Here is a 144,179-nt window from a genome sequence, read left to right as displayed (position 1 = left end):
TGGTTTATGACTTAAGTTAGTACCTAACACCTTGACTAATATTAATTTGGCTCGTTTAATTTTCATAAAATTTGACAAAATAATTACTTTGACCCTACGACAAAAGTACAAAAATTTAATAAAACTTGAACCAATCACTTTCTCAGAAAAACTTGGTTGGATATATAGCAGTTTGAAAAACACTCATTTTGATCATCGAGAAGCTTTATATTCCTTCAACTATCACTATACAACGTAATTAAAACGTTTAGCTGATTTTATAGAGTATATCTCCCTGTAGTGTTAGGTACCATCTTATGACAGGTGAAAAACAAATGCAGCTAGTTTAAACGATTGAATAGGTACCAACATTCACCCTTATACGAATCAATAGTGTAACGTCACAACACAGAAAGACACACTATAAGATATCAGTTGAAATGATCTAGCTGTAAAACAAGATTTAATCCACAATTTTCTACATAAGAAAATGCCTGTACAAAGTCAGGAGTATGACAGTTGTTATCCATTCGTTGGTGTCTTTTGAAATTTTCATTTTGCCTTTTCACTAGGGACTTTCCGTTTTTAATTTTCCTCGGAGTTCAGTATTTTTGTGATTTTACTTTAGCTCAATCAAAAGAAATATTAACAATGGACAATAAGATGTTAAAAACTTACTAGAATTTTAGTAGTTTTTATAATTGAACAAAAGTGTATTAAATGTATGTATCTCAGGTGGTTAGACAAGAGATAACAATAGAAGAAGCGGTTGGTTGCTTTTCTATCATCGCTGTTTATACAAACTGTCCTTATTAGATGGTCAGTGGTCAAAAGTATCCCACTGACACTGTGTTTACCTGTGTGGTCATCATTAAATTTTAGTATGACCCGTTTTCTATAAATATTCAGTAAGGTGGCTTCAAGATGCAATATAGAATATGAGTGTTGATTCTGATAACTACTGATACACAACAAGTTGGGTATGTATAGGTTTTTTACAATAACACGGTCAAATTTAAATTTAATAGATTTATTTCAATGCATTTACGGAAAAACACATGATCCCAAACAGTGTACATAATATAAACGCTTTGTTTTTTTGTTTTTATAATCTTTTGTTATAATAAAATTAAGAATTACCATAGAGAAAAAATTCTTCTATTTAGTATGACAATTTGTTTACCAACATTGAAATTAGAAAATACTGAAGAATTGTTATGTAGTGCGTGCAAGCCAATACCGATACATATCGACGAAGCAGATGGAATTGCACCTCTTTAGGACAAGAATATCTTGTGATTTTCAAACAATTTCTTTTTCTTTCGGAATTAAAACTTTTCTTCTCTGTCAATATACAATCTTAAAAAAAATCTTTTTCTAGAATGTTATTTACTTACTATTTCTTGTGAAAATTGAAATTATATACAAATAACCCCAAGACTTAAATGTAAGATAAACGATGACAATATAGTTGTATCCAAAAAAAATAATATGTTCAGAATAAGCGGATTTCTTAAGGCCAACTAATCCTTTTGTTCAGATTTGCTAATAATTGGTGTTCCCACGATTACATTTAAATTGGTGTTAAAGAGGTATGGTATACATGTAGTTAATCAACTAGAATATTTAAACCTTTTAAAGGTTAACGTCAAATACGGGCGTTTTTATTTGTTAAAAATATCAAATAAACTCATCATAGATACCAGGATTAAAATTTTATATTTACGCCAGACGTACGTTTCGTCTACAAAAGACTCTTCAGTGACGCTCGAATCAAATAATATTTAAAAGGCCAAATAGAGTATGAAGTTGAAGAGCATTGACGACCAAAAATTCCTAAAAGTTTTGCCAAATACAGCTAAGGTAATCTATTCCTGAGGTAGAAAACATTAGTTTTTTCAAAAAAGTTTTGTTAACATTTAATTTATAATTATGAACATGTCAATGATAAAAATGGCTCTAAAAATGTCTGATAGGGAACTAAGTCTTATTATGATGAGAGCTCCTTGGGGACTTTTTGTTGTTGATATAAGTTACTTGAGGACCTTAGACTGTTAGAGAATTGTAATGCATAACATACAAACTAATAGTTTTTCACTGAAACAGCCATGTTCAGTGGCGCGTCCAGATAATGTCATAAGAGGGGGCCCACTGACTACCCTAGAGGGAGCCCGCTGAAGTCATGTTTCAGTGATAACCTACATGTATATAATCAACCATTTTTTCTCACAAAAGGGGGGCCTGGTCGCCCTGCCCCCTTAATCCGCCTCTGAAGAACACACAAAGAAGTATAATGTAAGCGTAGTAGATTATTCTGTGCTAAAACTTTGAATTTTTCGAAAAACTAAGGATTTTCTTACCCCAGGAGTAGATTACCTTAGCCATATTTGGCACAACTTTTAGGAATTTTTGATCCTCAATGCTCTTCAACTTTGTATTTATTTGGCTTTTTAACTATTTTGATCTGAGCGTCACTGATGAGTCTTATGTAGACGAAACGCGCGTCTGGCGTATACAATTATAATCCTGGTACTTTTGATAACTAATAAAGTAAAACTTTATAATTTAAACTACATTGTATTTATTTATTCATTTAAATATTTATAATTGGAATAATTTTTATCTTAGTACTGTTTAGAGCTTTTAACGTGATATATTCAAAAGAATAAGTTGTCAGTTTTCTCTGTTCCAAACCAACATAAAACACAAGCACCAGCGAAATTTTGAATGTTAACGTGATACAGCCAACAATGCAAAAACAGTTAAAAGCATAATATATATTCAATAGAATGGGTTTAATAAGTTTTGTATGTTTTAAATCGTTTGACCTCATACATCACCAATGAACATTTACTTGTCGAACGGCGCATAGTACTGCGCATCTAAGTGCAAAAAAAAAAATGGCAATGTTATTGATGTGTTATATCCAAAATACTTTAATTTGGTATACACAAAAGACTCTCTGTTTGTAGAGATCTTTTCTGATAATTTATGCTGCATTATGCCGCTACCTTTCAATTGTATTTTAGACTCTAGATTATTGACGAAGCTCGTTAATTGTACGTGAATAGTGTGATATTTTCCATATTATTTTACAAAATAATGCTAAAGACAAATTAATGTTAACGTAGGAAAATGATGCCAAAGGTATAATTAAAAACCAGACAAAAGTCAAAGAAACGCATTGAACAGAATGTTCCACACTAGAACATGAAGAAAGAAATTTAAAACTAAAAGCCTAACTCATATTTTAAAGATTTAGCAGTATCATAAATCAATGAAATGAACACAAGTGCCTTAGTACGTAATAAAACAGTACGGTTTCAACAAATTTTTTCTTTGAATTAGTCCAATTTTAATTCATTCGGGCCTTGTTTGAAACCATATGTTATTGTTGGGTCGGTGTAACATTGACGTACGAGAATGATTTTGAACATAATTTATAACTGACGTGTACATCAAACGTATGTGTTCACTTAAGTCTAACATTTGAATTGGTACCTTGTAAATATACAACATGGGCAACATTCTAGTTGCATTCGACGAAAGAAAATTTAATTGTACGTTATTGATAATTGAAAACATAGGTATCGAAGATACGCAAAAGTGTATCATCAAATTTAAATAAAATTAATAATTAAGTTTGAGTTATCTCCCTTTTATTAGAAAAAAAACCTATTGAACTACAAGGAACTACATGTAAGGAAGCGTATTAGCGCAACAAAACTTTTCTTTAATGTTTCGTCCTAGTATGTTTGCGTTATAACGCAAATGTTTTGAGAAATAACGCCTCTGGATTTCAATTATTCATTCAGTTTTGTATATATCTGTCCGTCGGTCATTACTTTCGGTTGTGATTTACTAGTAAATAAGAAAATAACATACATACTAGAACAGTGCATTGTATATTTTATGAATTTTTAATCACACTAGAACACACCCGCGAAATCGCGGGCATACAGCCTGTGAACAGTTGTAGGATGATTATTTGTAAAAGATATTATGTATGGAGAATTTCTTAAAAGGTATCAAAAGCCCTCTCCCTTTTTCCAAAGTCCGATATTGTTTCCTTTCTGTTAAATTCAATTATTTTCGTGTTTCTGGCCTCAGACTACAATTATTCTTCTCCTTTGCTACAATGATCTTTTGGTAAAAGTCAAATTAAATTAAAAATTTGCACCGCTTCAAACATGAAATAAATGTAACTGCTTATATATAGACCATTATAAAATATGCTTCTAGGACAATCCATCAGTGTCTTTTCTATTGAGAGCCTTATTAACATGCCAATGGTAGGATATGAATCTTGTATAAATGACTAAGACCCACTAAGGCTAATTTGAGGGGTGGTTGGAGGGGTCCTGATCCCGAAATCTCGGGCTTAAAATCATTAAATCCCGAGATGCAGAATTTAAAGAAATTCATATCCCTAAATCCTGAAATCGAAAAATATATTCCCGGATCACGTAAGGATCAATCCCCAAATCCCGAGCTTAAATTCACCCGATCCCGACGTCCAGAAAAAGGTCATGCCTCCCTCTAATATCTATCCTACTTTCATTTTTGCCAAATCATTACTTTCACTTTCAACAATAAATATTTATGCCCCATTTATGGGCATTATGTTTTCTAGTCAGTGCGTCCGTGCGTTCGTTCGTTCGTTCGTTCGCCCGTTCGCCTGTCCCGCTTAGGTTAAAGTTTTTGGTCGAGGTAGTTTTTGATGAAGTTGAAGTCCAATCAACTCGAAACTTAGTAAATATAGTGCCGATGTGACATCCGTGTACTATAGACACATTCTTGTGTCCACATGTTTTACTCAAGTTATTTTAATATATATGCAACTGGAATGACCCCTTAAATAGTAAACATGTCAAAGAAAATAGTAGACAAAATTCAGAGAGTCTCTATATATTAAAGTAGTATAATCGTAGTTTACATGTAGATAAACGCGAAAAATAATTGTCCTCTCTAAGGAGGTATAATACTTGTGGTTCTTCTAAACACCATAATATGGAGAACGTTCTGATTGGCTTATTTTTTTTTCTTCATTTTTGTTATGTATCATACGATTGGTTATATTTGTGCATGTCTCAAATCGAAAGTCTTATCTATGTCTAAAAGTCAGTCTGATGACGGAATCAATATCCAGACGTTTGGTGTCAGACTACCAATTAAAAATCCCTATCTGTTCAACCAAATTCGGCAATTTTCACAGCTTTCTAAATATTTTACCTTAAGTTTAACTTCATAGAAACCAGGTATATCCTGAATTGTACATGTATCAGCTTTCTACATGCCATTTTTCACCATACCTTTGAAGCCTTCTAACAAAATAACTGATCTTCGAAGAGAGGTACTCCAAAAATAACCCCTGATTTTCTTGAAATCTTAAATTAGTTTACTATGGAGCGCATTAATCCTCAATTTTTAATGCAAACTCATAGACAAGTAAATTTTGGCTCAAAAAGGTCAAGATATATTTCTCTTTCACTAAAAGTTTCATTTCTGAAAATTTGTTGGTTAGTTTAAGTAAACAAGGACATCAAAAGCACTATTTTGTGTCAGAGTAGGGCTACTTTTACATACGTTTTTAACTGGAGGGAGTAATTGGTGGTCTGACACCTTATTTGCCGTTTTTCTCCAAAATAACTCAATCTGAATAATCATAAGAATGGGTGACAAATGCGACTATGCATGTTACCTATAGAACACAGAGGCATGATGATAAATTTATCGTGGAAGGAAGAGAAGCGACACACAAAATGATGTCTTCTCGTTTAGTAGTATAGATTTCGCTTCGAAGCTGGTGTAGCCACAGTGTTAATTTCTAGTTCAACTAAATAATATCTACTCCTTAATGGTCCTATATGTCCTACTTTTTCTATGTGTGTAAACACGTATATATTTCTGTATGTAAATTGTAAATTTTGTCGGCGTGTTGTATTTTCTAATCAATATTAAAAGAAGATGTGGTTTGATTGCCAATGAGTCAACTCTCGACAAGAGACAAACTGACACAAAAATTAACAATATAGATCACCGTACGGCCTTCAACATTGATCAAAGGCATTCGCTGCTTTGAAACAACATCATTCATTTCAAAACCATCGGAAAAGTTCTTCCAAAATGGTTGGACAACAGTATACAAGTTGGGTTTATATTTGTTCTTCAACTATGCGATGTTTATGTACCTAAACTGGTGTATTTTTGTTTGTTATTGCAGAGTTGGTTTCGGTATGCGATTGCAGCAGTGTATATAGAATCACACGTGTGACGGTCAATTTCCGAGTAGAGTCATGAACAGAAAAGACTTTGTTTTCGCATTGTTCATAACATTTATGATATCATTTTGTGTAATTGAATATAAATCTGTTGAATACGACTCGTTACATATACAGGCAGTACAAACAATTGTAACAAGGAACTGTTCATACCAACGTCCGAGGGAAAATCTCAGAAATAATTCATACCAACGTCAGAGGGAAAATCTCAGAAAGAAAAATAAAACAGCAACGAACTCCTTGGCATTTCTACCTGGAAACGATAAAAACTTAACACAAGAACAGAAAGACTTGGAATCTATTCTAACAATAGCTAAATCTATGTCCAAGGAGGCAGTGCTTGTTACAGTGATAAATGATGGATATTTACCTCTAGCATATAATTGGTTATGTAATACGAAACATATGGGAGTCCACAATCAGGTCAAAACATTTAAATTTTTAAATGTGGTTGATTTTTGTTATTTTCGTTATAATATTGCTTTCCTTTTACACACTTGTATAATTTAGTTTCGGATAATATGAATGTTTTTTTTTGTCTATCAGCTCATATACATAGTTTTGTCAATGACCACGACGTCATCAATGTTTTTTCATGATTGACTTAAACTAAACATAATTTATAGCTAAATCATATGATCGAATGACTAGTCAAATATTTCTTTTTCTTCGAAATAACTTCACAAAAGTGGTAACGCGTATGTTGCTTCTTCAAAATTAAAACAAATACTACAGTCATTCAATAAATACTATGTATAAAAAAAGGTCGCGAGGTACATAGCGATAAAATTGCAGCAATAAGTATTGAGATTCTTAACTTGAAACGTATACACGAGGTGGGTTAAAAGTATGCAAATTATTATGATATTCCAGTTGTTGAAATAACCTAAAGACATACGCGCTTGATTTAGTGGCAATGCCAATGGTATTGCAATAGGTAACATACACAAAATAGTGATGCAAATACATAGAACATTCACAAAAATATAATTACAAAAAAAAAAAAAAAAAAAAGAATACCCATGATAGATAACCGTGCTAAATTTAGAATAAGATGTCTCGAATAACAGATATTTTGCTCATGATGATGAAACTCCTTTATATGACTCAAAGGAACAACTATTTATTTACATACATGCATGTATTGAAGAGTAGAACCGACAAATTTTTTTTTAGATACTTAGTGTGTTGGAACAGAACACCTGATGCAGACACACATGTATGTGTTAGTGTGTGTCTTGATAGGGTTGCCTGATTGTGGAGTAAACTATGTAGTTTGTACACGACTCACATTATTATTGTAGGTATTAGTGATTGCAACGAATCAGGAAGCAAAGGAGAAACTTTTATCAGTATCACCCGACATCAAGGTAGTTGTGTTAACTGTCGACAAATATCTCCAAAAAGATCAAAAGTATAGTCACGTGGGTTATATCAGACTTTTAGTCCGCAGAACTGAAATACTTTTAGCATTATTGGAAAATCGTATAGAAACATTCCTGTTTGAATTCGACTTTCTCTGGCTACAGAATCCTCTGTCGTTATTCAAATCATATTCCGGTAAATATGACATGTTGTTTGTACATAATAGCAATAGGAATAGCATGGTAACAAATTCAGTAAATGGTGGATTTTTCTACATGTTTCCTACTAACACTACGGTTAAACTATTTCAAGAGTTATATAGCAGAATGCTGAAGTTAGCAGACAGAATAAAATCATGGCCGCCAGAGAAAAAAGTCTCCGAAGGGGAAAATGACCAAGTGTATTTAAATGATTTATTCTCAAAACGCTATGGCGGGTTAAAAGCATTACTTTTACCGCATACAGTTTTCCCCGACGGGAAATGGTACTCCTTACCGGAATCGAAACGGAAATCATGGAAGCCATATGTCATTCATAACAATTGGATAGTAGGCAATGGCAATAAAATAGCACGTGCTAAAGAGTGGGGACATTGGTTTCTAGACAACGGCAGTGAAATTAAATGTAACTTTGAAGCTATTAGAAATATCAACAGTGTTAAAACATAAGAATTTTTTCGTTAATATGTTATATTAGTATACTGTTGTTAATCTTCATTTTTTTTTATTCCATGGCAAAGTCAGTTTATTTTCGATTTATTTTAAAGAATGGAATAAGGACAAAGAGACAACCTGACCAGAGAGCAAAAGATACGGCGGGCTAAACATATTTTGTGCGATCTCAATCCTCCCGAAATACCTCTAATATGAAAGTTTATTTGTGCGATCTCAACCCTCCCGAAATACTTCTAATATGAAAGTTTATTTGTGCGATCTCAACCCTCCCGAAATACCTCTAATATGAAAGTTTATTTGTGCGATCTCAACCCTCCCGAAATACCTCTAATATGAAAGTTTATTTGTGCGATCTCAACCCTCCCGAAATACTTCTAATATGAAAGTTTATTTGGTATATTTCATCTCTGTTAAAATAAATTCAAGATGATGTCCATTACTAATAATTTTGTTTACTCTTAAAATTATTCTGTCCATTAGAAAGTTCTCGGACTGACAATAAAAAAAACATTTATTCTGCCAAAAAACATTAAAAACATTCATAAGTACATGTAATTGATATTAAAAAAAAAAAAAAAAATGACTAACCTTTTTTCCCCCGTACACTCGACCGGTTGGTCGATAACTGTTTTTGATAATCGTCCAGTTAGAAATAATGAAGACGAAATAAATTCCGTTTTAGATGCATTGTTTTCAAATAGTTGTTAATGAACTAGCCGTTAATTACTGCCAGTACTATCAGATCTGTTCTGTCAGCCTGTTGTTGTTTTAGGGATGTATAAATATCCTGCCACTGCCGATGGCTTACATTTAACTTCATTTGAAAATGATGGAAATTGTCATATGTAGAAAATGACGGATTGAACCTGGTTTTATAACGCTAAGCCTCTCACTTGTATGACAGTCGCATCAAATTACATTATATTGACAACGATTCGTGAACAGAACAGACATAATATGTAAAATTGTCAAAATAGAGGTAGATAAGATAAGATTTATTTTATTAAAGTGTCACCATCCATTACAGTACCTATATATACACATAAAGTCATAAGAACCTAGCATTTAGTTAAAGGATGCCAGCCGAAAACGACTTATGGGACACTATCATTAAAAACAGACAGACAGACAGACAGAATATTTTATGATAGTGTCACATACCAATACAGAACAATATCATACATCATAATATAAGTATTAGATTTAAAAGAAAAATTTAAATCGAAGTTAAAATATCGGTATCCAGCCATTGACTGACTTATGAGACACTTTTGCTTAAAAAACTTATTCTAACATTCATTTACAAATGAATAAACAAAACTTTTACATTAATTTAAAAAAAAACCAAACATACTGTTATACATGTTATACACAATATTTTCTGCGATTAAACATTAAATATAAAGATTTTGTTAAAAAGGGCTGTATACAGTCATGTGTCATCAGAAAAATAAATTAAAATTGTAAAACATTGGGTTAATTGCACTTGCTTTCAAAAATAGTTCATATCGCAGATCTGAATAAAATTTACAATGCATTAAAAAATGTTTTTCGTCTTCTACACAATCAACTGTATAATATTTACATTTTCTATCATCAAGAAGAGTTTATGGCTTGGTGTAACGACCTGTCTGCATAGCTAAAGGTAGAAACCCACTTCTAAAATTAGATAAAATACGTCTATGTTGTCTATCATTTACATTTTTGAGATATGAACTTGTTTCTAATTCAGTTTTATAAAGTCTATAAGTATTTAACTTGTTACCATTTGGTTCATTTCTACCTTGATACAATTTTTCAACCCATTTTTGTTTACCAACACGTGTCTTAGTGTATTGTACGTTTTGCATGCTGGAAAAGACTAGACTGAGTTCAGGGAATAGCCTCCATTAGCCTTCCCCTTTGCGTAAATATTAATTTCTTGCTTTGATAACCATGCTAACCCCATCAGATAAGTTTGTGCGATCTTACAGGAAACACCAGTGATTTAGGCGTATCAATTATCATTCTTCATGTTAAAGTCACATCTTAAAATTTCCATCAATGTCTCCCACGCAGTCTTTTTTCCCACTTTTCTAGCAAACAGAGAACCGTATCACAACCGGTAAATACATGGATCACAATATGAGTGTGTGATCACTCATTGCTAGTGCATTTAAAAGGTCATTGGTAGATATTTATATTCCCCCTCCTAAACACAATCGTGGGAGACGTCATTACATTTGTAGCATTAATCTAGTACACGTTTCTCGCTACATGAAAACCCTACTTGGAGGGTAATAAAAAATCATCCTGGTCTCTTGTGAAGATTTGTCACATTGGCATTCGTACCACATCTTCCTTTTTATATTGTATTGTTCCTTTCGGTTGCACCTCTTGTATATTTGTTAAAATTTTCAACAAGTAAAGTGAGAAAAAAATTCAAAGCATGGATTCACCTAAAGGGTCTTTAATTTGCATCGGAACTAAACACATTTATTTAAAAAACAGTTGTTTGCATGACACGGGTTATGTTCTTATTTATGTTATATATTTTATGATAGTATGATACTAAACCCCTAACGGGAGGGATTGTGCCTGATATTCATATGATGAAGACATAATCTTTCTATCAGTTTAATTGAGGTCTGGAGTTGGCATGTCAATTAACTGCTAGTATAAAAATAGATATAGGAAGATGTGGTGTTAGTGCCAATGAGACAACTCTCCATACAAATAACAATTTAAAAAGTAAACCATTATAGGTTAAAGTACGGCCTTCAACACGGAGCTTTGGCTCACACCGAACAACAAGCTATAAAGGGCCCCAAAATTACTAGTGTAAAACCATTCAAACGGGAAAACCAACGGTCTAATGTTATTTATGAATTATTGTCATGTTATTTATTTTCTTTGACATCGGACTCGGACTTCTCTTAAACTGAATTTTAATGTGTGTATTGTTATGCGTTTACTTTTCTACATTGGCTAGAGGTATAGGGGGAGGATTGAGATCTCATAAACATGTTTAACCCCGCCGCAATGTTGCCTGTCCCAAGTCTGGAGCCTTTGGCCTTTGTTAGTCTTGTATGATTTTTAATTTTAGTTTCTTGTGTATAATTCGGAGTTTAGTATGACGTCCATTACCACTGTACTAGTATACATATTTTTTAAGGGGCCAGCTGAAGGATACGGGGTGCGGGAGTTTCTCGCTACATTGAAGACCCATTGGTGGCCTTCGGCTGTTGTCTGCTCTATGGCCGGGTTGTTGTCGCTTTGACACATTCCCCATTTCCTTTCTCAATTTTATGCATAACGCACACTCTTAAAGTAGACCAAAATAATTTCCCATAAAACTTGATACATTGTATATATATAGCATTTTTACACCAATCAATAGATAAAATCCACAGTTTGTTAGAAAGGTCAAAATTTTATTTTTCTTTATTTTCAAAATGCATATCATTGATGCGTTTTGTTTTAATCGGTGTCAAAAAGGCGTTTACAGAACGTAATAGGTGTTTGCGCATAACGTAATAGGTGTTTGCACATAACGTAATAGATGTTTGGACATAATGTGATAGGCATTTGCACATAACTTACATTTTGTTTGCACATAATGTAAGCGGTATTTGCACATAACGTAATAGTGTTTGCACATAATGATGTAGTTTTTATACATAACTTAGTAGGTATTTGCACATAACGCAATAGGTGTTTGCACATAAGGTAAACTATGTTTGCACATAGGGTGAACGATGTTTGCACATAGTGTGGACGGTATTTGCACATAAGGTAAACAAGGTTTGCACAAAACGTATAAGTTGTTTACACATAATGTAAAAGGCATTTGTACATGACGTAATGAATGCTCACAGAGAGTATCAACTGTACCGCAAAATGCATATATATGAGTTATACCATGATTTATCGGTCGTCCAACTGTCTATATCAATCTGCTCAGCTCTTAATAAAACTCCATATCACGGCTTTGTGACGTCAAATACGTTGACCTGGCCTTAATAACTTTGACCCGGACATATCAGCGACGTCATAATGTTTGAACCGACGTCGATAAGGTTGACCCGAACTTATCAAGTCAACTTCCGGTTGCTGGTGAAACTAAGACAATACTTCCAAAAGACGCAAATACAGCCCGATAAATCGATTATCAGGTTATCGGCATAAAAATATGGTAAAATATCAGCTGCTCGACATAATACGAAGGCTTTTTGATCTCGTTCGCTGCGCTAACTCGACAAAAAGCTTCATATTATGTCTCGCAGCTGATATTTTACGATATCAACATGCAGACAACCTGATAATCGGTACGTTTTATGTTTTTCACAGGGGATACATATGTATAAACACAACATAACGTCAAAAGACTATTATATCGTGAGGTTAACATAGAACAAAGGTGTATCAAAACAAAACCTTTAGAACATTCGTCGGCATAACAATCACATTTGAGACAGGACGCAATTTTTAACTGACTTACGTAAAAGAAGAATAGACACAACATAGATAAAATATGAGAGAATGTAAAGGTGGTTGATCATAAAGTTTCGAAGTATTTACAGAATATATAGTAGTTAAAGCATGATGTAATGCCTATTGTACACAACAAAGTTTAGCAATGACATATCATACAACTGTTTGACAAAACAAATAACTAATTTGACATAACACAGAGATGCCGTGTCATGAAATACAGACATTTGCACATAACATAAAGAAGAAACGACAGGACGTAAAGGCACAACGATAAAACACATTAAGTATTTACACTATAAGACAGTTCCGGCGTTACATATTACGATCATCATCGAGATTTTTTGTATCTCGATTTTCATTCTTCTTGTTGCTTTTCCATTCTGTTCGAACAAATATTTCAATGGCAATGCTAATAAAGATGTTTCTTGACATAATACAAATCTAAAAATAAGCTGTTAAAGTAGAGAAATCAGCCTTATAAAATTTCCCTATATTTGTGTGCGACATCTTTGGATGATCGTAACTGAAGTTACGATCATCACGTTGACACCGGTGATTGATGTTTGGACATAATGTAATAGGCATTTGTACATAGCGTAATCGGTGTTTGCACATAATGTAAGCGGTATTTGCACATAACGTAATAGTGTTTGCACATAATGATGTAGTTTTTAGACATAACTTAATAGGTATTTGCACATAACGCAATAGGTGTTTACACATAAGGTAAAAAACTATGTTTGCACATAGGGGGACGATGTTTGCACATAGGGTAAACGAAGTTTACACATAAGGTAAACGAAGTTTGCACAAAACGTATAAGTTGTTTGCACATAATGTAAAAGGCATTTGCACATGACGTAATAAATGCTCACAGAGAGTATCAATTGTTCGGCAAAACGCATATGAATTATACTACGATGTGTTGTGTTTTTCACTGAAGATACATATGTGTAAAAACAACATAACGCCAAAAGACTATAATATCATGAGGTTAACATAGAACAAAGGTGTATCAAAACAAAACCTTTAGAAAATTCGTCGGCATAACAATCACATTTGAGACAAGACACAATTTTTAACTGACTTACGTAAAAGAAGAATAGACACAACATAGATAAAATATGAGAGAATGTAAAGGTGGTTGATCATAAAGTTTCGAAGTATTTACAGAATATATAGTAGTTAAAGTATGATGTAATGCCTATTGTACACAACAAAGTTTAGCAATGACATATCATACAACTGTTTGATCAAACAAATGATTAATTTGACATAACACAGAGATGCCGTGTCATGAAATACAGACATTTGCAATAACATAAAGAAGAAACGATAGGACGTAAAGACAAAGCGACAAAACACATTACATATTTACACTATATGACAATTCCGGCGTTCCATACTCAGGTGTATTGCCATCGCCTAATTTTCCGCCTAATATCTTCCATTTCTGCCCGTCGGAGCCATTAAAATATGCCTTTTTCATTAAGCGAAAAAAATATAGACGATCTTTTTCAACTGGATTTTAAGTCAATTTGAGCCACATGACCCTAAATATTTTTTTGGTTGTAAGCCCTTGTAATGCAACACTAGCATTTCCAGTAACAGGAACTTCCACCCGTTTTCCCTTTGTTTGTGTAGTCTTCGAGAAAAAAATACGAAAGATCAGTGGTACCTCATGGAAAATGCATTACGAATAATTGTGCTCTTGTAACCTTCAACAGGGACGGATCCAGCCATTTAAAAAGGGGGTTCCCAACCCAGGACAAAGGGGGGTTCCAACTATATTTCCCCATTCAAATGCATTGATCGACCTAAAAAGGGAGTGCCAACCCGGAAACCCCCGCATATAAGACCAACACAGGTGGAACTATTTTTTTTAAGATACTGTTTCGGATTTTCGTTCCTTCTCCGGCTAAGTTTGTTGCATTAGTATATGTAAATTATGTCCCTGGTAAACACTGGAATGAAAAATGCGAATTTATAATGACTTTGAATATGTAAGTTATATGTAATTATTGGTTTATTTTATTGTTTTATATTATGTCATATTCGGAGAATCTTCGTCTTACTTTACACTGAAATGACAAAGTCTGGGTTAATAACATTTTACAATACTGAATTACCATACATGTTACAACTTTACCAAGTGAAAATGAGAGAATACAGTGTATTGAGTTGTCTGGAAATCAGAAACTATTATTTATTTCTATTTATCTTCTTTGTAAATCGTCAGATAACCATCTAAATGAACTTTACGAATTATTTTTGACCAATTACATGAGATCATGGAAGTTTATAAAGCCACTCATCAGATAATTATTGGTGAAAATTTTAATGAAAATATTTTTCAGGAAAATAACTCCAATAGAAAAAATTATATACTTGACTTCATGTCAGACCATAATTTGTCTACTACAGAAGTTGGAATTACCTATACACATACCAGTGGCATATCATCTTCTGCAATTGATTATATACTTTACCCACAGACTACATAAAAAATATTGAAAAACCTGACATTATTTCAAACGTCTCGGATCATCTTCCAATTCTACTACAACTAAAATACGAACTTCCCTGCAGTAATTCTGAAAGTCAAACGCAGGTGACTACCAATCATAAGGTCAAATGGAACAGTATAGATAGAGATACATATAAAATTCTAGTTGAAGAGGGCATCGCTCTATTCAAAGACGATCCAATGAACCCTAATGAACTGGATGAACTTTTCAGAATCTCAACCATACCATAACTAAAGCTTCTTTAGTGGTTGCTCCCAAAAAGAAAAAAAAAAAAAGATACGGAAGAAGAAATTGCAAATCATGACTGAAAATATTTCTCATGCAGTATCAGAGAAAAAAAATGCATTCTTTCAATGGAAACAAAATGGTCGTCCACCTGACCCCAACAATCCTTTCCCTATTAAAAGAAAATCACAACCTCGTCACTTCGAAAACAATGCAGAAGAGAAGCTGCACTCCAGAGAATACAAGAACGTCAGAAAATCATTGACGTAGGGCATAAGGATCCGGCACTTTTCTATAGCCTTATAAAAAAACAAAGAGGTAAACTTTCACGATTTATTGAGTAACTAACCGTTGATGAAGGAATTTTCCAATCTCCGGTAAATGTAATGAAGGGCTGGAATAAACATTTTGGTGATCTTGCAAAAAAATCCAACAATAACTCTTTTGGCATTATTTATCTAAATTCAATTGAAAAAGAAGCTACCCATATTATTAACAAGTGTAAAGATATATATATAGGAATTAAAATTGATCAGGAGTTGTTTCCCATAGACCTAGAACTATCCTAAAGATTTATGTAATTTCTCCAGGTCACAATGGCACCCATAACAACTATGTTTTGTCAATAACTTGGTTTATATCAGGTTAATTAGTGTAAATGTGTATTCATGTGGTTTTTTTGTTTAAATGTACTTGAATCATTCTAATCATTTTCTGTGCTTTATTTTGTAATTCATTTGATTGTATAGCTCAAATTTTGGGCACCATGATTGGTTAATAAAATTATCTTATCTTATCTTATATTCATCAGGAAATTACTACTGAAGAGATAAAAAGAGCTGTCTCAAAACTCAACACAAACAAAGCTGAGGATTTTTATGGTTTAACTGCTGAACATTTTATTGGTGGAAGCGAATCTTTATTACAACATTTACAACAACTTTTGAATATTTGTTTTAAATTCTATTACATACCTGATACCTGAAAATTGGAACTTTATTTCCGGTGTTCAAAAATTAAGGGGATATAAAAAATGCCAAAAATTATAGAGGAATTACTATAACTCGAACATACTAAAAAATTATAGAAAAAATATTGAAAGAACGAGAAAATCCAAAAATTATAATTTCACAAAACCCACTTCAAAAAGGATTCACTGAGGGCACTTCTCCACTGATTTGTGAACTTTTTATAGAAGAATTTGAAAGGGAAAGCAAAGACTTTAAACTTCCAGTCTACATAGCCTTATTAGATGGCAAGTCAGCTTTCGATGTTGTGGTACATGCTAATTTGATCCGTCGTATGTTCCAGGTAGACTTTACAGAACAGTCCATACGTTTACTAAATAATTTATATGAAAATGCATCTTCTCTTATCAAATGGAATAATATAATGTCAAAAGAGATGTTCACTATTGATCAAGGGGTCCGTCAAGGAGGTGCATTCAGCGCTGACTTATATAAAATCTACATTAATCCTTTGCTTAACATTTTATGTACATCAGGTCTTGGTGGAAGAGTAGGGAACATAAATTGTTGTGCTCCTACATGTGCTGACGATGTAGCACTTGTCTCCAACAACCCTTTAGAATTACAAACCATGATTAACATTGCTTTGGATTTTAGCAAAAGAGAAGGATATTTATTACAGCCTACAAAAAGTGTTGTTATTCCAGAAAAAAACATGCCTCAAATTTTATGAAATTAAAGATGGATTTTGGAAATTAAATGGAAAAAAAACATGCCAATTGTTTCGAACGCCTCACATATAGAAATTCAAAAATCTGACAAAGATTCTGCTGTCTCAACAGTAAATGAAATATAAAGAAAGCACGTAGAGCAATGTACAGTTTAATGGGTACAGGCCTCCATGGAGAGAATGGTCTAGATAGTAAAACTTCAATATCATTAATAAGAACATATATTCTGCCAATATTAACTTATGGTTTGGAAATCTTATTACCAAAAGGAAAAATACTAAATCAAACAAATTTTGTCTTTAAACTCCAATGTAGCTGATTCTGCAGTTTATGCCTTATCTGGTTTACTCCCTATAGAAGCTGAAATCCTTGTCAAAGCTATAAATCTTTTTGGAAACACATCTAGAGCGAACTGTGATTCAATTGAATTGCGGCTAGCCGAAAGACAGCTACATATAAAACCCCATAATAGTTGCAGCTGGTTTATTGAAGTCAAGGAACTATGTTTAAAATATGAAATTAAGGACTTGTATGCTTATTTAAACAACCCGTTATTAAAATTTCAACGGAAAAAAACTAGTAAAATCCAAAATTCATGACTATTGGACATCTAAAATTATTTGATGAATCAAAAGGTTATTCATCTCTTAAATTCATGGACCATAAATATAATATTGGATCCGTACATCCTTCAGCAATGTCAGTTAGTGCAAATCTAAAGGACATCAGAAAAATTCCTGTACGACTTAAAATTTCAAGTGGGAACTATATTCTATTGTGTGAAAAGTTAGAAGAGGCAAGAATACCAATTTTATCAAAAATCCTAGATAATGGAAGCCTGATCCTAGCTAAAATTGCAACTTCTCTTCAAATTGATCTTATCCAACTAATTATCAATCCGTTCTGTTATGTAGACATTAATGCAACCAGAACTGTTTTTGTGGAAACCAGTAACATTTTTGGAACCCCTGTGTAGACAGTTGCTTTTTAATCTGCATAATAAACGGTATGCTTTATTAGCTAATATAGATAAGCAAGGTAGTAAAAAATCTAACTTCTAAATGCTTAATAGTGTAGTATAGGAAGCTTGGCCTTGCAATTACATAACGGGCACACTTGGTCCCAGAATGAGTTGTAAAGAACATTTAATTTATTTCAATCAAATATTCCTTTTTTTGATTTATTTGTGTATGTAACATAAATTCTTGAGGTGGTGGAAATTTTTATATTTTAATATGTAAAGTGATGCGCGTTGTAATATGACATATTGTGTATTGACATTTTCCTCTATGTGAATGGAGGTGTGCCTTTATAGGCAGAACTACGTGAAAACAGATACATGTAAGTGGCGGTACACAGGCAATTGTTTCTATCAATGTGGGGTTAACTATCCACACCCGTACAAAAAAATCCTTACAGTCTTGGAGATATAAACATGATAAATATAGAGTAACTGTCCTGTTTTTTTTTTATATTAAAAGTCTTCCTAAAAGTATTGTATAATTTTGACAATACATGACATCTACGTGTATCGTAGAAATTTTATGACAATTTTATGACATGTGCTAATCATACACTACAGCAGTATTTAATTGTATAACCTTATCCATATAAAATTTTAGTTATTAGACATTTGTTTACACATATACATGAGTACTTTAAACTGTATGCTATAAACTACTAATGCATGTTAGTAATGCTGTTCTCAGTCCCAATGCATCTTTGCTAGTCATTACAATTTTAATGCCCCTTTCGCTAAGCCATTGGTGGCATTCAATGTAACAGTTACCCCTGTCTGTCTTTATGTAAGTTTCTGATTTCAGTTTATATTATTAATAAACATTAATATGGCTCGACTGAATGTAATTATATATACATATGATATATATATTATGTATATACATGTACAGTGCTTACTATCACAAAAAAACCAACCAGATAATTTTAAAATTTTGATTGTGTCACTTTTATCATCATAGTGAAAAATGTATGTCCATTTAAATGTTTTATCTTTTTAATAATGTTTCTCTTTTTAATAATATTTCTAACCCTTATTTGCCACAGGCAAATGTAAAACTTAAAACTATTCACCAGTGCTCATTCCCACAAAAAAAAAAAAACAAGTCAAAATTAGGTGGTTAGACAAGATTTTTCCCACAGCGATGGATGTGCATATTGTATATACATTGGTGACGGGTTACGTTAGAGAGAAAAGAAATTGGATGTTCTGCTGCAGTGCATATGACTGCAAGATATATTTTAAGTTTTCCGGAACTCCAGATTAAAAGTTGAATTGCAACATGGCAAAGGGTTAGTGTATTATTTTATTTTATTAAAATGTTAAATGTTCGAAATGTTTAAATATTTAAAAAAGAAGATGTGGTATGATTGCCAATGAGACAACTATCCACAAAAGACCAAAATGACACAGACATTAACAACTATAGGTCACCGTACGACCTTCAACAATGAGCAAAGCCCATACCGCATAGTGAGCTATAAAAGGCCCCGATAAGACAATGTAAAACAATTCAAATGAGAAAACTAACGGCCTTATTTATGTAAAAAAAATGAACGAAAAATAAATATGTAACACATAAACAAACGACCACCACTGAATTACAGGCTCCTGACTTGGGACAGGCACATACATAAATAATGTGACGGGGTTAAACATGTTATAGGGATCCCAACCCTCCCCTAACCTGGGACAGTGGTATAACAGTACAACATAAGAACAAACTATAGAAATCAGTTGAAAAAGGCTTAATTCATCAGATGGACAAACAAAAATTGTTAATTTATTATTCTGTGGAAATTTAAATCTCAGGAATCTTTCTGTGAGTTTGGATGAATAATTCCATGTTTTAATATGTACCAGAAGCCCAAGTCACGCATTAGTTAAAAGGGATTTAAAATGTCCACGATTAAAATCACATGTACATGTATATTCTAGATAATTTAAACAAAATGTTCAGCTAACCTTGTTAACAGTTTAGATTTATATCAAATCGGATGAGAATCCAGGATTTTTAAAAGGGGAAGGGGTCTAGCAAGTCAACATTTTGGGTAAAATTACCTAAAAAAGGACTACACATTTACAATACATGAAGCTCCCTGAAAAGGGCGTGCCTTCAGCTCCCTCCTCCCCCAAAAAATTTGCCTCTGCAATTTCAAACCCTTTTACCCTGTATATTCATGTAGCTGTACAGTGGAGCCTATATATGGGACTACAATCTTAGTAGACATCTGAATCACCGAAAATCAACCTATATTTTCATGTATAATTTGATAATTAAATTTTAACACATTTATACATTGTTTTAAATTTGTTCTTGACAATTTTTTGTTCATTTAGAAATATAGGGACAACAGAATTGGTGTATGTTGGTTCGATTCCCACCCTAGGCATTCATTTATTTTTGCTGGTGCAAAGCGGGCAGTTTAGCTTAGTGGCCCCACACTGACTCTGTTGTTCATATGTCACATAAAAAAATCAGGTGGCCTCGTTCAGGTTTTGCCATCTTTATTTTTCTTTTCGAAAATCATACACAACAAAACCATTGAATAATTGTGAAAATTATACCACAGATAACTATGGTAATACTCTAATTGTTTTTTGCATAATTGACCTTGGCTGCCGTCCAAGATTCAAAAAGTTTTTAAATTGATGAATTGTATATATCAGATTTGGATTCTTTTGGTTACAAAACATTTTGGATGGTAGGTGGCAGCCAAATCTTTATTCCTAAAGGCTTAAAGCTTTCAGGTCTGAAAATTGTCCAAATTCATCACATTTTGACAAATTTGAAGCATAAAATATATTATTATGAAAAGAACTGATTTATTGAATGTTAAGACTTTTGAAATAGACCCATTTACGACGCAAATTGTGAACTTTTTTTAGTTTTATGGTAATGTAACTGTTTATATTTTAGGCCACTTTGGGCAATAAGTGAACCTTGTCCTTAGAATCAGTGGTTTCACAATAGCCATAATACTAAGTATCTGTAAGAAGATAGCTCTTTCACAGTACATTGTTATAGTCCGGCCGATCGGTGAAAAAATTGCTCAAATAATGAGGAAAGCACCAAATTTTGCATGATGGTACATTTTTGTGTACTAAGCAGTATTAGCTATGGACCCACCCTCAACATTCAATATGGCGGCTTATTTCAAGATGGCTGCCATACATTCTAAAATATTTTCCAGTATTGCACAAATCACAGTGGATTTGATGCTGGAAGCACAACAATCAACAAATTTGAATGTTTTGGTGTATCTAGCAAGATTTTGTTTTGATCTATCTTTGAAATTCAAAATGGCGGCTATTTTCAAAATGGCCGCCTTGAAATATAAGCAAATATTCATTATTGACCTGAATTTAAGCATTTTATTGATGTATAATATCATTAAGTCTTTGTCCCAGTTCTGCCCTTTTTGATTTTGCCTGGCTTGTCATTTCATACACAAAGTAGTAGCTTTCATAAAAAGCTGCTGTAGAAGCTTTCATTAAAAGCTGCACTATTTGTTGTCTTGATTCACACATACAAGCTGTGATTTAGGATTAATCTGCCCCAAAAAATATTCAGTGCCTATTTTATTTCTTAGGTCGCAATAATTTGCAATTTGAGATATTAAACTGTGAATTGAGAATCATTTAAAGTTTAACACATATCAGTGAAATGGCAGGAGTTGAGGACAACAAGGACAAGAACATTGAAATGCCAGAAACTGATTCACTTTAGGATATTTACACACCCACTACTGAAGACGCTTTAACAGAGGACAACTAAGAAGTGACTATTAGGAAATATAATGTTTAAAGAACAGCTGAGACTAACCGCAATATAAAACAGAGCGAAGCGCTAATTAATAAAATCTTATTAAATCTAAAGATAAATATATACCAACAATGACCAATATTAATGATGGAATGAGATTATACATGTATATATACTGTTTTATGTTGTTAAATGTACATACATAAATGAAAATTAAAACTAAACTGTTGTCATTATTCATAAAAAAAGAAACGAAAAGGGAGATATGATTGGTTATCAGACACCAGCTCTAGACAAAATGATGAAAAAGAAATAAAGCTTACCATACAACATTTTTACAACCAGAAAAAAACTATACATAAACCAGTTAGAAAAAGCCATGAAATGACAAATGTTAAACAATATATACAAGAAAACTAATGGCCACATCAACGAACAAACTGAAAATCAAGATATACACGAAAAAATTACGAGCCTTGTTTTACAGGCTTGTTTGGCTTTATAAATATTTTGATAAGAGCGTCACTGATGAGCCTTATGTAGACGAAACGCGCGTCTGGCGTACTAAATTATAATCCTGGTACCTTTGATAACTATTCTTACTAATGACCGACACATTCATATGGTTGTTGTGTTCTATATGTATGGTGCAAAATATTCTCATTGCTAAAACCAATGGTATCCAAAGTATTAAATCCAGAACAAAGTACAAAAAGACTAACAGTTGAAAAACTATCCAGATATTGTGAAATTCAATTAACAAAAATACCATCATTAGCGAAAGGCTATCTGCATATAATACATTGTAATATTTACAATGAACCAATTAATAATTAGAAAACAGAACCTACAATGTACATGTATAGCTGCTGATTTAAAAAAAAAATTAATGAATAAACGATTGACTATGATTACAATAAGACCAAGATAACTCAATGAAGCTATTTATGAACATTTAAAAAGTTTGTGTTGACTGCAACAAAAAAATCTAGAATAAGGGAAAGTAATCTTGCTGTGTTTACCTCCATTTAATTATCAATTGATTCAAAAGCTAAATGTTTCAGAAAATAAAAGACCTGGATACTACATGCTCAAACACTGTTAATAAATGCCATTTGTAGAGCAGGATTTGCTTACCCATCTGGAGCATCTAGGTTCATCCCCAAGTTTTGGTGGGGTTCGTGTTGCTCAGTCTTTAGTTTTCTATTTTGTTTCTATTGTACTTTCATTTGTCTGCATGTCTTTTTCAGTTTTAGTCATGTAATTGTAAGTTTATTTTCAATTTATGAGTTTGCTGTTCATCTGGTATCTTTAGTCCCAATATTACACTTTTATCTGTTTTAATATGATTGTCTTGAACCTCTTTTTCATATTTCAGTGAGTGACTATATAGCTACTCAAAGAATTGTTTGCTATTTTGAGTCTCTATTATAAATTATACGCTAATGATTTTTGTATTTGTGCAACTATATGATCATAATGCCAATCTAATAGTTCTTATGTGACCATGTAATCGTTGATAATTCACAAAGTTAAGTTTCCTAGTTCAAGTCAGTGTCTCAGATATGATAGCAAATTATATTATTTGTACTATATAGTAAGATGAACATTTCTGTCTGGCAGGTATTATATAAACACCTGTCATTTATCATTAATTCAACATAACTTGAGGTCCTCTGATGTTCATTACTTCAGTTTTTTGCTTTTTATATTGGCTTTTTGAACCTGCAAAATTCAATATGTCATTCATATTGTATCGAAAAGCAGTGAATCGGTTAATAAATCTAAGCTTGAAAACACATTAAATTTGACATGTACTAATATATGTTTCAAATTATTAGTATATTTTAAAATATGTGACTATATAAAAGGTCAGAAAATCATAACTTACTTCAAATGTATGATCACAGTTAACAGATTAGCTCAGATTATGAGTGCATTTCCTTCTAACCAAAATTTTGTAAACGTTGTGTAGGGTTTGTTGCTGTTTTCCAAACGCTACAAAAGTAATTTCCAATAATGCATGCACAAGTTACTGGTAAACATTATGTTTACAAACGTTGAAATAAATACATTTTTGAACAAGCCAGGTGAATTTAGAAACAAACGATTAACGACAAACTGTAAACGCATTTCTAGCGAGTGCATAGTATGTCAAAGTTTATGGCCGCATTTCAATTTTAACAAAAGTTTGTAAACGTTGTGTCGCGTTTGTTGTTTTTATACGCTACAAAAGTAGAAACAAATACATCGTGTAATAAGTCGTTAATGACCCTGTTTGAACTTTCAATAATGCATGCACATGTTGTTGGTAAACAGACTTTTTTTTACAAACGTAGAAACAAATACATCGTTTAACCATGTTGAAATTAGAAAAAAATGTAGCGTATATTCTAACAAACGATTAACGACAAACTGTAGACGCATTTCTAGCGAGTGCATAGTTTGTCAAAGTTTATGTAAATTTTGAAAACGTATGTTAGAAACAAATTATCAAAACATGTGCGCGCTTAGCCGTTTGCATCGTTTGTGTTAGAAAGAAATGCACTCATATTTTATTGTTAATTATTACAAGTGTGGGCAGAGATGAGTGTGGATAGTATGTTTGGATGTTTGACAGTGTCTTATGACAAAAGGAGTTCTATGTTTTTCCTATATAGTGTTATCATCTGTGTTGCACGATGACAACCAAACTGAGTATTGTTTACTTTATATTTAGTTTTTAGCTCACCTGACCCAAAGGACCAAGTGAGCTTTTCTTATCACTTGGCGTCCAGTGTCGTCCGTCGACGTAAACTTTTACAAAAATCTTCTCCTCTGAAACTATCGGGCAAAATTTAACAAACTTGGCCACAATCATCAACTAACCAAGATAGCCGCCATGGCTAAAAATTGAACATGTGGGGAAATGTAGATTTTGGCTTATAACTCAGAAACCAAAGCATTAAGAGCCAATCTGTCGAGGGAAAAATTGTTTATCAAGTCAATATCTATCTGCCGCGAAATTTGCAGATGAATTGGACAACTGGTTGTTGGGTTGCTGCCCCAATTGGTAATTTTTAAAGAAATTTTGCCGTTTTTTTGTTATTATTTTGAATGCTATTATAGATAGATATAAACTGTAAACAGCAATTATGTTCCCAGTAAGACCCACAAATAAGTCAACATGACCAAAATGGTCAATTGACCCTTTGAGGAGTTATTGCCATTTAAAGCCAATTTGTAACAATTTTCATTTATTTGGTATTTTTTTGTAAATTATTACAAAATATTTTCCTCTGTAACTAATGGGCCAAGTTTATTAGAGATATGAAAAATTGTAAGTAGCAAGAATGTTCTGTAAAGTAAGATCTTCAAACATTTCACCATCACCAAAACACAATTTTGTCATGAATCCATCTGTATCCTTTGTTAAATATGCACATAGACCGAGGTGAGCGACACAGGCTTTTAAGACTGTCCAAGACGGGCATGGAAGAGACAGTACTTGCATTAGTTACCAAATGATTATGATAGCATATGTTCCACATCTTTGATTTTGGATACATTCTGCGACTAGGAGAGCAACACATAATTGGTTCATATTTTCATTTGTTTTTTTTTTCTAAATTGGAGATGATATTTAGATTTATGAACATGATATAAGGAGCCTGTTATTCAGTGGTTGTCGTGTGTTTATGTGTTACATATTCGTTTTTTCGTTTATTTTTTGTACATAAATAAGGCCGTTAGTTTTCTTGTTTGAATTGTTTTACATTGTCATTTCAGGGCCTTTTATAGGTTATTATGCGGTATTGGCTTTGCCCATTGTTGATTGGCGTACGATGACCTGTAGTTGCTAATTTCTGTGTCGTTTTGGTCTCTTGTGGAGAATTGTCTCATTGGCAATCATACCACATCTTTTGGATATGTATTTGCTTACTATTTGTATGGTTCTATTTATATTACTTTGTGGTGGATCGTCAGTATCATTTGTAAAAAATGTTTTTAAAATGTCGAATTGTTCCTCAGATTAAAATACATTTATTGGTTTTTAGATCACCTGGCCTAAAAGGCCAAGTGAGCTTTTCTCATCTCTTGGCGTCCGTCGTCTGTCGTCGTCGTCTGTCGTCGTCGTCGTCGTCTGTCGTCGTCGTCGTCTGTCGTCGTCGTCGTCGTCGTCGTCGTCGTCTGTCGTCGTCGTCCGTCGTCGTTAACTTTTACAATCAAAGTAATGGAGTACTGAACATCAGAGGACCTCATGTTATGTTGAATTATCGATAAATGACAGGTGTTTATACAATACCTGCCAGACAGATGTTCAACTTACAATATGGTACACATAATATAATTTGCTATCCTATCTGAGATACCGTCTTATAGTAAGAAACATATTTTTGTGAATCATCTTTGAAATGTTTACGTGGTCAAATGAAAACTGTTAGATTGTCATCAGGACCGTAGAGTCGCACACATGCAAAAATCGTAAGCTTATTACTTATAAAGAGAATCAACATAGCAAATAATTTTTTGAGTAGTCACTGAATTATGTGAAAGAGGCCAAGACAATCATATTAAAACAGATAATGTAAAATTTTGGTGAAAGATACAACATGAAAGTAGACTCATATATCGATAATAAGCTGACAATGCCATGTCTAAAATTGAAATATACACATGAAAGTACACTAGAAACAACATAAAAAAGCTTCACTGAGTTATTTTTGTTTTATTGTAACACTTCATATCATTTATTTATTGTGTAAAAAAAAAATCAGCAGCTATAGGTTCTGTTTTTTTTATTATTAGTTGGTTCATTGTAAATATTACCCTGTATTATATGAGGTAGATAGCCTTTCATTATGATGGTATTATTGTTAATTGAATCCAACAACATCTGAATAGTTTTCCAAATGATCGTGTTTTTTTTTACTTTGATCCGATTTAGTACTTTGACACCACTGGTTTTTCGCAATGAGATGATTTTGCACCATGCATACATAACTACAATATGAATGCGTTAGTCCTAAGTAAGAGGCCTGTAAAACAGGACTTATAATTCTTTGGTATATATCTTTTGATTTTCTGTTTGAACATTGATGTGGCCATTCGTTTTCTGATTTATATTGTTTAATATTTGTCATTTCACGGCTATTTCTAACTGATTTTAGTATAGTTTTTTTCTGATTGTAAAGATGTTGTATGGTAAGCTATATTTCTTTTTCATCATTTTGTTTCTGTGTGATTTTAGTATAGTTTTTTTCTGATTGTAAAGATGTTGTATGGTAAGCTATATTTCTTTTTCATCATTTTGTTTCTGTGTCTGATTACCAATCGTACCTCCCTTTTCGTGTCTCTTTTTTAAATAATGACAACAGTTTGGTTTCAGTTTTCATTCATATATGTAACAATATAAAACAATATATAACAGTATATATCTAATCTCATTACACCATTAATATTGGTCATTCTTGGAATATATTCGTCTTTAACAATGTACTGTGAAAGTGCTATTTTCTAACAGGTACTTAGTATTATGGTTATTGTGAAATCACTTATTCAAAGGACACAGTTCATTTATAGCTCAGAGCGGTCTAAATATAAATCTTACAATAAAACTCCAAATAGTTCACAATTTGGTTCGTAAATTGGTCGATTTCAAATTTATTAATGCTCAATAAATCAGTTCTTTCGTAATAGTACATTATATTCTCCAAATAAGTTAGGCCCATTTTATCCAAATATAATGATTTGGTGCAATTTTCAAACATGAACGCTTTAGGAAAATTTGAGCACCACCTACAATCCAAAATGTTTTGTAACCAAGATTCAAAATTTGATAAAGAATTCATCAAAATAAAAACTTTTTGGAATTGTATGGCAGCCATGGTTAATTATGCAAATAGCATATAAACTTCAGAGAGAGTTGACCAAAAATACAAATAATGTATAATCATGGGGTCATAGCTTCTAAGATATTTAATAGTAGGTGCCAAAATAGTTTATTTTAGTCTTAATAGAATTATCACTAACATTTTTATTTATTTGAAATTTGTAATTCCTTGACGATTTAGGGGCATTCTAACCCTTTGTGAACCACTTTTTTCCTATAATACATGGTAAATTTCTATTTGATATTCCTTAAAATATCCACATATACCAAAATACGTTTTTTTAATTTTACAATTAACTAAAAACATTTTAAATGATCCCATATATTTGATTTAATCCAGTTATATATATGCTCAGCATACAGTTATAATGACTTTCAAATGTATAGTTTACCTATCAATCGCGTTCACTCGAGATATAGTTTTTCACATTCCATTCATAAATTGCAAAAAGAAAAACCACTACAGACCTACCTTTTAAGTGATCGCACTGTAATAATCCTGACCTTCACATTTTCCAGAATGTTTTCCATTGTAATTCTGCCATCATCGTTTCTATGAGGATCATTTGTTTACATATGACATTCGTCACTTGCGCAGTTTCCTGAAATGTTCTTTTCATTGATGTGATAAGGTTTCCTGCGCTTTATGCAAATTTTATGAAATTGAACTCCACGGAAACACTTCCGGTAAAAACAATGGCGGATTCCACCATTCAAAATCGGCTTGGTGTAAACGCGATTGATAGTTTAGATTATTTTTACCGATAACCGGTACGAATTTCAGCTGACGGCGACTATAGGGCTATATTATAAGAACAGAATTTAGCATTTTATTATTTATTTAGCATATCTGTTATTTTTTCAAATCATTTATCTGTATGCTGAGCAAGCATTTGTATAATCTCTTAATATTCAAAAATGGATTAAAAGGATCACATGTGTTACAATCAAACTTTGGATTGACCATGAGATAACTTTAGAAAATGTCATAACTGGTATATATAAACATTTTGATTTATCATTGCATTATCCATTGAATTCATGCTATTTCCATTTAATACAGTTCAAAAGACTATCTATACCTATTTTTAATAGTAAAAGATGTCAAAACTATAAATATATACATTGGACTAACATATATACATTATTCATAAAAATTAATCATTTATCAAAGTTCAAAAAGTTCATCACATTGCATAGCATACACATGTATAAATGTAGTTGTACATATCTCTAAACTATATATAACAGTAAATAATTTTGGAATGTATCAGTGGTATTTTCTTGCATATTATGTTACTATGGGACACGTCTCAAAAATAGTGAAAGAATCACCACCCAATTTTGCGTTTGATTATTTTTTTGGTGGGAATGAGCACTTTAAAATAAATAGTGTTTTGTATTACATTTTTCTGCGGCAAATAAGAGTTTGAAATATTATTAAAATAGTAAAAATATTTCCACATATAAATGGAAATATAACTATTATGATAAGAGGGACACAATCCAAATTTTAAAATTTATCTTGTTTTTTTTGGTGATAATAAACATTGTTTATATATTTAATAACATTCAGTTGAGCCATATTAATACTATAGAACGGAAATCAATTTCGTGATGTAAGAGACTTACATACAGACAGACAACGGTAACATTGACTGCCCCCATTGGCTTAGCAAAAAGGGCATTAACATTGTAATGACCAGTATAGATGCAACCACTAAGTCGATGCCACTGCTGGTGGAGATTTATTTCCCCGAGGGTATCACTAGCCCAGTAGTCAGCACTTTTTTGTGCTGACATGAATTATCATTGATATGGTTATATTTATGAATTACCTGTCTATAAAATTTTTAAATTTTTGAAACACTAAGGCTTTTCTACCTCAGGCATAGACTACCTTAGCTGTATTTGGCAAAACTTTTAGTAATTTTGGTCTTCAATGCTCTTCAACTTCATACTTTATTTGGCCTTTTAAACTTTTTTGGATTGACTCACTGATGAGTCTTTTATAGACGAAACGCGCGTCTGGCGTATATATAAAATTTTGTCCTGGTATCTATGATGAGTTTATTCATTACTATAAACAAAGTGTATTTGTTTTTTTTTACTTTCAATTCTCACTTTACTAATCGGACCAGCGGTTATTTATATATTATACAGACTCTATCAATTAATCAACTCTGTGACCGCCGTGGATAGTTAACTTGAAAATGATATCAGATAGAAAATACTCTTTATTAGAGCATTTGCATTATTCAAGTATCAGAATACGTGCACGGATCGACGTATACGGATTGAATAGATTTGTTTACAATAATAACTTCATCCCGATCTCAACAAAAATTAAATGCATTATATAATAGTTTCATGGGGACCAACTTGACTTAATTTATCCTTGCCACATATACGTGTTATACGATACGTCGATTCGGATACGCCAGCAAATACTTGATTAATGCAAACGCTCTATTCGTAGTAAATGTATGTTCAAAGTGTAAAGAAAACGCAAACCGGAAGTCTAATCTGACTTACAATTTCGTCCAATGTCGGAATAATATCCGGACGCTTTTTTCACGTTTTTCTCCTAAAATAACTCAATCTGAATAATCATATGAATGGATGACAAATGCGAATATGCCATGAACCTATAGGAAATAGAGGCATGATGATTAATTTATTGTGGAAAGAAGAGAAGCGACACACAAAATGAGGTCTTCTCGTTTAATAGTATAGCCAACTAAAAAATCAAATGGTCCAGGCTTTAAGTCCGACTGCTTAAGCAAAATTGAGCTAGGAAAGCAGAAAGAAAAAATGTCACGAACATAGCGATTTTTTCCTACCAATTGACTTTGTTTTTACACTCATTGTATAATTACACCAAATGCAAAAAACCAGAGCACAGTTCCAGTGGTCATAAAGGCACAGGTGGTGCAACTCATATTTTGTCCTCACCATATGTCCAAACTTATGTATACAGGGTCTAACATGCCTACCTCTAATTTTTGAATAAAAACTGACAAACACTCCCCTAGGTAAATCATGTTTACCCACTAGGTACAAATGATAGGTAATGGTCTAAGGTTCAATGGGCCTAAAGGCCAAGGTGGGATATTTCATGGTTTGTTAATATCACCATAGCTCCAAAGATAGATATTTTATTGTTTGTCTTCAAAAGGTCCGAACTTGGGTCTAAATGGTCTAACATGCCTAACCCACATTTTTTAAGAGTGTCAAAACTTCCCTTCGTCAATACTTTTTTACCTACTAGGTGCATTTTATTGGCAATGGTCAAATGTCTTAATGGGCCAAAAGGCCCAGGTTGGACAACTGATGGTCTGTTTTCACCAAAGGTCAGAGTTTAGGTCTAAAGAGTCTAACATTCCTGCCCCTATTTTTTAAAAGTCTGTTAAATACGTTTGATTCTTATGCAACCTTTGGGTTCATAGACACATCTGAAAATAGGCTCCTTTAACAGTTGGAACTGACGTGTCTTAATTTTCAAATAATCATCGTAAACTTCATTAATGTTATCCAATATATAAAAAAATCTACAATATTCGACGGCAGATTTAATTTTCATTTTAATGATTCTTCTACAAAATATCTTTAGAAGAGTCCAGGAGTCGCATGGATATAGCCGGGAACCAATCATTATATTGTTATCCGAGAAACGCAAACACTTAACATATTTTTTCTGAAACATCCCAAAACATTCTGGTGACATGTTTTTATTGTTAACGAATAAAATATGCTTTAGTAGTATACAGTAGAGATCCCTTCTAACCTCTCTTTAAATCAGTAAGTCAAGAGAACTGTTCTGGAACATTAAGTAGTTCTCATGACACCTTTGTGGCACCGTTAAAGGTCACAATAATAAGTTCTGCTTAAGTCGACAAAAAACGCCGTTCAAGTCCACACATTTTTTTTTTTATTAAAACAAATCCACGTTTTTTGTACCTATACTGGTCACATTTCAATTTATCATGATATTTAAGAAGCGCTTCATTCTGAAAATGTGCGTACGTTCAACGCTTTTACAACCCTATGAAGTTACAAAAAGAAGCTTCCCATACTACATTGTAATAATTACATTTTTAGCTAGGATCATGTAAACACAAATTTTATCATTTTTTTATTCAATTCACTCTTGCACTTTATTGTGGGACCATGTGTTATCATGAATGATAAGTTTTATTGTGTAATGCAATTGCTTAAGGAATAACACGTGATGTACAGTTAGTCAATCAGAATACCGCTTTTTGAAGACCATTTTTCGAACATCGTGAAAGATCTGATGATAGCACTTTATTGTGGCACCATGTGTTATCATGAATGATAAGTTTTATTGTGTAATGCAATTGCCTAAGGAATAACACGTGATGTACAGTTAGTCAATCAGAATACCGCTTTTTGAAGACCATTTTTCGAACATCGTGAAAGATCTGATGATACGAAGACTTAAAATCATTCTTCAATTATATGTCGATTATTTATATTTGTTATGGGTAAAGAAAAAATAGATTTTCATGTCTAACCCGAGTCTCTTTTGTTGGTGAATAGGGATAAAATCGTGCAACGCCATTGAATCTAAATAACTTATAATACCACACAGACTAGGTGAATTATAGCAATATCAGTGTATTTATCTAACCTTTATAACTTTTATCTCTATAAATACAAATGTAAGATTGTTTTATTTTGTATCAATAATTTTCATTTTTCATTTTTATGCCGAGTATATTTTTAAAACGAACGATACGGTACTTTTTGTCCAACACTTTTGCTTTTTGTCTATAATTTTTTTTTCGACACTTTTGGTTTTTGTCCGTTTTGTTTTTTGAACGATAATTTAGCTTTTTGTCCGTTGCTTTTTGTCCGTTTTGCTTTTTGTCCGCTGATTTTCTCAACTTTCTCATCCAAGTCAAAGTTTGTTAAAGTAAACCATTATGGGCAGCCTATATATTCCGACACCCAATTATTCCGACACCCAAGTAGTCCGACACCCAAATAGTCCGACGTCCAATAGTTCGACATCTTATAAGTCTGAAATCGAAATGTAGCAAAAAAATGTACTTTTTTATATAAGAAATCTAAATAAACTTTTTAAGGCTCTCCCTTGACACCATCTGCGAGTATGGTCTTGAGGAAACAATGATAGTCCGTCGGAATGGGGACGATAGATGGCTGACCCGTGTTAAGAGAGAGCCATATCTCTTGCACGTTAAAGACACCCTTGTGATTTCGAAAAAGAGTAGGCTAATGCCGCTACAAGGCAGCACTTGCACCCGCAAAGTGGAAAGGGGTTAATATAAGTTGCAAAACTTGTTTCCCAATCCACTATAAATAAATATGTTTAAACTAAGGATCGTTCAATATTAAGAATAGGACAATTGGGTTTCGTGGGAACAGGAGAATACTGAACCAGACTCAAATTGGCAGCCACTTTTATCGGCCAATCAAGATAGCAGCCACTTTTGTCCAGCAGCCAATTTTGATGATATGTCTAAAAACCCAAAAACTGCATGAGACCCAAACGTTCCGAAAATCGTTCATTCTTAGTTAAATGCAATTTATCAGCGGAAATCGACAATTTCACGGCTTGTACTGTTTTTAAAAGCATTTCATTCCGTTTTAAATATGTATGTGTAGATAGAGGTCTGTTCGTTATTATATATTCTAAAATTGATATTCAATATACAACAGGCTGTTAGCAGTCGATTCAATATTCAAATTTAGTTGAAAATCATTAAAAAGCATACGTCGTTTTATAACCCTTTCAAGCTGTTGTAAATTCGTTTATTAACCAGTTAGTATAATTATAAGCTTAACTGTCCTATCATTATAATAGGTGTCAATACATTATTTTACCCAAAATAGTCACCCCGGTCCATTATGACTTTTACCCGGTCCATTATGACTCATATCCGGTCCATTATTGATTTGTTGCCAGTCCTTTATGAGCACGTGCAATAATGTTGAAAAACCAAAAAAAAAAAATGGCTGACATCAGTGTCCGCTTCGATTTCAATTTTATGTTTTGAAAAGATCTGTGCAACTTTTCTGTGGAATTACCTACAAGTCCAGGACTGCGTAACTTCTTTTAGCAACATTTTGCGTGCTATATTTAGAACCGGAACTCTATAGACGCAGACGACAGTACAGTATGGCAGGCCTTGTTCCTGCAAAAATATCAGACAGATACGCCAAGAATGGCGAAGACATGCTTGATGTTTTGTCTCATGACATAATGAGGTACGAAATGCTTGCAGAGAAGGAGACGTTCGACGCTCTTACCTCCGTCCTGCAAGGGGAACAATCCCATGACAATGTCGAGCTACATGAAATCGAAGTAAACCGCTTGAACAATGACAACAACAACAATGACGAAGGTGATCCGACGGAAACACACGAGCAGCGTGACACAGGAAGCAGTAGATTTAGATCAGTTTCCAATGAGGACACAGACGAATTTCTCAGGAAAAATGTAAATAAAAACACGGACTACAAAACAAGATCAGATGTTAAAACTTTCTACACCTGGGCACAGCAAGTAGGAGAGTTTAGAGAGCTGCAGATGATTCCGTTTAAGGAACTAGATGCTATTTTAGCCCGGTTTTACTTAGGTTAGTTTAAAAGTTTTTTACTTCAACTTAAAGACTCCTAAAAATATGTTATTATGGTAATGATTTTTGATAAAATAGATTTGTACATGCTTTAGCCAGCTTCGTGACGGCTTACGGATAGGAACATGTATACTGAATTTTTTAGTCTGTCCAATATCATTCAGGACATCTTGTTTATATTTTGTAATATCAGTCTGTCCGTCCTATACTAACTTTTGAATTTCAGCTGAAGTTACGCTTGTATGTAGGCTGAATCCTTGCAAACAGCTAGTCAGATCTTCATTGAATTTTGTACACTCATTCAAAATAAGAAAATTAAAATGAAAATTCAATACAAGTTAACAATTTCATAGCACAATTTACCGTGTGAGACATCTGTGTTTTCTTGTTGATATCAATTGATTTTTGTATGATACATGTATATTTTTTGTATTTCATGTAAATTTTGTACATACAGAGTGAGGATACAGGCTGAATGGGGTTAATGTTCACTTTTTTATGTTTCTATTTAAAGGTGTAAGGAACAAAGAGGGACAGGAGTATGAACCAGACACGCTTACAGGATTCCAGAATAGTATTGAGAGACACCTGAAAAACAATAAAGTTGTAGTGGATTTGAAAAGAAATGACGATTTCAGCCATTCAAGAAAGGTGCTCGAGGCCAAAAGAAAGCAATTGAAACAAGAGGGAAAAGGGAATAAAAGAAATAGAGCTGAACCTATAGACACACAGGAAATCCAAAATCTTTATGACAAACAGCTGCTTGGTTCAGGTACCATTAATTTATTTTTACAAATGTACATTTTTGTACATCACAATAGATACTGAATATTGGATTTCAATATTTAAAAAAACATGGTGCTATATCAATTTTGATGAAAGTTTTGGGATATAACAAATTTAGTGTCATACAGGAGACATTGTACTGCATTTGTACAAATAGCATGAATATAGTTTTTGATTTTCCTACAAACATGACAAATGAATGTCAAGATAAATTAGGTTAAAAAATTAAATGGAATGAAGCTAATTAAAAAAATTGTTTTGTTTTTATATCCTGTCACACAAAGTGGCAAGGTATAATGTGATTTCATTTGAGTGTCCGTCTGTCCATCCGTCTGTCCCCCGACGGTTTCCTGATGATAACTTGAGAACAGATTGACCGATTCCAATGAAACTTTGTACTGTTGTTAAGCATGATTAAAAAAACAGGCTAAGCTAAGTTTGATTTTCAGAAAAATCTGTTTACTGGTTTCGGAGTAAGACCATTTAATCTCTGGATAGTGCCCTATTTTTAAATTTATCGTTGTTTATTTTCAGCTAATCCCACGTCACTACTAAACACAGTCTGGCTCAACAATGGTGTTTTCTTCGGATTCAGAGGTCGTCAGGAGCATGCATCCCTCCTTCTTGGAGACCTTACTATGAAGCAAGACTCCAATGGGAAAGAATATGTGGAATTTAATGGTTAGTTCATAGCACATGTTGTGCACATATGGTACACAAAATTTTCATTTACATTGCAGTTTATCAGAGGTAATTTTAATAACTTGTTGGGGCATATAATTTTATTCATGTCTGTTTCTCCTTACGCCTGATACAAATTTTCATCTGACATAAGCTTTTACCCACATATTTACGCTTATTTCGTGCAACTGTCTGTTTGTTTGTGTGTCGTTAACACACAAACCATTAAAGTTTTGTTCAACAACAATAATAAACTGCTATCTATTTAGCATAAAGTGTCATTCCAGTGTCCTAATGATGTTTGATATTGAAAGCATGTGTTTGTTTTTATAATTTTTCAGAGAGAACAACTAAGACGAGAACTGGCGCCAAGTCGTCTGACTATAGAGCAGTAGCACCTAAAATGTTCGAACAAAAAGAAAACCCAAACTGTCCGATAAAAATGTTAAAATTGTACATCAGCAAAAGACCAGCAGATCTTCAAAATGACCCATCATCCAAGTTTTATTTAAGACCTTTGGACAAACCTAAGGAAGATGTATGGTATTCACATCAATGTATTGGGAAGAACAAATTGGGGACTATGATGAAAACTATGGCCGAGGCCGCACAGTTATATGGCCGTAAAGTCAATCATTCAACCCGTAAAACTTTTGCAACCAGTTTGTTACATTCAGAGCGCCCACCTACTGAAGTTGCCCAGCTAGGCGGATGGAAAGGAATCTCGACACTCACACACTATAATTTTCCGTCTATGAAACAACAAGACCAGGCATCAAATATCATATCAAATGTTGTCATTCCTCCATGTTCCAGCAATCAGAATGAAACGGCACCTGAGAATTCAGATAAGGATACCAGTGACTGTCCTGAATATGATATTCACATTGTTTCCTCTCAAGAAAAAACTCTTGATATTCATTATGACAAAGAAAATGATTCAGAGCTATCTATGTTTGAAAAACCATCTCAGGCTTCTAGCATTGTTAACAATAGTGTAAGGATTGTTGCCAATCTTTAATTTAAAACAATATCTTTGGTTTCTGGATATTAAATAATGACTAAACAACTTTTAAAAGTATCAGAGATTATTATTATCAATAATAATAAATACAGGTAAATGAAATACAATATGTTAAAACGTTTGAATGTGTTTTTCGTGTATGCGTTATTACCTCTTGGATTCTTTTAAGCTTGGTTCAAATTCGTTTCGTTATAAGAAAAATCCGGTTTTTATAAGACTTAGCACGCCTTATCCTTGCGTGTAAGAATATAGTCCGTTGCCGGTCAAGGTTAAATCATGTAAATAACTGTCAGTACGTACATACATATGAATTATAAAGAAAGCAAGCATAATTTCGTACGTCTCGACACCGATTCAACGATATAAAGCATGTAAATACAAGTAACTAAAGAAATGTAGGATTCATAACAAGCTAGAAAACAAAGATGTTATTCGAACGCCACATGTTGGCGGAATTTCGTAACGTTAAATCGGCAACTGTCAAATTTGCCGGGAACGACGTTACGTTTACAAAAAGGTACTGCCGCGATATTTAATGTTCACAACACTGCCCTCCGTCAAAAATAGAATTTCGTCTCGAAATTTAAATAACTACGAAAGATTAAATCATTATATACAATCGAACAAAATTTAAACAAGCACCTGCTGTCTCAATAGAATATTAAAATTAAGAAAATTTGTTTTTGTCTAAATCACGAATAACCTACCACGATCTATGACACGTATACATAATGATAAAATTGTACGAACGGCATACAAAACAATATGCATATAAATAATATCAACAAATGTCTAGTTTTGTGTCTTTTCAATATAAATAAATGTTTTTTTTTTAAATTTTCAACGTCTTCTTTTCCAACAACTTCACTGTATTATCGGTTCGTCTCTTTTTGTCCTCTTCTTCTTTGTTGCTCCTTCTGTGTTCTCTTCTGCTATCTCGCTTCTGTGTCAATTTTTCGTCTTTTCTTCCGTTTCCTCCAATCTTTTTGTGTATCTCGAGTTACATGTTCCTCATTCTCAAATTCATTCGTAGTTTGGTCTAAATCTGTTTTATGTAAACCTTCTTTCAGTTGACTTATCTTTTCCTCCTGACAGAACATGTTTCCATCCTCTTCTGTAACAGTAACTGGAACATTTTCATCTGTAACACTTAAATTATCTTCTGTAACATGTTGCAAAAGTTCAGGCAACATTTGGACATCGACCTTGTCCGTCTGATTACCCTTATAATTTGCACTTGTAATATTTCCTATATATTCACACATGTCTGCATGCGTACTTGCTACCATAATTTTTCTACTATCTTCAACAACTGGTTCAAGTATAGAATACCGGCTGGACAATCCTTCTGTGTCATAACCCTCTCCAGCAATAATTATCTCAGAATTGGCTGGTATGGTAATTGCTTCTTTTATCCTAACTCTAGCTATACCATCTATTTGTCTTGTGGTTTGGCATTCTATCCATTCACCATTTAATTGGAGTCCCCTCTTGCAGTTGATAGTTATGTCCTTTTCATCTATCAGGTCACATCCTAACAATACCTTATCTCCAATTGGGGCTACATACATGGGCCATGTGAAAATCTCATTTCCTAGTTTCATCTCTATCTGTGCTATTCCCCTTGTTGTCATATGCTTCCCAGCCTCTGCAACCACTAAATTCCTTGTTGCCTTCTTCAGTTCTGGTCGCATGTCTTTTGGAATTTTAGAATACAGTTCCTCACTCAAAACTGTCACCTCCGCTCCAGTGTCAATAACTGCCTTGGTTTCAACCTTGTTAATGACCAAAGGAACAGTAATGGTAGCTGCCCTCACCCGATCAATGACGATATTTTTCTCTATTGCCTGACTCGGTTCAGCACTGCCAATTACATCACTAGGTGTACTCTTCTGTAATTCATCAAATCCCTCAAACAACAAATTCAAGCTCAGATCATGAGTCAATGCATCAAATTCATCTCCACATGGTCCATTCCTGGTAGTTATATCCTTAACTTCAATAATTTTATCAATGGCTGATACTTGGTCGACAGTCTCAGCCCTTATTAGTTTAAAGAATCATCTTGTGTCTCATTGCTGTTGGAAAAATCTCTGTTTTCTGTACTGCTTTTATTTTTCTTTGGTTTTTTACAGTCTTTGATGTAATGCCCTTCTTCGTTGCAATTAAAACATCTTGTGGTTCTTGTTTTTGTTCTTTTGTCTTTGTTATACGGCTGGTTTTGCCTATAACCTTGGTTAACATTTGGTTTGTTAAATTTTGTCATTTCCTTCTGAATTATCTCCCCTAATGACTGAGTGATCCCTCTTTCAAATTGTGTAAGCCTCTCCTCAGTTACATATCTTTTCCCGCCAACTTTCCTTATTTCGATATCATCTTCACCTTCATCAAAATCAACAGTTTCCTGCATACTCAGCTGACGGATGTTTCTATCTTTATTTCCTCTGTTATATGTTTCATACAGAGTCACCTGGTGGATAGCTTCAGTCATACTGGTAATTCTCTTTGTCAGTAATTCTATAGCAATGCTCTGGTCGGGTAATCCCCTTAGCATGTACTCTACACTCAATGTACTGTGAGTGGCTACGTCAATAGTTGGAAATGACCGTCTGACTAGCATTTCTACTCTGGAAGCATATTCATGGATGTTTTCTTTGCCCTGTTTCCTTAATGTATGCAATTCTTGTCTATACGTCTCTGGATAACCATGGTCACCAAATCTATTAGACATAGCTGCACATAGCCCAAAGAAAGATCTTTTAGTCTCTGGTGAGAGGTAGGAAGCATAAACCATTGCCTCATCTTTAAGTGCTGTTACTAATTCAATGGCTTTAGTATCAGTATCCCATCTGTTTATCTCTGCAATGAGCTCGAATTGCATAAAGTAGGCACTCCATGGATCTCTGCCGTTGTAAAATGGCACTCTGTTTCTTCTCCCATTGTCTATCTTGGAGTTTTCAATATTATGGTACTGTTGCTGTGGTCTGCCATATTGTTGCTGTGGTCTGCCATACTGTTGCCTAGGTAACCAGTTTGATACTGAGGAATTGTTTGGATACTGCTGGTAGTCTGGATGTTGCTGGATTTCAGGCATGATTGTACTCGTACAAGAATAGTTTGGACGATGCTGGATCTCAGGTATTGTCGTATTAGCATAGGCATATGATTGTTGTTGCTGGGTGTCTGGCAATGTTGTGGTATTATATGAGTAGGTTGGACGTTGCTGGGTCTCTGGCAATGTTATATTGTTGCAGGAGTTTGTTGAACGTTGCTGGGTCTCTGGCAATGTTGTATTGTTGCAGGAGTTTGCTGAACGTTGCTGGGTCTCTGCATAACTATTTGGACTTCTGATAACAGGTTCAGATTTACTCTCAGTGAAATGTTGAGCATTATTCTTCATCTGAAGGTTCTTAAAATTTCTTAATGCCTCTAACTCTTGTCTCATCTTTACCATTTCTTCACTCTCATATGATTTCTGAAGGTTTTCATTTCTTAATGCCTCTAATTCTTGTCTCATCTTTATTATTTCATCACTCTCACATGATTTTTCTCTTGTTATAGTCGCTATAGCACTATCACTCTTACTTTGAGTTGGGAAAAGAAATGGGTTTGTGCTTACTTCCCTTTGAATATTACTCACAGTACTACTAAATGGCCTGGAGCTTGTATTTATTTCCCCCTTGTTTAAACTAATAGCCTGGTTTGAGGCTAAATAATTATGAGACGTGACATCCCCAAATGAGCAGGTATCAATATTTGTAGATGCAACAGACCAAGTGGGAATAATTGGACTAGCTAATGTGGTAATTCCCCTACTAAGTGAATTGGACCCCTGTGGTATACGAGATCTGTCTCTTAAATTATACATTTTACTTTAATTGCTAAATGAAATCAAGAGTTTCAATTTACTAATCAACTTGGATTAAACTTTATCCTTGTTAATCTTGTAGTTTTTCAGAATTATTCAACTTAGATTACTTTTTTTCCTTGTTGAAATAGAAAAACAATTTCCTATGTCTTACTTTTAAAACACCTTTTAAATTATGAATATATCCTTAGTTTGTGAAATAGACTATATAAATAACAAATTTGAAATAGACTATAATTTTTTCAACTTTGACCTTATCCAAATATTATTATCTACAACTTAGATTTATATTTATCCTTGTAAAAAAGAAGCTTTTGAAATAGACTTTAATTTACAACTTTGAAATAGACTATAGTTTTTACAACTGGACCCTATTGGAAAATTATAGTCTAATACTTAACTTGGATTCAGATTTATCCTTGTTAAAAATAGACTCCTAAATTTAAACTCAACTTGGATTAAAATTTATCCTGGTTGAATATGGCATTTACTTTTACTATATTTAAACTTTCAACTTAGATTAAAATTTATCTTTGTTGAATTGTACCCTGAACTAATTTCAACTTGGATTAATATTTATCCTTGTTGATATATATTAAATTTTAAATTATGACCTTTTCAACTTGGATTAGAATTTATCCTTGTTGATATAGATTCTGACTATCTATTATATTATATCCTTTTCAACTTGGATTAGTATTTATCCTTGTTGATATAGATTCTGAGAACTATTATATTTTATCTTTTTTCAACTTGGATTAGAATTTATCCTTGTTGATATAGATTCTGACTATCTATTATATTATATCTTTTTCAACTTGGATTAGAATTTATCCTTGTTGATATAGATTTTAACTAACTATATTATTTTATTTCAACTTGGATAAGAATTTATCCTTGTTGAATTTAAAATTACTTAATTATATACTATAATTTAATTATATTCACCAACTGTACTATCTATTTCTCAGCCTTCGTTGAAGTGTCTTTTTTTTATGTTTAGGTTTTTTTTTATGTGTAACCAAATATCATAAAATATGGACAAAAACAATGTATGTACTTAACAAATGCGTGCCTAATAAAATATTCACGTAGATTCTTAAAATTTTCTTAAGAAAGAAAACTAAATTCGCTGCCACCAGTGTAAAGATTGTTGCCAATCTTTAATTTAAAACAATATCTTTGGTTTCTGGATATTAAATAATGACTAAACAACTTTTAAAAGTATCAGAGATTATTATTATCAATAATAATAAATACAGGTAAATGAAATACAATATGTTAAAACGTTTGAATGTGTTTTTCGTGTATGCGTTATTACCTCTTGGATTCTTTTAAGCTTGGTTCAAATTCGTTTCGTTATAAGAAAAATCCGGTTTTTATAAGACTTAGCACGCCTTATCCTTGCGTGTAAGAATATAGTCCGTTGCCGGTCAAGGTTAAATCATGTAAATAACTGTCAGTACGTACATACATATGAATTATAAAGAAAGCAAGCATAATTTCGTACGTCTCGACACCGATTCAACGATATAAAGCATGTAAATACAAGTAACTAAAGAAATGTAGGATTCATAACAAGCTAGAAAACAAAGATGTTATTCGAACGCCACATGTTGGCGGAATTTCGTAACGTTAAATCGGCAACTGTCAAATTTGCCGGGAACGACGTTACGTTTACAAAAAGGTACTGCCGCGATATTTAATGTTCACAACACTGCCCTCCGTCAAAAATAGAATTTCGTCTCGAAATTTAAATAACTACGAAAGATTAAATCATTATATACAATCGAACAAAATTTAAACAAGCACCTGCTGTCTCAATAGAATATTAAAATTAAGAAAATTTGTTTTTGTCTAAATCACGAATAACCTACCACGATCTATGACACGTATACATAATGATAAAATTGTACGAACGGCATACAAAACAATATGCATATAAATAATATCAACAAATGTCTAGTTTTGTGTCTTTTCAATATAAATAAATGTTTTTTTTTTAAATTTTCAACGTCTTCTTTTCCAACAACTTCACTGTATTATCGGTTCGTCTCTTTTTGTCCTCTTCTTCTTTGTTGCTCCTTCTGTGTTCTCTTCTGCTATCTCGCTTCTGTGTCAATTTTTCGTCTTTTCTTCCGTTTCCTCCAATCTTTTTGTGTATCTCGAGTTACATGTTCCTCATTCTCAAATTCATTCGTAGTTTGGTCTAAATCTGTTTTATGTAAACCTTCTTTCAGTTGACTTATCTTTTCCTCCTGACAGAACATGTTTCCATCCTCTTCTGTAACAGTAACTGGAACATTTTCATCTGTAACACTTAAATTATCTTCTGTAACATGTTGCAAAAGTTCAGGCAACATTTGGACATCGACCTTGTCCGTCTGATTACCCTTATAATTTGCACTTGTAATATTTCCTATATATTCACACATGTCTGCATGCGTACTTGCTACCATAATTTTTCTACTATCTTCAACAACTGGTTCAAGTATAGAATACCGGCTGGACAATCCTTCTGTGTCATAACCCTCTCCAGCAATAATTATCTCAGAATTGGCTGGTATGGTAATTGCTTCTTTTATCCTAACTCTAGCTATACCATCTATTTGTCTTGTGGTTTGGCATTCTATCCATTCACCATTTAATTGGAGTCCCCTCTTGCAGTTGATAGTTATGTCCTTTTCATCTATCAGGTCACATCCTAACAATACCTTATCTCCAATTGGGGCTACATACATGGGCCATGTGAAAATCTCATTTCCTAGTTTCATCTCTATCTGTGCTATTCCCCTTGTTGTCATATGCTTCCCAGCCTCTGCAACCACTAAATTCCTTGTTGCCTTCTTCAGTTCTGGTCGCATGTCTTTTGGAATTTTAGAATACAGTTCCTCACTCAAAACTGTCACCTCCGCTCCAGTGTCAATAACTGCCTTGGTTTCAACCTTGTTAATGACCAAAGGAACAGTAATGGTAGCTGCCCTCACCCGATCAATGACGATATTTTTCTCTATTGCCTGACTCGGTTCAGCACTGCCAATTACATCACTAGGTGTACTCTTCTGTAATTCATCAAATCCCTCAAACAACAAATTCAAGCTCAGATCATGAGTCAATGCATCAAATTCATCTCCACATGGTCCATTCCTGGTAGTTATATCCTTAACTTCAATAATTTTATCAATGGCTGATACTTGGTCGACAGTCTCAGCCCTTATTAGTTTAAAGAATCATCTTGTGTCTCATTGCTGTTGGAAAAATCTCTGTTTTCTGTACTGCTTTTATTTTTCTTTGGTTTTTTACAGTCTTTGATGTAATGCCCTTCTTCGTTGCAATTAAAACATCTTGTGGTTCTTGTTTTTGTTCTTTTGTCTTTGTTATACGGCTGGTTTTGCCTATAACCTTGGTTAACATTTGGTTTGTTAAATTTTGTCATTTCCTTCTGAATTATCTCCCCTAATGACTGAGTGATCCCTCTTTCAAATTGTGTAAGCCTCTCCTCAGTTACATATCTTTTCCCGCCAACTTTCCTTATTTCGATATCATCTTCACCTTCATCAAAATCAACAGTTTCCTGCATACTCAGCTGACGGATGTTTCTATCTTTATTTCCTCTGTTATATGTTTCATACAGAGTCACCTGGTGGATAGCTTCAGTCATACTGGTAATTCTCTTTGTCAGTAATTCTATAGCAATGCTCTGGTCGGGTAATCCCCTTAGCATGTACTCTACACTCAATGTACTGTGAGTGGCTACGTCAATAGTTGGAAATGACCGTCTGACTAGCATTTCTACTCTGGAAGCATATTCATGGATGTTTTCTTTGCCCTGTTTCCTTAATGTATGCAATTCTTGTCTATACGTCTCTGGATAACCATGGTCACCAAATCTATTAGACATAGCTGCACATAGCCCAAAGAAAGATCTTTTAGTCTCTGGTGAGAGGTAGGAAGCATAAACCATTGCCTCATCTTTAAGTGCTGTTACTAATTCAATGGCTTTAGTATCAGTATCCCATCTGTTTATCTCTGCAATGAGCTCGAATTGCATAAAGTAGGCACTCCATGGATCTCTGCCGTTGTAAAATGGCACTCTGTTTCTTCTCCCATTGTCTATCTTGGAGTTTTCAATATTATGGTACTGTTGCTGTGGTCTGCCATATTGTTGCTGTGGTCTGCCATACTGTTGCCTAGGTAACCAGTTTGATACTGAGGAATTGTTTGGATACTGCTGGTAGTCTGGATGTTGCTGGATTTCAGGCATGATTGTACTCGTACAAGAATAGTTTGGACGATGCTGGATCTCAGGTATTGTCGTATTAGCATAGGCATATGATTGTTGTTGCTGGGTGTCTGGCAATGTTGTGGTATTATATGAGTAGGTTGGACGTTGCTGGGTCTCTGGCAATGTTATATTGTTGCAGGAGTTTGTTGAACGTTGCTGGGTCTCTGGCAATGTTGTATTGTTGCAGGAGTTTGCTGAACGTTGCTGGGTCTCTGCATAACTATTTGGACTTCTGATAACAGGTTCAGATTTACTCTCAGTGAAATGTTGAGCATTATTCTTCATCTGAAGGTTCTTAAAATTTCTTAATGCCTCTAACTCTTGTCTCATCTTTACCATTTCTTCACTCTCATATGATTTCTGAAGGTTTTCATTTCTTAATGCCTCTAATTCTTGTCTCATCTTTATTATTTCATCACTCTCACATGATTTTTCTCTTGTTATAGTCGCTATAGCACTATCACTCTTACTTTGAGTTGGGAAAAGAAATGGGTTTGTGCTTACTTCCCTTTGAATATTACTCACAGTACTACTAAATGGCCTGGAGCTTGTATTTATTTCCCCCTGGTTTAAACTAATAGCCTGGTTTGAGGCTAAATAATTATGAGACGTGACATCCCCAAATGAGCAGGTATCAATATTTGTAGATGCAACAGACCAAGTGGGAATAATTGGACTAGCTAATGTGGTAATTCCCCTACTAAGTGAATTGGACCCCTGTGGTATACGAGATCTGTCTCTTAAATTATACATTTTACTTTAATTGCTAAATGAAATCAAGAGTTTCAATTTACTAATCAACTTGGATTAAACTTTATCCTTGTTAATCTTGTAGTTTTTCAGAATTATTCAACTTAGATTACTTTTTTTCCTTGTTGAAATAGAAAAACAATTTCCTATGTCTTACTTTTAAAACACCTTTTAAATTATGAATATATCCTTAGTTTGTGAAATAGACTATATAAATAACAAATTTGAAATAGACTATAATTTTTTCAACTTTGACCTTATCCAAATATTATTATCTACAACTTAGATTTATATTTATCCTTGTAAAAAAGAAGCTTTTGAAATAGACTTTAATTTACAACTTTGAAATAGACTATAGTTTTTACAACTGGACCCTATTGGAAAATTATAGTCTAATACTTAACTTGGATTCAGATTTATCCTTGTTAAAAATAGACTCCTAAATTTAAACTCAACTTGGATTAAAATTTATCCTGGTTGAATATGGCATTTACTTTTACTATATTTAAACTTTCAACTTAGATTAAAATTTATCTTTGTTGAATTGTACCCTGAACTAATTTCAACTTGGATTAATATTTATCCTTGTTGATATATATTAAATTTTAAATTATGACCTTTTCAACTTGGATTAGAATTTATCCTTGTTGATATAGATTCTGACTATCTATTATATTATATCCTTTTCAACTTGGATTAGTATTTATCCTTGTTGATATAGATTCTGAGAACTATTATATTTTATCTTTTTTCAACTTGGATTAGAATTTATCCTTGTTGATATAGATTCTGACTATCTATTATATTATATCTTTTTCAACTTGGATTAGAATTTATCCTTGTTGATATAGATTTTAACTAACTATATTATTTTATTTCAACTTGGATTAGAATTTATCCTTGTTGAATTTAAAATTACTTAATTATATACTATAATTTAATTATATTCACCAACTGTACTATCTATTTCTCAGCCTTCGTTGAAGTGTCTTTTTTTTATGTTTAGGTTTTTTTTTATGTGTAACCAAATATCATAAAATATGGACAAAAACAATGTATGTACTTAACAAATGCGTGCCTAATAAAATATTCACGTAGATTCTTAAAATTTTCTTAAGAAAGAAAACTAAATTCGCTGCCACCAGTGTAAAGATTGTTGCCAATCTTTAATTTAAAACAATATCTTTGGTTTCTGGATATTAAATAATGACTAAACAACTTTTAAAAGTATCAGAGATTATTATTATCAATAATAATAAATACAGGTAAATGAAATACAATATGTTAAAACGTTTGAATGTGTTTTTCGTGTATGCGTTATTACCTCTTGGATTCTTTTAAGCTTGGTTCAAATTCGTTTCGTTATAAGAAAAATCCGGTTTTTATAAGACTTAGCACGCCTTATCCTTGCGTGTAAGAATATAGTCCGTTGCCGGTCAAGGTTAAATCATGTAAATAACTGTCAGTACGTACATACATATGAATTATAAAGAAAGCAAGCATAATTTCGTACGTCTCGACACCGATTCAACGATATAAAGCATGTAAATACAAGTAACTAAAGAAATGTAGGATTCATAACAAGCTAGAAAACAAAGATGTTATTCGAACGCCACATGTTGGCGGAATTTCGTAACGTTAAATCGGCAACTGTCAAATTTGCCGGGAACGACGTTACGTTTACAAAAAGGTACTGCCGCGATATTTAATGTTCACAACAAATAGTAAAAGTAACATGATTGCCAATAGAAAAGACTGCAGTAATCCATTCAGTATTCTAACTGGCGCTGTTATTAATGGTGGAGTCATAAATCTAAACATATTTTCTGGGAAGAGGAAACGGGATGACTTTTCCAGCTCTCAAGAGTCTTAATAATTATCAGACAAGTTCCTAATTCAATCTGTATTTGTTGTCCTTGTTGAAAAATTTTGTTATCAGTAAATAATTAAGAAAATAAACAATTCCATTTTTATTGCCTCAGAACTGGTTAATAAAAGTATTAAGAAATGGGTAATTTAATAATGGACTGGTTATATATCCTCGGTCCGTAATAACGGCCCGCGGATTACTGTAATGGCCCTCGGCGTTGCCTCGGGCCATTACAGCAATCCTTGGGCCGTTATTACAGACCTTGGATATATAACCAGTCCATTATAAAATTACCCATTCATTAATACTATAATATAACGTGCATATTTGTCTTTATGTATGTAATAACGATTTTTATCAATAAAACGGCACGAAAGATTCAAAAAGATGTAAGACAATATACAATATATCAAACAAAAAAAACAAAAAAAACATCACTCCAGAAACATTTAAAAATATAGATAAAAAGTATTTATGGAAAGCCAGAAAAAAAAAGAATTGTATACTGAAGACCTACCGGAGACTGCTTAAATCACGTTGTGATGGGTCACCCACTGGCGAATTTAACCCTCTGTTGTGGCCAGACGGGCCCGGATCCCAGAGAAATATTTGAGTTTGGGCAATAGCCTGGGTCAATACCTTTGAAATTAGCTAGGTCCGGTTTTGAACTTTGCCGTGTGGATTTGCCGAAAAGTACCGAATGTGTGCACGTAGTTGGCATGGAAAACACGTAAATGGGCGACTTTAAACCTCTGTGGTGGCCAGACGGGCCCGGGTCCCAGAAAAATATGAAGTGCCGAATAGCCTAGGTCAATACCTTTGAAATGAGATTTGTCATGTTCGGAACTTTGCCGTAGAAATATGCCGAGGAGTACCGAATGTGTGGTAAATATAAAAAAATCACTATAAGGGCAACTCTGAACCTCTGTAGTGGCTAGACGGGCCCGGATCTCAGAAAAATATTTGAGTCGGGAATAGCCTGGGCCAATACCTTTGAAATGAGCTTGGTCCGGTTAGGAACTTTGCCGTAGAGATATGCCGAAGAGTACCAAATATGTGGTAAATATAAAAAAAAATCGCTATAAGGGCAACTTTGAGCCTCTGTAGTGGCCAGACGGGACGGGATCCCAGAAAAATATTTGAGTAGGGAATAGCCTGGGCCAATACCTTTGAAATGAGCTTGGTCCAGTTCGGAACTTTGCCGTAGAGATATGCCGAGGAGTACCGAATGTGTGGTAAATATGTAAAATTCGATATAAGGGCAATTTTGAATCTCTGTGGTTGCCAGACGGGCCCGGATCCCAGAAAAGTATTTGAGTGGGAAATAGCCTGGGTGAATACCTTTGAAATGAGCTCGATCCGGTTCGGAACTTTGCCGTGTGGATTTTGTTATTCTCTCATGTAATGCTAGTTTGGATGCATTTATTTTTCTCGAGTGAGTTTGCAACGAAGTCAGCAACTATTTGATTTTCTTGGCGGGGGACTATGGATTTTGTTTCCGAACTACAAGTCGAAAGCAATTTTTTTCTTTCAATTTTAGCATTACATATAGTGGCAGCTGAGGGTGAAAACATCCATAGCTCCCCCTCAGAAAATCTAATTTCAATTTTGCATAATTTTTTTAATGTTCTTTTTTTGGAGATTTTCTTTAGTCACTTTGTTTTACTTGATTTTGGTACATTTTTGTTTTGAAATCTGAAATTAATATTTAGATGGTCGAAACCCGGTGGGTATGGGTCGAGGTACCTGGAGGTTTGGTACGGACCCGTTCTGTTACAGGTAAAAAGGATTGGCAAAAGTTAAGAACTATCAAAAACAGAACTACTCAAAAAGCTACAAATGGAATTGTGCTGCAAATAGAAATTGACCTGTATTTCTGATAGTGCTAAATCATTGAACAAGATTGAAAAACATCATTTGTTCTAATCTCAACTTTTCATCGATTTTAATATTGTATTCGACCTTTTAACACCACACCGTAGTGAAGCTTTCATTCATGCAATCGGCAACAAATGTACACATTGCATATCTATAGCACCGTTAAGGGTTAAAAGGTCGAATACAATGTATACATACACAATTACACAACTTAGTAAATATAGTGCCGATGTGGCATCTGTGTTCTATGGACACATTCTTGTGTCTACATGTTTTTATTGTGTTGATGTTTTTGTATGTCGAATACTTTTTCAATTGGATGTCATTCTAACATCCTGATATTGAATATTCTATTTGTCATAAGATAATTTAAAGTGACCGCTGATATTTACTTTTCCCTTTATACATAAAAGTTGATAAATAACTGTAACAAATGACCATACATAAATTAATCAATAATCTATATGAAACAAATAAATTGCAAAATTCTAATACAATAATCGCTCTCCCTTTGAAAAAGAGATTGTCCCATCAATCTGAACAACAAATAAAATAAACAGATACATAAATAGATATATACTTTTTTTTTCTTTCTTATTTTTCTCTTTTTCTTCAAGAATGAGAATACGATAGATAAAACAATGGCATATTTAACACACAATACAAACATAATAATGAATAATAAAATTTGATGATTTAAAGACCTTTTACACATGTACATGTAATAAATTATTTTGATCAAATAACATTAAAACAACCGCAGTTTCGGGTTGTTAATGGTCTCTTGTCAAGAATATTAATAACGTTATTTTTTCCCTCTTGTTATAAAGCAAGGAACATAGTACTTTATATAAAATAGTGCCAATGGTGCAAACCATCTTAATTTATTTCAAAATCGATGCATTTATCACAATGGCACCTAGCTAATACTTTAATCACATAAGCAACACGACGGGTGCCACATGTGGAGCAGGATCTGCTTACCCTTCCTGAGTACCTGAGATCACCCCTAGTTTTTGGTGGGGTTCGTGTTGTTTATTCTTTAGTTTTCTATGTTGTGTCGTGTGTACTATTGTTTTTCTGTTTGTCTTTTTCATTTTTATCCATGGCGTTGTCAGTTTGTTTTAGATTTATGAGTTTGACTGTCCCTTTGGTATCTTTCGTCCCTCTTTAATTTATACTTTAGCAAGCAATTCGCGTTCCTATACGCGCACTTGAATTTATTTTAAGCGATTTGGGGATTATCTAACATTATAAGGGGTAGCTGTCTTGTATTTTTCATACTTTTCTAATATTTTTACGATTAAATTTTTTTTAAAAGTCTATATATTACAAGTAAATATAATTCAACATTATAAATGGAAAGTGAAGGATTCGGTATAAACGATTGGAAATTGTTTATAGATATATATAAAAACGAAACAATATCATAACTTTTATTAGATATTCTTTTTCTGTATTTTTTTAAACAACATTGTACCAAATTTAAAGGAATTGTATTTCAACAAATAACTGATGGCTGGTATGAGCAATATCAAAATTGATTATTACACAACTTATACCAAACCTCATTAGGTGAAAATAGGTTTAGGTTTTTTTTTTTTTAAATCCTGATACTCGAAGAAACTTTATTTTTCTTTTTAAATTAAAGCAGGTGGTAACGAAGGATAAGCATTTGTCGTAGGACTATTTGTTTGATTTAAAAAATTAACATTTGAATTACTCTTATCTAAATTATTAAGGTGGCTACTGGGTACAAAAATGTCAGCAAAAAATTAAACCTTTATTTTTTCATTATAAGTTTTATTTATTACACTATTAGTTCTTACTTTATGATATGGTAAAAAAATCAACCCATAAAATTGATTCAGTTTGGCCCCAGATGACTTTTAAAATATTTAAATCATTGAAAAAGCTATAAATTATCTCCCTTTGGTGCAAAAATGCCATTTTTTGGCATTAAATTTGAAATATCCTTTTTAATTCATCGGTGACCTATATTTTTTTATTATTGTTTTCAAATAAGCTGTACATAAACTAAATAATTGTAAAATTTAAGCGATTTCTGTAATTAGGTTATTTTTTTATTTCGATATTACATCTATTTCTCCTATTAGTTCAACAGAAAAAAAGGACATGAGAAAAAATGTATGCTTCTTCCAGAGGCAGATTGTGAGCTTAAATGAACGGTGACCCCATCTTCATTTTTCTTTTAAGTATATGATAAAGTTAATTTATAAAAAAAATATAGCGAAATCCTATATTAGAAAAAAAAATTGATTTATACCCAGGAGCCCCCTTAACTGGGAATTTGATATCATGATGTAACAATATAATGTAAACAGAGAACGGGTGTTTAAGTTTTGACCGTAATGCGCATGCTTGAAAAATGTTTAATTTAACAATTTCAAGTACCCGAATAGATTGAAGGGTGTTTTTATTTTTAATCGTAAAATTTGGATACGAAACATGTAATTTTGGATTTATGTAATTTTCAACGGATAAATTGTCAATAATAGCTAGTTATTGAATATCCCAATAATTTGGACATAAAGGCATCGAGAGAAGTGGAATGCAAACACAATCAAAACCGGTTGTTATTTCTAAACATAATGTAGTATGCATATTCGTACGTTTAAAAGATTTAATCACCAAAATTATCATCAATGTGAGGGAAATAAAGGAAAACGTAAAAATGGCATGATCCCAAGTTATGTTTGAATTTAATATATTTATCCAAGTAGTGGGTGTCTGAGTTGGAGTTGGAGATTTAAATTTAAAATTTGGAAGTGTTGTAGCAGATATTTGAACTAGTTGATACATGGCAACTGCAGCTGCAATAACTTTGAATGTATAGAACATCCAAATAAGAACAATTGTGTTTAAGGAAGAAAGGATGATTGAAACTAACGACAAAATATCATTTTTAGTCGGTCATTCATCAAAGTTTAGATCAATCTGTCCATCAACCATTGAATAAGCTAAAGTGGATTAATGTATATAGTTTTTTGTTTTTTAACTCTTGTGACTAATTGTTTTTAGATTGAAATGATAATTTTCATCTTTAGCAAAAATATGCTTCATCTTATTTTCATACATATCAAACTTTGGTAATGAAATAGATACTGGATTGTTAAAAGTTGTGTTCGCAAGAATTTTTGAAAGTTTTGCATCATCGAAAAAATGTTGTAAAATTGCTAAATTTACAGGATGTAATTTAGTAAAGTTATACGTTTCATTTTTACAAAGTGCTATTTTTGTTGTAAAGTGTGAATTATTTGATTTTAAGATACAGTAACAAGGAATTTTGAAAATACAGAATCAACCTGTAACTGTTAAATTTTTGTTATTGCATTTCAAATGTAGTTTATCAAATTTATACACCAAAACCGAATCATCTGAAATTTGTTCAATATGTGAAGAAATAGAATTTGGAATAAATTTAAAGTTACAGAATTGTTTATTTTTCTGTTTATTATTATTGAAGATATGAAAAGCTCATTCTGTGGTATTGTATGATTGAAATAAAGGATTAAAATTACAATGTTTTGGATTAAAACCTTTACATGCATTTATTTGTTCAAAGTTAAGAGTAGTAAAATGTTTTCGATTATTTGTCATTAAAATATATTCTGGTAGATCATAAAATTGAGTTGCATGAAGTGAATTATTGGTAACTCGAACAGGAAATGATTTGATTTTATATGTTTGAAATGTTTTTTCTCTGTTCGTCTGCTTTTGACGTTGACAAAAGTAAGGCAAAAAGCAAAATTGGCAAAGTCACAAATCTAAATCTTGACATGCCTACAATATAAGAAAAAGAAATTAATTTGTTACTGATGATCAAAAGATTGGGAATAAATGTGTTTTCAGTGATCTAAATAAGGGACAATTTTTGATATAGGATTAATCAAGTGGAATGTGTTTGTCAATTGCTTGCCACGCTAATGGTATAGTCAAATGCTTATTTATATTTCTTCTTTACCTTTTTGCGCGCTTTTTCTGAATGAAATGCTATCTTTAATGCTTGATTAACATTTTCTTGTGGTTCCCAAAAAGGGTCTGAATTATCTTTCCATTGAACTAAATAGTGGTTTTTTTTCCCTGACATCCATTTTAGTGTTAATAATTTAATAGCGTCATACCATTCATCAATTTTGTCTTGATTTTGATTTGATTTTGATTCGTTTAAATCACTTTGAGAATTGTCTTTATGACTCTCATTTTCACTCAAATCATCATCTTTAAAATTATCAGGATCTTGTTGATTTTCATTACCAGGATCATTATCCAAATCATCATTATTGATTAATAAATTTGGAGGTGGTCTATGATCTATTGGATCTTTATAGAGTTTAAGTCTGTTTGCGTGGATGAATGATTTTAGTGGCCTTAGTGTTTTTAAATCTAGTAACTTGTAAATTAAATCATGCCTATTATCAAGTATAGAAAAGGGACCTGTCCACTTAGGTTCTAATTTCTTTTTCTTTCCTATCTGAACTTTTTCTAGTTTGAGTAAAACATGATCACCGACTTTGAAATTTGGTGCTCTAGTTGATTTATCATAGTATGTTTTACTTTTAAGTTGAGCATCTTCTAAATTAGTTTCAGCAAGATCTTGAATAATTTTAATTCTATTTGTTAATTGATCAATGTATTTTTCTGGAGATTGGGTAATTAATTAAAGCTGTGTCTATTGGTAAAGGCATTTCTCTTCCAAATATGATATAATAAGGAGAAAACCCGGTAGATTGAGTACTAGGACTCATCCTAAATGCCATCATGATACTAGGTAAAACTTCGGGCCATTTTGTTTGTTGTTCAGAACAATACGCTCGCAATGATTGAGCCAATGTAGAATTAGTTCGTTCACATGTAACATTGCTTTGCGGGAGATACGAACTTGTAAAATGCTGTGTTACGTTGAACATTTTGCATACAATATTGACAAGTTTGCTTAGATTGCTTGCATGTCTATCAGAAACCAAATAACGACAAGCTCCATATCTAGTAAAAATTTCAGAATATAAGATGTTTGCAATTTCTTCGGCTTCTTGAGACCTCATTGGAAAAGCTTCACACCAATGTGAGAAAGAATCTGTTATTAACAAGATGTATTTATATTTTTCTTTTGAAGTTGGCAACCCCCCTAATACGTCCATGTGAAGTCGTACAAAAGGTCCTTGAACTGGCAATGATTTTAAAGGTGCCTTTTTAACAGAACTGTCTTTTTTCACAGTTTGACAAATTTGACAACTAGTGACATAATCATAAACATTTTGATACATTTTTGGCCAAAAATATCTTTGTTTAAAGTGTTCATAAGTTCTTTGAACACCTAAATGTGAACCACCTGCTTTTTGATCGTGGAATGATAATAAAATATCATTGCGTAATGGATGTGGAATTGCTACTTGCTTTATCAATTGATGTTTTGATGTCCTAGTTTTTGTACGGGGCTGAAAGAAATGATACAAAGTATCATTTAGAAGCTCATATTGACTAATTTCATACGGTATAGCTTGTGCTCTTTTCTTATCATCTGGTAAAGTACCGTTTTGTAAGAAGGTGATTATTGGTCCAAAATAGGGGCATTGCTTTTGTAAAGATGAAATATCTTGTAAGGAAAAGATTGGAATTTCTTTTACAGAATTAGTAATTTGTTCTAAAGTTTCTCCTGGATGAATGAAAGTAATTTCGGTTAAAACTTTGGTTGTTTTTGATTGTTTTCCATAATCGCGTCTGGAAAGGGCATCACAGTGTTGGTTTCGCGATCCCAAACGATGTATAACGTCAAATTTGTATTCCTGTAGTTTTAACGCCCATCTTATTAATCTTGAATTGGTGTGTTTAATAGTTTGTAACCAAGTCAAAGCTTTATGGTATGTGTAAAGGGTAAAGGACAAGGTATGATAAGGGTCGTTTCTGGCCCCCCTTTTTTCAAAATTTTTAAACTTTGAAGTTGAAACCCATCACGCCTGTGTTATGAATTGCAGTATCTGATCGTCCATGTAGAACCTTACTTTTAGGTGTTATGTACTCAAATATGTTCAAACTGAGACCTTGAAAAGCCCTAAACGACAAAAAGTGTAAAAAATCTACAATTTCGTCATGTTCGGAGACAAAAGTTGACATCAGCGCCAACGTAGACCATCTTGAAATTTTCAACCATCAACTGTACTCTTATGTATCTTTCACATAATAAAATATCATGGTGGTCTACGTTGGCGCTCATGTCTAAAAATTTGAAAAATAATCCGATTGTTTACATATTTTGACAAGTCATTATAATACTTCAAAGTGAACGGCACGGGTACGAAATAATTCCGGGATCAATAATTGATCAGAATATCACGTACGGATTGTTTTATGTCGTATTCAGTCATCAAGACATGTCACTCTCTTAAAGAAATATGTTGTACGTGAAATTAGACCCATAATGATCAAAATAGTCTAACACTGTGCAGCCAAATACAGAGTTGTGTCCCCTGGAATATGGTGAATTAATTTTTATTCATTATAATTTTTAAATATTCAACGAAATCTTACAAATGAATTTTATAATAAATTCTCTATATATTTAAACTCTTTTTGTAGTTCTGAAGAAAATCATTTCATCAAAACCTATATATTTTGCACTTTGAAGTTTTCTATTTAACCATCTACATTTTTTTGTACAGAAAAATAGATTTATGTATCATATCCATGTCATGCACATTTTTGTTACCAGAAAGTTTAGGACTTCACATGCGCATTGTTCATAAATTAGTAGTTATTTGAACAAAAATTAAGAATATCAAATCATTTGCTGATAGCTATTCTAAAAATGTCAGATTTTTGGACTTAGTCAATATTTCTTGCTACTTAAAAAAACAATTAGGGCAGTTGTTGAATATTCACCAAAAACGGTAGTTGAACTTGTTTTCCCTCTCACTTGCTATTGAGGGCACAACTTGCACTACTTGTACTAGTACAGTTTAATGTCCCTAATGCAATAAATAAGATTTTTTTAGTAACTTCAAATATTTATTCAATTCCGGAAAGGTTGAACTTGGTGAATACTACAGCCGATTCCATTGAGTAATATTTTTAGTTAGCTTGCTTGTTACATGAACCCTAAAGTCATTGTTAGGTCAGGTTAACTACCCTCCTTTAAGAATATACAAGTCCAGCAGATTACCAATCTATCTGTCTGATGGACTATGTTACTTTTCGGCTGTTGCGAAGCAACTTTTAGGTTGCTATGGTCAATTACATTTTCTTGAAAAAAAATATTGATGACTCAGACATTATACATATGAAAGAAAAATCATTTACAGTAGCTAAATCTTTAAATATTGCTATATTTATACTTCATATGGCCGAAATTACAAATTTTTGAACCGTTGCTAGGCAAATTTTTTTTTGCTAGGTTGTTGCTAAGCATTTTTTTAAACTGAAATTGAAGTGACTTTTCATTTGCAAACTCAAGTTAGTGTTAAACAAACAATATTATTTTGAATTATGCTAATGTGTAATGAGAAAGCAATATTGCATATGTGATAATTTGGCTATTTATTTAAACCGTTGCTAGGCAACCTTCCTTTCACCGGAACACGAAAAAGTAATAGTTTTGAATAGTTTCTATACTAAGGCTATCAATGATGTATATATAAACTTATTTGGGAAGGGGGCCAAAAACGCCTCTTATCATACCTTGTCCTTTGTTAGTAGCAAGATACACGTGAAAATATGCGATTGCTGATATATACTTTTCCCTTTATACATAAAAGTCGATAAATAACTGTAACAAATGACCATACATAAATTAATCAATAATCTATATGAAACAAATAAATTGCAAAACTCTAATACAATATTTTACTTATTTTGATATATATGCAACTGGTATGACCCCTTAAATAGTAAACATTTCAAAGAAAACAGTACACAGAATTCAGAGAGTCTCTATATATTAAAGTAGTATAATCGTAGTTTACATGTAGAAAAATAATTGTCCTCTCTAAGGAGGTATAATAGTTGTAGTTCTTCTAAACACCATGATATGGAGAATGTTCTGATTGCCTTATTTATTTTTCATTTTTGTTATCTATCATACGATTGGTTGTTCTTGTGCAGATTTCAAATCGGAAGTCTTATCTATGTCTAAAAGTCAGTCTGATGACGGAATCAATATCTGGACTCCTTTTGATGTCAGACCATCAATTAAAAATCCCTATCTATTCAACCAAATTTGGCAATTTTCACAGCTTTCTAAATATTTTACCTTAAGGTGGTACCCAACACTTTAGCTAAAATTAATTTGGGTCGTTTAATTTTCTTAAAATTTTGACAAAGTATTACTTTGATCCTTTTACAAAAATATAAAAATTTCAAAAAATTTGAACCAACCGTTTTATCAGAAAAATTACACTGCTTATATAGCAGTTTGACAAACACTTATTTTGATCACTGAGAAGCTTAATATTCCCTTTACAACACAACGTAATTAAAACGTTTAGCTGATTTTACAGAGTTATCTCCCTGTAGTGTTAGGTACCACCTTAAGTTTAACTTCATAGAAACCAGGTTTATCCTGAATTGGACAGTACATGTATCAGCTTTCTACATGCCAATTTTCACCATACCTTTAAAGCCTTATAACAAAATAACTGACCTTCGAACAGAGGTACTAAAAAATAACGCCTGGTTTTCTGGAAATCTTAAATTAGTATACTATGGAGCGCATTAATCCTCAATTTTTAATGCAAACTCATAGACAAGTAAATTTTGGCTCAAAAAGGTCAAGATATATTTTTTTTTCACCAAATGGTTCATTTCTGCAAATTTGTTGGTTAGTTTAAGTAAAAAAGGACATCAAAAGCACTATTTTGTTTCAGAGTAGCCTAGGGGTACTTTTACATAGTTCTAAATTAGAGGGAGTAATTGGTGGTCTCACACCTTTTTTGTCGTTTTTCTCAAAAAATAACAACTATAGATCACCGTACGGCCTTCATCATTGAGCATACAAATCATCAAAGGAATTTGCTGCTTTGAAAAAACATCATTCAGTTCAAACCCATTGGAAGGGTTCTTCCAAAATGGTTGGACAACAGAATACAAATTGGCTTTATATTTGTTCTTAACTATGCGATGTTTATGTACTTAAACTGATGTATTTTTTTTGTTATTGCAGTTAGTTTCGGTTTGCGATTGCAGCAGTGTATATAGAATCACACGTGTGACGGTCAATTTCCCAGTAGAGTCATGAAAAGAAAAGTCTTTGTTTTCGCATTGTTCATAACATTTATGATATCATTTTGTGTAATTGAATATAAATCTGCTGAATACGACTCGTTACATATACAGCCAGTACAAACAATTGTATCAAGGAACTGTTCATGCCAACGTCCGAGGGAAAATCTCGGAAACAATTCATACCAACGTCAGAGGGAAAATCTCAGAAAGAATTCATACCAAAGTCAGTGGGAAAACTTAACACAAGAACAGACAGACTTGGAATTTATTCTAACAATAGCTAAATCTATGTCCAAGGAGGCAGTGCTTGTTACAGTGATAAATGATGGATATTTACCTCTAGCATATAATTGGTTATGTAATACAAAACATATGGGAATTCAACATCAGGTTAGTACATTTAAAATTTTAAATGTGGTTGATTTTTGTTATTTTCGTTATAATATTGGTTTCCTTTGACACACTTGTATAATTTCGTTTCGGATAATATGAATGTTTTTTTTTGTCTATCAGGTCATATACATAGTGTTGTAGTGTGACCACGACGTCATCAATGTTGTTTCATGATTGACTTAAACTCAACATAATTTATAGGTACATGTAAATTATATTATCGAATGACAAGTCAAATATTTCTTTTTCTTTTTCTTCGAAATAACTTCACAAAAGTGGTAACACGTATGTTGGTTCTTCAAAATTAGAACAAATACTAGTCATTCAATAAATACTATGTATAAAAAAGGTCGCGAGGAACATAGCGATAAAATTGCAGCAATAAGTATTGAGATTCTTAACTTGAAACGTATACACGAGATGCATTAAAAGTATGCAAATTATTTTATTATACTTCATGTCAAAATGCCAGATTTTGATTGGCTAATACGAGGGTGTTAATTTACTCTATTACCCTTCATGGAGACGCTTGATCAAGTGTGCGCTTTATTAAATACGACTCTATCCTATGGCAAATACTCTATTACCCTTCACGGAGACGCTTGATCAATTTTGCGCTTTATTAAATACGACTCTATCCTACGGCAAATACTCTATTACCCTTCACGGAGACGCTTGATCAATTTTGCGCTTTATTAAATACGGATGGTTGTACAAGACGTCATAATTTATTACTTTGAATTTGAAATTTAATCGACAGTAATAACAGAACATTCAGTATAATAAATTAAATAACACATATCTGAGCGGTTGACAATGTTTTCTCGGGGTAACAATCTGCTCTATCACCCTCTCAGCTATGTGTTATTTATATAATGATATTCAAGAAATAACCTAAAAGCATACGCACTTGATTTAGTGGCAATGCCAATGATATTGCAATAGGTAATACCACAACTAAATTATATTATGATTATAGAAATAATAGAAAAATAAAGAACATACACAAAAAAGAGATGCAAATACATAGAACATTCACAAAAATATAATTACAAAAAAAACAAAAAAAAAAACATAGATAACCGTGCCAAATTTATAAGATGTCTCGAAAAACAGATCTTTTTCTCATGATGATGAAACTCCTTTAAATGACTAAAAGGAACAACTATTTATTTGCATACATGCATATATTGACGAGTAGAACCGACAAATTTTTTTTAGATACTTAGTGTGTTGGAACAGAACACCTGATGCAGACACACATGTATGTGTTAGTGTGTGTCTTGATAGGGTTGCCTGATTGTGGAGTAAACTATGTAGTTTGTACACGACTCACATTATTATTGTAGGTATTAGTGATTGCAACGAATCAGGAAGCAAAGGAGAAACTTTTATCAGTATCATCCGACATCAAGGTAGTTGTATTAACTGTCGACAAAAATCTCCAAAAAGATCAAGATTTTGGTCACGTGGGTTATATCAGACTTTTAGTCCACAGAACAGAACTACTTTTAGCATTGTTGGAAAATCGTATAGAAACATTCCTGTTTGAATTCGACTTTCTCTGGCTTCAGAATCCTCTGTCGTTATTCAAATCATATTCCGGTAAATATGACATGTTGTTTGTACAAAGTAGCGATAAGCATAGCATGGTAACACATTCAGTAAATGGTGGATTTTTCTACATGTTTCCTACTAACACTACGGTTAAACTACTTCAAGAGTTGTATAGCAGAATGCTGAAGTTAGCAGACAGAATAAAAACATGGCCGCCAGAGAAAAAAATCTCCACAGGGGAAAATGACCAAGTGTATTTAAATGATTTAGTCTCGAAACGCTATAGCGGATTAAAAGCTTTAATTTTACCGCATACAGTTTTCCCCGACGGGAAATGGTACTCCTTACCGGAATCTGAACGGAAATCATGGAAGCCATATGTCATTCATAACAATTGGATAATAGGCAATGGCAATAAAATAGCACGTGCTAAAGAGTGGGGACAATGGTTTCTAAACAACGGCAGCGAAATTCAATGCAACTTTGAAGCTATTAGAAATATCAACAGTGTATAAACAAAAGAAATTTCCGTTAATATGTTGTGTTTAGTAATTTGTTGTTAATCTTCTTTTTTTTCTTCCATGGCAAAGTCAGTTTATTTTTGAGAATGAAATTTGGCAAAAGGTCAAAGAGACAACTAGAACAAAAAGGGCAGACAACAGCCGAAGGCCACCAGTGGGGTTTCAAGGCAGCGAAAAAATCCCACTACCGGAGGTGGGCCTCCGCTGGTCCTTAAATACTACTGTGGATTATATCAGTAAAAATGGACGTCATACTTACCTTACCAAACATATAAATTAACTAAAATTAAATACTATACAAGACTAACTAAGGCCAGAGGCTCCTGACTTGGGACAGGCGAAAACATACAAGAAAAAGGGGAGGGGAATATTTTTTTCATTTTGCATCTTTCACCTCTCTTTTAAGAAAATCAAGATTATGCCCATTTCTGATAGTTTCTCTGTGTAACCGAAGCTGTTTTTACTCTTTAAATTACTTTGTCCATTAGAAAGCCCAACAACTTTTATCCTGGCGAATAACATTAAAACCATGCATAAATATTTGATATTTAAAAAAAAACTAACTTATTCCCTTATTACACTAATTGATCGATTAACTGTTGTTTGCTAAAGACCCAGTAAGAAATTTTCAAGACAAAATAAATTTGGTTTTAGAAGCTTGTCGTTTTAATTAGTTGTTATTGACTGAATAAGCCGTCAATAACTGCAAGTGGTCTCATATCTGTACTTGCAGCCTTTTGTTGTTTTAGGGATGTATAAATACCCTGCCACTTTCAGTCTGTGATTTTGTAAGATGTCAGTCTGCTTGGTATTGATATGATGAGTTTCGTTAATTAATTTATCATAAATGATGGCCGTTAGTTTCAATTGTTCATGTACAAGTGTAGGCTATACGTTATGTGTTTTCTCATTGTTGAGGACGTATAGTTACATTCAAATCATTTGAAAATGGTGGAAAGTTGTCTCATTGGCAATCATACAGCACCTACTTATTCTTACATGTGTAAGTTTTTCAGTGTGGGATAAACAAATGCGAGAACTCGAACTGTACTATAACAATTTTGTTGTTGAGTGTGGATTGGAACTAAAACATTTCTTATTTTAACACAATCACAATATTGGGGTCATATTACATCTTACATTTGTGATGATTTTGTATCTTATGTTAGATGGTTTACCTTAGTTACAATTCGGCAGAAGCCTTTTCTTTATGTATCTGTATAAACTTTAATGAACATAGAAAGGAATACGATATTTGGCGGATGAACCTTGTTTCGGGTCAAATGCGAAACGGTTTTTCACAGGAAACAGTACGAATAATGAGACAATTTGGAAGAACACCCTCCTTAATTAATTAGTACGTCTGTCATTGTACAATATAAGCAGCTTCCTTGCTCTTTGTCATTCGTCTGAAGTCTCCGAATACGATGACCATGATACGTACGGTACGTTATATAATTATAAGAGAAAGGATATTAGAGGTCGTTGTCTCTTATATAAGATACTTTATCTTCAAGTGTAATAAAGAATAGATTTTGAGTCGTTAATTGTAACGGTAATCTACAAATTGAAAGAGTTTACAACAAAACAGGCAGTTTTTGCATTGTTAAAAAGCTAAACGTATAATATCAATTCTTTTAACGAAGAACAGCAATTAAAGTGTCTTAAAAAAAAAAAAAATCCCCAAAAAATTAAAAGAAGCCGACTAGTACATATATACGAATACCTTACGAAATCTGTTCGTCCGTCCGTGCGTCCTTCAGTTCGTCTGTTCACCAGTCCGTGCGTCCTGCCGTGCGTCCGTCTGTCCCGCTTCAGGTTAAAGTTTTTGGTCAAGGTAGTTTTTGATGAAGCTGGAGTACAATCAACTTGAAACTTAGTACACTTGTTGCTTATGATATGAACTTTCTAATTTAAATGCCAAATTAGAGTTTTGACCATCAATTTCACAATCCATTCAAAATGGAAAATGATAGTGCAAGTGGGGCATCCGTGTACTTTGGCCACATTCTTGTTTCTTTATCTTTTAAAGTTAAACCTATTCATGAAAGTTTTCCAGTAAATGGTATACTAATGATTTATGGTAATAAGACACTTTTTTTAATCTGTACAGATTACCTTTCTATTACCAGTATCTTATTCCTTATTTTCCCCTACTTTTGCACCCCATTATTCTCTATTCATTATATTTATTTTGCGTTGAAGACCCATTAGTGGTCATAGGCTGTTATTTAATCTTTGGTGTGGTTGTTTTCTCTTTGACATATTCTCTATTTTCATTCTCAAATTTATTATTCTCTATTCTGTAAACCTCATTCAAAACCTCGTAATTCAACCGATATTTTCTACATTTTTTAATATGTGTGTTATCATTTAAAATTGTGAACCTTTTTAACATAGATGATTTTACTAGTACATTTTGTATATCTTATCAATACGAACAAAACAATTTGCGTAGTTAAAGTAAGTCAAGGACTAGATTTACTGTAATGCGCAGTAAAAAAAAGGTCTTATTTCCGCATTGCGCAATCCCATTTTTTCATTGTACTAGTTTCGGTCAATTATTATTTTAATATAGGTATAACTTCCAATTGATGTAATACAAGATCACGAGTGTGAATACATGCAGGTAGTAATTGAAATATTGTATAGTTATGTAATTTTGATGGTATGTTGCGACAAAAGTTCTATACACATTTTGGAAACACTAAAACATAACGATATTATAAAGCGGTCGTATTATCCTTTGGCAAATTAATAGAATTACGCCATGATTACTCTTTTGTTTATCCTGAATATAAGAGAGTCACTCGAATTAAAATAAAAACATGACATATCATCTTTTTTTGTTTTGAAAGAAACTACACGTGGTGACTATGTATATTTGATATAGGGTGTCCTAAAAATAAAGGTTTAGTTACCATATGGTTAGTCACATGTACATGTACCTTATGGGGCTAGTAAGGAGTTACTTCCTTTTCAAAACAAAAAAAAAGATGGCATAACCCTTTATAAAAACAACACGGTGTTGAGGAAAAATCTGAAAGGATTCAACAGACGAAGAAAGTGATGATCAAAGGTTGAAATTAGTTCATAAAACATATATAAAGCTAACAAGTTGTTATTGTTGGCATTATGGAGTTACTTCTCTTTCAAAGTAAAAAAAAAGAAATGTAAAAGGGTTCAACAGACAAAGAAATTGATACATGTAATGACAGATTGAAATAAAATAATAAAATCAATTTAAAGCGAAAACAAATTTATTGTTTGCATTTGTTTGCACCCTATATGGAATGTACTGACCCCATATACATATCGTATTAGGTCACTTATACATCATGTAACTAATAATATATATAAAACCCAAAACGAATACTAGGCGATAGCAATACACCGAAATTCCCCCACGGTCATCCGCTGTAAAAAAAAAAAACACCAGGTAGTCGGCTATAAAAGGTTGGACATAAACAATTTGATTAATTGAGAAAACTAAGTAAGTATCATATGAATAAACCATGAGGGCAGTTAAGAAAACAAACAAAAAATGAGGGAATTGCATCAATCCAAAAAAAAATCAGAACCAGGTTAGTCATAAAAATTCTCTTGTTTTGTATTAATAATAATCATGCAAATCCACATACAGTCAAAATGTCACAATCGAGAATAGGATACAAATCAGTAAAATAAAGAATTAGACGACTATTCCGGTATCTACAGAGTAAGAAGAAAAAGTCGGTATCTATGTTAGAAGAAAATGTCGGTAGTTTTTTGAGAAACAGTTATATCGTTACCGCCAATCAGTTCGTGGTGATTATTAGATGTTGATTTTGGTCGATTTTCTACGTTACTCTGTTTACAAATGATCTCTTTTTAGCTCACCTGGCCTAAAAGGCCATGTGAGCTTTTCTCATCACTTGGCGTCCGTCGTCGTCGTCGTCGTCGTTAACAATTTTTCAAACATCTTCTCCTCTGAAACTACTGAATGGATTTGAATGAAACTTAAAATGATTGTTCCTTAGATTATCCTGCACAAAGTGTGTGCTTCGATTTTTGATCCGTCAAAAAACATGGCCGCCGTTACTTAAAATAGAACATAGGGGTCAAATGCAGTTTTTGGCTTATATCTCAAAAACGGAAGCATTTAGAGCAAATCTGACATGGGGTAAACATGTTCATTAGGTCAAGATCTATCAGCCCAGAAATTTTCAGATGAATCAAACAAACCATTGTTGGGTTGCTGCCACTTAATTGGTAATTTTAAGGAAATTTTGCAGTTTTTGGTCATTATCTTGAATATTATTATAGATGAAGATAAACTGTAAACAGCAAAATGATCAGCAAAGTAAGATCTACAAATAGGTTAATATGACCAAAATTGTCAATTGACCCCTTAAGGGGTAAATGTCCTTTAATGACAATTTTTCACAATTTGTTCATCATATTTGTTAACTTTAAAAAATCTTCTCCTCTGAAACTACTGAATGGATTTGGATGAAACTAAGCATGATAGTTCCTTAGATTATCCTGCACAAAGTGTGTGCTTCGATTTTTGATCCGTCAAAAAACATGGCCGCCCATACTTTAAATAGAACATAGGGGTCAAATGCAGTTTTTGGCTTATATCTCAAAAACGAAAGCATTTAGAGCAAATCTGACAGGGGTAAAAATGTTCATTAGGTCTAGATCTATCAGCCCTGAAATTTTCAGACGAATCAAACAAACCATTGTTGGGTTGCTGCCACTTAATTGGTAATTTTAAGGAAATTTTGCAGTTTTTGGTCATTATCTTGAATATCATTATAGATAAAGATAAACTGTAAACAGCAAAAATGATCAGCAAAGTAAGATCTACAAATAGGTTAATATGACCAAAATTGTCAATTGACCCCTTAAGGGGTAAATGTCCTTTAATGACAATTTTTCACAATTTGTTCATCATATTTGCTAACTTTAAAAAATCTTCTCCTCTAAAACCACTCAACCAAATTCAACCAAACTTCATTTGAATGATCAGTAGGGTGTATAAAATAAAGTTTGTGTTTTATTTTCTATTTCCTTAAAAAACATGACCGAAGGCATTGTTTACCAGGTGAGCGATTCAGGCTCTTGAGAGCCTCTTGTTTTAATTAACGATATTTTATTTATTGTATAAACTGTTTTAAAGTATTAGTGCTTACCATTGACTTTTTATATTTTATATACGTATTACAGTGCATGTTATAAGAAGACTTTTCCGTTGAAATTAAATTGTTAAATATAGTTCTATCTGGTGAATAAGTTCGATTTTCGCTCGATACTGCATATCTATAATAACAGGTTAAAACTTTTATACTTGTTACATAATAATCACGTTATTTAAACAATACAAGTTTACCTCGAGATACAAATATTTGAAATGGTAGAGAAACGTGAGCACACCATTGAATGAATGTCCCTTAAATCACAAATGATGAGAATTTTCTCACATTTGGTTTTTGATTACGGGAAATATTTTATGCATTTTCTTTCTAAAATTGTTGCATGTCATGTTACATATAACTTCTTGGTAGACGTGTAATTGTGTATGACTTCTTTAAACATTATTGAAAGATGATAAGATAAAGGAAATAATGAAATTAATATTAGTTCCTGGTGTCAAAATTCAAAATCTGAAGAGCAGTCTAACTGTAAGTACGCCATAATTTTTCAGTGGATAAAATAAGTTTATTTTTTATCATTGTAGCAGCACATTGTTTTTGTTGTTTCAGTAAGCAAAATATTAATTGAGGGAGAAGTTAATGATATTTTCGGTAAGACGCAACGATGATCAATATGCTTTACAGCTGTTTGACTCGTTTGACAATGATTCGGTATTTATACATCACGCATAATTTTTGTGCTATGACCATTATTTGTTTGTTTTCCTTCATGTTTGCTCATGTGATTTGCCTGACTTTTTATGCCAGGCTGTTTACATAGTTGTTTTTTTTTTCATTAAAGGATTAAGATTATTAATAACAAAATGTTTACTGATATATTCAAATTTAAACATTTGTACCTATCAAGTCTTCCCGTTTTGAATTTTCTAGAAATTAAGTATTTTTGCTATTCAAACAAAACAAAGTTATAACTCTTATTTATGTATAAAATGATGTGCAACGTAAAGTTTTGTACTTTGATTTAAAAGTTGTAAACCGTATACTGAATTTTATCAATATTTTGTTCGTTTAATGGTTTTGATATTCTGTATATGATATCTTTGAAAACAAGGGGATTCATAATTTAGTGTGCTATTGAAAATGCTCATTGCATGAATAGATATGTCCTTATTATTGTTTTAAAACTGTATGATCATAATAATCTGTTTATGTAGAGAAATAATATGTCTTAAATAGCTTGGTAAAACATCAAACGATTTTTTTTTATATGGTGGTTTATTTGGAACGACCTTAGAATAATGTTGAATGGATATATTTAGCAAAGCTAACATGACTATTGGTATCATCGTTTTGGTTACCAATATTATTTAGAAAAATAAATGTAAGATATGCGTGAACATTTATGAGACTGTTTATTCAACAATTTGAAATTGATGTATACAATTTGCTAATCTCTTTTGTATTCGGAATGAACATTGTAAAGTATGCAAATTATATTTTTTTGTTTACTTACATATATATGTATACTGGTTTCGCAATGTTCACTACTACATCATACAAATGTACCAGAGACATTTATAAATATTCTAGTATATCGTATGCATGCCTCTATTCATACAATAAGAAAAGTGTTTATCTTTAGAGGAAAAAAAATTACTATGTATTTTGGTATTGCAATTTGGTATATAAGATTAAAGCGACTGTACATATGTATCATCATGGTATAAGAACATCAGTTGTTCGAACTGCTAGTCGAATGAATTTTGTTAAAATATACCTTTTCATCTGTTTGGTATTTTTGGAAATGTTGTTTGTGCTGTATTAAGACCCCTCTACCAAGAACTTTGTTTTTCATGCACAGTAAAAAAACGGGTTTCCCCCCAAAGCCATAATAGGTTTGAAGTTCTTTTCAATTTCGTCTTGTTTTTTTTTTTTTCGTTTGAGCTTGTATTATTTTTGCCTTCGAGTTTATATGATTCGTTCACCCTATTTCGATTATTGACAATTCAAGAACTTATCCTACATTGAGGTAAATTATTTGGTCTTATAAATACCGTTTCGATTCCCAACATAACTGAAGAGACATTAATGGTCGAAATCGGCATATGGTGTACTAATTTTTTAATATTTTTTTTATGGTATATCATCTTTTCTGCAATTTTATTGGTTTCTGGTTGGTATTAAATCAATAATTAAGATACATTTGGTTACATCTGGTGATCCGTTCATTTGCCAATCGCCAATGGTAGTCATCAACGGCTTTTGCACATTTCGTCTGTCTACATGTAACATGTGTAATGTGATAATTTAGTAAAATAGCATTATCTCAGAAATACATATGATAGTAAGTGCTTCCATTGTCAAAGAATATATATTTGAATTAGAATTATTCAATATCATGTTTTTTTTTAATTTTCATCATCATGTGGTTCCTAATATCACTTGTGGCGTTTGGATTGTACGTTGTACAGATACCTCCTCATCCTTTATAAGTTTGATTTTATTTGTAATGATTTCTTTTGGGATTTGTTTTTGTTGACATACATATATATTAATATTATTTTATTCACTTGTATTTCATTTCTGACCTTAAAGCTGTTTTTATGCTCATCATAATGTCCCGGTTTTAAGTATTTTATTTTAATGAATATGAATATCTATTTATATAGTAGATTGAATACTTTGAAATAACAGATTTTAAAGCAAAAAGTTTATATTTGCATTTTCATTGTGTATAACACATAAGAGTTATGGAAATTCAAGATTGCTACAGAACTTTTTCTTTGTAATATATCATACGAAATCTTTGTTGAAAAGAAACAAATGATTTAAAAACATACACATGAAACCTTTAAATGAACAAAATGCAATTTTTTTTTACAATCGTTACGTTAACGATATATATTATTGTAGGGCTGAGGTCGACTGCACTTCAACAGGTAAAGTAATACACTTATAGAGTATTTTGTGCATATAATTTTTTAATTATATTTATATACATATATTCAGTACCTGTACTAACGTTATAAAGACAGGAATGTGCTTTGAATAGTAGAAAACACTTATGCTTACTTTAAGTGAATGAGAAACTCGTGTCATTCATCAACCTACAACTTTTTACAGATTTTATGAATATACAAATCAGGATATGTGATAGGACCAATGAGTCAACAAACCGTAAGATTAAAAATGAAGAAGATATAAGCAAAAGATAAGATAACAAACGGAATTCAACAATGAGTATTACTTATGTTTCTTTTAAACCAAAAGTTTTTCCTCATCTTTATTTTTCTTTATGGCGTTCCTTCAAATTAAAACGTCAACATTTCATCAATTTAGTAACTGCCTTTGTTATATTTTAACGTTGTGTTTCCGTTGTGTCGTTTGTTTTTTTCTTATTTTTTAGTGTGAATTCACATTACTATAAGACGTGTCACGGTACTTATCTATCCCAAATGCATGTATTTGGTTTTGATGTTATATTTGTTATTCTCATAGGATTTTGTCTAATGTTTAGTCCGTTTCTGTGTGTGTCACATTTTAATGTTGTGTCGCTTTTTTCCTCTTATATTTGATGCGTTTCTCTCGGTTTTAGTTTATAACCCCGATTTTGTTTTTTGTCCATGGAATTATGAGTTTTGAACAGCGGTATACTACTGTTGCCTGTATTTATATTTTGTCTGTACCTTCAGTACCAATGTTTCTATTATTGATCATTTCATTCAGTGTTCGTTCTTTTGTGTGTGCTCCAATGTTTTCCATCGTTTTAGTCATCTTTCACAAGTTACTTATACATGTTATATGAAATCTTAGTTTATCACATGAAAAACTCATATTGCAATAAATCTGACCATGATTTATTATCTACATTACCCTGAGAAAGAGGGGCTTGGTAGCCCCAAAATGTGTTGTTTCCATCCATTTACACCAATCGTACATCGAAAGGACAGGAGTCAATGCAACATATGCCAGAGTCTTGTTAACATTCACTGATGCTTATATTGAATATAGCCTTATTTGGGTACATGCACCTGAACAAAATGGTATCGACCCATTGGTTTAAATCGTTATTAAAGGTACCAGGATTATAATTTAATACGTCAGACTCCAGTTTCGTCTACTATAATGTAACAATGGCCATTTTCCTGACTTGGTACAGGGCATTTTATGAAAAATGGTTGGTTGAACCTGGTTTTTGTGGCATGCCAAACCTCCCGCTTTAATGGCTGTGTTAATTATAACATTAAAATGACTATATTACACGATAGGGTTACAATAAATAAACAGATAAATGGGAGAAAATATAGGACAGAGAAACAAACAAATAATAGCTATCAGAAGGTAACAGGTTAAAAAAAAAATATACGCAAGACGCGCGCTACGTCCACATAAAACTATGCTCAGATGTAAAAAGTTTGAAATCCATAACAACTACAAAGTTGAAGATCGCCGAGGACCAAAAGTTCCAAAAAGTTGTAAGGCCAGGGTTATCCACCTGGGACAAAAGAATCATTATTATCAAGAACAATACATAGTTTTGCAAACAGCAAATTTAATAAAATGAACATATAATAGATATGCATGATTAAACTGAAGTGGTGGCTAGCTATAGAATAAAAACAATACTATCGTTGTGCTATTGTTAGTTATCTGTTAGCGCTTGCTTGTAGAATGATAGTTGCTCAATGCATAACTTCTAGCATATTGCCGTTTTTTTTTTTATAAAATTAAAGATTATTACAGTTGAAAACCGCCTATCAATAAATAGCTCTTCAACTTAGAACTTGTTTGAGCGTCACTGATGAGTCTTATGTAGACGAAACTGGAGTCTGGCGTATTAAATTATAATCCTGGTACCTTTAATAACGATTTAAACCAATGGGTCGATACCACTGATAGTGGACGTTTCGTCCCCGAGGGTATCAACAGCCCAATAGTCAGCAATTCGGTTTCGTCATGAATACTTATTACATATTAATTTTTATAAATTTCCTGTTTACAAAACTTTGATTTTTTTTCGAAAAAAAGAGATGTTTTTTTTAAGGTATAGATTAACTTAGCCGTATTTGGCACAACTTTTTGGCATTTTAGGTCCGCAATGATCATCAACGTTGCGCTTGTTTGGCTTTATAACTACTTTGATCTGAACGTCACGGATGAGTCTTATGTAGACGCAACGCGCGTCTGGCGTATTAAACCATAATACTGGTACCTTTGATAACTATTAGTAATTAACTTTATATTTTCATTTTTCAATCCAATTTTTTTCTATTAATCTTTTTCCGGACCTTTGAATATTAGATAGACCTCATTTGTGTTAAAAGATTAGTGAATGCGTATCGTAATTAGGCACGTATACCATACATATACATGGCAAGAAGAAATGAAACAAATAAATGTAGGATAATAGTGCGAAATTTTGAATACCGATTAAAACAGGATATGTCAGATAGTATAGAAACGTTAACATGCAACTGGTCTAGACCGCATAGATCATCAAAACAGTGGTTGCATGTAGATTTATACATCTTCGCACAACAACGCGTATTCAAATAAAACAAAACTGAACACCCTTAAGGAGTCTTACCTTTAAGACGAAGAACCTTGGTATCGTCTTGGGAAATAATCAATTATTAACATCTTAAACCCTTTCGTTTTTCTTTATGTATTACAAGTTTTTGTTGCAGAATTTTAGTTTTTACTTATTAAAAAAAATGATTATATTTATGACCCGGTGTTTTACAGATAGTAAACGTTTAGTTAATGGGTCTTATCCAGATGAAGGGAGATTAGAAATTTATCACAATGGCGTTTGGGGAACTGTCTGTGATGATGATTTCGATTGTGCTGCTGCTATGGTAGTTTGTCGTCAACTTGGTTACAGGTAAGATTAATGCAGTTACAACAATGTATTTAGTACAAGAAGTATACAATCACTTCACACCATAAAAGTATTCTTTTACAAAAAAAAACCCATCAAGACCAATATTAATCTCAATCGATTTATGACTTTCGAACTCCGGTTTACTACTGTTGTCTTTATTTGTGCAATGCAAAGACATGTTTAATAACAATAATAACGTTCTAGAAGGAAACTGAGACGTATAGTCCCTGACCAAATGACAAAATCAAAAGCTCAAACTCATCAAACGAAAGGAAATCAACTATCATAGCATCACAAATGAGTCTTTTGTAAACGAAACGCGCGTCTGGCTTAAATACAAAAATTCAATCCTGATATCTATGATGAGTTCATATATTTCGGACGTGTCACAGGCTTATGGATTTAACCTAGTTTTTTTTAGGGAACTTTACCTCTCACTTGAATTGCAGTTATATAGAATTCAATAATATTGACAACCTTGTGTGAGCAAAACAATTGAAATCATTTATACAAAATTAGCCCCTTGAAGCAATGCTATTTTCTGTTTCACTCGTTTATTTTGTTAACAATTTATGAACGTCTGACATCTTTTTGTTTATTCTAAGGGTCCTTTCTTGACAAAAATATTATTCAAATTTTGTACAGATCTATTTTAAAAATTAATTGTATGTGTATCATACAGGTCCATTATACGAATAGATATTAGCAGATTTCGATCCTTTTCCGCATATGTTATTATTATCGGTTTTCTAAAAGAGGATACTTTAATGTATTGAGTTCATCTTAAAAAAAGTGTTGCCTTCCAACATTCTTATTTCAGAAATCTCGCTTATCCGAAACACCCATTGACTTGAGCATATGGAAATGCTCAAAAGCAATTGAAAGCTGTTATAGACAGGAAAAATATTAATTTATTTATGAACTTGTACATAACGATGATGTGGTGTAACTCAAAGCAAAAAGTCCCATTTTTATATTCAGAAAAAAACTTCGTCAATTGTGCCAGTTCTTAAAGTAATATAGCTTTCAAGTACTGTTATCCTACTCAGTGATAAAACTTTTAGGAATTTTGGTCCTCAATGCTCTTCAACTTCGTACTTTTGTTTTACCTTTTTAACTTTTTTGGATTCGAGCGTCACTGGTGTGTCTTTTGTAGAAGAAACGCGCGTTTTGCGTAAATACAAGATTAATCCTGGTATCTATGATGAGTTTATTTTATGATAACCCAATCGATCAACATTAGTAAATTAATTTGGAGTATTGAGCAAAGTTTTGTGACTGATTTTAGGAGTGAAATTATTTTTTTTAAATATATTTAAGTAAAATGTTTGTTGTTGTTGTTGTTGTTGTTTTTTTAATCAGTATGCTCTAAAAGTTACAAAAGATACAATACTTTATTTCTTATGCATCAAAAATACTACAATCTGATTGGTTGCCTACCCCGATGAAATAACACCCCACCCTTGTTCACCCGGGGAGAAAAAAAAAATTGCCAAAATTTAAAAACAATTGAAATTTTGCCAAAAAAAAATTGAAAAATAAAATTTTCCCAAAATAAAGAAAATGCTAAAAAAAAATTTTTGTTTGTAAGCTCAAAAGAACACAAAAAATTTCTGAATTTTTCCAAGAATAAAGTAAAAAAGTATTTGACAATGTGCAGCAACATGGACATTGAAATAATATTACGCTGGATATTTTTCATTACCATTTTTACAATTTTACGTCCTGGTTTCAAAATGAGTAAAGGAATTGTTCATAAGAAATAAATTCGTTATCTTGGTGTAATCAGGGGTGTACGGAATTTTACACCGTTGTTGAAAATTCATACACCCATTCGGCTGCGCCTCAGGGTGTATGAATTTTCAACAACGGTGTAAAATTCTGTACACCCCTGATTACACCAGCGCCGAATGGGTGTATGAATTTTCAACAACGGTGTAAAATTCCGTACACACCGGATTACACCAAGATAACTAATAGTATTAAGACCTATTTTTAAAAAAAAAACAATTATTAATTGTTAAAATAGCAGTAGTTATTTTATTATCGTAGTTTGGACAAGAATAATAAATATTTGAATTATCATCGTTTAGACATAAGGAGAGAAACTAATGTTATCCTAATTTAGATAGAATACATAATACACATAAATAAAGGCAACAGTAGTATACCGCTGTTCAAACTCATAAATCCATGGACAAAAAACAAAATCGGGGTAACAAACTAAAACTGAGGGAAACGCATTAAATATAAGAGGAGAACAACGAAACAACACCACAATGTAACACACACAGAAACGGACCAAGCAACAGACATAATCAAGGAATAATAACTGTTCTTATCCAAATTCGGATAAGAAGAGTACATGACGCACAGAGTTAAGTATGCAGTGTGGAGATCCTTATCCAAATTCGGATAAGTACTAATATATCTATATTCAATATAAAGTCGTCTTGATCGTTATCCGAATTCGGATAAGAAGAAAAACAAATTGTACATAGGAGAAATTTTTATGATTTCTTTTCCGAAATAAAGTTACCAAACAAATGTGTATATCAAGCAGCCTTATTATGAAAAACTAGAGTATACATTAATTTTCTTATCCGAATTATTAAATAATGTGATTGATGATTTATTGTTGTTTATTTTACGTCCTATGGGAAATGTTTCATTTACATGCAAATTTGAAAGCAAATTATTTACGCCGGGCACATTGGGTTCTACAAGTATTTTATTTGTCATTGGTAAAGGCGAGTATGTTAGACTGCAGTAGAAAAAATACTCTTCAACATGCCATTAAAAGGCAACGAGGACCTCTACACTGATTCTTGCGGTTTTTTTTCTTAATGTTTTGGCAGGGCTATATTCTCATTATATATCAGACTTTATCGTTACACCAAATCGATGCGACTAGTTCGTATATGGTTATCCACATATGAAAGAAGTGAAGGAATGTTTATTTTTCTCTCACAGATCGTTTGTCGTTCTATTTTTTCAAGGTTTATCGTGTCATCGTATGTAATGCTTTAAATTCATAGAAAAATATAACAAAAAGAGAAACAAACAAGATATTCCGAAATACTGCATTTTCACACAAAATAAAATAATATATGAATACATGGAATATGCAAGTTTTTGTTGTATTTACTGATTCAAAGTAATCAGTTGGAAGAATGTATCTTGAATATTTAGATACGATTGTTCGTCTCCATTCACTTTATCATTTGGAGGACACTTTAACCATGAATCTGCATCGTTTGGCAGTTAGTGTTTTGCCAGTAAACAAATTATATATTTTTGAAAGTTTTAATATGTTAAGAAATAGATAATTAAAGCCGTAACGTATAATAAGAGATGCAGTTCCAGGATTTGAAAAAAGGGGGGGGGGGAGGGGGCGTTTCACCTACCTAGAAAAAGTTTTGAGTTGATTAGGTAAAAAGTGTGGATGATGCAACAGTATACGAAGCATCTCAATAAGGTGGATGTGATGCCCCCCTCTCTCAAATCCGCCTCGTAGTGAAAAAAGTTCCTAAAGTAGATATGAGCACACTTTTTTAATTGAGTTTTGAATTTGCTTGTCTTTCTGCGTGTTTTCAAACATGACGATTCGACCGAATTTAGTATTTTAGTTAAGATAATCAGTACACACTTTATTTCAATGATTATATGTAAAAACTGTCAAAATTTCAGTAAAAAATTAGTTTATGATAGATAATTCTGTAACCTGACTGTTTTAGCTTTAATATGATAAATAATATCGTAAAATAATTGATGCAGCTGGTTGTGATATACATTTAGCATCTGATTACTATATGTCGTTGTATGTTGCTACTTAAATATTGTTTACATCTATATAATTCACACTTCACTTGTATATAAAAATTATACATGTTATATATATATAAACAAATTCTTTACCTTTTGTAAACGAAAAAAATAATTATATATTTAATTAATTTCCAAGTTAGACAAGAACAAGACTCGATTACAAACTTTTCCTGATTCATATACGCATGTACAGATAAAGTACTCTGACGTAGCTTTCCTTGTATTTCGGTGACCTAAGGTTGAATGACTTTTTGTTTTTTTGTTATCGTACCAGCTTCATCTGTTTAGTATTAATGCCAATCATTACGCTTTCGATTACGCTGCACCTTTACTAGAGTGAAAAGCGGGAAAGGGTATACATACAATTTATGCATATGGACCAATCCCTTAATTTAATTTAGAATTAGAACAAAAATCGAGATTAATTTTAAAAAAAGATTTCAACAAAAGAAATCTGACTATTTCCGTAGCGAAGAGGTATTAAGTTCATCCTTGTCCGTCTGTACGTACATACGCGTCGCCCCAGAATTGATTACCATTATCTAACTTAAATTTGCCTCATCCAAATGTTATGAAACTTAAACGCAATGTTTATTTCCACCAATCAATAATCAAGTGTGAATTTGGGTGGCGTCACTTTTACCATTCTATAGAGTTATGCATAAAGAGCATAAATCAAACAGCGATTTCTGGTTAAATAAGTTTAAGAAAAAGCGCTCGGAGAAAAGAAACAGCGCCCGGGGAAGAAAATAAGAATATTTTTTAACAAAAATTGTTTTCCTGAATACAAAAAAAAAATCATTGCTTGCTTTGTCTAAAGTGTTGTTGCACTTTTACATTTTAGATTTCAAAACTGTATATAAGTAAGTAAGCCGTAAATATAAACCAGAGGAAATAAAAAAAATCATGATTGATATTGTCCTCGATCAAAACGTATTTTTCGTTATTAAAAAAAATCAGTGCCCGAAGTCTTATATTCGCAACTCCATGGTGGCAACTCTTCAAAGTTTTGTATTTTATTAAACACTCTTGCATGAATTGACATTGGAAGATCGTGGAAAGGTTTCAACATGCTTGTCACTAAGAAAAGTTAACCCACTGCTACTTGTCTAAAATCGACATGAAGTTGTCTCAGGCCAATACAATTTCTATATATATTCCCCGGATGCCTTTTCTCTTTCCCGTGCTTTTTTTTCTTCCCCCGGACGCTTTTTCTCTTTCCCGGGCGCTTTTTCTTAACCGGGCGCTCCCGGGAGTATTTTAGTAGGACCCGTTTTGTTGCATCATTTCAAAGCCTCAAATGTCTTAACATGCAGCTGTGTTTTTTTTTTTGGTTATAACTAAAGAGATGTTTTGTTAGGTTTGAGCTGACAAAAGTGCTCTAGCAGTTCGTAGTACTATATCCGAATGTTGACTTCGAGCTACATAATAATATACTCGAGAAGGGGGGAGTCACTTCCGATGTAATTAGTGGTAGGGATGAGCGTTTTGAATAGGTCACTATTTCATACTCCATGATGTCTGAAAAGGGTGAGAAATTCAGATTAAATATATCACTAGGTTGGTGTTATCACTTGACAATGCTTGATTAAATCATAAGTATCTGAAACTAGCAGGTGTCAGTATTTAGTTTTGATGCGGTTAAAACACAATGATCGTAAATGTATCAGCTATTTGTCAAACCAATTAATCTCTATTATTCCAATGTAGTATTTCCACTGATGCTAGTTAAAGATGCTATAAATATTGTCTGTTGAAATTTCCTCACAATGTAAGATTTATAAAAGGGGCAAATAGAGGAAAGTGTTTAAGATTTTTTAACAAAAGCAATGCATTGCAAGCCCCCCTACACCCCCCCCCCTTTTCCAAAGAAAAATCTTTATACTTATGTACCAGAGGTCTGTTTTTGTTACTTGATATATGACAAGGTATATTTTTGAAAATATATGAAAAGGGGGGTACTTGATGTTTCAGCTGCTTACCCCTACAGATAAGGTTGAGTCTGCCTTATATCTAGTCTTACATCTAGAGATTAAAATTGAGGGTGGGTTGGCAACAATACTTTACAACAAAAGAGATGGTTTCAGGCTCCCAATTGTGGACATTCTAGGTACCAAATTCCATCAGCTGATATATTTCTAGTCGTCGTAACCACATGTCCGTTCTATTGTTCCCCGAATGTGACCTACCGATCTAGACTTATCACCGGTTGTGTACTTACATGAGCAATAATGCTGAAGCAACATTGTAGCATGATCTACTAACCCTTCTGGGGCACCTGATATCCCCCCCCCCCAAATTTTTTGTTGGTAGGGTTTGTGTTGCTCAGTGTTAAGTTTTCTATGTCGTGCTTTTTTATATTATAACAGTATAAAGAAATAACATAAAAAATTTGGTGCACACTGAATAACGCGCGTAGCGGGTTATTTAACAGTGTGCACCACATTTTTATGTTATTCCAAATAGACAAAAAAAATATTACGGTCATTTCTTATAATGTAATTATAAATTCCATTTTAAACCGTAGAAAACTATGCAAAAACGTTGATGACGTCACGGTCACATGAATTATGTCTATGGGCTGATAACCAAATAACGTCAGCTAATCAGAAGACGCGTTACATCCAAAATTAAATTATATTCATGTATTTGCATTTTTTTTATATTAGCAATGAGAAAAAAAGAATATTTGGTGGGGTTCATCTCTATTATTAATTTGTGTTTTATGTGTTTTGTTTGCATGTTGTTGTTTGTCTTGTCATGATTTGATTGTCATGTTTTTTTTTGTGACTGATGAATTTGGATGTCCCTTTTGTAACTTTGGCATCCTTTTGTAACGAGCAATAAAAAAGGAACGAAAGATACCAGAGGAACAGTCAAACTCATAAATCGACAATAAACTGACAACGCCATGGCTAAAAATTAAAAGGACAAACAGACAAACAATAGTACACATAACACAACATAGAATTAGTACATAACTTGTATGGTTTACTGTTCTTATGTTTTCATCATACATGTTGCCCTTTGCTTATTTACCTTTTCTTTTCCTGCAGCAAAGTTCTATCTGAGGAGATGTGCACGTTGTGTGTGCAAGATGTAAAATTTCTGCCTTATTCGGATGCGTCTACATTTTGTGATGCAAATGTCTGGTTATGTAATGTATTTCAGTTGTTTCCTGTAATTAGTTAATACTTCAGTTTTATCATGTACATCTTTTGTATAGTAATTTTATAAATTTACTGTTTGCAAAAGTATAAATTATTCTAAATAAAAGGGATGTTCTGGTAACTAACAGAAAACCCTGGCCGTTTTTGGCACAACTTTTTTTATCTTTTGGTCCTCGATGCTGTTCGACTTTGTGCTTGTTTCGGCTTTCAAAGTTTTGTATCTAGGCGTCACTAGTAGATCGTGTGTGAACAAAATGCACTTCTGGCGTATTAAAATTTTGAACTTGTTGCCTTTTGTTGGCTGTTGTTCGTGTGTTTCTTTGTTAATTGTGTTCTCCAATTTATTTATATTGTAGTCCTGTGGAGTTTTCATTTTAATATTATATTTCACATGGCTATAAAAGAGGGAGGTTTGGCCTGCCACAAAAACCAGGTTCAACCCACCATTTTTTCCTTTAAAAATGTCCAAGTCAGGAATATGGCCATTGTTATATTATAATTCGCTTCTGTGTGTGTTACATTTTAACGTTGCGTCGTTTGTTTTCTCTTATTTTTGAGTGTAATTTCACATTGCGATAAGACGTGTCACGGTACTTGTCTATCCCAAATTCATGTATTTGGTTTTGATGTTATATTTGTTATTCTCGTGGGATTATGTCTGATGCTTGGTCCGTTTCTGTTTGTAGTGTTGTGTCGTTGTTCTCCTCTTATATTTAATGCGTTTCCCTTAGTTTTAGTTTGTTACCCCGATTTTGTTTTTGTCCATGGATTTATGAGTTTGAACAGTGGTATACTACTGTTGCCTTTATTTACGTCTAATCGGAATGGCTTTCTCTCGTAATAAAATAAGAACATCTCTCAAAGGATCAGTAGATTTCATGTTGGAAATGTCTATCCTTATTTAATATACCCTTTTTAAGTAGCATTTCAATTATGGTATCGCTGGTAGTCTTGTTGTTTTATATCGCCATCTGGTGTGTAAATGAGTATGAAAGACATAAAATCACTGGGTATAAAACCATGAACAATAAATTGTTCAATCGGGGTTTTAAAGGCTAAACATTCAACCCAAAATAATAGATAATTTAAGTCCTCAATAAAGACAACAGTATTATACCGCTGTTCGAAATTCATAAATCGATCGAGAAAAATCAAAACCGGCCTACAAACTAAAACTAAGGGAAACACATCAAATATAAGAGGAGAACAACGCCACAACAGAAACACTGAAATTCAACACACACAGAAACGAAATATAAGATAACAATGGCCATTTTCCAGACATGAAACAGGAAATCTAAAGAACAAATGGTGGGTTGAACCTGAGTTTGTGGCTAGCCAAACCTCCCGCTTAAGTGGCAATGTTAGCTATAACACTAAAATGACAACATTACATGACTACAATACAAATAAATGGAACACACAAATTAAGAATACAATAGTTAGTAGTGGCAGATATAAATAATTTTAAAAACAGTAGATACACTGTTTGAATAAACAACAAATTTCTTATTATAATCCTGGTACCTTTGATAACTATTAAGTAAGAAATCCGTGCTATGTAGAATAATAACATCTATGGTTTTTTAAAATATGAGAATGATTTGTTCTTTTAATTATTATAAATTTGTCTTAATGCTTGTTTATTTCAATGTACTTGACATATTGGAAGCAGACTTTAAAATGGCAAATACATTTTAACACATGTCACACAAATCATTTAATAAGCGGTTACATAATGCAAAAACCTAATGGAACACGGGAATTTTGTTTCAATTTGGTACACAAGTTATCGTTTTTTTTGTATCGGACAGGACAGGGTTTTCTTTAGGAAATTCTGTAACAGATGGACAAGGCAAAATTTGGCTTGACAGCATACATTGTAATGGATCCGAGAGCAAAATCACAAGCTGCCAACATCAATCGTGGGGAAGTCATGACTGCGTTCATAGTGAAGATGTAGGGGTACATTGCTTTAGTTCATATCGACTAAATTATCAGTATGGTAAGTGAAAACGATTCTTCCTTCTCGTTTTCTTAATATTTGTGATTTAGCATCAATAACTCAATAACTTATTTTTTTCGAACGTCAATGATCAGTCTTTTGAAGACAAACATAACAAAGTCTTTCGTATAGAAATATTAACCTGGTGTAAATGACAAGTTTATTTGTAACAACTTGCCAGATGCATGCCGCTGCTCCTGCAGATTTTCTCCATGAGAGTATCACTGGCCAGTTGACATGCATTATCATTGATATGGCAAAATAATGAATTTAATGGGTTGTTTTGTAGATGAAACGCGCGTCTGGTAATACTTAGCATCTAAACAAAGTGTATCGGGTATAATATTGTATGTACACTATAAAAAAAATTGTAAATATTACTTTTGATACTCCGTGATTATCAATTTGTCATTGAAAAATTCTACTCGTCTTCAAATTCATTGCACACGACTTAACCAGTAAACCTATATCGTTAATAATGCTGCCAAAGTTAAGGTGGTCCAATTTATGTTAACACATCTAATACATTTGAAAACATTTATTATACAAACATATACTGATAAATGAAACCTTGCAAATTTCAATTGTCACTAGTGAAAGATGAAGAACTGTTTAGTCTTTTTAAATACATTGTCATGTATTTGGTTGTCTCTTTTCGAATGATCCCCTATGATATACCTCGAGCTCCTTTTTGTAAATGGATTTTGATTCCTCCTCCTTATTACTTTTACACATGTAGCATGTTTGATAGACATGTGCTATTTTTTAATAATGAAATATATCTTCAGATATCTAGTAATAAAATGTTTTAACACATTTTTATAATACTATAACTTTCAATGTAACACATTGAGGAATCAGTTCTAGACTCTAGATATCCCCAGCACTCAATTTTAAATACCAAAAACTGTTAACTGTATGACACCATCAAGGCTGCGTAATTTCCTTCCGTTTGATTGTGTGTTACATTGATATCAAACCTGTTATTCTTTTATTTCGTAAAATTGATTCCATTTCAATAAACATGTCTTTATCACTGAAAGATATTTTTCAGAATTATATTTTAATTTGCAACATTGCAACGAAACATCATGGGATAAAAATCATTGTGACAGTTCTTGCTGTGCTGGTAAGTTTTACTTCAGCCATAACTGTGATTTACACAGTTGGTTAAAACAAATTAGAAATTTGAATTATTGGATTCGAAAACGAAGATTATGATTAAAGTGAGTTCAAACATTATAACTACTTTTCTTAAATTTGAATTTCATCATTAACTAATTTCTCGCTTCCCATACATCGCATCAAAACAATCAATCTTTAGAGATTCACAAATAAAATTACTCCGACCTACTATATATACGAAATATATTATGGGATACGTGTAATATATAATGTAACACATTAAAAATAACATTGCAAATATTTGATTAGCTTTCTATACTAATGCTTTTGCTTTATGTAACAACTAATTGTTAAACTATATTCCAATACTTGTTCTTATTTGTACCAAACGTAAGAAAGTTTGCTGGCTAGAATGTTGTTCAATTGATGATGTTTTTGTTTAAATATGCGTACATGTCAATATTACCGGTTTCGTTTGTGATGCTGTAATTGTCTTTGTTCACTATTTACTTGTCAAAATAATATGATTTTTATATTTTTAATGTTAACCATTACAATAAAATACATTTTATTTATTTATCGCTGGTTTCCAATTTATATATATATATATATATATATATATATATATATATATATATATATATATATATATATATATATATATATATATATATAATATATTCCTAACTATATTTTTTTTTATATTGTTTTCATCATATGAACAAATGTTGGATAAAATTATACTTTGAAGATTAAAATCCTAAAACAGAAGTAACAGGCTGTTGTCTAGTTCAAAGTCCGGACCAGAGTAAGTGTGATTTTATATTATGTTGTCTTCTTCTTATTATATACCATAACTAAAACATCAAATAAAATAATGATTAAAAACAATGACGTAGAAGAGAAGTGTCATGTCGTCACTTTTACAAAACACATCCCTCAAGTATTGCATGACAATAATAATATTATTTTAAAATCCTTATAAAAAGTCTAGTATGTAATGTAATATCATAACCGAGTATAGTTTGCTGTTCCTCAAAAGAGAACTGAACATAACATGCACTTCATACGTCTCAAATATTTGATATATATTGATCAATTATTTGTAACTTGCACATGATTATTGTAGAAACCTGCAGAATTGGTATGATTGCCATTGAGACAACTATCAACCAAAATTCAAATAATAGGCATCAAAATAAATTAAAACATTGTTCATTTGACACTGGTGATATTCTCTTCAAGTACAACGCCCGGCCGACATGGTACCGTCATCTCCGATCTCGCTTATGATACAGATTGTTTCTCAGATAAACTATTGATTAATGAATTGTTGATGGATTACAGACCGTTGGTATTAATTGTGTATATGTATATTCAAGGTGAGACGAAAACAACAATTAATACAATAGAAAGGTTCTATAGTGTTATGAATTTATCATCCACTTTTCAACAGGACGTTACTGTGTATTAGCTGAAATTGGACACAACCAAACAGAGCAAGGCATTCAACACTAGGCAATAGGATATTATCATATATCTATTAATCATTTACAGAAGGCACCAATTGTTTCCTATTGAAAAACAAAACAATCGACCCCAATCCAATGGAACCTAATTTCCAAATGGCAAAGTTATTATGATATCCTGATTAAATATTTAATATATTTAACACTCAGATATAATGTAATTGACTGATCTATGGCAGATTTTAAATTTATGGCAAAAATGACACGCCAAACAAAGCATAATTACAAATGTATATGACAGAATTGGAAATTGCATAATTGTTTTTGGGGGAAAACAGATCACAATTCAATATCATTTCGTTTTGAAGGGAATATGCAAAGGTACTGTTCATTTGCAAATTAAAAGAATATCTACATAAACAAAAAAGATTAAATTTCTAATTAATGTAACAACTTAGCGACCCCACACAGAGATTGCCTTTTAACGGAGAAAATAATTGTCTTGTGGAAAATGAATAATTTCATAGTTCATAGAAAACCTCTCAGCATTTATGAATCTTTTAAAAGATTCATCCTTTCTGTTGTAAAATCAACTTGTTTTCTTGACATGGTCCTTGTTTTTGGCGTTGCTAGTCAGTTTTATAACAGCACGTATTTGTTCTTTAAGGAAGCAAATATTTTTTTTTGTGTTTAAAAAAAAACAACATATATGTATTTATTACACATAATCTACATCAGTTTCAGCTATACTTATGTTCAATACCTGTACAGTAGGGGAAAGGCAAATAAAGGCAACAGTAATATACCACTGTTCAAATGTCACAAATCGATTGAAAGTAAACAAATTACGGTTACAAACTAAAACCGAGGGAGTCACATCAACTATAACAGAAAAGAAACAAGGAAATTAAGATTTTTTGAGAAAGCCTTTAACAATATCTAATTATCAACTGATAAAAAGTGAAACAATGTAAACGATAAAACAAACTGCCAGGGTAAAATGTATTGATCAGTTGATAATTGTGCATCACGATATAGACATATTTCTAAACGACAAAACTTACACACAAAAATGTAATGGAGAGAACTCACATTCACCACGTGCACAGGCAAGTTCAAAGGCAGTTACAACTTACAATTGAATCATGTTCCAATACTTTAAATATAACAGTACACTGTATAAAACAAAAGATCGATTTAAGAACAACCACAGCAGAAGAAGAGCACGTTCTTCATATGACGCAAACCTGAGATCACCCCTAGTTTTTGGTGGTGTTCGTGTTGTTTATTCTTTAGTTTTCTATGTTGTGTCAAGTGTACTATTGTTTGTCTGTTTGTCTTTTTCATTTTTAGCCATGGCGTTGTCAGTTTATTTTAGATTTATGAGTTTGACTGTCCCTTTGGTATCTTTCGTCCCCCTTTGTTAAACTATATTTGACAAACCGACGGTATATACACATGGAAAAAAGTATTGCAACACCAAATTGAAATTAAAATTAAAAAAACACTCTTTATTTTTTTGTGATATAATTTGGTAAAATAGAACTAGTTGAACATTATTTAAGTATCACCTGAGTTTAATCAATAAATATCGACTCGATAAGTGTTTATCTGCACATGCAGCTACTGTACCCGTACACAGCAAAACAGATGTTTTTATCCTCATTGTTTTCAACACTTTAAATAACCAAGTTTTTAAAGTTATATGATTGACACCTTGTAATGGGTCCTTGACAACTCTTAACTGCAGCAAGATGGCAGATTATCAACATGAGAGAAGCAGGGATGTCGCTGTAACAACTGCACGTATTGTTGGTCATCACCATTCCACTATAAGTCGTTTTGAGAATAAAAATCAGGCAATAAACGATGTTAAAGACCTTCCGAGATAATGAAGACCCCCTATACCATTTGCTAGGGAAAATCAAGCATAATGAAGGTTGGTCAGAAGGAAACCCATTGCATACAAGACAATCCTAAAAAGAGAGTGGTGGGCATACAAGAGCCTTTTAACAAGAACTGTTCGAGATCGACTCATCGCTACTGGTTATCGTGCGATAAGACCATTTCGGAGTCTTTTGCTTTCGAACAGACACACAGTTTTCCGTATCGAATGTAGTGCAGAGCTCGCCAAAGTTGGAAATTAGCATCGTGGAGGAAGATCCATTGTTCAAATGAAATTCGTTTCATCTTCCTTGGCCCGATCGTTGCCCGGATTTGAACCATATCGAGCATATATGGGACACTATTTGGCGGAAAGTGCGCGAAAGGACACCCAAGTTCAAACACATCATGAAATGAACAATGCCCTTCATTAGAAATGGTTGCTGCTACCTTAGCAACAAATTAGTCGATTTCTGATAGGAATCAGAAGACGTTTAGACGCGGTTATCCGTTTCAATGGAGGCTGCGCACAAAGTACTAATTCTTTGGCGTATAACGATCAACCATGATGTGAACAGTCATCTGAAGATTAATTTTGAAATGTCTGACATTGTAAAGTTCGACTACAGTAAAAGTTGTAAAATGCAGTTTTTTGTACAAAAAACACTTCATTTTGTTATTAAAATTGTGGTTATATAAATCATTTTTTTCAAACATTTTTTGTTCGTTTGAATGCCAATGTTATCATAAACTATGTTTCAATAATATTATACAAATATTTTATTATATTTCATCCACAAAAAGAGGCTGATTTTTCAAGTTTTAAAAAATCAAGGTGTTGCAATACTTTTTTCCATGTTTTTTATATAGCAGAACGAATAAAAAAACAGATAATAGTACCACATATTACTATTAGCTATTATAACATACATAGATATAAGAAGATGTGGTACGAGTGCCAATGAGACAGCCCTTCATCCAAGTCACAATATATAAAAGTAAACCATTAAAGTCAAAATGTGGTCTTAAACCATGTCAACACGGATATTTGGCTCAAACCGAACAGCAAGCTTTAAAGAGCCCTAAACATGACTAGCGTTTAACTATTCAAATGGGAAAAACTAACGGTCTTATATATATATATAAAAACGAAAAACGAGAAACACTTATGAATCACATCAACAACCGACAATTACTGAACATCAGATTCCTGACTTATACCAATTTTTTAGAGAAACTACTTCTTAGTTGGCATTTACAATTAAGGATCCTTTATTTTTTTAGTCTTTAATTTGCAAAGTTTGGTATTCAGTATGTGATATAATTGTAAATAAGATAATTTTTCGTAATAGAAGATTTGAGCAACTATAGACGATCGTACGGCCTAGTATACGGTATTATATAGTAAGCTCTAAACAGGCCTGACAAATCAAAAGTGAAATAATGACAACGATAAAACAAACAGCAATGTAAAAATGTATTTGATTTGTGAATCACAGTATCGACATAAAGTAGACAAACATAAGTATTGACAAGATTTTCACACAAAGTAGTAAAAAGTAAAATCACAAAAATGCTGAACTCCAAGGAAAATTCAAAATGGATAGTCGCTAATCAAATTGAAAAATCATAAGCTCAACCACATCAAACTAATGAATAACAACTGTTATATTCCAGACTTGGTACAAGCAAAATATGAAAGAACATGTATATACCAAAAGAAATTTCAAAGGCAGTTAAAATTACAATTAAATTATGTGAAATATAACAGTACACTGTCTCAAACAAAACATTGATTTAAGAACAACAATATACAGAAGAAGGAAAAGCATGGTATTCATATGACGCTAACCTTGTTATACTTTAATTGATCAAAGCGTGATAAACATTTTTTCACAAATCGACGTAGGAATGAGACAAAGATAATTTGTTTGAAATATGTGTATCTTTTGTCCTGAACATTGAACATATTATCTTTACGAAATACTACGTTGCTTTGTTACAACGGGAATATATAACCTTAGCCCAATTTTTCGAAATATGTCGGAAGTATGAGTCAACCCAGCTCTTCAACTTCTCAATCTATGTGTACTTTTTAACTTTTTTTGTATGATGCATTTTGTTTTACTCCTCAAACACGTACATTCTGCATTATGATTGCTTAAAACAACAATGTCATTATGAGTAGTGAAAATAGGTTCATATTTTTTAACATATTTTGTGGTACGGAAAACCTGGAATGTTTAATGCTAGATGAACTGTTAAAAGACCAATCCATTGAAGGAATATTTCTCCAAACGAAATATTTGGTTTACAAGTCGATAACACATCGCCCTCAACATGTTGATATAAAAAAACTTATCCTGTTATGTAAATAATATATGTTTGGATTTTGTCAGATAACGTATACATGTATTCTATACAAATAAATAAATGTATATAAACATTATAAATATACATTCATAAGAAATCATAATTCTTTGAACGGATTATCAAAATCATCCCATCAGTTTATTTTTGACCCATGAGTTGAATGCTCTTAACAATTTTACTTTTATAATGTTTTAAGAAAACTTACCGTTTAAACAACATAAACATATAGCAATTGCAACAATGGTTAAAATTAGGAAGACCTGTTAAAGATGGTTCTTTATTATATTAACTGCTTTTGTATCTGGTATGATCGGATCATTCATTATGCATGCACTAATTTTTACATATTATGACTCAGATGATGAGACTTCTTATTAGCACTCATTACACATCTTCTTATCTCTAAAAGATATTTACTGTTTACAAATTTTTGATTTTTTTTAAATACTAAGGCTTTTCTACCTCAGGTATAGACTACAGTAGCTGTATTTGGCAAAACTTTTAGAATTTTTGTTCTCTATGCTCTTCATCTTCGTACTTTATTTTGCCTTTTTAACTTTGTTTGGATTCGAGCGTCACTGATGAGTATTTTGTAGACGAAAGCGCGAGTCCGGCGTATATACTAAATTTAGTCCTGGTATCTATGATGAGTTTATTTACAGTTATGTAAATATCGGTACTATTACTATTACTTTATAGATATAAGAAGATACAGTATCAGAGCCAATGAGAAAACAATCCATTCAAGTTACAAATTGTAAAAGTAAAACCATTATATGTCAAAGTACGACCTTCAAAAATGCCTGTAATTCAATGGTTGTCGTTTGTTTATGTGAAACATATGGTATTTGTTTTTCGTTAATTTTTACATAAATAAGGCCGTTAGTTTTCTCATTTGAATTGTTTTACATTGTTTTATCGGGGCCTTTTATAGCTCACTATGCGGTATGGGCTTTGCTCATTGTTGAAGGCCGTACGGTGACCTATAGTTGTTAATGTCTGTGTCATTTTGGTCTCTTGTGGATAGTTGTCTCATTGGCAATCATACCACATTTTCTTTTTTATAGTGTACATGTATATAAAAAACAAGAAACGGGAAACACGTATACGCAATCAACAAACGACAACCACTACACATTAGGTTAGGACTTAGGAGATGTGCAACCAAATGCAATGGGTTTTAACGTTTTAATAGCAACCAACCTTCACCCTAACATATCACAACATAGAAAGACACACCATCAATATCAATTGAAATGGCTTAAATCAATCAAAAGTAAAATTAACAAAAACTAGTGAAAGAATAAATTTAGTCTATGACAAATTGTAAATGCAAAATAATAAATCATTCGCTCTCACCCCATATGGAATTTACTGACCCCATATATATCGTATTAGGTCACTAACACATTATGTAACTAGAGTAATCTCTAGACAAAATATGAATGTGGATATGAATTTATACATAAAAAAACGTATGAAAATAATACAAACTTTATTGCGTTATAATTTGCCGAAGAAAACAATCTATATTTATGTCGATGTAAACTATATTCAAAGATTAGATTACAACATTGCTAAGATAACCTTTACTAAGCAATTTGTCTAAACGTTTTACGAGTTTACACGAATCACATAGTGATTTGCGCGCTTTTAGTACAATATTAACATAAAATTAAAGATTCAAAGTACCATTTTTTTTAAATATTTTTTTTCATGTACAGGTACATGTAAAGCTTAATTTACTAATCAAATCTTCGTATCTGTGAAAGAATTTAGTAAGAGTGTAAAGTAATTTATGGAAATGACTCCCTGACTTAATAGTTTATATCACAATTGATGCATGCATCTAACACCATTTACAAACATTTATGAACGATTTCAGTTACGAGAATAAAAACAAATATAAAAAAGAATATGTGGTTGATAGCAAATGAGGCACCTCTCCACAAGAGACCAAAAGGATATCCCAATTAACAACCATAGGTCAATGTACGGCCTTCAACAATGAGCAAAGCCCATACCGCATAGTCAGCTATAAAAGGCCCCGAAATGACGATGTAAAACAATTCAAACGAGAAAACTAACGGCTTTACTTATTTAAAAGCTACTTTTACCGAATCAGACGCGTGTTCTTGTATCCAAAGATCTGCGAGCACAAACGCATGAAGTTATGAAGCTAAGAACTATATCGGTGAACCAATGATTCATGATGCTAACAGTAAAAGCTAAAAGAAGTCAGTCGTCCATCCTCATAATTGTGTTGCTTGTTTGTGTCGTCAGAAGTAAACACCTCTTAAACACGTCCGTATTAGTTAAATCTATTTTGATGTAACTTTGCATCTGAGATATGCAGAAAATATGTGAGTACTAGAAAACTGAAAGTTAATTATATTAAATCGTAAACCATCACACTTGTTATAGATTGTAGTATATAGTTATATATTTACATGTATGTCAATATCAAGTATTATATCCTGATATGAGTCTTTTAGTTTGTGTTGTGTCCTTCGGATCGAGTTCATCGGGATATATTTGATGTCAACGATAATTACAATGTCAATGTGTGACATAACAGGACATCTTAAGTATATCTGAAAGTGTAATAAAATACATGATAATTTGTTTTCAGTCTTTTGGTATTATTTTATATAATTGTTGTGTCAAATGAAAAGCAAACACACATTCATATGTATAATGTGATTTTATCATATATTAAGTACAAAATACAGCTATTTTGTATATTTAATAAAGGTTGTTTTTCCAGTCTGTATCACCTACCCTGTATCGCATACCCCGTATCGCATAGCTAAACCCGTATCGCATACCCCGTATCGCATGGTAAAACCCGTATCGCATACCTTTTTTTTTTTTTTTTTTTTTTACATAAAGTTTTTTGTTTTTTTTTTTGCTTAAGAAAAAATTTCCTCAAAATAGGTCATTTTTTTAATGACGTCATTGTTTGGTATGTAACGTCACGAACGTCAAGTTTTCATATTGTATGTGACGTCACGAACATCAAGTTTGCATATTTTTTGGCACACTAAATGCAACTATAAAAAATACAAAACACTCAAATAAATATAATAATAAACAAAATATTTTTAAAACAGCAGCAGGCAAATGGTAAGGTAACCTAGGTGCTTTGTATAAGCAGTTATTTTAAGGCTTTGAACCAAGACAAAAGCAGAACTGAAGGTAACCCAGTGCTAATCTATCGGGATCAGAAAACAGTTCATATAATATAATACTCTTCTGTTGAAATATATGATAAAGCGTATAATACATGGCAAAATCCGTATCACATGCCGTATCACCCTCGACCAATATCATCCCTCGGGCCTAAAGGCCCTTGGGCTGATATTGATGTCTCGGGATGATACGACATATGATACGGATTTTGCCATGTATTATTCTCTATGTATCCCTGATCGAGTTAAAATACAGTATGAATAATGTTTACAGAGTAGGTGATATCTGACTGCTTTGTCTGTAGTCTTGTTATAAACTTTCCTTACCTTCAGAAGTCAAAATTGTGAAATTGAGGAAAATATTGTAAACGAGATGTAACCAAATTCTTCTGATCATAAAAAACCTGTATTATCGGCTAGTTTTGTAATATCACAATAATCTTTTCGCGATTGACCCTTATATCTAAAATTCATGTAAAACATTAGTTAGTCATATTCCTCGCAACATCTTACTATTCCCCCCGTAACTACGAAAAATATTTAGATTGTATATATTTTTATATTGATTTATGTCCTTGTTCTATCAGAACAAACACGAATAAACACAGATAATTATAGATTATCGTTGATCATCTCAACGAGATTGATTTTCTCGCTTGAGCTGGTACAGCGAAAGTGAGAAAAGCAATCGAGTTGAGATGACCAATGATAATCTGTTTATCGCTATTTTACCTATGACGACGTTGTCAATTGCATGTCAGATTCGCTAGCAACGCCACGTGGCCTCTTTAGTTTCTAGCGATAATTTTTCCATCTCAAGCGAGAAGCATGATATGAAAATTATCACAAAAAAAGATCAAGGGAAAAATGCACAAAATAGCGATAAAATGTTGATATTCAAGCAATTGTGTAAGATTTATTTCAAAATTATCAAAACGTCGATTTGATGAATAAATAGAAAATCTGAAGCATAGTCAAACTGTAAGTACGCCATAATTTTTTTTCAGAAGTTACATAAAGTTTTTTCAACTTGTGTTGGTAAAAAATAAATCACACTTTTGTTTTTTAAGCCAATCAATAATTCAAAAATACATGTAATTTAATGATATTCTCGATTGTTCTAAACACGGAATCAAGAGCATACTGTTATATAGTCGATATAAAAAAGAAGATGTGGTATGATTGCCAATGAGACAACTATCCACAAAAGACCAAAATGACACAGACATTAACAACTATAGGTCACCGTACGGCCTTCAACAATGAACAAAGCCCATACCGCATAGTCAGCTATAATAGGCCCCGATAAGACAATGTAAAAGTTATAAAATAATGTCATAAAATAAATTTTCATAAGAAATTAATGTCAAAACTGATTCGTTACTAAACATTTCGTACTAACACATAACATCTGTAAACAATTAGCCGACTTGAATTATAATTTTTCCGATTAGGGATTTTACAAGTTTGTCTGGTACCAGAATTATCATTTAGTACGCGCGTTTCGTATATATAAATGTCCCTCCATGACGGTCCGTGTAAGTGTTCTACAAACGTACTTTATGCTACAAAATGTTATGAACATATGATTCTTCGGTGTTTCTACGAAGCCTTCATTTACAAGTTTTGGTAAAATTTATTTGTACCCCAATAAGAAAATATCTTCTTTTTTTACAATTTACGTCTTATGCAGTTGATCAAACGTAGATATCATTGAGTTAATAAAAAAAACAATATGATTTTTACAATCACCAGACTTTTAACCAATTCAGATCTGATTTCCTTATAAAGCACATGTGAACATGGTATTCAAAAGTGATTTATGATAATAGTAACTCACTCGATGATCAAGTAAAAATACAATATAAAAGAGGGGTAAAAAGTAAAAACACAAAAAAATGAACTCAGAGGAAAATCCAATCGGAAAGTCCATAATCACATGGCAAAATCAAATGACAAAACACATAAAAAACGAATGGACAGGAACTGTCATATTCCTGACTTGGTATATGCATTTTCAAATGTAGAAAATGGTTGATTAAACACAAAAGATACTAGAGGGACAGCTAAACGCATAGATCGAACGCATAGATCGAACACATAGATCGAAAATAAACTGACAACGCCAGGGTTAAAAAAGGAAAAAGACAAACAGACAAATAAAAGTACACATTACACAACATAGAAAACTAAAAACTAAGCAACACGAAACACGCGATAAACTAGGGGTGATTCCAGGTGCTCCGGGAGGTTAAGCAGATCCTGATAAATATGTTGTGTTGCTCATATTATTACGAACCCGGTAAATAGTCTTTAAGGTAGAAAACATTCGTGAAAAGGGACGGGGATTGTATTTACGACATAAGTAATATATCCAATATCATATGTGAAATGATTATTCCATAACGGTCAACAAACTCGTGATGTCGTGATGGCGTCCGTAAAATTTACGAAGTAATGATTTTAACTTCACCATTTGAAACTCTTGGTTTAATAAGTTTTTTTTATGAATAGCAACCCTTTATGAAGGAAATATTGATAGAAAATCCAAGCACGGGAATATCGTATAAATTGGAAGATATAAACAACGTATGCAGGCGCTGCTGGAATGTGTCTACATATAGATTAAAAGTTCACAATTGGGAATCAGAAATCAACTCTTTCGTCGTAAAGTTATGTTTCCAACCGACCCTCATTGTCAATTTCTAGATGTAAGTCAAGATATGAGCCAGACTGTATCTGTTGTATCCTTTTTTTCTAGTGCAATGGGATAGATTCGTTCAACGTAGTCACCAAATTTTGAATTATTTAGTGAGAGAACATCATTTATATAGCGGAAAGTAATTATATAAAGTCAAAGGATATTGCTAATTTTGTTTCTTTCTTCCTAAGACGTTCATGTAGGAATTCTGCCTCATAATGAGAAAGAAACCTGTCGACAAGAAGAGGGGCACAATTAAGTTCTATTGGAATGCCGTCAGTCTGTTGAAAAACATGTCCCCGAAACGTAAGATATATGTTGTTATTTAAGAAATCAAGCATCTAGATAATATCAGTTTGAAAGAATTTTTTGTTTTATTAGAGTGATTCTTTACAAAGTCGAATTCATCCCTCTCTTGTCCATTTTTTGTATGATACAAATCAATACCAACACTTTCAATTTGTCTTTTAGTTTGAAATGTGGAATACTTGTGTAAAGTGTAGAAAAGTCAAATGTTTTAATACTATTGCATGATCGTATGTAAAAGAACCTTGGAATTGTTAAGTATCCCCATCTGATTAACGCCACCTCAAGAATATGCAGTTTCACAATAACTTTGAAGCCTGGTTTTGAATGCTGATAAAACAGATGTTGAAAATTTTAGATGCAAGTGGTTTAGTTTGGGTATAATAAATGATTGGTACATACTGATCTTTAAAATAAGTAAGTATTAACGAATGAACTAAAAGACCACTAACGAATGTCTGAATCATATCGATACACAGATTCATAAAGCTGATCGCAAAGGGTACGTTGTGTCGATGTCATTAGTTCTACCTCATTACGTTGTTGCTTATTGTGCTTGTTTTATAAACAATACGCATAAGTTAATTGAGTTTGTATCACATAAACATGTTTAAGCGAAAGTTTTATTTAAATATGCTAAACCATACGATTGTGCAACGAATATGTTACTGCTAGAAAATAAGTAACAATTGAAAGTTAAAATTATTATATTTGAAATAGATTCTAGTGTGAAGTTGTTTAAATCGATGCCAATATCAGATATTATTAATTAACTACACTGTTATTGGACGTAATATGATGAAAACTGCCTATGCAATATAAGGTGTAAACTCGGCCAATACAGATTTTTTTCTGTATTGGCCGAGTTGACACAAATACCGGATTTCGGATCGTCTCTAGTTTTTACATCGAAAGTCACGTTAAACACAAACTGAAAGTAAACGGTTGTTTAGAAGACGCAGTTTTTAGTCATCATAACCATGATGAAAAGTTCAGTATGGCATGTATTTAAGGCTAAAGACGGTCACATTCATTTAAAAAGCATTTTGAAAGCAGTCGATGGAATTATTTCAGGTTTGGGGAACTAGTAGATTATCCCAAAGTTCATTTCTTGACGACCTCATAGTTTCACGATGGTACAAATCGATTAACTGTTTACTTTCGGTTGTTTTTTTTTGTAAACTGTTATTTATTTTTAAACCCGAACCAGGCATATGCATTCTGTAATTATGCAAATCTTCGTTCTGTGGTCATTTGGATTAAGGATATTTTTATCATTTTCAACTCCTACATTATTTTTTGACGTTATTCAACTAGTTTTTGCATAACCGATAACACATGCAATGGCAGTACCTTTCCAATTACTATTTATGTGTTGCGTCCAAATTTAAATTGTAACATTTTATAGTTACTGGAAAGGGTAGAAAAATTCATCAGGTGAGAAAAGGCTGAAGACACCTGAAACTGGGAACAGTATATCTATGTTCCTGCCTGGAAACAGCAACATATCATTAAATATTGCATCTAATAAAATGAAACTGAGATTTGGATAGTTCCACTTCAAGGTAAAAATATTTTTCTCTTGTGAAATGAATTTACGTAAACATATCATAATAAATAAAGATTTGAGGCAGACCTTCTAGTTTCGATAGATTCATTAAGCTAAATCTGACTGATATACATGAAATACAAGGTTTAAACGAACGGTGGGTTTCTCATTCGACATGACACCTTCAATATATCTGAACGAGAAAAGAAAGTACTTTTTTTCATTTCATTTCGGACGATTCTCTATGAATTATATGGCACTTTGATAAACAAAATACAAGCACAATTAGTACCAACCAATAAATTTACTGTAAATACGTGTAGTATTAAACCCAGAACAGTACCCTCTTCAAATATCTGTTAACCAACAAATTGCCGATCAAGTCAACATATTTTGCTTTGGTCTGTTGTTAATGCGTAACTATAACTTTCAGACGAAGCGCGGTTTCTTCACTCTTAAGCTGTGCATATACTTATTTTGTAACCTGTATGGATACAAAATTTTCGTTTTTTTCGATTCAAGTGTATGATTTTAACTTTTAAAATAAATGCATGCAGTCGTGGAAATTATTTTAAATGAAGTCTGCAATAACGGCCTATGTTAAATGGAAAATAATTAAGGTAATTGGTTTCTACTCGTGCAATGACCGACTTATTAGCAAATATTTAAAGGTCTCAATAATCAATAATTTTAATAGACCCTTATATCATCTATAGAAAAATGTACGTAATGCATATTTCTCACATTCCGTCGTTACTATCAGTTTTTGTTTAAAAACGGAAGATATTGATATTTATGAGTTTCTTGGAAAAATTAAGATATGTCATTTTTTGTTATCATACATGAATACAGATAATATTTTAGTAATCAAGTAACTGTAAATGAATTATCTTGAAATAATCAAACATGGATAAAAGAGGGACGAAAGATACCAACGGGACATTCACGAAAACAATAGTTTCCTTGCGTCAAAAGCTGAAGCACAGTCCAACAGTAAGTATTTAATACTTTTTCTGTAGATAAAAATCATGATTTTTATACATTGTTTGTGTAAAAACAAATTACACTTTTGTTTTATTAAGCAAATCAGTTATTTTAAAACAATTCAAGGATGTTCTATATCGTAGAAAAGACGGAATATAGTTCAAACTTTCAAATGATAAAATAAAGTCACAACATAAAGTTCAATAAGAGACTTATATCAGGACTTTTTTTAAAATTTAGTACTTTATTTTTGTCATAACGGCTGCTAACCATATGCTGAATTTAATTGATATTTTGTTGAGGAGGGATTTATCAATCTTATATGAAATGTTACTTCAACACGGTCAGCCTACGTGTTCTTAAACGCAGTTTCGTTGCATGAATAAGAAATGGTGTTATTACATAAAGAAAATGCTATGAACATAAACGTTCTCTGTCCATACATTCCTATGTAGAGGCTTGGGCACATCTACAAGTGATTTTGTCGTTTGTTTTTGTTGTTGTCGTGGTGTTCGCCGTTTTGCTACAGTACTTGATTGCCCCATTGAGTATCATCAGCTTCTCTTTTGAACAGTCGGAAAATGTGCCATTCTGAACATATTCTCTAGACAATAATCCTTTAAATACGAATGCTTACGTCCGCATCATTTAAACTTTTACTGATATCTTTTATCTTTAAACATCTAAAAAAGGTTTGGTACATGATTTATTATGGCAAGTACACCTCCAACACTGTCACTTTAGTAGTTGAATCGATGATCAAGTAAAAATACAATTTAAAAATATCGACAAAGTAAGTATAGATTAACCTCTTGGTCTGTACTATGTTATGATCCGGCTCGTTTACCTAAACTAAGTGCAGCAAATACACATTCTGAGATCAAAACGTCACAACATGTACAACTTTGTGGAATATTCTAACTGCGATTTGCAACTATTGGATATTCCATACGTTTAACATTAAGAAATAATTCGTTTCTATTGATCAAAAGACTAGAAATTCGGGAAAGAATATAATTTCTCAATTAACCCTTGTATTGACTGACCCTTTTATAAATATATTAATGGAACGCAGTTTTTTCACAATTATTTGTGAATATGTTCTGAACGATTACGGAAGAAATACAAATTTAAACATTTCCTAAAAAATATCGAATAATGTCCTTATTGTATCATTGCTAGATACCGATACCGATAATATTTTAATAGTCAAATGAGTGTATACGATTTATTCTAAGATAAACAAACATGCAATTAGATAAAATAAAATAAAAATGTTAAGTGGTGTCAGTATCTGACGTGCAGTCCAACTGTACACCTGTAAGTACGCTACAATTTTTCAGTTGATATAATATGTTTTTTAAAATTTCATTTTTTCTAGCAAATAATAATCTTTTGTTTTATTAAATGAAACACATATACAAAGATAATTTGACGATGTTATCGATCGTACCAAATCGGAATGAGGCTCTTTATTTGTATAACAGTCGAATGATAAAAAAAAAAATCTGTGCCCTTTTTTTAAACTTTAAATTGAAAAACAAACTTTTTTAAATTTCATAAATTTAAATTTCAATTTAATTTAAAAAATTGAATTCAAATTTTAAAAATAATTACATCATTGCTTTCCTTATTGAATTTTGAAGCCTGTAGCCAAATTTCATCCATGAAACTTCAAAAATGAGCTGACAATTGCAGATTGAAGTGTTCAAAACATGCTCTCTGACAGGAACGGGGACCCAATTATTTGCCCCATTGGAACGCATTGAAAATCATAGTAAATACATAGGGTCCTGTTCAATAAATAATTTTGATAGCCACCTTGGGACTTCTGGTTCATGTTAGGCATTCATTTTGAAGTGTCTAAGTACAATCTCAGTGCTTCATGACCGGCATTCCATTGCAAAATTTTGTTTTTATTGACAACAGGGTCAGTCTGTCTACTTCCGGGAAAGAATAAAGGCTAGAATTTAGGCAATTTACTCTATGTACTGACGCCAGATTACATTTAAATCAATCAAAATTTTTACAGAAATTCTAACTAGAAAGCCTACCCTTTCAAATAAATCTACATTCAGTTACAGAACTAGTGAAATAATTACACTACACAATTTATAACAAAAGTTATATATTTTTTTAAGAACTACATTCGTGGGTACCGGACTGGTTGCCCTAACTGGGATCCTATTCCATATAATCCAAATTTCATTTATATTTTGCCAAATTGGGATTTTCTATCTTGTATGAAATAATAATTTCAAGTTTCGTCTAAAACGATATTTTCTGACAACTCGTTATGCGATTTCTACAAATTGATATGAACACCAAACCTTGTTTGTTTCGTCGACGCGTTCTTTTTAAATCTTCGATTTAATTAATTTATACGCCGCTGGGTAATATATCTTGACTTTGATAATTTGAGGCTTGTGCTGTAGAACAAGCGTGCATAAAATTAAGAAAGGAAATGGGAATGTGTCAAAGAGACAACAACCGGACCATAGAACAGACAACAGCAGAAGGTCACCAACAGGTCTTCAATCTAAATAAATAATATTTGTTCAACAACACTTTTAAAGAAGACATCTTATAACTTTCCGAATGCAAATCCTCGATTAGTCGTGATAAGGTCATGCAAACCGATCTCACGTGTATGGATATATCTTTGTATATTAATCTGGCATACTCAATTTTAATCCCGGTATCTACGATGAGCTTAATATTGAAAAAATCATACAATAATTTTTGAGTGGCTTGATTTACCACAAAGTCTCGGCTGCAAGTCAACCTTTTTTCATGTTCACTTGGTTATTCGGCCACACCAAAAAAGCTAGACGAAAAGACAAACAACATTTCGTTTTACAAAAGGCGTTAAGAAAAACAAAAGAGACATTCGGCAAGGGGTGCAACAATATGACTAAAAATACATATATCTTAGACCATTAATCCATGACGATCGCATGTTTAACGGCTAGCAGGACAAGAACAAACGTATGAAAGTGACCAAAGGAATTGAAACAAGTTTATAAAGTTATCTATCGATGTTAAAATCTCATTTGTTTTTATAAAATCATACAAAACATAAAAACAGTGAAGAAATAACATACAAATATAAGCAAACAAACCCGGGGTTCAGTCGTTATACCACCAAACCGAAAATGACCGAAAAACGGACACAGATTTTTGGACAATTTCCTGAATAAAAAACACGATTTCAAAGAAGTATTTCTAAGAAATTATTTGACTGAATGCCCTAACTTTGAATTCTTTACACCTTTGAAATGTCTGCTATTCATCTTTAATGAAATTGATTTGAAAAAAATTGTTTAAAGCTGCGGTAATTTGATTTTAAATAGATGTGTAAAAACGGCGAATATGTGTCCCCCATTGACAAAACATCCGGAAATTTTAAATACCCTTTAATCTAACTTTTCAGATGATTTTTTTTTTCAAACAAACACGTTTTCAAGCTAAAGAATATTTTGCATTTGAAGTTATCTTCATATAGAAATATCACTATACTTCAAAAACATTTAGACCTGAACATAAACTGTAGAAAACATGGAAAGATGAGGCGAAAATGAGCACCCCACTCTATGTCAATTCCGGTTGCATACGAAAAGGGATCGAAATAAATGTTTCCTGGAATCTGACAGTTAAAGGAAATTATTCCTACATTTTATTGCAGGGAGAAATGAAGATATATTTTGAGTGTTTAAAAGCAACATTATTTTTTTGTCGAGCCTGCAACTTTTGTTGCAGAAGGCTCGACATAGGGATAGTGATCCGGCGGCGGTGGCGGTGGCGGCTAGGGCGGCGGCGTTAGCTAACTCATTAAAAGGTTTATATTTTAGAAGGTGAAAGACCTGGATGCTTCATACTTTGTATATAGATGCCTCATGTTACGAAGTTTCCGTCAGTCACATGTTCAATGTCCTTGACCTCATTTTCATTGTTCAGTGACCACTTGAAAAAAAAGTTCAGAATTTTTGTAATGTTGAATTCTCTCTTATTATAAGTAATAGGATAACTATATTTGGTATGTGCGTACCTTGCAAGGTCCTCATGCCCGTCAGACAGTTTTCACTTGACCTCGGACCTCATTTCATGGATCAGTGAACAAGGTTAAGTTTTGGTGGTCAAGTCCATATCTCCATATCTCAGATACTATAAGCAATAGGGCTAGTATATTTGGTGTATGGAAGGACTGGAAGGTGTACATGTCCAACTGGCAGGTGTCATCTGACCTTGACCTCATTTTCATGGTTCAGTGGTTATAGTTAGATTTTTGTGTTTTGGTCTGTTTTTCTAATACTTTATGCAATAGGTTTACTATATTTGTTGTATGGACTGATTGTAAGGTGTACATGTCTAGCGGGCAGATGTCATCTGACCTTGACCTCATTTTCATGAATCAGTGGTCAAAGTTAAGTTTTTAAGTTTTGGTCTTTTTATCTAATATTATATGTGGTGTATGGAAATATATTATGATCTATATGTCAGTCCCGCAGGTTTATTTGACCATGACCTCAATTGCACGGTTCATTGCACAGTTTTAAGTTTTTGTGTTTTGGTCTATTTTTCTTAAACTATAAGTAGTAGGTCGACTATATTTGTTGTATGGAAACTTTGTTAGCTGTACATGTCTGCCAGGACTGGTTCATCTGACCTTGACCTCATTTTCATTGTTCATTGGTCTTTGTTCAGCTATCTTGGTTAATGTTAAGTTTATGTGACAGTTTTAATAAAGCTTTATACTTAGGACTATCAACATAATATCAATGATTAGTAAAGAAGGCGATACACGTCAGTGTGTGCACTCTTGTGTTGCTGTTGGTACACACTATATTCTATCATGATGCTGCTTGGTTTGGATTTTTTAAGAAAATTGTTTTGCTCGAATCGCTGTAGATGTCGTTTCTTAAACTAGGAATTTCTCAAATTATTAGACTGATTATGACAAAACTCGACAGTAGTGCATGAAATTGGCAGTTTTACGAAGGAAAAAATATACCATTGAGTTTTTTAAACAACAAAGTTGCAATACCACCAAAACATAGTACGGCACATCCGTTTGCATACGACAAAGGATCGAACAAAATGATTCTCCTGAATTTGACAGTTGTATGAATGTATTCCAACATTTCATTTCATTGCATTGCAGTCATATACACATATATAAGGTGTTACAAAGCACCGTTCTTTTTTTTAGTGTTTCTAAAAAATATTTTGGAGACTTGAGGTAACATGTGACATTCTACATTAATGTCTTGTCTGTAACAAATTACTTGTCTTCAATATATCAATATCAAATCGCCAATGTTGCTTTCGCTCTTTTTTTTTCGTTGGGAAATTATTTACAAACTGAGATCCCGAATCTCTCATCAAAAAATGACCGTGAATGTATTTTGGTTTGTCTGCGTTATATATGCCCCTTTTAGTCACGTTAAATACAATCTAATATACATCCCTGGCTTTCAAATACCTGAAGGAATTCAATCCAGATAAGCGCGTTGAATTTACGAGATTGTTTTATTCACTGTTATTTGTTTTTGAAATAAGTAACCGGGGAACATCTTCTAGATGGGATTGCAAAGATTTACTGGCTATCAATTGATAACTAGTCATGTATTTTTAAGTTTCTCTTTTCTACTGATAATTGACGGAATTGATTTTGTGTGATCAACTGTAAGAAGGCATGTAACGTAATTAAAAAAATACGTATACAAATAATATGAATGAAGAGTTGACTATGTTGCTATATTCAACAAAGCACCTTTTAAAAACAAATGACTAGATCTAACGTTTGTTAGACACAATGTAACAACTATAATTGTTATACAATTAAACATTCATTACAGAAACATGATAAACGGAAAGAAGATAAACAAAACTTCAACTGATACGCTGCATAAACGTCAATACTTTGTTAGATAAAACTGTAGGGTAAATATTTTACATTTAAGGATTTTGACGTTTTGTGTTAAGGATGTATTCTTCTGACGATTCAGTCTCGTTGCAATCTCGTTCTGGAATTATTTAACTCTGTACAAAAATTGTGTATTTAAAATGGAAATTTTTTGAGTTATCCAGTTTCCAAATTTTACGACCAAACAAGTCAGTCTATTTAGCCAAAAATTTGAGAAAATGGGTGAGGGGTACAAAAATGATTTTACAAGAATCATGTACATCCCATATCATTTTTGTCTTTACAAATTTCTTAAATATGTATTTTTTCATGTATAACAAAAAGGTTGAAATATTATGCATTTTGGTCTTAAAATTGAAAAAAAAAAATAAAAAAACAGCATGGTAAATTTAAAACAAAAAAGCATAAAAATATGATAAAAATTTCGTATATTAACACCTACCTGTAGTTTTTTTTTAAGTAACATTTATTCAGATTGGTCCACTGCATCTTTATTGAACGTATAAGAAAAAGTTTAATTATGGAAATGTGATTTTTTTCACGACAATAGCCCAAAAATACGTAAAAAATTGATGAAAATGGAAAAAATCATCAGAATTGTGTATTTTGAAAGGGTCGTATGCATCACGATATGTTTTTTTGTTCACTAATTATTTTTAAACAGTCTTATAAACCCATCAATCAGGTTAAGAAAAAAAGTACAATTCTAGAAATAAATATTTGGCTCCTCAGAGGTACACATCCTTAAATGCCTTTTATGGCATATTTTTGTGTGTTTTGAAATGAGTACCCTGCATAATTTAAAATTTGTTTTTACATTATGTAGAAAATCAACAATATGTAAGTTACGTCACCGTTACTTCAACGTCAAACATGTCACAAAACTTTGGTTTTATTTTATGTAAATAATATTTAGTTTTTTTAGTCTAGTATTGTAGACATGATTGAACGACTCCGATCTCATTATTAGATAATTTTATTCATTACTAATGATACTTTTATGTCTTTGAAGAGACATGTATTGTCGAAATGCGCATCTGGTGCAAGAAAATTGGTACCGTTAATTTTATTACTACCACTGGGTCGATGCCTCTGCTGGTGGACTATAAGTCCCCGAGGGTATCACCAGCCCAGTAGCCAGTACTTCGGTACTGGCATGAAAATACAGATTTTTTGTGTTATTAAAATTTGCTGATACAAAATATTATAAATTATTATAGATTAAGGAATGTATCTCTCTCATGCAAAGCTTTGATTCCTTTCACGGATTTGGCTATACTTTTTAGACCTTTTGGATTATAGCTCTTCATCTTTTATATAAGCTTTGGATTTTAAATATTTTGGCCACGAGCATCACTGAAGAGACATGTATTGTCGAAATGCGCATCTGGTGCAAGAAAATTGGTACCGTTAATTTTATTTTATCCGATTTGTTATAACAGTCTTCTGAATTGACACCAATACAGGTTTTGGAATGAAACCAATTTCCTGTAAAACGTTTATCATGTTATCAATACAATTATCTCGTATAGAACAAATCGTCTTAGTTATAGTTTGGGACACTCTGACCAATGCGTAAAGCTAACTTAAGTTGATTTAATTTAATTTAATTTAAATATTTGATCATCGAGAAATGAATGAACGCATATAATAATGTTCCAACCATTACATATACAAATAGACATGTAGAATATATATTGACATTAAATGAAACCAATTCAACAACTTGAACAACACTCAAAATTGTAACATAGACAAATGCTTCTTATACAACAACCAAAAATATACCCCAATATCATTTAGGTATATACAGTTTACACTTGATATAAAAATCATTTTCATTTATCATGTTTTGTATTATCTTAATATCGTTAAATTATATAAATCAAACAGCAATCGGTTTGTTTCTCTTTTCAGCACCATGTGGTTCCTCGTATTATTGGTGACATTACGACAGTACGTTTTAAAGCAGTCTAAATCGAACTTTTTCACTGGTTAAATATTTATTTCTAATGGTTTTATATTGGATTTGTTTGGAGCATAACTTATATCAATTTTTATGCTATGTATTTATCCCTATCATCCCTTCAATAAACTGATTGGTCTGCAACTTTTGGATGCACACATTAATGTTTGATAAGAAAAACGAAGTTCACTTTTATTAATAGTTCCTGTTTATTATAACATCTGTATTATTATTCATATCAGTCAAATTGAACATTCTTGCATAATGTTGAATGTATAATAGTTACAATTAGTTATCAAACGCAGACTGAACACAACTTGGCAATGACTGCTCAGTGGTGCTATTTTCCGAAATATAAAATAAAAAAAGATTTTAACACTTAAGTTAGAAATATTGTTTTATAAATTGAAAAAAATAAAAATCCAAAAATCCACAAAAATCGTTGAAATTAAGCGTTAAACCATAAATCTTATATTTTAGGACCGGCGTTGCCAGCACGTCACAAGGTAACTTATATAAACATTTACTAAGATTTGTCAAAAAAAATTTCTTTACTTTCAATATTAAATCAATATGGTTGACAAAGATCTCAAATAGTCATCCATGTCATATTTCGGGGACTAATTTGAAATTCATTTTAAAGTTTTCATTTTAGACTACGGCCAATTTTAACACTTCCGATCGTATTAATCAACTTTCTCAAATCAATGTCCAATTTTGAATTCTGTATTTGAAGTCTTTTTTTAGACGTTGTACAGTAACATTTGTTACAAGATTAATATAGATACCGTGAAAAGTACAAAGTAAACTAACTTTAACCAGTTGAAACTTAACATTTCTTCAAACGTCATCATTTTGGAATAGGAAATACAATGAGTTAAACAAACGACAATCAAAGTGATGATAACAAGGACGAATGACATGTATGACGTGTTATTTTTGTCCGAGGTACTGACATGATTAATGACAAACATTTCTAAAACCATCCGTTTAGGAATTAAAAACATTAATAAGTACTAAAGTTTCAACTCCGTCAGGTAAAATTGACCGTAGATGGATTTAGCTATGTTTGAGGTACATTTTGGTTATATTATGTTACAGCTCTTAAACTATTTTTGTTCGCACATACATGTATCCTAAGCTTTCAAATATTTGACTTTTAGCGTTGCTGATAAAGGTTAATCCAGAAAAAAAACGCTTAGGACGCATGCAATTAATCACTCGTTGCTTTCATTATTTACTTATTTGAGATTAAGTTGCTTCGTAGTTATTTTAAGATATGATTTTTATTTTCTTCCTTTTAAACTCCGTTACTTATAAACTGTCTATTCATCACAGTCTTTGAAAAAAGATTGTTACTTAAAAAGAGAGAAATAAACATCCTTAAATATGAAATCATTTCTTGAATTCTGTGTTTTGTCCTTGTGTACTTTAGAAAAAAAATCAGACATTGATCTGAGTAACCATTATCTAAGGATGTTAAGAGTGAATTTGTTTTACATATTCATATTATTTGCAGACACGAATCATTGAGTTGTTTTTTGTTTTAAGCATTCAATAATTTATACATTGCTAGTTTTTTTTAATTAACCTTTGATTTACGAGAATTATGTTTATAATTCTGCATAAACTTTTTGTTTGTTTTATTTTCTCTTCATTTTAATTCATGTTTGAATTTATGATATCTTTCACAAACAACTTATGTCAACTATCTGAGCTTTCCTTTCTTCCTTTCTTTGATTTACTTTGATGACTGAAAACGTATCTTTATATGTTATCATATGTAGTCTAATAAAAATCAAGCATTTACCATACAGATATATATCAATCATAATCAGTAAAACATAGATTGAAGATAAATAAACTATCAAAATAATATGAGAGCATTTTGGGTAAGAACGAGAATTGCCTTGCAGATGTGTACCTGTTGACCTGTAAACAGTTCGAGAGAGTATGTAGCAACATAAGTCACAAGTGCCTGTGTAGTCGAAACAACTCGTAGATGAATCCGAGTATGCCCTTCGACAAGTAAAAAAATGAATAAGGAAAACTGAGCCTTACTTTTTCAGCTGATAAAATCCATAATGTTTACACGTGTTTTATTGTAGTAAATTGAGATCTTGCTTTTAAACAAAGAAATTCATGTGACTTACTTCTTTCATAGACAGTATACGTTTAGTTGATGGGTCGTATTCATCGGAAGGAAGATTAGAGATTTATCATAACGGTAAATGGGGAACTGTCTGTGACGATGGTTTTAATTGTGCTGATGCAATGGTAGCTTGTCGCCAACTTGGCTACAGGTAAAATGTATATGTACGGTTATCAAATACATATACACGCAATCACCAAAACAATTTTCTTACACATAACAAATCATAAATAATAAAACAATATTTTACTGTACACTTATATACATGGGTACCTACTAAAAGGATGTGTTTTTGTTCATAATTGTATTGTCAGAAACTTACGACCGCGCTACATTATATATTGTGGTAAAATTGAGAATGGAAATGGGGAATGTGTCAAGGAGACAACAACCCGACCATAGAAAAAAACAACAGCAGAAGGTCACCAACAAGTCGTCAATGTAGCGAGAAATTCCTGCACCCGGAGGCGTCCTTCATCTGGCCCCTAAACAAATATATACTAGTTCAGTGATAATGAACGCCATACATATTTCCAAATTGTACACAAGAAACTGAAATTTAAATAATACAAGACTAACAAAGGCCAGAGGCTCCTGACTTGGGACAGGCTTCAAAAATGCAGCGGGGTTAAACATGTTTGTGAGATCTTAACCCTCCCCCTATACCTCTAGCCAATGAAGAAAAGTAAACGCATAACAATACGCACATTAAAATTCAGTTCAAGAGAAGTCCGAGTCTGATGTCAGAAGATGTAACCAAAGAAAATAAATGCTCTATAAAGAATATTTCCATAAAAAAATGGATGTGAAATACCTGAACGTATAAGAAGTCTGCATGTTGAGCTATATTTACGAATGATGTCCTTATACTGATGATAAAATTTAGTAAATGTTTTGAGTAGTTTGTGATATCGAAAACAATTTCAGTAATACATAAATTTCTCTCGTTAAAATCTAAAACATTGTTACATACACGAGCGAATCGTACAAGTTGAGATATATAAACACCGTAAGATGGTGACAAGGGAACGTCACCATCTAAAAATTGATAATTAACAATAGAAAATGAAAAATCATCTCTTTCATCATAAATTTTAGTATTCAGCTTTCCGTTAGAGATATAGATATCAAGATCGAGGAAAGGGCAGTGGTCATTGTTAGTATTAGCTTTATTTAAAGTAAGTTCAACAGGATAAATTTCTTTGATATAAAGATCGAAGTCGTCATTACTGAGAGACAAAATATCATCCAAATATCTAAAAGTATTATTAAATTTGTTTATCAGATGTTGTTTCGATGGGTCTTTGCTTTTTTTTGTCATAAATTGTAACTCATAGCAATACAAAAACAGGTCCGCAATAAGTGGTGCACAGTTAGTCCCCATTGGAATTCCGATAACCTGACGATATACGGAATCCCCAAAGCGAACAAATATTTTATCTAGTAAAAATCAAGGGCATATATAGTATCAAAGCATGTCCAACTGACATTGTTTTTTTGTTTATTGCTACTAAAAAATGGTAGAATATTTTCGTTTCTAAAATAGCTCAATCGTTCTATACAAGACATTGAAACTCGTATTCGTATATGCATATATGACAGTACCAATTACACCAGGACAATCAAATACAACTCAAGAAAAAAAAAAAACAATTTAATCTAATGACAGCTTTTTTCCTATGTCCAATTAAGATGTTTGGCGTAAAGCAGATAAGCATTTCGGGAAACGCTAACGCTGTCAACGCGAAAGCTAGCGACGTAACATGTCTCGATTCATGCGCCTTGACTTGAATCTTATATATCGACTGATGAGATTTAAACATTGAGATTACAGTATGTATGAGTAAGAATTGTTTTGCATCTTTTGACCGTCATGGTAAATAACTGTATGATAAGTTAAAATGATGCTTGACCAAGTGATTAGAGCCATGGGAAAGAATGAAAGCAAATACATGTGGGCGGTTAGCTTTGTGTTGTGTTGATAATCTTCAAAGCAAAATCAATAAAGATGAATTTAATATAATTTACAATAATCAAGAATGAACGTATTGCACATACCAGGCTTCAAATGGTTTGGACACGTTTTTCCTTCACAAGACTTTGAAATCAATGCCGCTCGATGAGTTCAAGAATTCGAAATAAACTATGTAGTTTTTGTTTTTATAATTTTTTTAGTTTTTAGACATATTTCAAATTATGTGAACTGATGCTTTCTTTGTGATTAGTACAGTGGAGAACCGTTTTAATTTTGTATATAAAATACACCAATGCTACTCTTTAAAGAAGTAAACATATTCTTTAATATCTATTGACGTAATGAGCCTCTTTTATTGACGTGTTGATAAAACCTAACACACTGAAATTAAACTTGCTTTAACTAATTCTGTATATATAGTAAATGCACACACAATGTTCTCTAATTTAATGAATAATGATAACGTGTCAGGTCTTTATAATAAGTTAATAGATGTATATTATTCGATATAAAAGATTATCAATCGACCATGGCATATTTATTTCAATACATTTTACAAATTCTACACTTTGAAAATATAATTTTTTAACACCCAGAAAAAATATGATCAATATTCCTGAAAAAAAATCAACATGGATTGATTATGCCATTTTGCTTTTAGGCAATTCTTTTTTTTTTTTGTTATCTTTTACCAGTATAGGAGTATCCTTGGGTAACTCAGTAAGTCATGGTCTTAGCACAATTTGGCTGGACGGCGTCCAGTGTAGTGGCTCGGAGAGTACCATAGCAGAATGTCGACATAATGCATGGGGAGTTCATGACTGTCATCATTATGAAGATGTCGGAGTACGTTGCTTTAGATTGAAAGAAAGTTGTGGTAAGTAAAATTAGCTCATTTGAATCAAAAGGGCCAGTGTAAGTTTTTTTTTTTGTCACTGAGCGTCTGTCGTCTGTCATTGTCGTCGTTGTTAATCATTCATTAAAAATTAAAATTTGTTTTTCTTTCTGAAACAACTCATTAGACGACTACAACTATGCCACAAACGTCACTGGCATTACAACATTAATTGCTTATTTTGCCAGCCATTCAATAAAGATGCCTATTATAGATTATAGATCATGAATGCAATTGAGGAGAATTAGGTTGATTTTAAACATTGAGTATACTAAAGGTTACAATGTATATTCGGAACACTTGCTTTATGATTCTATCGACGGTAACGCTTGCTTTCAGATACGCCTAGGCGGTTGCTTTCAGATTGGTCAAAATAAAAAAAAAACATTTGGTTTTTTTGTATTTAATTTAAAAAGGAACAGTCTTTTAAATTAATTGTCAATTTGTATATAAAGATGGTGGTATGCAGCAAATATATATAAAGGACAAAACAATAATCAGCCAGAAAATATTTACAAATTGTGAAGTGGCTGCATTAATCTTTATCACATTACAGGAGTTTTTGCCGTTGAAATTCAATTTATTCAATTTAGTCAATTTTGCATTTAGAAAGAAATCACGATAAATAGAACGTAACTGAAAACGAAAACAATATTATCACTAAATAAGATCTGCAGGCGAAAGATATCACAGGGACACTCAAACTTATTCAAAAAACAATCCATATCTTTAGATAACCTTGCAGCAGTGTTATTGGGCTTTAAAATATTTTTTTTTTTAACCAAATGAGAATATTGCTGGAGAGTTTGACATGGTTAAGAATGTTAAGCCTAAAATATCGAATTCGCCAGCCCATGAATTTGGGGAATATCCTCAAAATTGGTATTACACCAGTCATTAGAACCAACACTGAACACTAAATTCGAATTGAGCAAAGCTTTTAGTTTAGAAGCGTTTTCAAAATACTAGTAAACGAAGTCTCATGTCCAAGCGAGTTTCTACCATTTAGACTGAGCGTGTGAATTCGAATGTCTCATCCTATCTTCGAACATGTTTTATATGCAAACAGTATTTTCTAGAATATCTGACGAAATAACGTTGAATCAAAGCAGAATGAGGAATCCTATGTAAACCCCTATTTCATTCAAGAAAGAAGAGACTTGTCTCTTTGTAAACGCTTTATTAAAATCAAATCATAGGTGAACTAATGTCGCTTTAAAATGGTATTTTGTAACGATTTTAGTACAGTATTGAAAAAAAGTAGACGAAGATAACCTTTAAAAGAAAACATCTATAAAGTATTCGAACATGACAAATGTAGCCATTTGCTAATCAAAGGAGTGTATGCCAGTGGATGAGACTTCGGCGGATGAGGATACAAACCCCAAGACTGGAATGTTACACTATATACCCTGTCTGAGACTTGAATACCATTTGATATGTCGATGTCGATTACATACTTAAAAAGACCAAAACACGAAACATGTTTACAAACACAACTTTGAAATTTGAGCAGTATGAACCTCTCACTAAATGAAAAACTGATAGTCATATCATATTGTCCGAGATGGGAAACTGATCTTGGTTCACATGTGTGAACCAGAAATGTTGCTCCAGTTAGTACAAACTCGGTGATAAGTCTTTTTTTGTGATTGAACATTTGAGGAAAAGAGGATATTCTATGGTTACGGCAATTTAAACTTACACGTCGTCATCTATGCAAAAGATATCTGAAAAAAGGTCAACCAATCGCTATGACGTCTATGGAATTTTTGAAAGGATTGCTTGAATATTGAAACTTTGAATATAAAAAAAGAAGATATGGTATAATTGCCAATGAGAAAACTCTCCACAAGAGACCAAAATAAAACAGAAATTAACAACTATAGGTCCCCGTACGGCCTTCACCAATGAGCAAAGCCCATACCACAGAGTCAGCTATAAAAGGCCCCGAAATGATAATGTAAAACAATTTAAAAGAGAAAACTAACGGCTGTATTTATGTATAAAAATATGACGAAAAACTAATTTTTAACACATAAACAAACGACAACCACAGGCTCCTAACTTTGGAATGGGCACATACCTACGGATTGTAGCGAGGTTTGACATGTTAGCGGGAGTCAAATCCTCCCCTAGCCTGTGGTGTAACAGTACTGAACCCCTTTATATTTTTCCTTTAAAGTATCAATCATTTAACAAGGAAATAATAACGAAATGCAATATTGAATATCGTATCAATGAGTAGCTATGTTTCCTATATACAGACAGAAGTATATACAGGCGATGATGGAAGATCTTCCTTCGACCAATTTTCTCAATCGTGTTTGCATGTAGTTCAAGATATGAGACAGACTTAACTGCAGGGTTTCCGCTGGCGAATTTTCGAAAAAATAATAAGTGTGGCGATAAAAATGTGTCATTTGCGAAAGAATTTGGCGAAAGAAATATATATAACGATTTTTTTTTCTCCATCTTTTTTATTTACTTTTTTTTTATTTTCTCGGACTTTACCTGATCAGACAATACTCAGAATTTACCTTGACCTCATTAAGATTTGGATAGAAAATCAATAATCTGCCGATTGCATTTTATAGCTATCGACAACAAAGGACTAATTAATAAAGGTGTTGATTAAATTGTTTGACAAAATGATATGGTGGTTAAATGGCTTCCGCTAATTGTCACATACAGGATTTATTTACCACTTTGCGTCGCACGTGTTTGAAGCTGGCAAACTTTTGACCTCTCTTCTCCTTTTAACGATAGTTTAGAAAAGAAAGCTGTTGTTGTGACGAAAAATATTCAAAAGCAAGAAAAATCTCCGATTAAAAACTTTGATTATCCTTTGACTTTTTTATATAGATATTTGATTAGGGGGACTTCTTTAAAGTCGTTTGAGTGACACACGTGTTTCAGGCATAGTTTTACATCTCAACTTTTTCATTTACTATGGTCAAGAAAAAAAAACTGCCGTTATGAAGAAATATATCCAAAAGGTTGGGAACAACCCTTCGAATGGGAGTAACCCTCCAATGTAATGACAACACATGAAACGAGGGATCAATTTCATGTGATAAAAGCTTTTGTTTTGTTTTAAAACCATTACTTAGTACAAAGGGCACATCAGTATTTTTATTTTAAAGGAACTTTCGGAATTCCCAACGAACTAGACTGGTATTAAATGATGAAAAGATGTCCATGAATTTTGTTATATTCCAGGACTTATTTCTGCTTTATTATTAAAGTATAATCCTACTCATTTAGAAAAGTTTTTTTAAAATACGATGATTCCCCCCCCCCTTTTCAGTTAAAAAAAAATTCTGTTGTTTTATAGTAAAAGTTTAGTGTTCATTCATTACAGTGTAGACTGTAAAATAAGTTTGAGAGAATAATCATAGACACAATGAGGCAAATTCATTTTATTTAAGAGAAGGGGGGGGAGGAGTTCGAAAAAAAGGTAAATTTAAAACGAAAAATATATTTATGTTAATTGGCGAAAAAAATAATACAGTGGCGAAAAATATATTGTTTTGGCGAAAGAGGTGGCGAAAAATAATATTGACACAGGGGAAACCCTGCTTAACTGCATCTGTTTCATTCTTTGTTTTACGTTCTATGATACGGTATTGGTGCGTTCGACATAGTCACTAACCTTTAATTGTTAATTGAGAGGTATCCTCTATATAACGGAAGGACATTGTTTCAAGCTGGTGTTTTCAATATATTCAGAATGGGTCGAACTGCAAAAGAATATGTCGATAGTTGAAGTCATTTTGAGTTTTGGATATATTTGTCTCATCGAGCAAAACTCTCTTTTATTTTTAGCGAATTGATCAGCAGATGGTTGGTTTAGGAAGCAGATTATATTAAGGTAAAAATTTTAATTGTATTTTTCTAGTACCAACCAGTGGTGGTTGGAGTCCATGGTCAGAATGGAGTACCTGTACAATAACATGTGGAGGTGGTCTTCAACGAAGATCACGTGATTGCAATAACCCTCGTCCTGGTTATGGCGCGAACTACTGTGTAGGAGCATCAGTTGCAAATCAAGTCTGTAACCATTAGTGTTGTGCTGGTAAGTTTTTTCTTCCACAAGATCTATCATATAAGATGATATTGTGTGTAATGATAATGACCTGACCAGAAAAGAAAGATATGTATTTGCAGAACGTTTGCTTTGAAAGAGGTTTAACATTTAATAAAAATTTGCCTAGTGCTAGTCCAACACATACACATAAACAGACAGGTATGATAAAATCACAATGTGATTCACATTGATGTACAGATAAATGTTATGATGTACTCGTAGTTACATTGCAACAAATTGTGTCTACAGTATTACAATGATCTATCGTTGAAATGAATATATTTTTGATAATATGTTTTTCGTATGTCTATAGAAGCAGTTTCTTTGAAATTTATATTTGTGCATTCGTTATTTTTATATTAAACATTTGTTTTTCATTGATAAGTTTTCCAATCTTGAAATAACGTAGACTTCTGAAATTGTTTGTGACTTTTTAATGCTGTCTAATGAACGCTACATGTAACCTACATTGTATTTCAAGTTTTGATAATTGAATTGCAAAATAAATTGTTCATGAATCAGCAAACGTTTTAATATATTTATATCATATTGTATCTACCAAGCTCCGGTGAATGGTGAATGGAGTAACTGGTCAGTATGGTCTACCTGTACAGCAACATGCGGAGGTATTCAACATAGATCTCGGAATTGCACAAATCCACTTCCTCGTGATGGCGGGAAATATTGTGAAGATGTATCATTTGACAATCGTGTCTGTAACAATGATTGTTGTACCGGTAAGTTTTGCTTCTATCAGAGCACTATTCATTTTAGATATCCTTGCAAGTTATTTTTGATTTTATGATTTTGCATTGCAATAAGGTGAACTTAATTATTGCTTTTACAATCTTAATCTAAACATTGCATATCTGTGTTCCAAGTTTACAATAGTTTTACAATTAACAGGAAAAACACTCATAATTGATGTTCTATTTTAAAACATACAAACGCAAAAGACAAACAAAAACAGTTAAACTAATCAATTCAATCAATTAAACCTATTACGTTCAGTCTTATTGAATCAAATTGAACATGTTATATATAATGTATAATAGTATCATAAATGTTTTGTATTGTTTTAGTATTTAAAAAGTTTGTTTGCTTATGCTTATACTAAGAACAGCAATGCATTTGAAAGCTTGCTTATTTGTTATTTGTTAATCTTGAGTCATGATTCTATTTGTACTAAATATAGTTTGCTTGGCTCACATTGTATTTTTACTGATATTTAAATTGTTTTTCCTGTGTTAAGATGAACAATTATATCAATGTCTCAGTATTTTTGATAACGTTAATTTATCTGCGCTTCTTTCAACTGAACAATTAAATCGTAAATTTTGTTAATAATCTTTTCCTTACTACCAGAAAATATTTGACTTTTGTATCTTTTATTTTTGTTTTCAATATCTTTACAGCATAGATTTGTAAATATAATTTTTTTTATGTCTTGTTTTCAATGATTGAAATTTTCAAGGAGAGATATTTCTTTGATAATGAAACATTTAACGGCCGACAAACCTGTCTTTCATAAAAAAAATTACCATTAGAATGTCAGGGTAGGTGAGCTTATATAAGTTGTCTTCCTTTTATGTTTTTTTTCAAATTATAATTTAATACGCCAGACGTGTATTTCGTCTACATAGGACTGATCTGTGTACTCATATCGAAATAATTAGAAAGCCAAACAAGTACATAGTTGAAAAGCATTGAGGACCCAAAAACTCCAAAAAGTTGTGCAAAATACAAAATAACGATCTGAATCATCCGCTTGACAAGATAATTCGTTTTGATATTCGTTTGAACTATCATACATGTAGCAATCGGATATTTCCGCCTATTCGTAGATCAATCATGTCTACATTGTTGATAATGCTTTTGCGTTTCTGAAGCAGGAAAAGAAGGCCGAACCTAATTAATTTTCATCAAGGTGTCAATTACTTCTGTAGTAGAGATGAATATAACAATAAAACTAGTATAACTTTTACAAAAGATCCTGAAATAAAAGATGACAAATTTTCTTCATATTAGCCTTTTTCCCCTATTGTACAAATTAAGTAGCTACCAAATAATGTACTTTCAAATAATATATTTATCATACAGATCTGTAGTATGTTCATTTTTTATTTCGTTATTGGATAGAATTTTCCCTCTGCCAAAGTAAGAAACAAAAGCCAATAGATTGGAAGCAGCCAGTTAATGGTTAAAAAAAGTGAGTAAATTTGAATATTTTTAACAACATTGATTTGGAGAGGCATCAAAACTAATGACTTAATGAATATATGAATAACTGACATGCCTGTAGCACAAAGTCTGCAACCTTTCCTTGGAAAGAATATTCGATTTTGTTCTTTGACTCTTTTGATTGATCTTAATTGAGGTTAAAATATATTGATACTGTTTTCGAAATATGAGATAGACCAGTTATATAACGCACTACGTAAAAGCTATACGTAATTAATTACACCCTCATGATGAAAACATTACTTTGATCCTAACGTTCCAGTACTTTATTTTTTCATTTTTTTGAAAAATTGATTTGGCAGTGTAATTTTTTAATCTTTATTATTTGAGAAGTAGGGGCTTTCGATTTAAAGTCAGTGGTTAACTGAATTGATATTGTGAATACTCATAAATCGAAATAGATATCGACAAACGATCATTTTCATGTTAATATTCTTGTAGTATCCCCCTTTGCTTAAAATTCTGCTTTTGATTGACCTTGTTGTAGTAAGCGTTTCGGATGCCCTTATGTTATAAAGGGATGTTTTTATATAATATTTTGTATATTGTATGTTGCACCGAAAAATGTTTTTAAATAGCTAGCATTTATTTATCTAAGTATCCAAACTGACTTAGAAGTATGTATATAAATAAAAATATGTCAAAAAAAACGTGTGTATCTACGACTGCCAGTTTACAAGTATATAAATCTTTTTAATTTCTCTCTTTTAATGTTATATCTGTGATCCGGGTAGTGCGATACTACGATGTCTAATAAATGTAATGTCTATACAGGAGGTCTACAGCAGGATTTTTAAGACTTTTCACACATTTTTAGTTCTGCAGGTAATGGATGTATTTATGTGGACTTAAAAAAAAAAAAGAATATAGGAGCATTAGTTAAGGATCAAAACCCGATCGTGTGAGGGCTGTATAGCCAGACAAGGTCGTTAAAAACTTACATCATTTAACACAAATGTTGATAGGTAATGCAGCTCTTTTTCGAGATATTAATGTTAAAAAAAGAAAAGAAATCTATAATCTGCTTATTTTTTTATGAACGACCTTTTATGATGAGTTATTGAAGTATAATATGAAAAGAAAATCGGTTTTAATTGGGAAAATTTCACTCTGTGTCTGTGCACTTACACTGTAACCTAACAAGTTTTCAAAGTAAATGTGTACAAAAACATTGCAGTGACATAGTAATTCATGAACTAGATAAAATCTTATGTTACATTTTCACAAGGAGACATTAGGTAACAGACAATGAAACATTTGGTCAACGACACACATAACACGATAGGCGTTTAGATTAATATATACCATATACAGGTTTTTATATTTGTTCTACCCGATGCAACACAATAAATGCCATTCTTTATATTTTTTCTAAATCTTTGTCTTTTAATTAGAAGTACACTATTTGTGTTTTACAGATTTTGTGGGATTTAGCAGGTGTTATGGAAGGGATAACATGTACATTGTGTACCAAGTGTCTGTACCAAGTCAGGAATATGACAGTTGTTTGCCATTCGTTTGATGTGATTCATGTGATTCTATCTATGTTACGGTCTCCAATACACAAAAAGAAGAAATAAAAATGGCAACCCGTCACTTGAATATACATGTATACATATAACTGTTACCATACATATTTCCCCTTATTGCTTTGCTATCAAACTTTGAAGATCACTGAGCAAAATATGAAGAATATTTTTTTGGTCCCTCCATTAAGAATTATCTTCGACGTATTTTGCTCTTATTTTTGATATTCTATTTGTGTTGTCTATTGTTGTCTTCTTATATATATGATCATGTCACCACTAAAGGTCTGAACATGTTATCAATATAAATTAGAAAGTAAACTTAATTTCTGGTCAAACTCACCAATGTCGGTGAAAGATAACTACGCATAATTCCCCGTAAATTTATTTAAAGACACGCGAAGCACTTTTAATAAAAAAAAATAACGATATGGATGTTAACAACGATCAAATTGATACTATTTTTAGACTCTATAAATTTAAATGTGATTCTTTAAACTTGTTTTTTTTATGAATAAAGCTTTTGGTTCATCATTGTATTTAGGACGTTAAATGTTGTCATTATTCATTTAAACATTGATTTTATTTTTGATAATATAAAACATAACTGAAAATGTATTGTTATCTTGGGTACTATAGCCAACAACAAATTGAACAAATACATATACTGTAGAATGATTTTCTCAGAGTGCTTATGCAATCTGAATCCTGGAACGGGTTGATGAAGGTTTATCGCTTGACATGTTTGTCTACGATCCGCAAGGAAATGCTGCCATATGCAGTAGTTGGGATAAAGTTGCGAAAACTATCAAATTGGTCAAATGTGTCCTTTGTCCTTTTATCATTCATAGGTTTCGGTAGTTAGTTGCAGTATAACAAGAGTTTTAAAGCGCATTGCAATTCAATATTTGAGTTTATTGTTATGCTGTGTCGTTACATTACTTTTCACTGTTAAGCAGATTGTGCTCTAAGAAACAAGTTAAATGTACCGTATTTTTCTTGTGCCTTTCTGAAGGAAGGACCCAGTAACCCAAAGTTTGTCGTTAGTTACTGTCGGCCATATTTATTGTTCGTGTATTGCTGTAGTATACATCTAACTGAAACTAGTTCTGACATCCAGGCATACGGTCACAAAATTACTTGGAGTAAGAAATTTGTGCTGGAAACACCAAATAAAGTATTTTAATTTCTTGATTTCTGAGTATGAGTATGATAATATATTGCTGCAACGCTTGGTAATCAATGCAAGTTGCTCTATTAAAAACCATACCACATCTTCTTACATTGATATTTGTGTTTGTCGTTATTTGCAGTACTGTTCATTTTTTTAGAGGTTAAATTGCATCCTTATTTTGTACAAACCAATCTAAGGGTTAGAACTATGTATACAGTTGAAAAGCATGTAGTTGTTGTAAACCACTTAATGTCTTTAGCAACAATATCCAGAACTGGGTACAGCTTTTTGGCATTTTTAACTATCTTGATTTGATCGTTACTGATGTGTCTTTTGTAGACTAAACGCGCGTTTGATGTACATAATGGTTGTTTCTGGTGTGTTTGTTGAGTTTATTAAGCGTGATTTATCAATAGTTACTGATAACCTTTCATAATTTTATTCTTGTGGTGAATTATTTTTATAAGCTTATTAATATACATTATTCACAGCTTATTTTATGTTTCATTGCATTTCATCAAAAGCATTTAAAAAGGATTTATTAGATATGTTTATGCATTCTTAACTTATTGGTTTACAATCGTATATTTAATGTCGAATAATATCATATATAGTACAGCTGGCAATAAATAGATTCCTGTCATACACTATTCATCGTAGTTATTTTTCGCCACTATGTAATGGGACACACTGTTTGATGTTCATCTTACAAACCACAGATTAGTCATGTGGTTGTGTGGTAAAATAGTATATCGAGATCAAAGTGAATGAGTATATAAAACTAAACAAAAATGAAGAAATTTCTTAATTTTTCGCAGGTGAAGTTTGTCGAGGTAGTTCTAAAATATGGATACGAAAAGAGGCAGAAAAAGACCTGAAATTATATCAAACGAAAACTCTTCGTGACATTCGCATTAAATTAAGCAAAATAAATTCATATAAATGTTGATTTTATTTGGGAACCAGTGGAGATTTACATAAGTCGTATCAGATATTGTTCCATGAGGCAACTTAACATCAACACATAATTTGGCTAATTTTACGTTATCAGCAAAAACTTTTCTAAGTATCATAAATAAGTTCACGACAACATGTACAATCACATCCTCTTTCACCTATTGTGACCTTGACCTACCAAAGGAAATGAGACCTACTAAAGGTGGCCCTTCAAATTAGGTTTATCAAAAAGTTGAACTTAAATGAACAGCATCAATGCTGTCACATGTGGAGTCAGATCGACGTATCCTTCTGGAGCACCTGAGATCAACTTGGTTATTACGACTACATGTAAACGTTGCAAAGTCCATTTGCTGTTCGTACTTTGTTTGTCTTTTCTTTTTTCCTTGGCGCTACTGCGAAAGAAACAAATAAGTTCATTTTAAGCGTGCACTTTCTGTTCTGTTAGTCTTTTTTCTGATATGCTAATTACCTTAGGTCGTGTTCTACCAAGAAGCAAAGCGCATATTATATCATCGTCATAATTAAATATCGCCCGTTTTTTTCATAAATATTTTAATCACATATCAACCGATACATATCAGTTATTGAGACTTAGTTATTAACACCATACAAACATTTAAAGGATGCAGTCAATAAAAATATCAGTTTACGACTCTTGGAACATGTGTCAAGTAAATATGTTTGCAGAATAAATGAGCAAGCGTGCACTCACATAATTACATTCAGTGAACATAAAATTTGTAGCTTTTGTATTGAGGATCCACAAGTTTTTTTATAATTTAATTTATTTTCAGTTATGCCTTTTAACAGTTGCCATTTTTCCATTTACACACCGCTCCTTGTCTCTTACATAAGTCTGTTTTGTAATAACAATCAGAGTCAGCGTTTAATCCCTCAGGAAGCTTACATCCTTTACTCTCGTCAAAAATTCCAGGTTCGTATCTAGGATTTATTATTTCCTAAAAGATGAAAAAGTAAATCAATAAAGCATAAATAAGTAACGAAGTTGGTGACCATCAGGACCATGCATTCAAACAGTATTTGTCAAATACAGCTGACCTTATTTATTTTTGGTGTAGAAAATCCTAAGTATTTCGAAAAATCTAAGTTTTGTATACAGTAAATTAAAAATTATTACAATATCATTTACAAGCTATGATAACACAGAGGTAATGGCTACTGGGTGGGTGAAACTTTTGGGACGGAAAAATCAACCAGCATAGAACCAAGATTAAAACGTTATATGCCAGTCGCGCATATGCAATATCAAATCAATGTCTTTCTGTTTATTATATCGAATTTAATCCAAATGAAGATTTTAAATCAGTGATATTGTCACTTGTAAGGGTCTTAAAATTACGATCGTTATTACAAGTGCCTATAGATAATGTATTCAATAGGTTAACATGTCTGTAAACTGTTTTTAAAGCATAAGAACAGCATGTAGATCAATACTTTTACTGTTAAGTTGACTACTGTGAATTCGGTTCCTGTGTGTCAGTGAGTCACTGCTTGATAAACCAAACTATTGGTATACATTTTAGGCATAGAAAAGGAAGCGCGTTGGTGGTCTTATATTAACATGATTACTAGGTCATTGGAAAAAGTAAAATATAACAATAATAACAAGCTCCAATTTAAAGGAAAGTTCCCTAACAAATGGCAAAAGCAAAAGCCAACATTATGTTATCATAGTAGTTTCTTTATATTCACCCTTACTTCAAGATTCCGACGATGTTCAATATCACAAAATCGTTTCTTCATTATATATAAAATTGAAAATGAAAATGGGGAATGTGTCACAGAGACAGCAACCCCACCATAGAGCAGACAATATTCGAAGGCTACCAATGTTTTGATATTCACCAATGAATCGTATCTTGTATTAGGTTGATAGTAGTTGTAGAAGGAGAAGATAAATTTCCTGCCAAAAAGTAATTTTAAAAGAGGCGGTAAACGAACGTGTGATGCATTGCACCATTTACTTATGTTCTATAACTAAGCTAAAGAGTAAAAGTTTTACCGCAGTGAATAGAAAATGGTAATATGTATATTAGATCAAGTGGAGCGCCGATAAAACTCAATAAAATACGCCTGACCTTTATCATGTAAGACTGTTATATATAACGAATGACGATTTTAAAAATTAAATTAAAAAATAATGATCTATCAAGGTTTGTACTTACTTTACAATTGCAGTTCATTTTGTATGAATATTGACCATTAGTGAACAGATAGAGAATCATCTCAAATGTTAAATCGCCCGCCTTATAATGGAAATTCCCACATGTTAACGTTGTACTGATTATTCTTCTTCTTTTCCGTGAACCCGCTGCGTTTGTCGGTATAACATGTAATAAGGTTACTGTATTTTCACAATAAGGTGGAAAAAAAATATGTATTTTCACAATAATGTGGAAAAAACAATGAATTTTCACAATAACTGAAAAAACATGTGTGTTGATATTTAACTACAAAACGAGATAATAATTAATAAAATTCACATTTAATTAATTTATTACTATACACATGGTTTTTCATTTTTTTTTTGTCATATAATAAAACATGTCTCATATATCTTACTCTTATGAATAGAGGAAATGTCAATTTTTACTGCACATGAAGCCAGTTTGTAGAACATCATAAATAAATAGTTTTAACGACGCCTACCAAAAGGTACTAGCAATGTGTCAGAACTTATAATCTTGAAAGAAAAAGGCAAGTAATACGTAGTAAGCTGTATGATATTGCTTGATTATCTATTGGTTACCAGTGTTAATTCTCCAGGGCAAATATTTCATGTATTTCATGACGGTAACAGATTATTTAGACATTCTTGCTGATAAGAAAAGTCTTGTAGTAAGGGTTGCTTGACCACATAGTTGCCTTGTTATGATTGTATAATGGCTATATTATTCATATAGCTTGATATCAACAGCAATGTACAAATTAAAGTATATAATGAAGAAAGGAGGAACAAAAATGGATTCCCACCGGAAACCTCGGATCAGTTGCAGGGAAAAAAGAAAGATTATAAAGAAATCAAAATTGAATACAACAATAGAAACAAAATATAAAGAATTACAATTAGGCAAATAAGAATCTACCAATTATATGGATTCGACATGGTAAATATTTTACTAATATCTTTACCAGTTTCTAATGTATGATAATATAGTGTACCTGTCAAAACGTAGGTAGTTTATAACCACAAAGCGAACCCTGTAACGGTACTCGTACAATGATTGTTGACCCGACTGGTTTGAAAATGCCCTGAAAAAGTATAAATGGTTATTCTTCTGATAACAATGAAAATAAGTATTTATTTATCAATTAAGCGACTAAACAAATCCGGGTAACAAACTTAAACTGAGGGAAACACATTTTATAATGGAAAAAGTGAAATAACAAAAATACTGAACTACGAGGAAAATTTAAAACGGAAAGTCCATACTCAAATGACAAAACCAAATGATAAAACACATCAAACGAATAGACAACAACTGTCATATTCCTGACTTGGTACAGGCATTCTCAAATGAAGACAATGGTGAATTGAACCTGGTTTTATAGCGCTTAATCTCTCAATTGTACGACAGTCACATCAAATTCCATTATATATTAACTTTATAATAGTTAAAATTGTCAACATAGAGATACAGCCATTTTACCATGTCACAATCTCAATCAGAACAAAAACAAACAAATATAAAACAAAGATAAAATTGAGAAAGGAAATGGAGAATGTGTCAAACGACAACAATCCGACCGTAGAGCAGACAACAGCCGAAGGCCACCAATGGGTCTTCAATGTAGCGAGAAACTCCTGCGACCTGAGGCGTCCTTTAGCTGGCCCCTTCAAAAATATGTATATTAGTTCAGTGATAAAGGACGTCATACTAAACTCCGCATTATAAACAAGAAACTAAAATTGAAAATCACAAAGGCCAGGTGCTTCTGACTTAGGACAGGCGCCAAATTGCGGCGGGGTTAAACATGTTTATGAGATCTCAACACTTCCCTTTACCTCTAGCCAGTAGAAATGTTTACTTTATTTATTAAAACAAAACTATTAATTATAATACAATTTGTTTTATTTGTTGAGAGCCAATATATTGAATTTGCTATATCAACAAATATGTGATAAATATACCTTCATTGAAATTAACACCTACACAACAACATTATTTTAATGAGAATTTATGTCAGTTTTGAATCGTACCAGTAATGAAATAGACCTCTTTGAGTGTTGCTTTGCCATGTCGTATATCCATATTTTTTGCACAATACCATTTTATATTGATACATTTGGTAAATATATATATTTTTTGAAATTAACATTCATACAACTAATCCCTGCTTTTAATGTACTACTGTGTTTCTACGATATACTTTTTTTTTATAACAGTTCCAATCAGAACAGATCGAAAAGGCAAAATGAATTACAAAGTTGAGCATCGAACACTAAACATCTTTAATGTTGTGCCCAATGTGATCAAAAACAAAACAAAGTCATTTGCTTCGATGATACAATCCTGCATTATACAAAATGCAGGTACACACTTTTCACAAGCTCAACTGCTCCGAATCTATAAGGTTGGAAAACAGTTAACATCCAAACTGCTTATACCTCATCCATATTTCTATTACGGCGGCATTACGTTTATATTCATTTTAAAATGAAAGATTGCACATAGACTAACATATTAAGTGAATTCTCAACATGTGAAAATTATATCTGTTCACAACTAGGCCCATTCATTCTATGAATTTGAATTGTTTTTAAAAACTAATCCTTTAAATTTTATTTTAAAAATAGTTTTCTTATAATTGGGACAAACCATAACAAGCTTACCTTTATTGACTTAAGAAGCGTAAAGTGGTATTTGATATAAATATCATTTTCTGACGTTGGTAGTACTTCATTTGTTACTTTTCCAACAAATGCTGAAAAAATAATTAACAGTTAGTAATGCTGTCTTTTTAAATCAGATGCAGATACATCTTAGATATAAAACAAACATCTTTATAGACAGTTTGTCGTTTACAATTACTACAAGCATATAGGGGTGGTGCTCGCAAGAAAGTTATTAAACCAAAAGTTGTATCTATTCCTTCGACAAATTTACGGGTTCACTACTCACAACACATATAGGCGAATAAAAAGTTTGATTGTCCCTTTGATATTTTTGACCGCTCTTTTACTATCGTTTTAATTACATATTCATTGGACATATGTATTATATATATATGATGACGACTTAAGGATGTTTGCTCCTCTTTCCTTTGAATTTTTGTCAGATTTTCGGAATCCCCTGGTTTTATACATGTATTAACATTAAAAAGACTAGCCCACTAACCCCTACTTTTTTTTTTCATATTTTTATTACATATTATTTAAAAAGCCATATTTCAAAATCTTATGAAATCCTTGTAATTTTTCATAGTTTTTGAAACAAAAAGGTGCCAATGTTAAGTAAAAGAAAAATCAAGAGAGAATTATTTCCCGCCAAATTTTCAACGGCTAATATCTCGAAAACAAGAACACGGACCCTCCATTTTTTTCTGCTTTTTTAGTTTATTTATATACTTTCAATTTATAACAGTTTTTGAAAAGCTTGTTATTTTTAAACAGAGTAGCGAACATCCTTAAGACTTGTATTAAAGTGCACCTGTTGTCACAAACGAACCATCGGGGACATTCAAAATAGAAAAAGGCAAATACAAATGAAGCTCATAATTAAAAACAACACGTTCAATAATTTCTTGCTTCCGAAACGCTTTTCTGGATTTACCTTCATCAGGAACACTCAAAGCCAAACATTTGAAATCCAAAGATGTACAAGTACTGAAACCGTTGAAGATATATATTTTAAAAATACCTAAAACAAATAGACAATTCATCTAAAGCCAATTTTGCCTGAGGGAGTTGGAACCTTAGTTTCTTAATAGTTAAAAAAATTTTAAACGAACAGTTTTAGTAAAGTTTGTTAAATCATGTCAATACCATAGTACTGGCTACTGAGCAGATGATACTTTCGGGGACTGATAATCCATCAACAGAGGTATCGACCCAGTGATGTAAAAAACGAAAATAACACGATTAACAATTTCTTGCGTCCGAAGCGCTTTTCTGGATTCAAAGATGCAAGAGTGTTTATGGGAAGCCGTCAGCAGTTTGTATATCTGTTCAACAGCTTCGCAGCAAGTAAAACAAGAATGTTACTGACATGAAAATAACTTTAAGGCAGAGAAAATAATTTCTGTTTCAATTGATGTAAGACGATGTGGCATCAGTGTCAATGAAAAAACTCCATCCAAGTCTATAAAATTAAACCTTGTGGTATAATTATTAAATCGTCTGATTTAGTTTGTGTAAAGTCGAAAGCTCATCTACAATATTTTTCGTTCAGAAATACTTCTGAAAAAAAAGTAAAATAACAAACACTCCGATGAAAATTCAAAACGGAGAGTTCCTCATCAAATGGAAAAATCAAATGATAAAACACGTCAAACGAATGGACAACAACTGTCATATTCCTAACTTGTTACAGGCATTTTTAAATGTAGAAAATGGTGATTGAGTCTGGTTTTATAGCGCTAAATTTCTCACTTGTACGACAGATGCATCAAATTCCATTATATTGACAATGATGCGTGAAAAAATGTCACAAATAGGAGTACACCAACAACACAATCCACGCTTAAAATTTGGGGCTGATTCTCAGGTGATCTGGAAGGGTAAGCAGATCCTGCTAAACATTGCATGTTGCTCGTGTTATTACAAACCCTGTAAATAGTTTAATTCAGTAGGTCACATTCGTGGATTGTTGTTACGACATAAGGAACATATCCGAATTCATCTGTAAAACGGATATTTCATAACAATCAACAAATTTATGATGGCGTCCGTAAAATCACAAAGGGATGGTTTCAACTTCACATTTTGAAACCGTTTGTTTAATTGCTTCATCGTGAGTAGAAACTCGGTATCAAGGAAGCCCGGGAATATCATTTTCAATGTGAGTTACATACTTCGTATACATGTGCTGCTAGTATGTTGCTACATAGAAATGAGAAGTTCACTATTGAGAATTTAAAATCATCTTCATTGTCATAGAGTTTTGTTTTCAACCGACCATCATTGTCAATTAAAAGTTGTGAGTTTATATATGAGCCAGCATTAACTGTATCTGTTGTTTCCGTTATCTATCGACCGGATAGATGCGTGAATCATAGTCACCAAATTTCATCTTTCCAGCAGAAAGTAAAATTAAAATATATTGCTAACTTCTTTTCTTTCTTCCGAAGAAGTGCTTGTATGAAATCAACCGCATAATAATAATTGAACAAGTCGGCAAGAAGAGGGTAACAATTGGTTCTCAATGAAATGCCGATCATTTCTTGAAAACGAGTAACAAATATTGTGTCCATAAAAAAATCAAGCATCTTGATAATGTCAGTTTCAGAAAAAGTAGAATTTAAGACAAGATACCTGTTTCTATGATGTTCATTCTATTTTATGAAACAAAGCAATATCAACTCTTTCAATTTGTCTTTTTGGGTTGGAAAGAGGAATGCTTGTGTTAATTGTAGAACAATCAAACGTTTTAATACTATTGCAAAATAAAATAGTCTTTGATTGCATGTACTCTCAAATATATTTTTGGAATTGTTCAGTATCCACATATGATTCACGCCACCTCTAGAACAAAAAGGCAGTTTACAATTACTTTGAAGACCGATTTGAATACCTAATTAAATAGATGTTAATAATTTAGAAAGGGATTTCGTTGAGCACTTTGAACAATATACAGTTGTTTGTAAGGACACTCATTTAGTATAGGTATTTAGTTATCAAAGGTAAAATTATTGTAATTTAATACGCCAGACGCGAGTTTCGTCTACATAAGACTGATCATTTAGGCTCAGAACGAAATAGTTAATAAGCCAAACAAGTACAAAGTTGAAGAACATTGAGGACCCAAAATATACAATATACAATACAGGGATGGAATATACAGTTCTTTGTCTTCGTTGGAAATTAGAAAAGAACATAGAACAGACCTATGCATATCCATGATTTCCTCTTTTGTAAGTGTCGTTGGAGGTGTATGTTGATTTTCCAAGAAAAATTGTCAATTATTATTGTAACTTTAGAAGATATTATGTTTCACTAAACACTTAATGTGTAACACGTTTTGACACTTCCTGTTCAATTATCATATATCAATATTTGCGTATAATCTTACAGACAAAACTATTGATATATGTTTATACAGTATTAAAACATTGAGCTGGTTGTCAAGTATGCACAGATTCAATATATTTATGAAGTAAAGTAACATGTATATATTAACGCAATCACTACGTTAGACTTATAACTCCTACGTTATAGTTAACCTATTGTTATTGATCCTAATAGAAATACGTCTTTAATCAAGTTATATCAATGGGACTTGTTGTTTTTCAATTTTTAGCTCATAATGTTAAGTATATGTGTTTACTATTACAACACAGTATGCAAAAGATCAGGACACGCTGTTAGTTGCCATGAAATTTTGTTTGAACTGATGGTTTTATTGTGACATTTGCATTGTGTCCTGCAAGTATATGATATGTTAGGGGGTGACACCTCATCTGTTAATGCCCATTTTATTTCAATTTTGATCATGAATAACAATCTTATTTTAATACTCATCTAATAGAAAAAGTCTCATCTGATTACTTTACGTTTTTAAGTTAAAGCCGCATAATTTCTTAATTGATCTGAAAAGAATATCGAGAGGGACTGTATATTTCACTCTAAATAACAATGGCAAAAAACAAAACATATAAAAAAGGTCCAGCTATCCAAAAAGTTATAATTGTTTTTAATCGTATATTGGTCTTAAATTTGAAAACAAAAAATAGATATGCTACCATTCAACTAAATTGCCAATATTAAAAGTTGCATTAAAACGACAAAGTATCAAAGACAGCCACTAAAAATTCCTCAAATAACACTATTATTTCTCTTTAAAGTGATCGATGCACACATTTAAAAAAAAAATATTGTTGTATATTTTCAAAAATATTTGTTAGTGTCAAATTGTATGCTCTAGGTGTCAGAGTGTTTGCACTGTTCGTCAACATATTGGCAGCATATAACTTACTGTTTTAATTAAGCCAAATACTCACCTACATTTCGTGTACACAAAATTCTTTGAGGATGCTTAGGAAAACACCTACATCCATTTGCTATACATGTAAACCATAACAGGCATAGAAATACACTTGCTACTTTTGAAGACATTTTGTTTTTTAAAACACGTGTTGTGTAACATGTTTCAATACTTCCTGTTAAATTAACATATATCAATATTTGCTTATAATCCTATTACACAAACAGTTGAAAGCTAATCATGCAATATTTAATGGTTAGACAGTTATGATAAAAACGATTGCAGATATTATATATTTGTTGTGAGTAAAGTATTTTTTTGTTGTGAACGTGCTATCACTTTTCGTCCTTATTAACCCTATATAACAGTGCATGCCTACATAATACGGACAGAATTAACATATTGAACAGATGTGCTTCTGAAACAAAATCACATAAAGTCAAGTTTGCACTATATTATACTCATTAAAAAAGAGGGGCAAAAATAAAAAAAAACAGAACTTCGAGAAAAACGAAAAACTGAAAATCTCTACTTAAAACGTAAAATCACAAAAATACTGAACTCCGAGGAAAATTCAACATGGAAAGTCCCAAAGCATATGGCAAAATCAAAAGCTAACACACATCAAACGAATACATAACAACTGTCATATTTTTGACTTGGTACAGGCATTTTCATAGAAAGAAGAAATTGGTGGACTGAACCTGGTTTTAAAGTTAGTTGAACCTCACACTTGTATGACAGTCGCATAAAATTCCATTATTTTAACATTGATGTATGAACAGACACTATAGGTAAAAATGCTATAAAATGACACAATCAAACGAACGGGTAACTATATAGTAATACAAATGTCATATTCTGGACTTGGTACAGACATATTAGAGTTGTGTGGAAGAACGACATAAATCAACAGTTACACGAATGTTTTATTTTTAACTCACTGGCAATGTGTTTTGTGGTAATTAATACTGAGATACAGTACAAGTCGTCTGAATTAGATTTTTTGTACTAAACATATGTGACATTTGAAAACAAAACAATTAGATACGCGACCTTGTTTTTAATTCATTCAACGTAGTAAAGAAAACTAAAACCGAGGGGAAACACGTCAGCTATAAAAGGGAAATATGTGAACAGCAGAAACACTAAAAAAGCAACACTTAAAAACGCGAAATACATAGCAACGAACTAATTGATAACAACTGCCATTTCAATTCCTCACTTGATACAAGACATTTAAAGAAAAAAAATGTGATAAAATTGCTTTGAGAATATTGCCTTGTATACAAAATACTTTATATGAAGACGTTTAGGTCTGTCTTGTAGTTATAAGATGAAAATAAAATATTTATAGATATATAAGAAGAGTGCCAATATGGAAACTCTCAATCCAAGTCACAACTTTTTAAAAGTAAAACCATTAAAGTTCAAAGTACGGTCTTCAACACGGAGCCTTGGCTCACTCCGAGAAGCAAGCTATAAAGGGCCAAAATGTTCGGGTGTAAAATCATTCAAACAAAAAACAACAGTCTAATGTATATAAAAAACGAGAAAAACGCATGAACTACACAAACAAACAACACCTACTGAACATCAGGTTGCTCTGATTTAAATGAATTATTCATATAATCTAACATTTTTCATCGATAATCACATAACTGTATTAATTGTATGTAATTTAAGAAAGATGATTCGTTCTCTCACATCATAGCAAGAACATTTAATATTGTTTTTATTGGTGAAACGATAATTTAAAATAAAAAATATGTATTGCTCTACATTTATGAACACTTGTAGTCTTGCTTCCATTAATTACTAATATATTGCTGCATAAAGTCATTCTTTTTTCCATGTTATTCATGTCGTATTATACTAATTATTTTCAGAGTGGTCTACTTGTTATGTAAATATTTGGCAACATAATTTATTTAAAAGTATTATCAACAAAAATCAACTAGATGTAAGTAAAATTGGTTGGTCTAAGGTTGGTGTTTCTTTTGTCTTTACGTTTTAAAAATAAGGTGTGTCTATGATATAGTCCCTATAAAGTATACATTGGTATGCTATACATTTATAAAAGATTCACCCGGAAATCAAAAAATTACTACCAAGAGATGTATACGAAAATACGATTAGAAAAGTATCGGTAAGATGACCGTAATTCACAATCAAAATAACCATAACAGTACCAGCCATTCAAACCAGAGATGATCGTAATTGGTAAAAGATGTTCGTAGTTTACGAGTTGGTTGACCGTTATGAAAAAACCGTTTCGCAGATGATATCGAATATGCTCCTTATGTCACAATTGCTATACCCTTCTCTTTTCACGAATGTTACCTACCGAATTAGACTATTTACCGGATTTGTTAACATAAGCAACACGACGGGTGCCACATAAGGAGCAGGTTCAACTTACCCTTCCGGAGCACCGGAGATCACACAAAGATTTTGGTAATGGTTCAGGTTGCTTAGTCTTCAGTTTTCTATGTTATGTCATCTGTATAGTTTTCTTGACTGTTCCTCTGGTATCTTTCGTCCTTCTTTTATAAAGTAAAATAAAAATACAAACTTGAAATTCAATTATATTGTTTAATTTCATCAATATGACTCCGAATTCACCATTTGGAACTCTTGATTTAATAGCTTCCTTGTGAGCAGCAACCCTCTACCAAGAAAATGATGATAGAAAATGCAAGTACGGGAATAATGTATCAATTGGGAGATATATACCCCGTATGCAGGTGCTGCTGGAATTTTGCTACTTAGAAATAGAAAGTTCACAATTGGAAAGCTGAAATCATCCCTTTTGTCGTAAAGTTTTGTTTTAACCGACCCTCATTGTCAATTTCTAGATGTGAGTCAAGATATAAGGCCGACTTAACTGTATCTGTAGTATTCTTTATCTCTAGTTCGATGGGATAGATGCGTTCCACATAGACACCAAATTTTGAATTATTTAGTGAAAGAACATCATCTATAAAGCGGAAAGTAGAGTTAAAGGATATCGCTAACTTCGTATCTTTCTTCATAAGAAGTGCCTGCATGGAGTCAGCCTCATAATAATAAAGAAACAATACCAACTCTTTCAATTTGTCTTTTAGTTAGAAATGTGAAATAATTGTGTAAAGAGAAGAAAAGTCAAATGTTTTAATACTGTTACAAGATGAGAGTTAGATTGTATGTACTCTAAAAGATCTTTGGAATTTGTAAGTATCCACATCTGATTCACGCTACCTCTAGAATAGGCAGTTTCACAATAACTTTGAAGCCCGTCTTTGATTGCTGATAACATAGATGTTTTAAAATAATTTCGAAAGAGGTTTCGTGGAGCACTTGGAAGATTTTAAAGTTGTATTTCCAATTGATGGATTTATGCTCACGATATTTCGGACCTTTCGATAACACATTTCGTAGAGAAGTGTTATTAACAATGTTGAAATCACCGGTTATAACGTGGCCAGTCGGATTATATGTGAATTGGGAACTAGCACAAGTGCAATAAGGAGGTTTAGACTTGAAGTCATCAATATCGAGATCCTGCAAAACGTGTTTGTACTTGAAAATGTTAGTTGCAATAGGTTTGGTATAGGTATAAGAAATGATTGGTACAGATTGGTCTTTGGAATAAGGAGGTATTTTCGATTGAACTAATTTATGATGAAGGATATTGCCTAAGTTGACGCCATCGAGACCTTTGTTGGCAAAGGACATTAAAGAAAAATCTTTTCTTTTTTTTCATCTTTTCCAATGCGGACTGGCTTGAAAGGTCTGTGACTTGCAATATCCGAAATTATAGCTTCAAGTTTGTATTGGTTTGAATGAGGGTTTGTAACAGTGGATTCCAAACATAAATTGAACAGAGAATGAAGTTTTGAAAGGGGTAATGAATAAAGTTCCGTGCGAATGTGATGAATACCTAACGGCTTTTGTATAAATGGCAGCAAGTCATTAATAGAGACATCATGCAGAGAAGGTGATGTATAATCACGATGACCATGACTGCGCCTACGTCGAGGAGTCGAGTTGAAAATATTCATCACATTCACCGAGTTACACGAAGGACTAGATAGAATACCTATACCATCAATTTTGTCATTGCAACCATAAGGTGTCGCAGTTCCCAATTGTCTAATCCAGTAGTAAGGTGGCATTTTTGGGAAATTGATATTGATTCACTTATTATATATATACATGTTATACATTTAGGGTCTTTGCGTTGGAAAAAAACACATTTGTTCTAATATCATTTACGAGATACGAGTTATTTTCTTCTTGTTTTTTTCATGACGGTTTGATATTAATCCCTTAATAGACATTTTTAATGTATTGATTAGCGTGTTTATGTTATACTCTGATAGATTTATATAATTTTAATTCAGTAACTGAATATGAACATTTCCATAAACTGATCCACGCCAAGATAGATTGAATGATTTTTTCGAAAACCAAAAGTGTTAAAGCCTAGCTTAAGTCTAACGATAAATTGAGAATACATTGACAAATTGTGTCATTGTATACTCCGCAAAAACATACGATTTGTCAAAATACATTTTTTTCTGGTACCTGAAATGTTTTAATCTAATTCCCTCCTAAATGTACTCAATTGAAGATGTTAGACAATAATTTCCATACATACAGTCAAACAATTTAAGCTATGTGACTATCTTTTTTGAAGTACAACAGATGGAAAATGTCATTGTGTGACTAAATATACATGTTCCGGATATAGCCCCGATAATTTCCGCAATACCTTGATCTTACATTGTTTACACAAAAATATTTTTTTTAAAAAGATAATGAAGTTCTAAAATTACGGAAAACATAAATTATTGAGAAAAGTAATTATAAATCAAGAAATTAAATAAAAAATGTCAAAATACATTTCCGAATAAACCAACCGACAAAACTTTTGTTTTAACCTTTGGTTTATATTGTCGACGATGTCAAGTCTGTGCCTTTCATAAACATAACCATTAAAGGTCCAAGCACTAGTGCTACTTTCGTGATTGCTTAAAAGTCTTAGTCTGCGGGTGTCGTTTTGACAGGACAATTTTGTTTCAGCCTTCGCCCTATTTCCAAAGTCCGTTTTGTCATTTTTATAAATTTCCGAAAATATTTCGAAAAACTAAGGATTTTCTTATCCCAGGCATAGATAACCTTAGCCGTATTTGACACAACTTTTTGGATCCTCAATGCTCTTCAACGTTGTACGTTTTTGGCTTTATACATATTTTGATATGAGCGTCACTGATGAGTCTTGTGTAGACGAAACGCGCGTCTGGCGTACTAAATTATAATCCTGCTACCTTTGATAACTCTTGCTTGTTGTCTGTTTTTCTGTATACCTTGAACATTCATATACTACAAATAAAGTATTTTCTAATTACTATGATCAATTCCTAAGTCTACCATCCACGGCAGTCACTGATAAAGTTAATAGAGACTCTTTAGCGACCACCGTGGATAGTAAACTTGGAATTAATAGTGAATATCAAATACATTTATTTTTCAAAGTATATGTATGATCATAGTATACAGAAAACCGTGAAAAAAAATTGTCCTGTCGAATGTTCAATTTAAACAGTTTTAAACGGATGTCTTGTTAATCACTTAAAAGGCCGTCCGATGACGACAACAATATCTGGACGCTTTTTTTTCGTTTCACTCCCAAAATAATCCAAACTGAATAATTGATAAGAATGGATGACAAATGCGACTAAGCGTAGAACACAGGGGAATGTTGATTAATTTATTGTAGACGGAAGAGAAGCGACACACAAAATGAAGTCTTCTCGTTTAAAAGTATAGATGCTTTTTTTTTTATATCTTTTCGTTTCTTCAGAATAGCTATTTTATTTTCCATACGCAGGAATTTTACGATTACCGGTCTTGTGAAACCCTGTTTTCCAGGAATGTGGTGCATAGCTTCAACGTCTGTTCAGTTAAGTGATATTCCTATTTTGTCTTTAAATCTTATTAACAATTCTGGTATTTGTTGTTCACCTCGTCTTTCTTCTAAGTTGTGAATCTTTATTGTTTTCTTACGGGAATAATGTCATTCCAATTTGCCATACGAATCCCTTCTGTAATCCCTTATTCTAATTGTTTTATCTCTTTTGTCATGTTTTTGAGTTCTCTATGCAGAGTTGTATTTTGTTTTAGTAATTTTGAATTATAAAAATCTATGGAGTCCATTTTTCTGCCAGCCATCTAAAATTTCATATCATAGTTTAAATGGCAAAACCATCTCCTTAAATGCAAAAACTGGCACAAAATGGTGGGACCAATATACCTACGTCTGTCCATGGCCGCCATTTTAATCTCATTTGGGAACAGTTAATGATGTTTGAATTAGCTTGTAAAAAAATGTTTAATGCAATAACATGGTCACCGTGCCGGACAAAATCAGAAAATTGTCTCTTAATTTATATCAAGTATGACAGAGTATACACTTTGATTTTGAAGTATGTTTAAGAAATTAAGTGAAGTTGTGCACAGAAATACTTTATGTTCGTCTAAGCAAGTGAATTAGATTTGATACTCATGTATTCGTTTAAAATAGCAGCCAAGGTTTAATAACAGGAAGTACTTTACCTATTTACACAAATAAACAATGTTAGAGAAACGTAAACACACTATTTAAATGATTGGATTTCTTTATGTAATTGTATATGACTTCTTTATAATTATTAAAAAGACGATCAGATAACCGAAAAAAAAAATAAAGTTTCCTGGTGTCAAAGTGTGAAGAACAGTCCAACTGTAAGTACGTTCTAAATTTTGAATTGATAAAATACTTTTTTGTTTATGTATATGCTAGTAAATTTTGCAATTTTGTTTATACTTATTCAAGTAAACTATTATAATTTGTTCCCAACCGCATTAGAGCCTGGATAATATTCGTCACAAGTATTATAACAGTCATGTAATAAAACAAAGTCAAAATAAAACATCACTTAGTAAATTATACTATAACTGATACAGGTTGTAAACCGTATGCTAAATTTTGTGGAACATTTATACGTTTAGGGATTTAACAATCCCGTATTTAAAATAAATAGTTTGTTTATATTTGTGCCTTCAAATATTCTCATGGCATGAATAAGAACTATATTAATGATAGTGTATAAACATATACCTTGTTGTGTTATGCTGCAGATGGGTGCAGTCCTAACCTGTACAGCAAGTTAACTTGATAACCAGTCATTTGAACTGGTCAAAGTTAACCTGTGACCGGATTTAGGACTGCTCTGACTAGTTCTACCCCCTAAATCTAGTTAACTTGAAAGGCGAACTTGGTCCTAGGACTGTTTTTATGTCTGCACAAAGTTAACTTGGAAACAGGTTCGCTTTTGATATAAGTTAACTTAGAACCAGTCCTGTCATAAGTTAACATAAGTTAACTTCGAAACCAGTCCTGTCGTAAAATTAACATAAGTTACGACGTGATCATATTTAATATTTTGTACAAATAATTTTCTTAATATTTTTGTTAACTTATCTTTTTTTCCAAAAATTGTTCTTTACAGTGATTCAGATAATTACTCAATGTTGATTACTTTATCCTTCCTTATTTCGACATTTGTATTGATTATGTCTGTTTGATTTGTTAATATGTTGTTGTCAATAATGGAATTGTATACGGCGACAACCGTCGTACAAATAAAAGGTTTTGCCTACTATAAACAGATTTCCGGGCTGACTATGTAGCATGGATTGTGCTAATTGTTAAAGGACGTACGGTAGCCTGTAGATGCTTATTACTGGGTCATGTTAGTCTCTTTAAAAGATGCGTCACTTGGCAATCATACTACATCTTTTTTATAAGAACTTTATGTATGAATGCCAATGAGATAACTCTCCATCCAAGTCACAATTAGAAACCAGGTTTTAAACACCATTTTGTACATAAGACAACATGTCTGTACTAAGTCAGAAATATGACAGTTCTTATTTTTTTTCCATTTGATAAAAGACTTTTCATTTTTCGAACTTCAGTGTTTATGTTATTTTACTTTTAATATTTAGGTCATGAGACGTCTAGTCTTATTTGGGTTCCTTGTCTAGAATAGGCTTCTGTATATTCATCTAGTATATACTGGAACACAACAGTCATGTTATATCATATATTTTATAAATACAATATATTGAGTAGTTTAACATATCGACGTAATGAAAATCTGTATTTACTGCGAGGAACGCAATAATATTCCAGTACAAACTTACTGTATTGTATAGACGATACGTAATCTTATGTGTATTCAAATACAAATATCAGCTCAATTAAATATACTACACAACAAACAGTTCTTTTATCTTTTCAGAAAATTTATTTTGAAGTTGTTGTAATGAAAGGTGTATAAAGTTTGTCTATGAAAGCTTTTAAAAAATTATTTTTAAACTTACATTTATGATGAATGACTCAACAAGACATAGCATGGAAAACAGTTAATATTTAGAAGCCTATAAAATGTTATTTCAGGCGATACATTATCATGATAATATATTTAAAAATGAAAATCTATAGATGAAAGCTTTAATTTATGTTTATCAATCTATGTTCATGTAGGCTCAAATAATTTTCACGACATATGATAACGTTAGCCTTCCTAAAAAATAAGGTACTTACAACTAAAAACAAATCAAATTTTTGTATTTGGAATCTGATGCGATTGTCATACAAGTGAGAGGTTTAGCTAGCTTTAAAACCAGGCCCTATCCACCATTTTCCACATAATTTATATGTAGCTAAAGCTGCAAGTCAGGAATCTGACAGTTATTTACTCTCGTTTGATGTATTTGAGCTTTTGATTTTGCCATTTGATTAGGTACTTTCCGTTTTGAATTTCCCACAGAGCTCAGTATTTTTGTGATTATAGTTTTTTGTATACATTTGTACGCAAATGTTTCAAAGTGACTTTTATTTAACATCTAAATACTTTTTAGTTGGCTCTAGTGGATAATACGTGTCTTTATGAAAACCGTAATTAATTTATAAAAAATTGATGTCCTTCCAATTTGTTTATTATGTTTTACCAAACTTTAACTTATAAACATCTTTGTTGTTTTAATTGTAAGTAAGATTATAACACAATGCTGACTGATTTACCTCTGTTTTTAACATGTTTAACTGTTATTTCTGTTTGTTTTGTTCCCACATTCTATCAATTGTTATTTTACTTTATACATATATAGCGAGCAGCTTTTAGTTGGAACATCATAATATGATTGATGTGTGTTTTTCTTTTTCTTTTATTAAGGCATATGCCGATTTGTAGATTTTTTTAGAAGGAGCAACGGGGGACGAGCTTAAGCTTCGCTTTAGCTACATAAACAGTTGATACATATAGTTATAAAAGATTTCGTAACTTACATTGGTGTCCCCAACCGCCTTTAAAAAATCCTCGATCCGCAACTAGAATAATATGCCTAATAATTTTCATCTACCATGCAATATAAAAAAAAAAGATATGGTATGATTGCCAATAAGACGACTCTACACAAGAGTGCAAATGAAACAGAAATTAAAAAAAATATAGGTCACTATAATGCTTTGAACAATGATGAAAGCCCATATCGTTTAGTTTAAACATATTTATTTATAGTGGATTGGGAAACAAGATTTGCAACTTATATTAATCCCTTTCCGCTTTGCGTGTGCAAGTGCTGCCTTGTAGCGGCATTAGCCTACTCTTTTTCGAAATCTACAAGAGTGTCTTTAACGTGCAAGAGATATGGCTCTCTCTTAACACGGATCAGCCATTTATCGTCCCCTTCCGACGGACTATCATCGTTTCCTCAAGACCATACTCGCAGATGGTGTAAAGGGAGAGCCGAAAATTGAGTTCCTGAAATTTTCATTCCAAACGGGAATCGAATCAGGAACCTTTGTGTTAGTAGTCCGAGCCCATACCGTATAGTCAGTTATACAATACCCCGAAATTTCCAATGTAAAACAAGTCAAACGAGCAAACTAACTTATTTATGTACAAAACATTAACGAAAAAGAAATACGAGAATATATTTTATTAAGACTTCTTAGGACCTCTGTTATAAATATGGTTTGATATTTGTGATTATCTGTTTATCTATATATTGAGAATTTGGAACCTTAATTGTTTATCACATATATTCACGTGTTATATCGACTCACTGTTCCTGATATTGATTTAAGTATACAACACAACATTTCCTGCAGTTAAAGCATAAGCACTAGCCGCAGAAAAGATTGCTCTACACATAATACAAGGGACTTAATTTGTATTGTTTATAAAATGTCACGCGGTCGAGAAATTTCGTAAATGTCTTAATGTTATATATTGTCAACCCCACTAAAACTGGTTATGCCGTAAATCTAAATTGATATATCTACAACCAGGTTTTATAATACGCCTACCTTTTTGTTGGAATTTTTTCTGACATGCCCACCCAAGTATGTCAACCGTATTTATTTCGTCTACCAACACTGGATTGAAAATACAATTGAACCTTGTCGTGTTGAACTCGTTTGTGTCGAAATCTATGATTGGTCGGAGTTCTAGGTCGGGTAAATTCCCGTTTGATCAATGCATAATTACCACTGTAAGTTGTATTCGGTTGATTTGAATACTCAGATATTTTACATTTTAAAGTCCCGTCGATATTTTTTTGATTTAAGAATTGAATGCTTCTTTTTGTAACTTTATTGGGGTGTAAAAGCGTTGACCGAAGTACATTTTGTATGAAGCGCGGAAGCGCTTCATTCTAAAAATGTGCGCACGGTCAACGCTTTTACAACCCTACGAAGTTACAAAAAGAAGCATTCAATACTTATAATTACATTTGTTAGCTAGGAACATGAAAACACGATTTACATCAAGTTTTTATTTAATTTACCTGTGCACTTTATTATGGGACCTCGTGTCACCATGAATAATAAGTTTTATTGTGTGATACAACTGCTTAAGGAATAACACGTGATGTGCAGTTAGCCAATCAGAATAACGTATTATAATGAAACATACATTTAATGTAATTATTGTAAATTGATCCCGATGTCTCGAAGTTCGATAGTAAGAATTTTCGAAAAAATGCTGACCTAATGTTTAAAATTCAAATCGGATATATTTCTTATGTACATTTGTAACTTAATTAAAAAAAAGAATTAAACTGTGTAAACATAATTGTTTGTATTACAGTTAAAATGACATGTTTGTGGTTGCCGGTAATTATCACCTTTGATGAATGTGCAACCAGAAAGGTCGTGTGTTGAACATATTTTCAATTAGATTAAAACAAAATGAATAAGATTATCCAAGCCGAGATCAATAAATTTTAAGAATCAAACATTATTATTCACAATAAATCAAAGGATTCAGACAATTATGATAAATTCTTGATAAATTAATATAAAGCAGACGACCTTATCAATGAGCAGTCAAAACTTATTTCTTTTCGCAAGTGACTTCATAATTTAAAGTGACTGACCTTTGTAAATATTTGTGTAGAAAGCTGATTTTATTTATGCATGATTTGTATCAGTATTAGTGTGTTTTCATAGAAATTGATCCAATATCCACCCATTTAGGTGCGAATCATATCTCTGGCCTTACATTGATACTGTGCTATGTACGCAATGTTTCGGGTTATTTCGGAAATGTTTTTATTCCAGGGAAACCTTCATCAGAGACCACCCCTATTGTTTTTGTTTTGATTTGTTTTGATTTGTTTATTTTTGATTTTTAATTTATTATTATTTATGAGGGTCGGTTGAAAACAAAACTTTACGACAAAAGAGATGATTTCAGCTTTCCAATTGTGAACTTTCCATTTCTAAGTAGCAACATTCCAGCAGCATCTGCATACGGGGTATAAATCTCCCAATTGATACGATATTCCCGTGCTTGCATTTCCTATCATGATTTTCTTGATAGAGGGTTGCTGCTCACAAGGAAGCTATTATACCAAGAGTTCCAAATGGTGAAGTTGAAATCATCCCTTCGTAAATTGTACGGACGCCATCACGAGTTGGTTGACCGTTATTGAATAACCGTATCACTAATCATATCGGATATGTTCCTTACGTCGTAACTACAATCCCCTTCCCTTTCCTGAATGTGACCTACCGAATAAGACTATTTACCGGATTTGTTATCACATAAGCAACACGAGGGGTGCCGCATGTGGAGCAGGATCTGCTTACCCTTCCGGAGCACCTGAGATCACCCCTAGTTTTTTGGTGGGGTTCGTGTTGTTTATTCTTTAGTTTTCTATGTTGTGTCGTGTGTGCTGTTGTTTGTTTGTCTTCTTCATTTTTAGCCATGGCGTTGTCAGTTTGTTTTAGATTTATGAGTTTGACTGTCCCTTTGGTATCTTTCGTCCCTCTTTTATGATTATATTTAAAAAGTATTTTAACAAAACGGTTAGTTTTTGTTTGAATATAACTTATCATTCAGATAGTAAATTGTAAATGATTGCGTGAACAAAAATAAACAGTGTTATTGATGTATGTCAACGAGTTTCTTTTTTCTATTTTCAAATTCCATAGTGTTCCAATTCGGAAACCGTGATACATAACGCGAGTGGTAAGATACCTAATATTTACAATCGAGTGTTGGAAGACGAAATAATAACGGTTGACATACTTCAGTAGGCCTGACACATATGATTACGACATCATAGGTATGCGTGTACCATAACATTGGGTAGACCAATCAATTTAGATTTACGTCATACCAAATTTTAGTTGGGTTGAAAACTGAGAAACCATACATGCACAACATAACGGAATTTCCAGACTGGGTTACTTTCAAAGATAAAATACAAGATACCTTGTGTTATATTGACGAATATAGGAATTTTTTTCGTAGATAAGTGCCTGTGAGTGAATAGCAAGTATTATTCATTTTTTCTCCGATAAAGAGGAAAATTGTTATATAAGTTAGCTTTTAAAGTAATTAAGAATTTTTTCGTTTGAAATGTCTTGCCCGGAAATTATTGTTAATAAGTCTTTAATAAGATTTCGATGCAAGTACTAAACAAATATGTTTCTAATCGGGGGCGAGAGGGGGGTTCAACTGATAATGTCTAAATTTACTTGTCTTTATTGACCTGTGTATCACAATGGACTATATATTTCTAACATTTCTGATTTACTATGCTTTTTGAACTAATAGGGAAGTTTTTAATATAGTGTATTATGTCATGGTACAGATAATATTTTGAATGACGAGTAATCGTTTTATTCATCAAAGCTATAAACAAGCGACAAGATAAACAGTATAAGGAGGTAGTTTCCTGGTGTCAACATCTGATGTGAAGTCCAACTGTAAGTGGATAAAATAATGATATTTTAATAAGTTTGTTTTGTAGCTGCATTTTACTTTGTTTCATTAACCAACATACTTCCTCAAAACAAAACAAAAAAGAATTGAAATAATGTTTTAGAAAAATGAAGTTAAATATGGTTCAATAGCTTTCTTATGAAACAAATTCAATTCATGCAGTTTCAAAACACTCTGTCAAACTGTCGTCCCTTGATTGATGGATAAACCGTTTACAGAATGCAATAATTATTTTCATATAAGTATTAGCCAAGTTTTGTTTATAACTGTGTACATAAAAAAGGTGAGGTATGATTGCCCATGAGACAACTTTCCACAAGAGACAAAACTGACACATAAATTAACAATTAAAGATCACCGTACGGCCTTCCACATTGTCAGCTATATGTATGGTTTGCATAATTCATAATTTGTATTTATTTTCCGTTATATCTGAGGCAGAATTATGGTATACTAACCTTTTTGTCATACATATGGCTAACACATTTACATGATTATTCATGTAGAATGATCCATAGAATACCATTAAATGCGTTTATTCAACGATAATGATATCTTAATTTATCTTTTTGAACAAAATGTATCACAGTCTTCTGTAATTTTGTCATTATAACCATCATTGACAACAATTAAACTTTTAGATGAAGTAATTTCTGTAAAAGATTGAAATGATTTCCCTCCAAATGCCTCGTGTGATAAATAAATTAAGGTACAGTTTGAAACAGTACGTCCCTTATTTAAAGTTTATCTGAAGTTATTGAACCATTGTATGTTTAACTATCACGTACGGATACGATTATATAGAATATATCTGTACATTCAAACAAGAAGACACCAATCCGCCATTAAGACTTCTTAAAATTGAAAAATATACGCCTCCTTTCACAGCATCGAACACAAAAGCCCATCAAAAATTTAGTATCTACAACTTACATTGGATGGTAGCGGTCTATGTTTGGTTGTGAGAATTTCATTTGAACTTAGTATGACAATCAGTAACGTTTCATATTTACACGATAAAACGTTAAAGTAACATTTTATGTCATTGAGTTCAATATAAGCTATTTATATTATACAGTGGCATTATCTTTAAGTTTTCTTGAGCTTATGAATCATGTGTCATTTCGGATATGATTGTGTGAACACAAGTTTCAACGTCTAAATTAGATCTAAAAATTTTGAAATTCTAAGGATATTTAATTTGAATTTAGGAAAAATGAGAATGGAAATGGGGAATGTGTCAAAGAAACAACAACCCGACAAAAGAGAAGAAAACAGCCAAAGGTTTCTATTGGGTCTTCAAAACAGCAAGAAATATCCGTCACTTGGAGACGGGCTTCAGTTGTCCCCATAATAAAAAAGTGTACTAGTTCAGTGAAAATGAATGTCACCTTAAAAGTACTGGAAATAATAGGATTTAGAATTAGTATTCCTAAGAAAAATAATTGCAGGATTACATTATTGACACCAGACGCGGGTTTCACTTACAAAAGGCCCCCGAAAAAATAAAGATGCAATGCTTAAATCACGCATGGCTTGGCAATACGTGGCTCGGTATTTTAAAATACATCACGCCACTATTTTTCTTTGCCGTGGGTATTATTTGCATTTTCTTTTTCTTAGATTATCATTACATGTCTTCGATTTCAGAATCGTCTCCACCCAGTTGCATCTTTTGGGGAAGGGTGTTGAGGGGTTGGAAACCCACTTATTTTTTTTAACCTTCTATGCATCTGAATGAGACTTATGGTTACCTCCCTCCCCAACCCACTATATTCTGGGTTAACAACGATTGTCTTATAATGTAGCATGATAC

At 32.2% G+C, this 144,179-nt stretch overlaps 3 protein-coding genes and 1 long non-coding RNA gene across 5 annotated transcripts; all 4 read left to right on the top strand.

Annotated features, from left to right (window-relative positions):
* Window positions 1–799: 799 nt before the first annotated feature.
* Window positions 800–8,330, top strand: LOC143075126 (uncharacterized). The gene is made up of 3 exons (XR_012978235.1): window positions 800–959; window positions 6,203–6,683; window positions 7,565–8,330. It is a non-coding gene; the product is annotated as an uncharacterized LOC143075126 (long non-coding RNA).
* A 25,592-nt stretch (window positions 8,331–33,922) lies between these two features.
* On the top strand, window positions 33,923–36,997 carry LOC143076994 (uncharacterized protein KIAA1958-like). Its single transcript, XM_076252884.1, has 4 exons — window positions 33,923–34,509; window positions 35,024–35,281; window positions 35,830–35,976; window positions 36,318–36,997. The coding sequence occupies exons 1-4, from the start codon at window positions 34,050–34,052 to the stop codon at window positions 36,995–36,997; spliced, it is 1,545 nt and encodes a 514-aa protein (XP_076108999.1). The 5' UTR covers window positions 33,923–34,049.
* Window positions 36,998–69,171: 32,174 nt separating this feature from the next.
* On the top strand, window positions 69,172–84,279 carry LOC143075123 (galectin-3-binding protein B-like). Its single transcript, XM_076250432.1, has 5 exons — window positions 69,172–69,436; window positions 72,243–72,381; window positions 81,194–81,384; window positions 82,439–82,513; window positions 83,966–84,279. The coding sequence occupies exons 1-5, from the start codon at window positions 69,340–69,342 to the stop codon at window positions 84,025–84,027; spliced, it is 564 nt and encodes a 187-aa protein (XP_076106547.1). The 5' UTR covers window positions 69,172–69,339; the 3' UTR covers window positions 84,028–84,279.
* A 12,565-nt stretch (window positions 84,280–96,844) lies between these two features.
* Window positions 96,845–119,554, top strand: LOC143075125 (galectin-3-binding protein A-like). Of its 2 annotated transcripts, none has more exons than XM_076250433.1 (10): window positions 96,845–96,975; window positions 102,825–102,909; window positions 104,810–104,848; window positions 105,339–105,364; window positions 107,023–107,161; window positions 109,681–109,862; window positions 113,782–113,958; window positions 114,534–114,707; window positions 116,110–116,179; window positions 117,630–119,554. In XM_076250433.1, exons 3-7 carry the CDS (start codon window positions 104,814–104,816, stop codon window positions 113,946–113,948), a joined length of 549 nt encoding a protein of 182 aa, XP_076106548.1. In that variant the 5' UTR covers window positions 96,845–96,975; window positions 102,825–102,909; window positions 104,810–104,813; the 3' UTR covers window positions 113,949–113,958; window positions 114,534–114,707; window positions 116,110–116,179; window positions 117,630–119,554. The 2 variants fall into 2 exon arrangements, with proteins under 2 accessions (XP_076106548.1, XP_076106549.1); XM_076250434.1 differs by lacking the exon at window positions 96,845–96,975 and adding an exon at window positions 98,263–98,286.
* Window positions 119,555–144,179: the final 24,625 nt, after the last annotated feature.

This window comes from Mytilus galloprovincialis, chromosome 5, assembly GCF_965363235.1.
Source record: "Mytilus galloprovincialis chromosome 5, xbMytGall1.hap1.1, whole genome shotgun sequence".
NCBI classification, from domain to species: Eukaryota; Metazoa; Mollusca; class Bivalvia; order Mytilida; family Mytilidae; genus Mytilus; species Mytilus galloprovincialis.
This window is presented reverse-complemented; position numbering and strand designations above follow the sequence as displayed.

What these genes read in the sequence shown, in the direction of transcription:
- LOC143075125 (XM_076250433.1), top strand. Translation starts at nt 104,814, where the DNA reads ATGTGGTTCCTCGTATTATTGGTGACATTACGACA. An exon ending in CGTTGCCAGCACGTCACAAG is followed by an intron (nt 105,365 to 107,022) that starts GTAACTTATATA and finishes CTTCTTTCATAG; the next exon opens with ACAGTATACGTTTAGTTGAT. An exon ending in TGTCGCCAACTTGGCTACAG is followed by an intron (nt 107,162 to 109,680) that starts GTAAAATGTATA and finishes ATCTTTTACCAG; the next exon opens with TATAGGAGTATCCTTGGGTA.
- LOC143076994 (XM_076252884.1), top strand. Translation starts at nt 34,050, where the DNA reads ATGGCAGGCCTTGTTCCTGCAAAAATATCAGACAGATACGCCAAGAAT. An exon ending in TTTAGCCCGGTTTTACTTAG is followed by an intron (nt 34,510 to 35,023) that starts GTTAGTTTAAAA and finishes TTCTATTTAAAG; the next exon opens with GTGTAAGGAACAAAGAGGGA. An exon ending in AGAATATGTGGAATTTAATG is followed by an intron (nt 35,977 to 36,317) that starts GTTAGTTCATAG and finishes ATAATTTTTCAG; the next exon opens with AGAGAACAACTAAGACGAGA.
- LOC143075123 (XM_076250432.1), top strand. Translation starts at nt 69,340, where the DNA reads ATGAAACCTTTAAATGAACAAAATGCAATTTTTTTTTACAATCGTTAC. An exon ending in TGTCGTCAACTTGGTTACAG is followed by an intron (nt 72,382 to 81,193) that starts GTAAGATTAATG and finishes TGTATCGGACAG; the next exon opens with GACAGGGTTTTCTTTAGGAA. An exon ending in TCGACTAAATTATCAGTATG is followed by an intron (nt 81,385 to 82,438) that starts GTAAGTGAAAAC and finishes GATATTTTTCAG; the next exon opens with AATTATATTTTAATTTGCAA.